Source organism: Plectropomus leopardus, chromosome 5, assembly GCF_008729295.1.
Source record: "Plectropomus leopardus isolate mb chromosome 5, YSFRI_Pleo_2.0, whole genome shotgun sequence".
Classification (NCBI taxonomy): domain Eukaryota; kingdom Metazoa; phylum Chordata; class Actinopteri; order Perciformes; family Serranidae; genus Plectropomus; species Plectropomus leopardus.
This window is the reverse complement of record NC_056467.1, coordinates 9,879,171-10,007,477: the sequence shown is the minus strand read 5'-3', so window position 1 is coordinate 10,007,477 and position 128,307 is coordinate 9,879,171. Positions and strand designations below refer to the sequence as shown.

The 128,307-nt window shown below is 39.8% G+C and overlaps 4 protein-coding genes across 9 annotated transcripts; 1 reads left to right on the top strand and 3 right to left on the bottom strand.

Moving 5' to 3' along the window:
* The first annotated feature begins 10,068 nt into the window (after positions 1 to 10,068).
* On the top strand, positions 10,069 to 12,401 carry LOC121943329 (C5a anaphylatoxin chemotactic receptor 1). The gene is made up of 2 exons (XM_042486849.1): positions 10,069 to 10,100; positions 10,600 to 12,401. Exon 2 carries the CDS (start codon positions 10,612 to 10,614, stop codon positions 11,650 to 11,652), a length of 1,041 nt encoding a protein of 346 aa, XP_042342783.1. The 5' UTR covers positions 10,069 to 10,100; positions 10,600 to 10,611; the 3' UTR covers positions 11,653 to 12,401.
* A 1,939-nt stretch (positions 12,402 to 14,340) lies between these two features.
* On the bottom strand, positions 14,341 to 25,562 carry LOC121943666 (dapper homolog 3-like). The gene is made up of 4 exons (XM_042487242.1): positions 25,332 to 25,562; positions 18,201 to 18,333; positions 17,732 to 17,842; positions 14,341 to 16,606 (listed from the first exon to the last, which is right to left on the bottom strand). Exons 1-4 carry the CDS (start codon positions 25,560 to 25,562, stop codon positions 15,120 to 15,122), a joined length of 1,962 nt encoding a protein of 653 aa, XP_042343176.1. The 3' UTR covers positions 14,341 to 15,119.
* A 6,024-nt stretch (positions 25,563 to 31,586) lies between these two features.
* Positions 31,587 to 128,015, bottom strand: LOC121943473 (protein Aster-B-like). Of its 6 annotated transcripts, none has more exons than XM_042486995.1 (20): positions 127,953 to 128,015; positions 107,089 to 107,178; positions 103,066 to 103,092; positions 59,077 to 59,287; positions 50,076 to 50,096; positions 43,193 to 43,277; positions 42,159 to 42,262; positions 41,938 to 42,033; positions 41,475 to 41,555; positions 40,622 to 40,737; positions 38,847 to 39,009; positions 38,525 to 38,717; positions 37,852 to 37,995; positions 37,632 to 37,750; positions 37,378 to 37,520; positions 37,083 to 37,186; positions 35,953 to 36,253; positions 34,887 to 34,994; positions 33,666 to 33,786; positions 31,587 to 32,633 (listed from the first exon to the last, which is right to left on the bottom strand). In XM_042486995.1, the coding sequence occupies exons 4-20, from the start codon at positions 59,188 to 59,190 to the stop codon at positions 32,544 to 32,546; spliced, it is 2,103 nt and encodes a 700-aa protein (XP_042342929.1). In that variant the 5' UTR covers positions 59,191 to 59,287; positions 103,066 to 103,092; positions 107,089 to 107,178; positions 127,953 to 128,015; the 3' UTR covers positions 31,587 to 32,543. The 6 variants fall into 6 exon arrangements, with proteins under 6 accessions (XP_042342929.1, XP_042342926.1, XP_042342924.1 ...); XM_042486992.1 differs by lacking the exons at positions 103,066 to 103,092; positions 107,089 to 107,178; positions 127,953 to 128,015 and adding exons at positions 35,159 to 35,170; positions 55,334 to 55,354; positions 79,989 to 80,045; XM_042486990.1 differs by lacking the exons at positions 103,066 to 103,092; positions 107,089 to 107,178; positions 127,953 to 128,015 and adding exons at positions 48,887 to 48,910; positions 53,751 to 53,774; positions 79,989 to 80,045.
* On the bottom strand, positions 98,619 to 116,258 carry LOC121943403. The gene is made up of 4 exons (XM_042486926.1): positions 115,849 to 116,258; positions 107,089 to 107,178; positions 103,066 to 103,092; positions 98,619 to 98,739 (listed from the first exon to the last, which is right to left on the bottom strand). Exons 1-4 carry the CDS (start codon positions 116,256 to 116,258, stop codon positions 98,619 to 98,621), a joined length of 648 nt encoding a protein of 215 aa, XP_042342860.1.
* Positions 128,016 to 128,307: the final 292 nt, after the last annotated feature.

The following is a 128,307-nucleotide window of genomic DNA, read 5'->3' as shown; positions in this document are numbered from 1 at the left end:
CATTAGCTGTAACTACTCATCTTCTTAAGGGTTATGGGAAGGCTGGAGCCTATCCCAGCTGACACTGGATGAGAGGCCAGTGCACCCTGGACTGGTCGCCAGACTATCACAGGGCTGCCACATATAGACAAACAATCATTCACGCTACGGCCAATTTAGAGTCACCTAACCTGCATGTCTTTGGACTGTGGGAGGAAACTGGAGAATGCAGAGAAAACCTACACTAACACTGGGAAAACAAGCAAACTCTGAAGGCCCCCCCATCCATGTTCAGACCGGGGACCTTCTTGCTGTGAAGCAGCATTGCTAACCACTAAACTGCTGTGCTGCCCAGAACTAATGAGAAATAAAATTTTACAAACAAAACCAAACTTTTCATTACAGGCTTTTGAAATTAAACTGATTTGCAAAAATTGCTGATCTTCTAAATTTTTAGTTAGAGAGTTCATTGTGTGATGAACTTTCCAGTGTTAATAACACATTGTAAATACACATGTCCAGTATTCGGATAATGCTTTCAGAAATGTCTTTTCTCATAGTTCTGCAGGAGCAGGACACCCTTCATGTTGCACTAGCTCTGTCACTGCCTGGCTCCGTATATAGCCTACTGACTTAGCCTACAGAGGAGATTACACACTGCTGTTAGCACTGTGCTGTCTGTTTAGCAATAGTTGGAGCCTGTTATATATATATCTATCCCCTCCCTGCCCCTGAGCCCTTGATCCCTGGGCTAATTCCATGAATCGTCCAAATCTAAATCCACTGATGGAGCAAAGGCAAACAGAGGGAGAGAGAGAGAGAGGTGGACAGAAAGGATGAAATGAGGAGTTCATATCAGAACGTTTCACATTTCTCCTTGTCCACTTTGTGTGCGGTTATGCTCTTCCTGAGTCAGTTTAGCTTCTATCAATAGTAGAGCCACGTCCTTTCAGTGTGCCCTTGATATGTTTCCTTACAGATGCACCAGCGACCCAGTGTGCCAACTCATCAGAGGGGACTGTCAAGCCTGGCTGACGTCACCCATCCAGCCTCTGTAATCGAAAGAGACGTTAATCCTACTCCTCTCCAAAGCCTGGCAGTGGGGTGGGGTGGGACAGGCAGGGACACTGAGAGAGACATGAGGAAGGAAGTTGGATTCAGGAGACAAGGGAACGCATGTAGGCTTTGGGCTAGCAGCACGGACCTGGACAAGTGAGACAGGTGCTGTCCTAACTGACAAACCAGGCACACGTCCACCTCCTCATCTTCTGTTAAACTTCTGGGACACCTAAGGGTTCAGGAACCCCCCATCCAGGCTTCGCCCTGGAGGCCAAAAGCCTCGCTGAGGGCTCTGCAGAAGGGGAATGCTGTGGGAGCTGCTCAGCTCCTCCTGCATCCCCTCTTGTGTCGCCTGCACTCACTCTGGAGGAGCCAGGCTTCACCACTGTGGAGCTGTGCCAAGATGGAGATGACACCTGCCTGACTACCAGTGAGGGGTAAGAGGCTGCTGGAATTTTGTGTTTCAGGCACACTTCATTAGCAAGAAAAATGACTTTTTCTGAGGCTAAATTCCCCTCAGCATGCCCCTAAAATTACTATTCTGTAAGTTCATGAAAGTGGATGCTAAAAGTGGAAAAAAAAGCAGAGGTAAGTGTGAATCTTTTCTCATGTATGGAACTTGGCATAATTAAGATTAAATCAAGCTAAAGAAAACAAAATAGTGAGATGAGTTTAATTCAGCCAACACGAGAATCCCAATCAAAGTATGTAGTTGACAAAACAGTTTGACCACAAGGTCCATTTAGTAGCTGTTCTGGAACTTTTTTGTGCATCAACAGTGCTTAAACTTTGCTCATTTGTGACTGAATTGTAAATGTTCAGATTTCTTCAGAGTACTTTGGGGACTTCTCGTTCACGCTGGCTTACATCCTGAGACTGAAAGTTCCTTCCTGACCTTGGAAACAGATGTCAACAAAAACAACCTGTTGTCATGCTCCATTTAGTAGTTTTTCTGGAGCATAACCCTAATAAATGGTGCAACTTGGTACAAAAGTTTGCTCTTACATCATGCCACAGTCCTGCTCTGGTGATGCTCAATAAGTGTGAACACGCAATGATGAAACAGGAAACCCAGCAACACCAGAATTTCATCATTTCACCCACTGCATAGAAACAGATGAAACCTTTGAGGAGGTGTTTCTTCAGGATTAGCCCGTTTATTTCAACATTTCTGTCAGATTAGATGTAAAAGAGAGAGCAGGAATAAATCAAGTATCATAGTTCTGAGAGCACTGAAATGAGAGAGTGATAAGCTTTTTTTTGGTGAGGAAACAGGAAAATAAATTTTCATCAGTTAGATTGATTACAAGTTTATTTCTCCATTCTGTGCCAGTTCCTCTTTCTGATCATTCGAATCTTAGGGTGAATTCAGTTTACCATGTGGATGTATCTAAATTTAGACACGTATTTCACAAATCATCTGGTTTTTGGTCATTGCAGAAATATGTTTTTTTTTGTTTTTTAAAATATCTCCTTGTGGCTCACATATTTGTTTACTGAACTTTTTAGATGTTTTCATTCATTTCGTTAAGTTTAATTTCTTCCCTTTAATCTTTAAACTTAATTTATTAATATCATAAAGTGCATTTTTGGATAGTGTGTATACTGTATGTTTGAACTTGTGGCCTGCAAAATACAGTACACTGCACAAACAAGGACTGATTGTTGACTGAGCTGAAATGTGCAGGTGTTTCGAGGGAGTGTATATGAGGGGGATTACAGGGAGGTTAAGCTTCTTCATCATAATAGCTGCTGAAAGTTTCCATCCCAGGTGGCACACAAACAGCTTAGCGTGACACAGTTGTCAGCAGCATAATATCAGAAATTGAATTGTAGGGCTGTGCACATTCACAAGTGGGTCAAAAATGATAGCATCCTCCCAGAGCTGATCCTATTTAGATGAGAACAGGGCGTCCTCGTTTTTGACGGCTGTGCAAACTGGCTTAGTGTTTCTTCATTTGTCATATTACACAATAAACAGCCAGAAATCTGACACATTAAGGCAGTCAGAAAGAAAAATCACTTGGATCAAGAGAAAGAGAAAGAGAAAGAAACATTGTAATACAATTTTTTAAATTCTCAATTGTTGATAATGACTCACTCACCTAACCCTGACCCCAACCCTAACCCTACTTGAACTATAGCTTACTGAATGCTTCTTAAACTGGAGAACTCAGAGCTGACATTCACAACGGCCTATAGATGGCTGTTATTGCAAAACACAAGTGTGTACTTGCTTTAAACACAACAAAGAATGAGTGGACAGTTTCATTGCTATTCTGCTGGTAAGGCGATAACTTTGGTTTATTTCCTGTCAGCTACTGCATTGACACACACAGGATATACAAGTTTAAAATAGCCTAAAAAGGGGATCAAAATGCTATGTGTCTTAGAAAGTCAACAGCCAATCTAGCAGCTTTGTGAGACTGCATTAAAAGCGGCAACCTCTGGGGCTGAAAGATGAAGCCACTGTGGAAGTGCCAAAAGTTTTCTCAAAAAGCCACTGAGGCTGGCTCTGGAAATAAGTCAATCCGTATAGACCCCTGTATTAAAATGTCCAGTTGTACAGCAGAAATTAAAATGTTTGCAGCTTGATACAAGAAAAGGATTAGGCCTCTATAGCTAATTTTGCCCTTTGTGACAACTATACGAGTGATTTTTTACATAACGCACCCAAATTATATATTTTTTCATGTTTTATAATACACACATTTAAGGGCAGGGCCACTTAAGTGAAGGGCCGTCTGCTAGGAGTCCCCTCAGTCTATAAGTCAGACCCACCCATTGCTTATCCACAGCTCCACCCTTTCATCCAAACATGATCTCTTCTGGCATAGCTACATCCATTATTTAATACAGTCTATGGTATAAAGATGGAGAGACCGTCTCCTCTTCCTGTAACTAAAATGAAGCTAAAATATTCCAGATACGGCTGCTGTGAGATTTAAATGTAGGTGCAAATTCATATCTTTATTAACATCTATCAATGCTTTTATTTTTAACTCAGTGTTTAAGTCTCTGGTGTGAATGTTTATTTGGCTGCATACTGACATATGAGGAATCTGCTGTTAATCTGGGTCATCTCCTGTGTGACATCCTTCTTCACTATATCAAGAAATCTCTGTGCATCTCCAGGAAACATTCACAAAACATTCAAAATAGTTTGATTGAGACTGCCTCCTCAGATATAGCATGCAACTTCTGCTGTTCTTAGGAAATACCAAAAAGTATCTGCCCAGGGGGCTAAAAACAGAAAAACTGGAGATTAGATCAGTCTTTCAACTGAAATTTCATTAAAGATTAAGCTAGATTTAACAGATCGTGTCATTACGCCAGGCCTCTAAATGAAAACAAGCCATGATTGGTAGTTATGGAGAGGGGACAGACACTGAGACACAGTGAGAAAAGGAGAGGGGGATAAAAAGAGGATTCGGACAGATCCTCAGTCCTTCTTAATCCCCAGTCGGCTTTTCTGGAGACCATAAACAGATTGACATTGGATGTGGTCACAGGCTCATGCATGTACCTGAAATAAGTGACTACTTTATGTAGACTAAGGACCAAACATGAAGTCTGGTAATAGTGACAGATACAGGCGTTGCTAAAAGAAATCACAAGTGAATTGTTTTTCACAACAAATGGTGAGCATAGTGACTGCATAGGTTTAAAAAGATTCAGTTTCTGGGGCTCACAGCCCTTTGTAAGAGCTGACAGAGCCAAAACAGTACATTTGGCTCCCTTAAAGAAAACAACATGAGTGTTAGAGGACATAATGCATTTTGGTATTAAACCCTTTTTGTATTAATCTGAAGTATGAGTGCATTGCAGTGTGTGTGTGTGTGTGTGTGTGTGTATTAGGAGACACACACAGTGGCAGGTTCAGGGATAATTCAGAGCAGCTTTGGCCAATGACATGCAGACGGAAAATCTATGACCAACCAAAAGCTGAAGTAAGATACTGTGATACAAGTGAAATTCAGCCATGACTTCGGGGCATGAGGGATTTATGTTATTTCACAGAAAACCGGATGGAGTGATGTCATCCAGTGCCACTGACTGTCGAAGTGTAGACCTCTGCTGTCTGATAGACATGTACAAGTGTACAGAAAGTAACAACACCATGTAAGCAGCTAGTTGGCTAAATTTCCTTTGGCAGTTTTCCATTGAGTTAGCGGTCACTCACTGCAGATTTCTGACATTACAAACATAATTCACCATCCATGGTGAAAACATAAACATTCGTATGTGCAGATATTATTTAATGTAGAAAATGTTGGTGAATCTGCTTAAAAGTTAACTTTTTGGCAAACGTGTATAAATCAGACTTATTTAAACGGATAGTGATTGAACCAATTAGATTATGTGTCCATACTATGATCTCAGCTGGCTTCAGATTTGAATGGGAATCTGTGCTGAGAATGACAATTTACAGTGTTTCTTCTTTCTGTTCGAGTCTCAATATGGCGTTTTTTCTCTGCAGATACATGGAGATGAGTGGAGATCCAAACTGTGAAGACGAGCAAAGGAAGGACCAAAGATTGCCATTCCAGGTATGTTTCACCGTAATACTGTGAACAGACTTGTTCATAAAAGTATTGCAACACAGTGTGGTTGAATTTCCCACACAATAAGACAACAGTTTAAGATAACATGTCAGTTTCATGTTGCTGTTAGTATTAAAAAGGCTGTGCCACAAAATGTCAGATGGTAGTGACACAAATGCTGGCAAAATACAAGGATTAAAAACCACGAGACACAATAAGTACACAAAATCCATGGTCCAGACGTTGCGTAGGTGTGTCTGTATGTGACTGTGTGTGTGAACGAGTGAGAAATCTGTAGGATTAGTCAATATGAGAGTGGTCAAAACTGTGATGTAAAATCCAACAAGTCATCAAACCTGGGAAAGATTGCCTTGAAAAAAGTAAGTAAATAAAACTATTGGTCTTCATCATGTTCAGGCTACTTTATATCCTGTTTTTTAGTTTAGTCATACACCTTTTCTCACATGAAGTTTTTGCTACTTAAATATGACAGTTTTAATTAAATCAAGGTTTTTTAACCAAGTTTTAGCAACTTCAGTAAACCAAGTTTACTGTGCTATATATGTGTATTTTCGTAAACATGTTAAAACAGAACTTGCAGATCTCCTAACTTCATCATCGGCAAATTCCTCTTTGTGATGATCAAGTTAAGTCAGACTAACTTGGTTTACTGAAGTTTTTAATACTAGAAAGAACAACGTAATAAAACTGTGGATAATATACCAATTTCAAAACTATTATGACAAAAATACAACTGTACATAGTCTACTAACTGGTGTATTTTGCTGTAAACAGGACTTACTTTCAGGATGACTTCTCGGCTCAGTTCTAAGTCAACTCTGCCCCCTTTCACTCCAGATCTTCCCTGACCCAGTTGAGGTTGTTCTGGGCCCAGAGACCACCTTGAACAGTCTGGACCACAATCACGAGAAGGAGCGTCTGCCCTCCATCGTGGTGGAACCCACGGAGGTGAGCGAGGTGGAGAGCGGAGAGCTGCGTTGGCCTCCGGAGAACATGGACATGGAGGAGGATGAGGAGGACCTGTTCTTGGAGCAGTGCATCCCTCCTGCCAACATCGCAGACTGGGGAGAAGAGGAAGACGAGGAGGAAGAGGAGACGTCTGTTATACTGAATCCGCAGCCAGGCTTGACACTCATTGGTGAGTTAGACATGTTACCCTAGTCTCTGCTTTACACTCCCTCTTATGGCTGATATCAATCTATCTATCTATCTATCTATATAAAGGGTTAGGATGATATATGATCAGAGATGTAATTTAATATGATAAATATGTTCTTTTTGGGTGTAGAATCACCTGAAAATAAGAATAGTAATTTTTGGTGCCTAATATGAGAAGTTTATATTTATATACACTGGAAGTGGGTCCTCGTCCACGGAGTCCACCATGTTGCATTGCTATGTTTCTTGAGTTGGTCAGAATGGACAAACCAAACAGCGGCTTTAAATAGGGCCATTTGCATTTTACATTTCCTGGTTGTCCATTGTAGTTAGCAGCCTCTCCATGATGAGTGGCATTGGTGAAATATAGATTTTTGCTGTGTGAAACTGCTTTATTCTGTGTTTTTATTGGTTTTAACCACCTGGGCAGTTTGTTTATGAGTAAAAGAGACCTCTGGGAATAATTTGGCTCCTTAACAATAAACACTGAAGGAATTCTAACCAGGAGCTCATGCACATGGGATAAGTTTCAACCTTGCAGTCTCCTAGTTTTGGGTGTCAGCCTCATTTAAAAATGTATTTATAGAAAAACCTGACTGACAGCAATTTCAGAGGATTATCACACAGTCAGCAATTTTATGCACCTCGCTTCTCTAATTTCTCAGACCAAATGCCGCTGAGTGACTCACATGACAAAGCCACCGCAAACCAAATAACTAGCACTAATACACAGTAGATTATTACAAGGTCAGAATTTCTCAGGCTCCTTGTTTCTCTCATTTTAGTTTGTGATTATGCCGTATTTTGGTATATTCACTGCCAAACACCCTACAACACCACCTGATAATATCCCAAAACACCACAGTAACCTAATCACATAGCAAACTGGATAGCATTATCAGTCAAAGTCATGCTGTCTTTTAGCAATCACATACACTCCAGCGACCACTTTAAAAATATAAGCAGCAGTGAAGACAATTCTTTCTATTGTGCACTTTATTCTTGGGTTGCTTGTCAAAGTTATGCTTAAAGTAACATAAGGTTTATGTCAGTCTTGGAGAGCAGGTAGCAGCTTGCACAAACAAGACGTAGCTGGCCAAATTGTAAGATTTATTATTACTACAAAAAAAGAAGCTTACAGTCTGAAAATCAAGCGGGTGAAGGCAGGGAGGCAGGCACAGGAAAACAGGTTACAGGACTCCAAACCAAACATGAAGATGAACAGACAAAGAACAGAGGCAGGCTACTGAGCAGGTGGGAGACACTAATAAGGGAAGTGAGAACAGGTGAACTGACTGCAGGACCATCCAGGAACAGGTGAAACTAATCAGGGTGAAGCAGACATTTAAGACTGACAAGGGCTGGAAGTAAAGTAATCTGAAACAAGGAAAGTTGTGAGTAACAAAATAAAACAGGAAATGAGCTTGACTGAATAATAGAGTTAAAGGAAAAACATGATTTCAAGACAGAGATCAGGGCAAATCAAGACAGTTTAAAGGAAGAAATGTAAAATCGGTTAACTCTCAGACTCCTCTAAGAAGCTTTTCTGTGTTGCTTTTATTTTGAAAAATATAACACCTTCTTGACTGAGTTCATGTTGAAAATGCATGTGCAATGCATAGTAAATGCCAGAAGTTTCATGTTCATTTTTTGAAAAAACATGACATAAAGACAATGCCCTGTTCTGTCTGCAGACCTTCAGTCAGATGCATTTAGAGATGACACCCCAACCATTCCACCGAGCAGCGCTCCGGCTCTCAACTGACTGAGCCTGAAAGTGAACCTGACCAGAACTCTGCCTGACTTCCTCTGACCCAGTGAGGAAACACCGTGATATAAAGTATGGCAACAACTGTGACAAAATAACCAAAGTTTGATGCAAAGAGTGAACCGAAAGCCAGTGAAAATTAAGAGGAACACACAAGCAAATGTGTTTAAGATGTCAAACACTGATAAACAGGTATACACCCCATCTGTGACATTTATATTCACATTAATGCAGAGCCACACTGAGACATGCCTGCTCACATGAGAACATGAATGATTTGTGCAACATGATGTATCTTGTAGGGAAAACGTTTTCTGGCGTGGTGACTTTGTGTTTCATTTCCCTTTTTATTTCCTAATTTTTAAGGGCTCAGTGATGTCATAGGGCCAAAATGGCACGTCCAGCTGTGGCGAAACACATTTTGTAAGTTTGTACTTTCTTTTGTTTCTTAAACTTCATCTCTGGTACAGATTACAGCCTGCAGATCATCACTTCACCTCACAGGCGGTTTTTGAGAACATTTACCTGATTATACCTTCAGTATGAACAGTATTCATTAAAGTGCTGTAAAATGTGTTGGCTGTTCTGGATTTCCACTTGCTGTTTTGCTCAGTCCTGAATATGTGGAGCGTTTTAATAAGAATAAAAGATTTTAAAACAAAACAAAAAATGGAATCCACAGACCCCATCCACTGTTTTTTTTTTTTTTTTTTTTATACAAATTTTGCAATGAGGCAGCAATTTCTCAAATCGGATGTCACATCATGTGTTATGCTAGTGATGCTGGCATAATGCGTGACTGACTAATGTTGACTAATGCTGACTAATGATCTTAAAATAAGCTTTTTCCATTACAGAAATCACTCGTCAGAAGCTATTTGTTCAGAGGTGGATATTCAGTTTGGGTTCATGCATGTTGAACCAAATAATAAGACAGGCAGCTCTAGTTGCTTTTTATTACAACAGTTGTAGACAGAGACTACTGAGAATTGTAGTTGTGTTAAAATATTCTTATTTGTGTGTAGGCTGATTTGTGAATAACTTGTATATATGGAAAAGTTGTTGTGTTACTGTAAAACTATCATTATTATGAATTTGAAAATAAAGTATCATGTCCCACTAATTATTTTTGGGTGCTGTATTTTTTTACTCTCTTTTTTTACATTTAGGAAATGCTACCAAATAAGTCCACTACTATGTGTTCTTGAATCTAAACTACAAAATTATACACGCAAAATGTACACATACGTAGACTGAATACAATTACAAACTGTGACAGGCTGATTGTTTGCTTTTGTATCATGCAAAAGTTTTTACCAGTTTTTTTTCTGAAGTGAAACAGCGGCAGAGGGACAAGAACAGATGCAATGTATAGATAAGTAACAATACACACATAAATGAAGCATGAAAAAGTGACTATATTACATTTGTAGTGTGTGTATGTGTGTGTGTGTGTGTGTGTGTGGGTGGGTGGGTGTGTGTGTGGAGAGGAGGGTATAAAACACACTTAAAAAGCAGAACAGCTTCATAACTTCCTGCGAGCTGTGTAGGTGCAGCAGACCACCGAAAGTGTAAGTTGAAATATCAGCAAAATCTAATTTAAGCTTTAATAAATACATTTTACATGTTGTTACGATAACTTAACTTAATCAGTTTAAATTGTATCATCTGTTATGGCTGTCTTGGGCTAATTTATTGACTTGGTATTACACATGATTATTAAGTTAGTTATAAAGTTTATATGTGAATTATAGAATTTGCTTTGATCTAAATATAAAACATAATAAACATATGGAGAGGCAATAAAAAAAGTCATAAATATAGATATCATAAATATAGAATCGAAACATCACAATAAAAGACTGCAAAAGATGACAAAAATTACTATTAAGTGACAAATACGTACAGCTGTTTAAGAATGAGAAAGCTGGACAGTTTTGTGCAGGATGCTGAAATACTGATCATGAGATGTTCAAAGGTTCACATTACGGTGAATTTATTTGTTGTCCATTTATTTAATGTGTTAATTTAAGAGGTTATAATGCTGATTTACAACTTTTCCATCGCCAGCTTACACCAGCCATGGAATTCTATGAGGACTATGACTACAACCTCAGTGTTATACCAGACTATAACGACACACTGCCTGTGTTTCCTGACACTTTCACCCCTGAGATTCAACTGATCCAGATCGTGGCTCTGGTCTTCTACGCCCTTGTGGTCCTGCTGGGTGTCCCTGGCAATGCTCTGGTGGTGTGGGTGACGGGTTTCTGCATGCAACGCTCTGTCACTTCCCTCTGGTTCCTCAATCTAGCATTGGCTGATCTTCTGTGCTGCCTCTCAATGCCTCTGCTCATGGTCCCTCTGGCCCATGATGACCACTGGCACTTTGGCTCGCTGGCCTGCAAATTAGTCAAAGGCCTCTTTTACCTGGTGATGTACTGCAGTATCCTGCAGCTGGTTTTGATCAGTGTGGATCGCTGGTTGCTGGTCAGCAGACCCGTATGGTGTCAGAACAAGAGGCGACCAAAACAGGCTGCCATGGGGTGTGTTGCTGTCTGGTGTTTGGCCCTGATTGGCAGCATCCCCCAGTTTGTCTTCGCCGAGGAGATCGAAGCAGGACAAGAGAAACGAGAGTGTGTGACAGTGTACACGCCCGTAATTGCCTGGATCATCACCTCCAACCGCTTCCTGGTGGGATTCTTCGTCCCTTTCCTGGTGATTGTAGTCTGTCACTTGGTGGTGTACAGAAAAGCAGATAGTGGACTGACACGGGGTGGAGCCCGCTCCAAGCGCACACTTAAGGTCATTATTGCTGTGGTGCTGAGCTTCTTCCTCTGCTGGCTCCCACTGCATATTATTGATTTCCTCTTATTGACGATTCCTCGCAGTTCCCCTCACAGACCACATGTTTACCTGGCACATGTTTTAGCACTTTGCCTGGCATATTTCAACAGCTGCCTCAACCCACTGCTCTATGTGTGTCTGGGCCGGGGCTTTAAAGACAGCATGCGCCGCTCCCTGCGCAACATTCTCAACTTCGTCAGCGAGGATCCTACGACTAAGATGAGCGTTGCTAATTCTGACACCAAGAGCTCAAGCGTGGGGGTTACTAAAATCTAATGATGTGTTGGCTATGATATGCTGTATAGCAGAGGTGTGACCATGTTGTTGTTGCAGACCACAAGTAGGTCTTGACCTATTTCACTCAAACATCAAGTCAATTAAGTTTCAAGTCCCAAACAAACAACAGAGTTGCATTTGCTCTCTATGTTAATATTAATCTTTACTTTATGTTTTTTGTGCAACTTCAAATGTTGAGTTGAAAGTTGTGTCTCCATGTGAAATTTTGAACTTCATGTTTTACAAACTGCAATGCTTTCTTTTTGTTTTTTGTTAGTTCTTTGTGGTTCTCTTGCATTTTAATTGGATGTGTAACACCCCTGAAAAAATATTAACGATAATCGGGAGAGAAAAAAATTCTGTTCTTCACAAGAACTTTACTTTATGAAGGTTTGCAAAACAAACAAACAAACAAACAGGCAAAAATCCAAACAAAAACAGCAGTTTAACGATTTACAAAGAATGTAAAGGGCTACAGAAAAATTCCTTTTATCAAGAGTAGTTTACCCACCAGGAGGCTATTTCCCTGGCACATAATTTCTGCTTTCTTATATATTACTAAATAAAATATCTCACTCTAAGTTCACTGTCACATAAGTCACTTAATCACATTAAAACATAATATAATAATATCTGATTTAGTGCAAAGTCCCCTGATGGTGTGCTTCAGCCTCTTGTGGTCAAAATGAGTATTACCAAAAAAAAAAAACAATTTGTTGAGCCTTATTTTCTCGCAAAATTTTATTTTATTTTGTCATGTGTGGAACCAAGTGAAAGAAAAAATTCTTGCAAAAAAACCCCAAAATATTTTCTCGCAAAAAAATCTCGCAAAACTTTTTTTTCCCACTCTATTTCACACATTATTATTATTATTATTATTATTATTATTATTATTATTATTATTATTATTATTTAAAACCAGAAAAATAAAAAAATTTTTTTTTAGGGCAGGTTAGCTGATTTAGGAAAATGAGGCGAAACGAATTGATTCATGGCATACTTTTTTAACTTTTGGTCTTTGGCGAAGGTACCAGGTGTTTTCAAGTCAAAGGCTTGAGTCGAAGTGAAGTTACGAGTCATTAATGTTAACTCATTTCCTGCAAAGAAAATAATGTATCATGCTACAAAAACTCTGAACACTTCTGTTTTTTTCTGTTATTGACAGAAAATATAGGAGTGCACAAATGGTGTGATTCTCTATATTACTTTTTTGTGTTGTAATACAAGTTTCTTGTCAGAAATATTATTTTATATCATATAAGATCATGATAAGATTTATAATTTTCTCTTGTAACACACATATATCAACAGTAACTTTGCCATAGTAAGAAAAGAAAGACACAACCAGGACCACAAGAGGGAGCCACACTGTAAATCTCTGAATGGCCAATGTGCAAAAAGATGCATGACCTGGGCAGAGACCAAAATGACAAAAGACAATTAAGTTATGTTTGTACATTTGTCAGAAACTCAGTTTTGACAAATTCTCCTTTTTGCATGTATATTGAAGTCTATAAAATGTAAATACATTATCATTTTTTACAGCTTTTCTTGTGCATATTTACCTTAATTTATGGTGTTATAGATGGATATTTTTGTATGAGACAATTTTAGAATAAACAAAACAATAAAAATGTTTTTAAGTACCAAAATTAAGAGCGAAGTTGCCTTTATTTACAAACTACATTCATTCCAAACAAGGCCACATGATGGTATATACAAAAGCATACATATTTACAAGAGTGTCCAAGTCTGTGCCTCTGTGTTTCAGTTAATCTGTGCACCTATACACACTGTATGTGCATGCATGCTTGTACACTGGTCCCTTACTATGTCCTCTACTAAACCCATTCCTGACTGACCTGTTAATGGTTACTGCTCCCTGCAGTAAAGTTGACAAAGAAGCAGCGTGGAGTATAACAAACAATATGGATAAAGGAATATTCCCTGCTCAGAGATTCACAATGAGACTATAAATTTGGAGACTGTAGGGAAATTGAATGTACGTAGATTTGTACTATTTATCAACTCCTGCACAAATAATAATATTTTTTATAGGTTGCTGGTTAACTGCAGGACAAAAATCATTGCTCTAAAGCGTCAGGTCTTATCACACACCTAAATAATGGCTCCAGTAATCCTTTCTTGTATGGGTCTGGAGTTTCAGGATAATATCCTAATAATATCTAAATAATTTCCAAGAAATTTCATGGAAAGAAGTGTGTAATTTGGATCTGATTTGTTGGAAAATAGAGACAGTGTTCAAATAGGACACATCAGATAATTCCAATTAACTGGTCATGAAAGCTTTTATTCAGTTGTTTCCAGGAAACTTAGGAAATTAGTGAATTTGGACCTGTCAAATGGAGCAAATTCATGGTTCTTGGAAAAGTCAGGGCCATAAAACACTTTTATCTAATTTTTAAAGCTCTTGTGTTTTGCAAGACTTGAGGCTTCTGACAATGTAGCAATTAGTCTTGTAGACTTGCATTTGTTCAACTCTACACTGTAGGAATTAATAAATCACAAATCTGTTCTTAATGAAAGGCCAACAGACACTAAGAAAACTAGTAATATATTCAGTCACTTAGCTTCAATGTGGTCAATGTCAACACAGTGTTAATTTTATTGCATCTGACCAATTAGAGCACGATAATGTCCATTAGTCTAGTGTCTGATGGTTGTCAGCTGCAAGATAAATTCAACTAGATGATCTCTGGCAGATCTTTAATCATGCCTAATTATATTATGTCTCTCACCAATGCCCCTCTTCCACCTAAATCAGTGCATGTGCAGGTTTTTGAAAATGGGTAAACCAGCTAAAAATAGGCTACTGACTCCTTTTCCATTGGCAGTAGAGTACAGCCATGTATACGGCTCTGCAGCAGACAAGCATGCCTTTCTGTGTGTGGTTGTGTGTATTTTTTTTTGGTTTGTGTGTCATGTTCAACGTCACAGAAAGGCCGGAGAACCGGTTAGTAAACAGTAGAAAGCAGCATGAATAGACGCCTGTGAAAACATCATGGTGGCTAATTCTTTTTTTTTTTATATCTCTTACTTATTCAGTCTCTTTCAAACTTGGTGCAGACTAATTTGGAACAGTATTTGAGTGCTACTTGGGTAGAGATGATTGGTATTTTGCGGTGGCGCATCATTACATCTTGACATCAGAGCCAGAGTCATAAATACTTATGACTACTGCAGAGTCAGTTGACCTGGGTGTGAATGCCAATTGCTACCTTTCTTATTATATGAAAAAGCCAGATGTTAGAGAGGATTAGCAAGGTTTTTTGTACAGTGGAAAAGGGGCCCCAGAACATCCTGTGATTAGAGGTAGGTAGTGTACAAAGCCTGGATTGCTTAGTTATATAACTGGTGACCAAAGAGGCAGCCACAGTGTTGCTCTGATGATGGCTTTACATTACAGTAGTAAAGGTTATGGGTTGAAAACAGGTTTGAGCATTTCCTCATACAGTAGTCATGACTTTGAGGGACCCTGAGCGGAATCTGAGGATCTTCTTTTTCAGAGCATGAGAGGCTTTTATCTTGACGAAGGCTTTTGGTTGAGAGGGGGCATTGGTGGTGGCTTTTGGTGAAGGTGAGGATGAAGAGGAGGTAGAAGCAAGACGTGGTGGCAGCTGCTGAGGCCACACAAGCCCCCCGCTTTCATCTGAGTCGCTGGACAGTGAGCTTGAGGCTGGGGAGTACACCTCGCTCATACTGGACTCAGACTCCGCGGGGGCGGCACCAGCATAGCCCTCCTCACCCTGGCAGAGAGGTGCTTTCTCCTGAAAGTCTGGGTGCCAACGTTGAGTGTGCTGCTGCTGCTGCTGATGGTGGTGATGGTGGTAGTTCTGGGGTTGGGAATGGGGTAAAGAATGACCATGGCGAGCTTTTCTAGGTGGTCGTCTATGTGCCTGGGTGTCCCCTTCATCCTGGCTGAGCTCCAGGTTGGAGCACCAGCGTCGGCTCCCATTGTGGCTGTTGTTGCCCACCTGCGATCCAATGACTTGGTTCTGAGCAAGATCTGCTCGACCCTGGTGTCTCTCGGTGGTGCTGTACCTGCGCTCAGGAAACACTCGTTGGCCTAGGAGGCTGTTTTCAGACTGGGATCGACTGGTTTTACTGTTTGATTTCTTAGCTCTCTGCCGCTCATTGTGGCTCTTTTTAGACGTTCTGGGCTTAGAGTTCGGGTGGTCAGGAGAGGTGACAGCTCGGTTGGGCTTAGGCTGCTCTGGGTTGTAGTGTCTCGGGGAGCGCACAGGGGCGTGGCTGGCTTGTCCAGGGATATACTGGGCGTTTACTAAATTGTGTTTGTGTTGAATAATGGGATGTGGTTGTAAGTAATGCTGGGGGGATGGGGGTTCACAAGAAAGGTCAAGAGCCCCAACACCACAGTTGGGGTCCAGGGAGGGCAGAGGTGATGGTAGCCTCTCAGCCAGGGAGTGTGGCCTGGACTGGGGGTAGGGCAGAGCCAGATAACAGTCCTCCTCCAAAGATGGGGCCTCTCCTCCACACACCTCCCCTTCCAGCGGGTCACAACCCCAGCCCTGGCTTTTAGAGTTTGCCGAAAGGTCAACATGGGGCTGATTGGTAAGAGACAGAGTTCTCCTGTGTAGGGAGCTGTGTCCAGAGACACTGCAGTATGGGGGGTCAGGGTTTAGGCTGGTGCGGGGCTGACATGGCCGTGGCGGGAGGGTGTGGCGCTGGATGAGACTTAGGATGTAACCCTCTACTCTCAAAGCCTGCTGGTAGTCCTCCTCTGTGACCCGATCTTCTGCAGGCGGCTGTTGCCAGGCATGGTCGCCTCCACTAGAGTCACACTGCCAGGACTCCACTGCTGTGCTCTCCTCAGCAATGCCCTCAAGTGGCGGGTAAGGGGCAGAGAAAGAGCGCGGTAAGGTGGTGCGTAGGACTGGCACATCCAGTTCTCCATTCAGCATAAGGGGGTCCCCTAATAACAGAAAACAACATGGTTGCAGGCAAAGTCGCAGGAGCAAAATTATAATATTGCAAACAAAAAAGAAATCTACAAATAAGACATAAGAAATGCCTGGCCTGCCTTAGAAAACATACAATAAGCTACAGATCATACTGAACTTTAGTCATTTCACGGATAAAGACTCAACACTACAGCGAGTCAGTGTTTAGTGTCTAAGGTCATCGCCTCTGGAACAGCCTGCCAGAGGAGCTGAGCACGCCCCACAACCATTAAACACCTTTAAAAGAGGACGTACCTTTTTAGCTTAGCATTTTCATAATTTCATAAACTCTCTTCCCCTGGTCTTTTTATCTCTTGTTTTATTGTGTTCTTATTCGTCTTATAGTCAATTATAATGTATTTGCACTGTGTTTATTCTTAAAGTTGTTCTTTATTTGTATATCTCTTTTTATTGTCGGGCACCTAGTATTGCAATTTTGCACAAAAGTTGCTTTATTAATAAAGTTGAATTGAATTGGTTAAGCAAGGACGTGCAATGTAAAACCACTCAAGAGTGCAAAGTCAGTATATTTGGTAAGAAGATGTCTGGGAATTAATGCTTAAATTCACATCTAATGTATGCCTTAGTGCCAGATGTAAACATATTCATTTACTCAAATATTAAATCTTCTAAAAGTGTGCATGTAGGTATTTCTTTTAACTGTCGTTGCATCTTGATCTCTACCACACTTCCTGATTTTTGTTGCTTTGAACAAACAATACGATAGTCGTGAGGATAGATGCAAACTCTATATAAATCCCTTTGGCATGCTGTCTAAAATCACACACAGGAGTTGCCTGATGCATCTGCTGTTTAGTTTTGTGTAAAAACTCCAAGCGGATTCCATTGTGGCCATATTGCACAATCTGCGTAAAAAGGGGCATAGGGTACCAGAGAAGGATAACAAATCTGACATTTTTTCCATATTAGCAAAAGGAAAATAAAAGGTGAATACATGCTCTGATTCTAACAGCGTATACCGTCAAAATTCTAAAATTATATGCTTAAATTTATTTTGCTTTACTTACACAAAGAACAAGAATGTATTGTGTGTATTAGTGTACCTCAGTCCTTCCAGATCTGCAACTTTTTCTTACCCACAGACTTTGGCCTGTCGTTGGTGTACACCCAGGAGGAGGCTGTCTCTGCCGGCTCAGTGGAACAAGACCTTCCTTTAGGCGATTGACCCTCACTCGACTCATAGAAACCTAGGAAATACAATTAGAGAAAAAAAGAGGGGATGACTGTCTCATTTATTATAGCTCAGTGATTGTTCCAGTTTTCTAAAAATATGCTGTTAGATGCAGACAGTGCCTCACCGTGTTTCACAATTAGGCCATAAAACAAAACTGAAAGCAACTGGAGCATGAATGAGCAATATAGAGCAGAAATAACATGACAATATTGTAAAATGCAGAAGAGAAAACATGACTTTTGTTGCATAGATCATATATTTAATGCAAAAAACCCTCAGTGGCTTAATTGAAAGCGAGTAAATGAATGCATATTTTTAAAAAAACATGTCAGAGCTGTGATCACATAAAAGGTTTAAAAACGTGGAAGTACCAGAGCTTGGCCGACTATCACCTGCGTCTCCTTGAGCTCTGTCATAGCAGCCGTTGTCAGTGTCGATCCTCAGTTCTCCCACTTGCTGTTCCAGTGCCTGCATCAGGCCCCATGGGGAACTCTGAAGGGCACTCTGAAACACAAACACACACACATACTCATGCTGCTTTCTTACTGTCTGTATTTGATTGTGCTGTTCAGATGTAATTTTTAAGTAAACAGTAAGAGGAAACAATCAGTGGTTTCACCAACAAAGTTCAAACAGTCCTTGAAATCAAATTAATGGCTTGCAGAAACGCTAATAACAGAAGCACAGCTGTGAATCCTTCCCTGCTTGTTTCTCCAGCTGTACGCTGGTACTCATTTTGTCGGGCATGCAGATAATCAGCAGTCACCTGTTGAGATAAGCTCTGATTTTTGTGCCCAAGTGTTTTAGATTATGGGTAGATTTGAATAGAGGGTGTAAAACAGAAACGAATCCAACTAGTATAAAGTATCAACTACTGACTTAATTATAACAATTTGGATGAGTAGCACTTATTTTATTTCCAAAGATGGATATTTCAATCTGATTAAAGAAAGATTGCCTTGTTATTGTGGTGTGTGTGTACAATAAAAAAATGACCCGAATGAGTAAAACACAAAATGTCAAAACTGATAAGGCTACAACTCAGACACAGATTCTCCTTCATTACAATAGAAACGTGGCCATCCAAGGTCGCCACAGTGCATCAGTGAAGTGCATCCATGTAAAGCATCCATATCTGTCAGTGGCCTCTCTAGCGTGAGCAAGCAGAGCAAGCAGTGAGTCAGAACATGAATATTTCAAGGATCTGCAAAGGGTCAGGGAGGATGTTCTTTCATGTGGGTATGGGGGATATGCACACACATACAGACACACACACACACACACACACACACAACCACACACACAGTGGTAAGACAGTGAAATTGGACATGCTAGTTCAGCCAGCCAAGCAATTTGCACCGGTCTCATGTCGACATCATCTGACACATGCACTGACATCTGCAGACACTTGCGTGCAAGCTTGTCCGCATAGTTTAACACACACACGCATTGTCACAGACACTGTCTCTCTCTCTCTCTCGAACACACACACACACACACACACACACACACATTGGGGTACATCATTTTGTTGGAGGTGATACAGTTGACACTGAGGGCTCATTAAGAGACTTCATTATCGGAAGATTGAGCATGTCCATATAACAAGGTGACACTTCTTACATTACAGACCTGCTATGATGAAGTATCTGTCAGGCAATTGCTACAGTCTTCGGCACTTTCTGAGCGCTGTCTTTGTACATTTGTGTGTCTGTGTCAATAAAACACTGCCTATTGAAATGTAGATAGGTCCTGTGGTGTGCACATGTGAAAAAAAGCAGATGATAAATGACCAGAAAGCAGAGACTGTTATACTGGTAGAGAGCATCTTTAACCATACTTGTGATGTGGCTCTTGGTGACCCCCTGACTTTTCCTCTAGTGCTAATATGAGGTTGGTACTTTTGTTTATTGTGATGTGTCTCAACAGCTATTGAATAGATAACCATTTAATTTGTATGTGTGTCACAAACTGTGGTATAAACCACATTTGGGATGCATATTCCAAATGTGCAGTATACATGCCCAAAGAATGCTCCTAAAAATAGAATAATAGTGGCATTTCTCAATTGAAAAATAATACATTCATAAAGAAGGCCTTGTTCAGAAAAATTAAAAAGAGTACCTGCCGCCAAACCAGGTATACTAGCCAAAAACAGAGACAAGACAAAATAAAAGTCAAATCTGTCATATATGCGCAGTACAGACCGTAACTCATGAAGAAAAACCCAACAATTCCAGGCTCCAAAGTACATGGAGGCGTGGAAACATGTAGAGGCAACCCTCGCAGAGACAAAACAGCAGTTTCCCCAGGGAGTGAAGGCCGAGGCTACAAAGCAGGCTGCCAACGTGATGCACCGGCTGGCATAAACATGCCAGAAATTAGAGTTGCAGACTCCCAGACAGTGGGAGGATGAGGACCCCAGGCCGCTGTGCTCCCACTTAGCAGTAAAGTTAATTTAAGCAAGCAGACACTGTAATTCAGGATCTGCCATCCATAGACAAGCCGACCACAATTACAATCTGAAACATCCATGCAAAACGACAGACCATGCCACTAGCATGGAAGCCAGGTAGGAAATGCACATTCGAGCAGCAGGCCCTGGCCTAGATATAATGCATTGCGACACCATCCCATAATTAAGGCACCAGAGAGTCATTGCATACAACCCAGTGATGATACAATGGGCAGAAAAAAAGTCAACTCTGCTACACTAGCATAACTGTTGACTCTGGTACATTAAAGGTCACATTCCCGGACCAAATAACTCATCCTTCACAGCTCAAGTTTGAAAACATAGCATGTGTTTGTGTTGTACATGTTTAATCTCTGCAAAGCTGTAACATGCCAAAAGAAAAAATCCTGGAAAACAGGAAAATTGGTCTGGACGAGCCCTCAGAGTGATGTTTTGCTCAGAGCGCCAATCGGTGCTCGAGCTCTGACTCCTTTGTCCTGCAGACAGAAAGCGGCCATGATGTGAATGCTGCTGAAGAGCAATTGACCCAAGCTAACCTATGCTTCCCACACCACCTCTTCACCCCAAACACTGTCATGTCTTTTGTCTCGACAAGGGCGCTTATTGTCTTACTATAAACAAAGCATTAGAATCACTACATCAAGATGGTTTTGTGTGGCAGAAGCGAAGAGCGGGGAGCTTTGTTTTAGCTACTGGTGTGGGGTAGAAGAATAGCTGGGAGGAAGGGAGAGTATTGGAAATCAATTAATCAATGATGCTTATTCACACAATTGATTGCTTGCCGCCTCTTTGTGGCTATGCCCACCAATGCACACACACATACACAAACTGTAGAAGCCATGGAGCTGGTTATTAAATTATATCACTGCAGAAAACAAACCTTTGTGGGCAAACAAACCAAGCGGACACAATACAGCATTTAGTAGTGCAGCTTTGGAACTGGTTTATTCTGCAGCAAGGACCAGTTAGCTGCTCTTTTGATTGCACTTCATTATTAATGGTCTCACACTGGTTCCTTGACACTCTGCACACTGTATCATTACTGTTTTACTGCATCCTCTGCTCCGGGCTGGTGGGGGGATGGGGGAGACTGAGGACACAGCTCAGCTGGCCTCACCTCGACATTAAGACGCTGCACACTGGGTGTACAACACATCAGGACCACCTGCTCTTTTAATAAAAGAAAGACGGACCGGCAGGTGAATCAGGGAAAAAATGATGCCTAATTACTGACTAATGTCACGTTGCACCGTCTTCAGTTACTGGGGATAAAAAGTGACATGGTCTAATGAAAAATTGTCAACCCAAGGAACAAAAAACCTTTCGCTTACTTAGAAGGCATAGAGACATTGCAATTCTGCCATCAAATAAAAAGGCCCGATGTAAACCTTGGCTGTTGAAAAGAGAATTTTAATCTGAGGAAAAGATGTCTATCCAGTCACCAGCTAAAGGGGTTTGAAACGATAACACCAGGAAATAAAAATGTATGGAACAGGACACATGAGGCATGCAGCAGCTCTGCTGGACACTCTGTAATTAAAGCAGTGTTGTGACTGGCTCCACACAGGGAGGGCTGTGGGAGGCTGGAGACACACACACACACACACACAACTCTATGCCCTCTGCTCCACCATTTGACTAAACCCCACTGATCCCCTCTTTTCTTCAAACAGTCAGATACATTTTAAATGCTTAATTTAACTAAAGTAAACTAATGATAAATTCAAATTCTATGGAATTTACACAGATGTGCACACTGTGTTTACAAAACCAGAGTGAATGGCGTCCATTAGCACGCTCTGACTCGGTCGTACGTGCACAGAGGCTTGTAGGCAGGGCAGCAGGGTGGGCTGGCTGTGAATGGAGTCTCTTAAGAGAGACATGCACCAGGCTGTGCTCATGTGTGGCACCAGCTCAGAGTCCATCTCATGGTGTGTTTTGTGCACATAATGTTTGCAAATGTGAACCTGGTTTTTGTGTGCGTGTGTATTTGCATGCATGTATATTTTTTGAGGCTCATTTGCTTGATGGCTTGCATGCACACACGAGCCAAATGACACACAGATGTCTGAGTTCCTGCTTTATCTTTGTGTGCAGGCACAAAGCGGAGGAAACCATCCAGTGATCCACACGAATGATCGCTCACTGCTGAGCAGAATAACTGCTCTATAGTCTCACTAATGATGTGCTGCTGTCTTAACACAAGGACACATACAGAGCCTGATCGATGACAAGAGACTTGTTCAGGAAAGGCACAAAACCAGTGCAGCCAGGGGAAATACACACACCTTCATCCACAGACCTTTTGCAAAAGTTAATTTAAATTTTTCAGAGTTGATTAAATATAACGTCAGAACTAGGAGTGTAAATATATGCAGGCAATTCAGTTGTACTGGGGCCCATAGAAAGTGGGCACTCCAACAATACGTTAGGCAGAAACTACTAACACAAAAATACTAATTCAGATTCCCACTTTGGTAATATGTCGGTGTTCAGAGAAGAATTCACAACAAATGAAAATGATTGCCATTTGCTATTTCTTCGAAAAGGCAAACCAATCTCCATTATGGTTTCCATCTGTTTAAAAAAAAAAAAAAAAAAAAAAGTCAGTGGAAATCTATAGAAAATGATGTTATAAAATGTTTATCCTACATAAAATATAAATAAGCTATATACAACTACTCAACAATTAAATAGATTTATATTTAGTATTTTGTTATATACTTATGTGCAATGACGATTTCTGGGTACTATGAATACCTGCACAAGGGTCCATCATAAATGCACTGGGGCCCTTTGTCACTACCTTATGCCATGGTTCAGAACACCACAATTCAAACACACACAGATATATGTATGTCACTCACTCATTTACAATTCATACACTCTGCTCCACTCCTCAAACACACTCAGTAGGTAGCTGAGAGGGAGGTCAGAGCTCCATGCTTTCCCAGCTGCTGTCTGGCGTCGCACAGCTGTCAACACCTTCAACACCACACAGTGTATCCAGGAGAGAAGGGCCTCTCACGCCGTCCGGGGGCCACATTCATGTTCAAGGCAGCTACACGCGCGCGCACACGTCCGGCAGTCCCACGGGTGTGTTGTTTCTGTGTCACTCCGTGAACTGCACATTTTGGAGACTTTAACCTACATGGCAGATGAGATTGGGGATTTGTCTCGGACGCAGATGGTGACCTGATATCATGAAGACTCAATTTGAGACTTCAATTAGAGTCCCGGAAAAGACAGTATTCTCACGAGGAACATCCCGTGTAATTACTCACACGCTTGGATAGGCATAACAGTTAATAAACATCGATCCAAAGACGCGTTTCGCAGAAAATGAAAACGGGAAAATATATGCAGCCCTGAGGGGAAACGCGTGTCAATCCCTCACTGGCTTTGAAAATGGCTGTTTCCTGTCAGTGTGAGGCTGAGAAGCCACCAGCGGCAGGGAATATGAATTTACTGGACCGGTGTGTGCGCGCACTTGACCCTCATGTATTTCTGTTATACATCTTTCAAATTGGCTTTCTAATTAGAATAATCAGTTTTTTTTTCCAGAATTATTAACCATTTGAAATCTGGAGCGACACGCTTTCCTTGTGCTGCTTTAAGCAGCCTTTCAGCAGTATTTAAACCTCTTAACCCTGAGCAAATTGGTGTCATGTCTTTGAAAAAAAGGCAATGACAATCTTGGCAAAAAATATTCCTCAAATTGCAAGAAACTAGTAGGTTTAGAAAACTGTTTTTACAAATCTAGAGGAAAATGTCAAAGGAAAAAAAAATATATAAAAAAGAATAAAGCCAAGTAAAGCGTTTTTTAGGACTGTCATAATTACAATTTTAAAAATAGGTTTCAAAAATATCATCATTTTTAAACTACCCCCCCTCCCCCAGGTCATTTCCGTGTTTTAAACTATTCTTTAGGTAATCGTCTCATACTTTTTTGTGTGCATTTTTTGGGGGTAATTTCTTCTTTTGTCACTCATTGGCCTCCTCCAATGGCTTTAAAAGAAATAAAGCACCGTGCCAGCATCATGCCATTCCCATCTGACGCCAGTGTACCAGGCCACCTATGCGCCTCATCCTCTCTCTGGGGCCTCGGTCGGAATCATTAGTATTCTGCTCCATATGCGTCTATTGTTAGGGCCCCAGTCAGAGGAGGAGGAGGGAGGGGAGAAGGAGGTGTGAACGGGAGGCGGCTGATTTAATTTCTTTTTCACCCTCTTTAATAATGGCTTCCTATTGTAGCAATGTTGAGACAGCTTACAGGCTGAGCAGCAGCCAAACAGAAACAAAACGCGCAAACTCCAAAATTACGCAGCAGAATTACAAAATAAAACGCAAACTATTAAAAAACCCCATAATTTACAGTGTCGAGCTCAGTGGTGCGTAAAACTTTCTGCGGGAGATGCTGCTGCAGAAATGCTGTCACTGGAAGTTGTCTAACCTAGTTCTCAATTCTCATGTAAATTTGTCGTAACTTGGCTCGAGCTCGACATTTAAAAACATCTCATTAATTATGTGGAAGATCATTATGACATAAAAATGTTAACTGCAGCAGAGACATACATGCTGCAGGGATAATTCATTCCTTTATGATGTGCAGAGAGCACAAATAAGAGCTTGTTAAGTAGTAAAACCTACAAAAGTCCATGATGAGGGAACAATGGGCCATTAAATAGTCGGTCTATGCTACAAACGGCGGGTGCTCCACCCCCTGATTTCGTTACCCCCATGCATAAATCTCAGCCCAAACGCACAAACGCATTACATCCTTTCAAACAGAGAGCCTATTAATCAAGTTGAGTAACTTTTTTTGCAGATAGGGGTCACCTCTACACAAAAGGCGCAGCCAAGACCAAGAGTCCATGCAACGGTCAAGCGGTTGACGAGAGGATACGCAGTAAAAGCTGTTAGATATTCAAAACTATGTATGGTACATGGGGTAAAGTGGGGTTTCAAGGGGTGGAATTGTGCGCTGGAATCCAAACAAGCAGTAATAGACAGTCAAACTTCTTACCAGCTGACGCCTCAGTGTCAAGTTCTCCTGCCCCCAGCTGCTGAAACACGCCAGCTCTCCTCTGGAGCAGTCCTGGGGCAGAGGGTCTCCCAGAGCCAGCGCCCCCAGCACCAGGCACTCCTGCCTCTGCTTGCGGAGCTCCAGTTCACACAACCCGGCCAGACTCGCCTCCAGGCGCTCCTTGGTCCGACTGCGCTCCACAGTCACCGGGAACGAGAACGCACGATGCATGGCACCTAAAATCCCAGACTTCTATACACTGAAAAAGCCAATTATCTCCCTTATTTAAAATTTCTTGTTTCCCCAATTAGCCCAGATTTACGAGGGCATCCACAGGCTATTAAAAGCCATGCTGAATCCCATTGCTTGTAATAGTACGGTTGCCTTGGAGCCTTGCCTTGAAGCAGCATCTATGCGTTATACATTTTCTATTTCGCAGCTGTCAAACGCAGCAACGGAGCCCCGCCCTCTGCGACCAGCCACGGAGAGAAAAGTGGGAGTCATCCTCTTTTCCAAATCCACCCTGAGCCTTCATTGGACGTGAGAGGCTGGTGGGGTGCTGTGCGTAACGTTGTCCCATCCCCCTTGATTCATTACCGTGACGCGTCGACCTCACCCATCTTCCCATCTTGGCCTGGGACTAATGGACTCCTTCAGGCGACGGTTATTTCTGGGAGTGTAGAAAAACACTGGTTATTTATTGTGCTAAATTTTATGCTGCAGTGTAGCAGCAGAGAAAAAAACATTAACAAGACTATAAGAAGCTGTAAAAAGGATACAACCTAATAATATTAAGGGTAGTGCATAGTGCAAAAATACAGATGTAAATTTCAAAACATAACAGTGTTTAGCTTAATGGGATTGTGGTTCATCACTGAAATAAATAACACATAACACATGATACAACAGGGAATGATATTTTGTTTTAAAACGTAAATGTAAAGGAATATCTAGCTGGTATAGATCTGTGTCACCCATTTGTGTTATAAATAAATGAAATACATTTTTATAATTATTTATTTAATTTATTATATATATTGATTTAGTTTATATAAATAAATATAAATGTGTGCTACCTCTTTATCCACTCAGGTATCAAGTTTTCTTGCTGCGTCTGCATGGTGCTGTCAGATGTTGAGGAATGTTGACAATGGGCATGTTGGGTAAAAAAAACAGGAAAACATCTTTGATTTGACTTTTTAATTCAGTCACAGATCATATGTCAGATTATACTGTGTCATTTTGTGCATTGTAAAGGTTCAGTGTCTTGGATTTAGAAGCATCTATTGTCAGACACGGTTTATAATATTCATAACTTTTTCTTTTATTAGTTTATAACCACCTTAAAATGAGAATGATCGTGTTTTCGTTACCGAACAATGAGCCGTTAATATCTAAATAACAAGCGGGTCCCAGGCCCCAAAGAAGGATCAAAACAGGAGAAGTCACTCTTCCAAATGACGTCACACCATTGGGGTACAAAACGTGCAGTAAAACCTGGTCTGCAGTTTCAAAAACGCTGAAGAGCTGGCATGCTATCACTGAATAAAAAAATGCTATAATAAAAGACACTAAACATACTTTCTCGATACAAACGGTCTATAGTATGTCAGCCACCATCAATGTGAGTGTACTTAAAAGTTTTGTCGGGCCGGGGGTGCCCAAGGAGGCTAAAAATGGCAAACCTAAAGAGCACCCGAGCAGATACCGTCTCTTTATTTCTAGTGGCATCTGCTGTTACCCTCCAACACTGCAGCTCCAGGTACACTGTGCATGTGACATACCTTACAGCTCCAGCCTCTTTTGAACAGCCTTGCAGGTCCCCATGAAGTGCGCTGGACTTTGAAGCCGATGCGAAATGGTGGCCCAAATGAGTAACTACAACTTCTGAGTCTGCCACATGATGATGCGGGGCCCACTGCAAAAGAATAGATAAATCTTTTTGAGTGTCAAAACTCCTGCAGAATGAGTCATTTCATCAGGAATTAAATCCATTCAGTCCAATAACATTTTGAGTCTAAAGGAGCTGCATGATAAACTTCATTTGTCATCATTAAAGTTAGTGGACGGCTAAAACGTAGGTTCGCAATTTGATTGACCAGCAAAGTATTTAGTGTGCTTGCTCTCGGACATGGATGCCACATTATTATGTAGTAGTTACCCAAAACAGACAAACAAAACTTTGGCTCTAGATGGGGCTGTTCACTTTTTTGTGTTGGACAACATATTTCGCCCACACACCATCTGCAACCTCACCACTAGATGCCACTAATTTCTACACATGAACCTTTAAGCCGTTTTCTCTTCAAATCTAAAAAAACCCCCAAAAGCTTAAGAAGCAGCATTGTTGCTCATATTGACATCTTCTGCCACTCACCTGTTTGCACTGTACATAAGGTACATGTACATGTAATGCAAATAGTATGTTTGATAACTCAGATTTAAAGAAAGGCATTGGCTAAGTTAGGTATTTTCGACACAGACATTATAATTGCACTAAAATGAAAAAAAAAAAATGCAAGCACTGCTTGGAAATGTTACGAAAAAGAATATACTTTACACAGATTTAGTAAATGTCTTTGTTTTGTTGCTCCATAGTTTGTGCTTCCCAGCTGTGTCAGGGCTCGTCTCATCCCCTGCAGCCTAAGAGACCTGGACTGGCATCAGGGCTCTCACCTGCATTCAGTGCTGACTTTATACAACATAGACAGTGGTAATTAATAGGCAGTCGGTGCAACAGTAATTAAAATGAGACGACAGGAATCATGTGGGCAGGCTGCTCTGCAACATAGTAGGTTATGGGAAACATGTGCTGTAGGTGCAGCTCCCAAAATAACAATGCTTTCAATAGCTTACATCAATATTTTAAAGTCTTCTGATTTTATTTTTCTTTTTTTAAAGCGCAGTAACAGATGAATATTTCATCTCGGAGCCTCATGCAATCTTCCTCTGTTACAACTCCACTGTAAAGTCTCCTGAGGTAAAACATGCTGGGTCTTTAAGGATAACAAGTTTATACATATCTGTGAGATTCGGTCACAAATTGTATGAAATTAATGTGATTTGTCAAAATAAGGTCTCCAAAAATAGCAACATTATTTGAATATTATATATATATTTTTTTATTCATACTTCCAATCTCTACTTCACATGAACCAGAAAGCCACTTTATCTTCAGTCTCTATGAGGCAAAATCATCGGCAAGTCAAAACCTACGCGCAGCGCAGGTTGAATTCTTTTGTCAGTGTGTGTGTGTGCACACTGCAGATATACACAACATATACTTACAGTATATTTATCTCATGTAGAAATGTCAATAAAAGTCTCTCTAGAGATTAAAACGTTTTCTAAAAAAAAAAAAAAAAAAAAAAAAAAACATACAGTAGAATTTGTTTTGAACAGAACTACACCAGTACATATTTTATCAAGACACACTCGAAGAAGAGCATTTGCTATGAGTTTTGATCAGTGGTCATGTTCAGCAGGTTCTGTGTGATTCCTATCGTGTGTTAACCAAGGCTGTTAGCTAGCACTGTGATGTACGGGTGGCACCTCTGCCTCACCGGCTCTGTGACAAGGAAGGCAAATGCCAATTAATACAGTCAATGAAGCGCACAATTCATTAGTTTTTCAGTGACAAAACGGGTTGCACCCAGAACTCTCAGGTCACCTTGGTTCCACAGCTGTGCAGTGATAGCAATCATACAATCATTCATGTAACGCAGATAACTGTGTGAAGAAGAAGAAAGACTGAGCACAAACAAAAAAAAAGCAAATAACTACACAAAGAGGTGTTGTCTGTAAGTGGTCGTAGATTTGTTTAAGTTAAATTTGTTGGATCCAATAAGAAACATGGCTGTTTGAAGGGAATGATGAGGGTGCAAATATGTTTCATTTGCATAATTGTGGAGATTATGAAAATAAAATTCAGACCTGCTGCGACAGTTCCTCTGAGCCTCGGAGTGAATATCTAATTTAGACTGAGGTTCAATATTAAAATGTGTCGGCCACAATAAACTATTTCAGTCAGCTTGACAGTGAAATCAAATTTCAGTGTCCCGAAAAAAAAAAACCTTAACAAAAATCAAATGTCAATAAAACAAGAAATGGGACTAAAACCAACTTAATCAAGCATTTTACAAATCCTGCTCAAAACAATATGAGAATGTTTGTCAATTTTAAACAAAAGGTAGAATTCATGTCTGGAAAAGAAAATCCATTTCATCATACACTTTGAAAAGCAAACTCTTTAAAGCATTTCAATCACACGTTCATATGACATTTCTGTACCATCATATACATGAAGCAGAACTTCACTAAAATCTTTCAGTGTCATCAGGATTGCGAAAGTGATTTCTATAAAACAGAAAACATTTCCAACCACTCCCATTCAGATCTTAAGGTTTCCATGTGTTATCGTTACTCAGTGCTTTCTACAAATGTTTTATGAACACACACTTGCAGCAGGGGGCCAATCCCGAAGCTCCGCTGTTTGTTAGTAACACGCCATGCAGGCACAGTAAAGATTTCCCTCACACAAATCACTTTTTCCTGCCTCGCTCTGAAATAGACAAGAAAGGCTTTGGGATGTGACATCGAAAGAGATTGCCACATTGAATAGAATAATGCACAAATATCCTATTGGAGCAGATGTAACATTATTTGTGAACCAACAGGATAAAATCCAGCTACTCTGAATGAGTTTGGAAGTTGTTAATCACCGGCATGATTGTCAAATTAACTAAAAAAACACCTCAGCTCTGCAATTACCTCCAAACTCTAACGCCACCATGTCCTTTCGTCATTCTTTACCTGAAAAGGCCTTAAAGTGCTTCACTTTCTCCTTTTTTCTTTAACACAAGAGAGTTTTCTTGTTTTTTGGAAGAGCTTTCATGACGGAAAACTGTCAGCTGTCAGGGATCTCTGTTGATAAGCTCTTAAAAGACGCTCTTAACCGCACCTTACCCCAGTAAATACTGTATACAATACATGGCATACATGATAAATACTTAATTTAAAACAACATGATCATTCGTGAAGGTCCATTTCTGTTCTTTCTTTTGGTTCTATTTAGTTGCGTAGAGTTCATTTTCATGCTTTCATTGCATCCAAGACAGAAATGTGAGATGGGGGAAGAGAGTATATAATGTGGGTTGAATATGTAATTTTAAAGGAATAGTTTGACAATTTGGGAATTGTTTGTTTGCTTTCTCGTCTGTGAGTTTTACGAAAAGACTGAAACTCATATATGCACGGTACACATGAAGCTGGAGCCAAGAGATGGTTGTCTCAGCATAAAGACTGGAAACAGGAGGAAACGTCCTGCTAAGCTAAGCTAGGCGGCTGTAGCTTCATATTTAGCTTCAATCTTTTCATCTAGCTTTTGGAAAGAAAGCCAATTTCAAAATTTGAAAACTATTCCTTTTTAGCAAAGAACTGTCAAGCCACTAATGTGGTGACACGGTCAAAAGGTTGCTCATAGAGGGAAAATGAAGGGTTCATCTCCAAAATGTTATTTATCCATTTATAAAGAGAAAAATGATCAAGTTCATCTAAACATTTAGATGATGAATTCTGTCTTCTTCCTTTTGTCAACCATGGATTTAAGCTACTTAGTAACACTGACATGAATTGATAGTTTAAGCAATCAGTCATTTTGTAAAGGTATTTTGTTTTTTTAAATGTTGGATATGTCATTTTGGAACAAAACTCTTCGATTGTAAACTGTACCCTGGTGAGGCTAATGCAAGGCGGCATCCAAATGCATTAGCATTAAAAAAAAAGGCATTCTGGCTGCAGGAGCCAGAAAAGAGAAATTAAGAAACATACAAGTGTGGAATGGTAAAAATGTCACACTTTACAGCACACACTTGTGCACACACGCACGCATGCACTCACTCACACACACACCCACACACACACACGTACACTCACACACACACATGCACGAATATAATCGCGCAAATGCAGAATCATACTTGCACACTGGACATGTCACAGACATATCTGGCATGCATTTTTTTTTTTAGAAGAAAACACTTTTTGTTAGAAATTCTTTAACTGGTTCTAGAGCTCTGATACTTCTGTATGTACATAAATTAACAATAAATATAGGTAATGTTTATATATTTCAAATATATTCATAGAATTCTTTCTAATTTGAAACATTTTAAAGAGATATAGTCACAGTTTAGTAATAAAACATGTAAGAACACAGGTCTCCCTACTGGTCTGGCTGCAGCACCCCTTTTTTTAAAAAAAAAATAATAGGTTGTGATCAAAGACTGGCCTTTTAGTCCAGGCTAATACATTCTGCTTTATTAAAAAGATGAGGAATAATGCCATGTCAGATAGCTAGAACTGTGGCAGGGGCAACTGATTTTGTGAATTGCATATAGGGTTAAAATCACTGGCCTGGGTCTCATCAGTCTTTCGCTTCTGCTTATAAATATTTCAACACAACAGTCGGACAGGGAACCAGCCCTGACGGAGACCAAGCAGCCAGCTTCAAACAAGGCAATCGGAACTGATCGGTGAAGATGAGCTCCCGGCTACAACACCTGTTTTCTTATTTTGGTTGTGGAACGATACTGCACTCTGATTACATGGAGGTTCATTAAAGGGACGCTGCAGCGAGAACCTCTAGAGGGACGATTGGTTTGGAACAGTCTAGAGAGTGTAGACAGCCGTTAAGACTCGTAAGGACCCCCTTCCTCCGATTTGATCTCTTCTGTTCTTCTTTTTTTTTGTTGACACACATAGACTGGAACTGGACCACATTAACACTGACTGAGGGGAGCTAGGTTGTCTAAATGCATGCAGTAGTTTTCCTTCTTGCTCTCTGCGACTCTGGTCGACATGGCTTACAGTAGGATGCACTTGGAAATAAGAGAGAAGAAGGAAACGGTTTATCCAACAGGTGTAGAGAAGGAGCATCTTCGCTCAATGCCTCAGTGATGGTCGGGACACCTCAGTTCCTGCGTGTGATGGGGGCACTTCCCGTCCGTGATTCCCTCCTCCTGGGGGTTTTAACCTCTGTGCGCTGGAGACGACTGTTCCACTCTTTGTGTCTATTGGACCAGCTCACTGTTGGTCCCGCCTCCCCCTCTGTCCTCTCTCTCTGTCTTGCTGCCGCCTGCATACTGTTTCACAAACAAAACAGGTCCTACAGTATATTGCACAGCACGCCCTCATGGCCTTGATGGTGTTGTGTCAGTGATAGCGACTTCTCTTCTCCTCAGCCTCGGAGCTGTAGTCCCTTAAACCAATGCCTCGCTGGAGGTTCAATAACGAGTCTTTCATCTAAAGAAGGGAAAGGAGGAAAAACGATGTGTTTCTTAAGTTATTAATCACAGTGAAATGACACTGATTTAGAATAATACATGGAACTATTCACTTAAGTACGGATTTTTACTAAAAAAAAAAAAACATGCAAAGACTCGTAATGTATGCATCATGCATGACCCTAGAAGTGTGTGGTGGTGCATTTCAGATTCAGATTCAGACAAGTTTATTTATCCCAGAAAAAAGAAACGTTACCAGGGCCGCAAAAACATCCAGATTTAGAGAGGGGACACCGACTGATACAAAAGACACATTCATGTGAAAAAAATATTAATTTCTCACACGGTGCTGCAGACTTTATTTACACTGGGTGACAACTGAAAGTGCTGGTTATTCATTGATGGTGGAAAGGTTGATTTAAACATTGCCTGAGAAGAATTTCTGTAATCTGGCAAAAGTAATCAATAGCCTCTATTTTATCTAGCAGTTCTGTTGTGATATACTGAGGGTTAATAATTAAATATATATTTTTTTAAATAGATTAATTTAAACTGTGAATGTTGTGACTATATGATCAGCTGTCCTTGAACAGCAAATGTCTGTTTTTGCCGTCTCAGAATCTTTAGGCATTAGCTTTTTTCTAGAGTCACTGTTTTACATTACAATTTTAAAATCATATTGTGTACAACACCCAGAAGCACCAGTTGGCTTTGTATGGTATTGAACTAAGGTATATTATATCCAGTAGTTCAGGTTTACTGGCTCAAAGGCTCCCTCCATTTGCAGTGGACGTAAAGCCTTTTGCAGGTCTGAATTAGTCATACATCGTGAAATAGTTCAGCGAGCTATCTGTGGTGCTAATATAACTTTTATGAGTCTGTCACCATATGACTAACTAGTAAATACAGTACGTCCTGTTCTTTGTTATATGTGCAGTGTCTACGCAAAACCCAATACAAAAGCAGGCACATTGTGTGGGTATTGTCAAAATTTGGGGGTATCACTAACCTCGCATTGTGATTTTGAAAATGTGTCTTTGTGTCTGAGTACCTGGTCTAGCAGCACTACTGACGACTTGATAATCTCCCTCCACTTCTGCAGCTCGGTGTCATGGTAACGCTGCTGCGCCTCCAGGAGCTGGGCCCACTCCATCTGCGTCTGAGGCAGTTTACTGGGAAACACATATACACACACACACACACACATTAGCAACATCAGTGTGCAGCCACTCAACCCAACAAACAGTTTGGATAAATTGTTTCCGTAAGCCCTCAGCTATACTCGGGTAATTTAAGAAGCTCCATGTTTTCTTGCCACACACGTCACCCACCATATGGATCTACTAGAGTGTGTGCAGGGCTAAACTTACTTTTAAAAGTAATTTCCTGACTTGTAACAAGGCTTTAGCTTTTGATTGCCGAAACTTACAATAGTCACTTCATATTTTGAGTAATTAAAATATTATATAGTTATACATCAGATAGAAAGAATTGTTTTGGTATTGTGAGTCAAAAAGTGACTGAATTTTTTTTTAACCTGAAACTTAATTCATTACTTTGAAACATAGTTTGAATCTTAATTTTTTTCAGTTAAGATGTCCAGCTGTTCTTCACAGACTTTGCCATTATTTCCAAAACAGATGCCTAAGTGCACATGAGTAAACACACCAATGCACTCGCAGCATTATCTGGTTTCAGTTCTGACAGTAGGAGCATTTAAAGGACGAGAGTATAAAATTTAGGGGGATTTAGTGGCACCTATTGGTGATGATTGAAGATTGCAACTATCTGAATTTTCTCCTGGTTAGAGTCCTCCTGTGTTTATTAACGGCTCATTCTAATGTAATGAAAACACAATTATTATTTGAGGTGAAAAGAACACATTGTATTATATTCCATTTCCTATTCCTACAAATCCTACCTTTAAATGTAATTAATGCAACAAATATTTAAAAAAGCTTTTATTTTGGAGTGTACATTAGCTGTTTGAAAAAAACAGTTTGCACTGCCAATTTCGACCTGGCAACCATTATTATAATTGAGCCCTGGTGTGTGTTTAAGTGCATGTCTGGAACTGTCTGTGTATATTCGTGTGTGTACACCTTTTGGGCAAACAGATAAACAGAACTCCATTCAGTCTCGTGTCTGCAGTGACAGATCCTGTTTAAATGCCCAAAATATCAATTAATCAGGTTACATCTGTAATAAATGAGTTCTGTATAAATGATGGGTGCTAAAATATAGGTGTGTATACATTTGTGTGTGTGTGTACCTTTCATGAAGCCGCAGACCTTGCCAGGTTGTTAAGGACTGTGCTGAGTACTCCAGCATCCACAGCTTGTAGAAGAGCATCATGTTGAGGAACACCAGCAGGACGAGGCTGATGGAGGGCAACAAAGAAAGGAGGAGAGTCAATACATTCATCAGTCATCATTCATTCACGGTGAACATAAAGTAGCTAATCTGTTCATGGCAATGACAAACAACGCTGGGAACACTTTTTAACATACACATCCAGCTATGGTGGCTAATCGGATTATGTACCTTAGACAGATCCTATGGATGGCAATGAGAGGAGAGGAGAGAGAGGTTACACTCAAGACAGCTACAATGAAATATTTATAAGAAAACAAAAAAATGTTTAATTGAAAGTTACACAAAAACTCCACAGTCTACTGGAGAAATGAGGACACAAGAGACTCAGACAAAACTCTCAGTTTAACCCCTTTAAACCTGAGCAAACTGGCTTAATCTTTCACATAGACGAAGGCAATGAGCAACGAAAGAAGAAAATTAGCAAGAAATTTCTTAAAAGTACAAAAAAAGAAAATTACCATTACCATTACCAAATTAGCACAATTTTTTTTTTTATAAATGGTAAAAACAAAAACAAAAACAAGGAAATGGCTTGGAAAAAAGGAAATGCAAATCTAATTAACTTTAAATATATCATTATAATTAAGTAATTATTTTCTAATAATTATTTTCAAATATTTTTCCTCCCCTCTGTTCTCGCTTTTCTGTCTTTTTTCTTTTTAATTTTCAGTTCATTTTCTTGAAAGCTTTTCCTAATTTCTTGCAATTTGTGGCACATCTTTTGCAGAGTTCCTTCTTGCATTTTAGCCATGTTTTCAAAAGAAATCAAACCAATTTGCTCAAATTTCAAAGGTTTAAACGTTTGAAAAAGCCGTCATAACACATGAAATTGATGTCGCCCATGTTTGAAAGGGTTAATATACTTGAAATGAGCATGTGTCAAATTTGTATTTGCATCTTCATGGTCAAATAAACAAGCATCCTGACGTGAGTGATTGCGTGTGTTGTGATGAGTTGCGTACACAAAGCTGATGATGAGCAGCAGTTTGGAGACGCTGTACAGAGCGAGGCCTCCGGGCAGGTGATGGTGTTCTGGACTCTGGTGCCTGGTTTGCGTGGAGCCTGCCACTTGTTTGATTCTCTGAATCACTTCCTCATCTGTTGGCGTGGTAACGGGGCTGAGCGCCTCGTCCAGGTGCTGGCTGCGCATGTGGGGGAGTGGCCTCTTCTTCCGCCTCACCGTGGAGTTTTTCACCACCTTTGTTTTTGGAGACAGCTGGTGGGACTCGGTCAGTATGTCCTCCAGCTTGGAAAGCTCCACCTCTGAGGTGGAAGAAGACAGCGATTACACAATCATATCACGTCTGGTCCTGGATTACTTGAAGATTGCTAGTCGTTGGAAACATTTACATGCTGCAGTCTTTTTGGATTGGTTTCCTGTTTAGTTAAAGGGTAACTTATGTATTTTGCAACCTTGACCCTATTTTGACATATTTATCATGTCTATGTGATGGGAACTACAATTTTTAAAAAATGTTTTGATACAGTATCGAGAAAGACTGCAGCAGCAGCAGCAAAGCTGCCTGCCGTGTAAACTCAGGGCATTTGTGCACCCTCAATATGCATCCACTAAAAGTGCTTGTTTTTTCCACTGACAGGCTCAGATTGTTATCCCACGTATCTGGCAACATAATGGAAATGATGGCTGCAGAGAACTTATTTCTAGACTGGTTCTGGCTGAACAAAAAATATCATACACTGATCAAAAAAAGGCGCATACTGCCCTGAGTGGTTAAACTGCAGTCTGTTCTCACTCACAAGGGGATGATTTCAAAAATTGTTGATCTTATTCGTCACTTAGACTTAGACAAAACAGCATGGGGAAGTAGGGTCAAGGTTGAAAAATACCAAAGTTATCCTTTGATTGTTGTCATTCCCATATTTTCTCTCTTTAATATTACCCAAATCCCTTAAAAAATATCAGCGAATCCCCACTGATATATGTGCTCATTTACATTTCAGAATCATAAAAAATGTTATACTTTTGTGAAAATATATATATTTATATATATATTTCAATATGTTTTCACTGGGGGAAACTACAACATAATGTAAGTGTGTAAACAGACAAACAAACAACACTCAAGTTTACCTAGATGGCGGAAGTTCTCTTCCAGCCCACTCCAGAAGTTTTTCTCTATGAAGCCTTTCACCAGGCCCCAAGGCTGTTTCCTGTAGCGCAGCTCTGTTGATACCCTGAGCGACAGAAAGAAATGCATTTATGCATATCTTTTACAATAAGATGTATTCTGTAAATATAAATAAGTAAGAGATGAAAATAAAAGCAAAAGTAAATGTAAAGTCATTGAAAAGTAAAACAAACACCCCATAGTACGACACCATGCTTCTGGTGTGAGCTGTGGGTGTCTTGACCACATCTTACTCACCGTAACCGACACTTGTTCTTGGCCACCCTGGTGAGCATGTAGCGGTTGAGAGTGTAGAAGTAATCGTGGTAGGGCACGTCGTGTGTGATGACCTCAGCGTCGATGATGTAACACTCACTTTCCTGGCTGGCTTTGTACAGAGTCTGATACAAGAAGGAACATTTGGTTTATTTGATTATTATTTGAAAAGCCATCTCGAACTCAGAGGATTGAAATAAGAAGAAATCTTTCTGATACACTAGAGTTGACAGTACCTGTGTTTCAGTGACTGTGGCTGTTTTGGGGGCTAGGGGGTTGGACAGCGAGATGGTGTACATTATCTCTCTGGTCTGGTTCCCCGCCTCCTCCTTCTTCCATGGGTGGTACACCACATCTAAACAGCAAATGAATAGAAGAAAGAAATGGTCACATTTTTGGTCTGCCTTTCCTCCAGAGAGGTTGAGGGTCAGCAGTAAAAGCGTCAGAAATACTGACCTGAGAATCGTCTCTGCTCCATGAAGTCGCTCATAAATTGTGACTCGGTGAAGAGGATACCGTAGAGCTTGTCCACACTGAACTTGTAGATCTCATTGATGTACTGCCTGCCATTCAGATCCTCATGAAAGGCCTGTACTTCACCTACATGTCCAAGACAAGAAGACAAATAAATGTAGGCAGATACAGATAACATATTTACGGGGAAAGAGAAATGTTCATTAGGGATGCATGATAAAATTGGCATGTCATTGGTATCGGCAGATATTGGTTTCAAAATGAAACATCAGAATCGGCCAACGTGCTGATTTCATCCGATATGACAACCCAATACCAATTTTTTGTCAAAGTGAAGATATACAAAATCTACCATAAACTGAAGTATTTTTCTTATTTTGCACATGAAATTATTGTGGCATACGTTGAAAAGCATTGTATTTCACGTGTCCATCTGTTGGTGGGCTATCATGATAAGAGTATGCATCATATGATAATCTACTACAGTTAATCTACTACAGAGCAGACCTGATGATCACTAAAGCTAGGTGGGAAAAAAATCGGATATATCGATACTGGTTATCGGCCAATGGGTTGTTATACCTCGGCATATCAGATACCGGCAAAAAATCCAATATCGGGCATTCCTACTGTTCATTCTGTGTTGTGCACTTACCCTCATCGTGTGTTTCAGAGGAATCACTGAGCTCGGTGGGGATGTCTTCGTTGTCATTGAAGTCCAGAGACGGTGAGGGGACAGGACCACCAGGCCCGCTAGTATCACTGTTCTTCTCTTCCACTAAAAGGGGGACAGTAAGCAACTCGCCGTCTGGTAGGCAGTCTGCATACTCTTCTGTTGGGAGGTCAAACTGGAAGAAAACAAGAACAAAAGGCATCGGTCACAATGATACATTTTCCCTATGAAATCTCAAATGTTTTCTGACTCTGAGAGATGTTGCAGTTATATAAATATGTGTGTGTATATATATGTAACTCACTGTGATGGGTGGGTCAGAGTTGCCTGGGCTGGGGATGGTGCTGTTTGGGACTACTTTCTTATGTAACAGAGGAGGGCTCCCCTCTGGCTTGGCCTCAGCGCTGCTCTTAGACAAGTTGTCATTGTTGATCTCATTCTCTTCATTGGGGATCTCTTCACTGAAGCTGAAAGCACCAGAAAGCAGCGTCAGGCAAAAACTTTACTCAGTTGTACTCATTTTATCTCACACAGTGAATAAGGTTCTTGCAACGACTGTGTCAAGCAGTGTTTGTAAACTTTTTATCTTCAGCCATCTTTTTTACACAAGGATGGATTATTGGACCAATGACTGTATGTAAAGATAGACGGCATGACAGCTAACCCAATCTGAAGCATTAAAACGTCTCGATCGTCCCCTGGTGGCTTGCTGCAGTATAAGTCATAAACCCCGCCCCCTCCATGTTAGTGAATGGGACAAAACTAAACTAAAAAATATACGTATATAAGTACATATCAAATAAAATTTTCCTAAAGATGGTTTCTGTCCTTTTCAGATAGTTTTTATCATGCTGATATATATGATAGTGTTTGTCAGATATGTTTAATTTTAATTAGTAATTTGGTGCTATGGGAAGAGGGTGTGACGTCATGATTGACAACTGTGTGCTCGCGATCAGTGGCGCTGTTCGTGACTGATTGGATGGGTGTGAGGGCGGGAACTCGTTACTGCACAGATTGCTTCTTCACAGGCTCCAAATGCTCACCAGAGCAAGATGGCAGCACCCAGATCTGGGATATTTTGGCTTCATTTAATGTACAGCGGGAGGAAGTGGAGATGCAGTGTCCATCTTTAAGTACAGTCTATGGTTTGAACTCTCACAGCAAAGTTGGTTTAGCATCCAGGTGTGCACATGAATCTGTGTGCAGATTAAAGAAATTCTAAAACAAGTCTGTATGTGTGGGAAACAGCTGAAAGCGATTACTTCACTTTACAAATACATATGTAGAGCAACAAGGACGGCAGTTTCATTTTGAGCTCAGTTGAGCTTTGAAGAGAAGCTGTCCTTTTACATAAGCAGTTTGAGTTCACAGAGAGAAGTGTGCAGATGGCTGGATATAGGCAGTGGTGGAATGTAAACTAAGTACATTTACTCAAGTCCTGTAATAAATACAACTTTGAGGTACTCTACTACATTTAAGTGACTGCTTTAGTTACTAGTTACTTTAAAAATAAAGATTTTGGTTTTGTTATACATTAAACTTCCCCTAAAGGATACAGATAAAAGATTCTGCAGTCACAACATTCAGATCACATACAGAGCCCACATCTCCTCAAAGGTGGGTTGACAGAACAGCATCGACCAAATAGATGACTCCGTATTGATTTGACCTTGTAAATCTACTTCAGACATGAAAGGAAAATATAGGAAGAGTCAGAGCAGAGAGGAATCCTTTAAGCTTTCACACAAAAGCAGTATTTGCTGTGTTGCATCTTCTGCAGCTTTTAAGTACTCCAAAGTTGCTGAGCAAGATAAAACCTCGCTGGTAAACCAGTGGGTTGAAAACAAATGCTATAAAACTGCAGTGTCAATTAGCTGAGAAGCTGAGAAGGATCTTGAGTGTGGTAACTGTGTATCTAAATGGATTAGCTGAGAGAGCTGAAGAGTGCTTGTATGTGACTGAGCATGTGAGTGTTCCAGCTCTAATTATTTTGTAATTTGGGGAATTAGGTAATTGACTGAAAGATGTGTATGGCTGTATCCATAGTGACTGATGCTGCAGCATAAATAGACTCACCCCATGGTGTTAAAGTCGTCATCAGGGGGAACGTAGTCCTCATCGTCACTGGTTAGGCCCAGCTCGTTGCCATAGCACTGATGAACAAAGTGCCACAGTTCTTTGGGGCACAGGGGCTGCAAGATGGAGAAATAAAGAGCCATAAGAGTCGTAAACAAAATCACTTATAGAGAACCAACAACAACTAAAAGCACCCAAATTCAAAGATGCTGTCGATTTCAAATCATGTACAGAGCATAAATCAGTTACTACCCAAAAGTATCCAAAATCTGTTTCAAATAGAAGACGGTATCCATAATTTGAGAGGAATTTGTAAGTTCAAAAAACAATTTGTGAGTACTAACACACTATATCATGATATTACAGTCCAAGGGGCTAAATTATGGAACAGCTGTAGTGTAGAAATGAAAACATGTCGAACATTTAACAAATTTGAACACATTTTTAAAAACAAAATATTGAAGGAGAACTGGCACAGTAAAGCATGGGACAAGACTGGTAGGTTGGTTTTGATAGTGTGACTTTGCTCTTTGTTTTGATGTGTTTTCTTTGTTTTTTTTATGTGTGTGTGTGTGTGTTCAGTCAAATCGATGGTGAATACTAGGACAGAAATTTGATAAGTATTCACTTCCTCCTCCTTTTCAGATGTGAAATAAGTATGTTGTGTACAGAAAATTTCTGATGGGTATTCTGGTGTTTAAATCACCTGTTTCATTTGGAATGATCCAAATAAAAGATCTCAAATCAAAAGTCGAAAGTTAATAAGGAGATTTGTAAAACACAGCAGAGGAAAAATAATACCTTTCAGACAAAATTAGAAAAAATAGCAAACTGGTAGACCAGATTTGCTTACCTTGTCCAGCAGTGCATTCTGCCAAAGTCTGAACATCATCATGTAAGTCCTGTCCCTGGCTCCAAATGAGGTGAAAAAGTGCTGTGAAAAATACACAGTAAATATATATATGAGTCTGGTGAGCAGGGGAATGAAATAACTGTGGTAATTAAACTGTAATTTTTGATGGGCATGGTTTAAACCCCTCTATTGTGGGAGTATATTAATTTGTAGCGACATATTTTGGCAGTAATGGTGGACATTAATATCTTGCCAACCATTCTCCAGTCACCAATTTGTGATGGAGCATGTTCCCCCTGTTGGCGGTAAAGATTAAATCACCAGTCTTCCTATTATGAGCCAGAGTTTGTACCTCAAGGCTTTACTGTTGTCTATTTAGGCAAAGATTTATAACATATTCACTGAATTTCCTCATTAGTTTGTAATAACAATAACAAAACATTTAGTCATTCTGCATCCTTACCTTCTCAGTGTCTGTGCAGACCTGGATGGCATTGGGAATGAGGCGGGCAGTCTTCTCTTTTGTCATTGAGCAGATGTCCTTTAGCCGTACTGTCAGCTACACACACACACACACACACACACACACACACACACACACACACACATTACAGTTCCAAGTGTGACCCAATACTGCCAATATAAAAAAAAGCATAGGAACGCAAAGAGCGTTAACAAGCATACCAGTGTTTCCCAGCGGAAGATGTTGCTATAGAAACAGATCCAGTTCTCAGAGAGGTAGAGTCGTCCCTGCAGGAGGATGTCCCGTTGAAGAGCACACGAGTAGTCTGGAGCATAAATACGTCACATAATAAAAACAAAACAAAACAAAACAAAAACAAAAACAAAAACACCTTGTGCCACTTGTGTCTTTGTAATTTTTCGACCTACATGTTTTGTGTACTGCAATTTGTTTTTCGTTTGACCAATGCATAGTTTTTGTACGTTTTTTTCCAACTGCTGAATTGTAACTTTATTAACTTCTTTATGGTGTTCTCCTGCAACCTGGTTGAATACTGTTGAAAATGGAATTAAGTGTTGACATGCATGCTGGGAATGAATATATTTGATTCAGGAAATGAAGTCCACACCTCTCCAAATTACATCACAGAGAAACTCCATCACTAAGACAGACGATTGCTAAATGATTCGGAGGGTCAAAAAATTTCTCTCCATAAATCAGACATGAAAACATGTAAATTCAATCAAATGTATTTATATTGACAGTTAATTTAATCACTTCACTGCAATACAGAAACCTCACTGCCTTGCGTGTATATCTTGTTTATTAGTTGTGAACTCATCATAACCAAACCATAAAGCTCAATTCATATACCACTAGGTCATTTGGAGTTCATGGAAAGGATTTTTTTAGACATTTCAGACAACCACAGCATTCACTAAGGAGTTGGGTAAAATAAGCCAGAACAAATCAGCTGAACTTGGGACATTATGTGTTCAGGGCACAGAGCAGCATGTATTTTAGACTGCTGGAAAAGTTCATTATCGGCTTTGAAGTTCCTCTAAAATAAGTAGACAATTGTCTTCTTTAATTTTTTTTTTAACTTCATCAGTGATGTAGCGATATTATAATCATGATATTTGACACCTGGAAGGACCAGTATTTGTTTGTGTCCCCTCTTTGTCCTGTTAGGATTAATCATTTTCTAATGACTAACAGCTTATCTGCACCCTGAGTGTCTGTGGCGTCCACTCACCCACAATGAGTCTTTCTGTGTCAGGAAGCTGCTTGAAGAGTTTCCTGAAGTCCTCATTGCGCTGCTTGTATGTTGGGCTCAGCACCTGCAGAGACAGGCAAATATCAGAAACACAGACGCGCACACACACACACACACACACACACACACACACGCTTCCCAACACTCTTCATGCTCTCTGACTCGCTCACTCACAAGTGTCGTCTACATCACGCAGGCTTCGAGTTATTCGTTTCCATGAGCATGTGAGATAACCTTGTTAAAACCACTCACAGGTTTGATCGGGATGTCTGGTTTACTTTGATCTTACCGTGGGTGGTTTTGACAGGCACTGGAAATGGATGTGTAGGGAATGGCAAGCAGAGGTGGCCTAAATTATCTTCAAGGCTGCGTCATTAATTGAAAGCGCAATGCCAAAACATCAGCCCGCGGCGGATCATTCAATACACATGCTGCCATGACTATGAGCATTTACAAAATGAGTCACATTCTCAGAGTTGCATTGCAGAGCAACATGTGTCTGACAATGAGGCTTTGTCTTGTGACAAGGGGTTGGACAACTGCAAACAAAACTGTGCATAGTTGTTTGATTAACCTGGTCAAACAAAAGCTTTTAAACACAGGGAAGGATATTCCTATCCAACACACTTTTCTTCACTTGGCTTCAGCGGACTTGATTATTTACAGAGAACGCTTGTTATGGATGAAAATCTCCAAATGTGTGCTAGACCGAGGGCTCTCACTGTCGGTGCCAGATGCTTTCCTTTAACAGGAAAACTTCAGGAAACAATAGCTGCCAATACAATAACAAGACGTATGCCGAGACAAAAGAAAAATATAGTCTTTTGGATCAGAGCTGGTGGGAAAAGAACAGCTTGTTCACATTTAAAATCATTACATCCCATGTGAAGCGAAGTGTTTGGAATAGTGAAACACTGTTGGGGAGTATCTGCTTCTGCTTCCACTCTGCTGTGGTGATGAGATTCACTGCTCTGAGAGAATGTGAGAGCCATTTACTTACTGCACGGAGTTAGCAAGTTCCTTGTTTGAAAACCTTTATCCCTGACCAAAAACAACTAAAACGCATTGTTTATACATCAAGACACTCACACAGTAACCTGATGAACACTCTAAAAAACAGGCCTCTATGAGCTCTGGGAGAAATAGCTATGACTCAGACCCAAACCAGTTGTTTTCTTTAGTAGTGGGGAATTACCACAGACTGCTTACAGCAGCATACAATAAAAAGTGCTGCGAAGCCTTTTCACTCACCCCTCTCTTGTGACTTTACATTATCCAAAATAAGCTCAATAAATCTGTCAACTTACAGCAGGGATCTCCTCAGTGTCCCACTCAGGGTCCTGAAGGTTCGAGGCAGCCCAGCCCCACTCCCAACCCCACTCCCCTCTCGCTGGACCCTGCAGGAGCCACCCTGCCAACGCCTCATCCAGCTCCAGCACGGCCTCCCAGTCTGACATCGTGCAATCCTCATCCAATTCCATGTTCACCGCACCAGATCCTATTTGGCGCCTGGATGGCAGCTAATTTTCCAAAACAGGGGGCCCCAGTAGTGGGCTCTGCTGATGTTGGACGACTTGTCAGTTACGGTAGGTTTCGGAAAATAAGAGCACCCAGAGCTTGCAAGTCCAGTGGTTTTGGAAGCTGCAGTATCCGCCCCCCTGTTTTGGGTGCAGCTCCCTTTCAGTGTTGAGCGGTGGACGGCACACTCCAGCCACATGATCCTTGTCTTGCTCTGTCGTTCTCTCTCTCTCTCTCTCCCTTTCACACACACTGGGAGAGGAGTTACGGCCGTTGCCCTCTAGTAACCCCAGCCAACAAGTCCTTTATTATCATGCCGGTAGCTTTTTCCTTTTTTCCTGCTTACTCCTCCTGGTAAGTGTGTAAGCTAAGTGTGTGTGGTGCTGTCCAGGTCTGAGTGCCTTGTAATTACCCAGTTTACGACTAGAAAAGAATGAAACGTTTACTTTGTGGATAGGAGGGCAAACACAAACAAAGATGTCGCTAAGAGGAAAGAAAACTTAAAAAGAGAGAGAGAAATTAATGTTTGGAGTCCACTGAAGTATGTGTTGAGTCCGTCTCGCTGTTCGTCCATGTGATTGAGTTACAGAGAACAGATGTGAGCATAACCTCCAGTTACCTCTGCATGGAAAACAACACCATCAATCTTGACAGAGTCTGCACTGGTTTGTAGTCCAGAGGCTACATCGCAGAGTGAAGTGACAAAATACTGTAAATATGTCTTTGTCTGTTTCAATTGATCGTTCATTTTACGTTGCCAGTATCCAAAGTAAAGGTACCAAAAGTGACGATCTAAAGGTATGAAGCGTCCCCCTCCTCTCTCCCTGTTTTGGTATTGGGGTCATTCATGTACTTGTGATACTTGATCACCTTCTGTTACTCTTAGCAGGCAAGAAACATGCAGAGCTCGCGGCTTCTATTTTAGCAGCGTTTAAAAACAATTGGTGTGCATGTGCTCCTACTAATTTTAACTAAAAACATTTCAAGAGTCGAGAAGGTGGGCAGAGTGATGGAATTCCCAGCGGCTATAAAGAGAAGAAGATGTTGCTTGCATTTCATTGACTCCGGCTGGATGAGGCAAATGTGCAGGCCACACTGGAAATGGAATTCAGCCATAACTTCTTCCACCTTTTCTCTGCAGATATTTCCCAGTCCTCATGTAAGCAAGACACTGACGAAGACGCAGTAAAAATAGAAGATATTCTTCGGCAGCAGGCCTCTTGGAAAACAGTGATCATTCAACTCTAAAAAGGCTGTTGAGAATGTCTTTGCATCGCTTAGATGAAATTTCAGCTAAATTGCCAACAAATTACTGGTGGTGTCCGTGCAGAGAGTGGTTCTTTATTCATTTTCTCAAATAAATCAAGCAAATAAAGAGGCCATTGTGAGTGATGCAGCGTTCAGGTGACAGTATGAGACTCGGGATGAGGCGGGACTGTGGATACACAGTGTTTATAGATTTGGTTAACTATTAACGCTGGACAAACATTAGGGGATGGAGGAGACTGGCACTGTAAAGCAGGGTGGGGTTTTTAGTGTTTTCAGGGGGGTGAGGGCTTGAGGTATATGTGTGCATCCTTTCACTGTGGCAGTTTGACATTTGAGAGGCAAAGTATGAGGGCGAGTATCGATCAGAGCGAAACCATGTGAAAGGCTTGACGGACACTCTCTACAGCAACAATTTATGTAGATTTAAACAAATTCAATATATCCACCGGCTTAAGCACTAATCTTGCTTATCTGTGCACTGTTTGACAGTGTTTTCCTTCTTGTTGCTATCGTCCTCAAGCCTGCTGGTTGCAACAGAGGCACTGTGGCAAACTTGTGTAGATGCAAAGCGAATGACCTTGTGCTGCGAGAGGGAAGAAAGATGGCCACTGTGCGAACCTCAGACAGGCTCAGAACTCACATTAGGACGGATGGGTTTTTAATCACTTTGATTTCAGTGCCATGGGAGGTCATCATTGCCATGTAGAGGCGCGCACACACACACACACACACACACACACACACACATACATGCTGTCCTACATGCAGGTGCATCATGGGGTAAGACACCTTGCATACAGTCATCTGAGGCAAAACTACCTATTGGGCTTATTTCACTTGACTGATGTTTCAGTTTTCATTGTGTGAGTAAAGATGAATGTACAAGATGTCAGGAAAACACAGTGCTGAGATAAATCTTTTTTAAAAGGTAAATTCACCGTCATGAGTATATTGTGCTGGCAAATTTCACTCATTCATACTGCCAACTTCACACAGCACAAAAATCACAATTGGATCGCTAACTGGGTCTGATATTCAGTTTTTAGAGTGAAATAATGTAAAGGTGAAATATTAGTTGGCAGACAATTTTTCACTTGTTTTACAGGATAAGGCTGGCATTAATCTTTTTTTTATTGTCAATAAATTCCATGAAAAGACCAAAACCAATGATGCCTTAATCTGTCATTCAATTCCTTCTGACTTTCCTATTCTATCTGTGGACCTCAGCTCCAATCCTGCTGGCTCCTACTGAAGAGGTACATCTCTATGAACAGGTCACACATGTATTGTTTCATTTTTATAAAGGCTAATACATTTTCTAAAGCAGCTGGGCACTGTAGTTTTTGAGCAAATGTTACTCAAACAGGAGTAAACGTATTTGTTGGGGATTATTTTCAGCTGCGGATTAATACACATGCTGTACAAGCGAGTATTAATAGAAGCGGCATGGTGTGTGTGGGACTGACTCAAAATAAACTGCCATGCCCATGTTCATGGTGATGAAGGAGCATGTCACCCAGTTCAACAGTTTGGCTCACGGATGTGTTCTTAATAGTTTTACGCTAGGTGGTTGTGGAAAGTTGGTGTATCAATTAAAGGAAAAGCAACCAAGTGCAAGGGAAACAGATTCCAACAATAAATACATATGCATTTATCGCATATGCAACTGAGAGCTTAACATACTTATGCATACACACAGGGCTGTTACGAGAGCTCTACCGAGACTACAAAGCTGTTATTTTATCTTTGTCTAACAGTTACAGATGAAAAGGCATGGAAATGTGCATTTATTTTTTGCTGTTTTTCTGAAACTTTGTTTAAAATGCATGCTACATTTAGATGGAAATCCACCAAATAAGGCACTATGGCACAAAGGAATAAGCTGTATCTGGCTTTGGCAACACACACACTACTTGTTTTTAATGGAATTTGTTGACAATTACAAAATATCACTGGATTTGTCCTTTAAAAATTAAGTTTTTAGGACCTAGTAGTGGGCAAAATTAGCTGGGGTAAACGAATGGGGTATATTTGTTGACCAGAGCAGATGTTCCTGGTATCTTGTACACTTGATATACACTGCGCTGGTAGCCAGCTGTATGTCGTCTGTAAACATGACATTTGCATCTGTTAGTCAGACAGGAGGAACATTAACTCTAGATTGTTACTTGTAATGCTCTGTTCTACAGTCAGAAGAGAAAATGTGAGTGGCTTGCTTTAGCCGAGTGTTTCAGAGAAGTATTAAAGAAGTAGTCTGGACTGTTTGGATCAAGCCTCTATCAAATCAACAGCATCTCTTTATTTCCCTTTCTGCAGGGAGGTCCCTGCTTTTTCTGTTGCTTGTAATACCCAGACCCTAAAGCCTTAACATCCTACTGTCCGTGTTTTTGGACAGTGGACACGGAAACAGGAGTCGGGCTGGAGGGAAACATGCCATGACCTAAAGCTCCATACTCCATTCCCCTGTTGTTCAAAGGCATTCACGGCTCGTCCAGAGGCCCTTGTGATGGTTTGTTGATTTGTTTAGTACAGTGAGGAACTCAGTGGGCTTGTTACCACCTGTTGCGTACCAGAATTAGAAGTGTGAGTGGTGACTGGCCATTGATCACCATCTTAGGGACTTGTAATACACTAATCCATAACATTCTTACAGTCAATATAAATTTTAATTAAATAAATAAGACCATGAGCAAAAATGCCAAAAGTCAAAATCACTTCTTCTAAAGTGTGGCTTTGCTATTAGGTGGTAACAACACTGACTGAAGTCGATGGGATGTGAAACAGGCAGGAGGGATGTTATCATTCCACCGGTCTGATAACCAAGATACAGAGTGCGAGAGACAGAAAAGTTATACAGGGTTGCACAAAAATACAAGTCATGCTTACTCTCAGGATGTGTTGTCTTTCATGCTGGGGAGAGAGGGGGAGAGTATACACACAGGGAATAAAAAAAAACGAAAAAAAAACCCAACATAAAATGGGGAAAAAGTCCAATAAACACACTTCTGGAGAAAGTAGGGTTTGACACTGAGTGTTGTCAAAGACCAACACTCATTCTTGCTCATTCTGTGGGCTTAACTTGCACAACAGGAAGCTTTTCTGTGTTAAAGTTAATAAAATAATTATTGTGGTGTGTCAGCAACTCAACACGTGTAAAAGAATTACAGGAATTACACGAATTACTTAGAATTGCTGGAGTCAGAAATAGAGCTAGTACGCCATCTTGTGATGCAATATAAAACTGCAACATACTGGCTTTGCTGCCTATACCAGTGGGTCTTAACTGGTCCAGCCACAGAGTCCAGATTTCTCCTTAGTCATTAGTTCATAGTCAACACATTATGCCTTATATTTTCTATTTGTGTTGATAGCTGTGTCAAATGCATCTATCTAAATGCATTACTATTTTTTGACAGTCATGTTTTATGTATATTTTTAAATGTAAACCCCAGGAAGATGGGGATCCTAACAAATAAACAAATAAACATTAGATAAATTACCACATTTTAAATTTTACTTCACAAAATGTAAATAACACGTTGGCTTAGGCACAAAATAATAAAACAAATTGCAAGAATAAACAGAAATGGCACTTCAAAATAAAAGTTCTGTGCCAGAAATCCCCTGTACTTTAAAATAAAGTGTGCTTTTTACACACTTGACACCTTCATAAGTCACTTATGGTCGATTCAGAATGGACCCACAACCCACTTTTGGACCGTGATCCACCAGTTGGGAACCACTGGCCTGTGTCATGCCATGAAGAAGAAAATGACACCATAGTCTCACCTGTCCCTTGATTCCCTGCATCAGAAAGCACCACCTGTTGCTCTTTTAAGCCCACGCTAGTAATCCCTGCCTGAAGCACCAGTAACCCATACTGGTGATTTAGTGCTCCAGTAAACAGGGTCAAGGACAACCACGTTTCATCTAGTAAACATCACCCGCCACTTAAACAACTCCAAGACACTTTCAGGAGTCACCCACATGACATGATCTCACACCAGCACACACATACACGCATAACAGACTTCACATATGTTAATGATGTAAATAAAAACAGGGTGTGACTTACGTTATACCAGCTTTGGCTCTTCTGTGGAGAGAGAAAAAGAGAGGCAGAGGATGTATTTAACTCTGTGAAACGTGTACATGCTGCAGCAGGCTCATACAGACACATAGAGGGTGTGAAACATGATCAACCTGATCGTAACAAGTTACAGCAGGCGTGAAGGTCATACTGTACCTCACACTCTCTCCTGCAAAGAATTACATAAAGTTATGACACTATTTCAAAGCCAGAGACTGAGTGTTCGTTCCAACTGGGCTTAATTTTGAACCTCAAATTGCTGAGGTATAAATGCTGAAATTCTTTCAGTTCGCTCAACTTGCTACTCAGATTCTTTCGCCAAGTTTTTTGAATTCAGAAATTATTGATTATTTAATTGCAGGACTCTTTCAAAATAAAAGGATTTCTGATGAAAATCTGCTGTCTGATTTGCTGGAACTGAAAGCAATTTCATTCCAAACTAGTGCTAGACTGCATTAGTACTTTAGACATACTGTTTATGTTTTTAATTAAGAATACGTATCATCAATACATCCATCTTTGTTTAAAAAAAAAACCAACATACAGAAACCTATCATTTATCTGTTTCATCAAAACTGTGCTGTGAAATTATGTCAATAAACTTCTAAAAATGAGTTTTGATTAATTTTCAACATTTTACAACCATCAGATTGAGTTCCTCATTAACAACCTATCAATTCTTTTGCCGTTTTGTAACAGCAGAGGGCAGCAGAGATGCATCTTAATCATGACTATGAGGTTAAAATATTTTCCAGTCACATAAATACTCATTCCACTCTAACAGTCTTGGAGCAAAAGTGTCAGAGGGGAAACATGCAGGTGGTCATTCAGAGGGTGAAACAAGAAAGAGGGGAGAAGAGAGGGAAGAGAGGGGGAAAAAGTGATATCCAGTGTCTGATTCCAGCTGTACAATCATAAAAGCACCACATTAGAAGTTAAAGCAACAACAAATAAATCTAAATATTAGCAAGCAAAAAATAAAAAAATAAAACAAAACTTTATTTTTTCCTATTTTAGAGTGTTTCTTAATGAGTTATAGTTGGAGCTTTCCTTGTATGACCACCAGACATTACTGCATTTTTGCTAAGTTGGTTATAGTGATTATTAGAGTTGTAAAATATTGGATTTTTGTCGATATGCAGATATTTTTTGACTTATTTTAGCTGATTGCTGCTGCCAGTAAAGACATATGCACATACGTTTTCCACCGAATTGCGGAGAACATCATGTCTCTCCCGTAGTGAAATTAACCTGTGCCTATTCTTATCGTGATGGCCCACTGGTGGCAGATGCAGAAATAAAAATACAATGCTTTTCAAAATGCACATATTCATTGGGCAAAACAATAAAACTACTTTAACCTAGCGTACATGTAAAACATGCCATATTCATTCTTAAGTAAGACATTTTAAACGAAACTGTAAAATTCCTCCCACTTTAAAAGGCTTGGATGTTGCTCTCCTTACGACAATAGCCAAAACCAGGGCAAATTTGACCTATTTAAACTAATTAAAGTCGCACAATTAAAGCGTCACACTGTCAGCCAGTCACATCCGCAGAAAAGTTCATTTTGGGCCAGTGGGGATACTTCATTTTAAAGCCATGATCTGCTGATACCAATGATGTTCCCTTATTAATGTTGTAATTTTAATAAGATAACTGAAGATTGAATGAGAATATGTTTCAAACATTTTCTTTTTTTTCGACCTGGCAGATAATCACTCCATAAAATGGCCATACAAATTTACCTCACAAGCCAGATGTAGTTCAGTGTATGTTTCTTTCTTTTGTTTTTTTTTTTTTTTTTTTTTTTAAAAAGCCCCAAAACATTTCCCTTTTGTGCTGACGGTTGTCTGAGTTTTCTAAATCTGTCAGGGTTTGGTGGTTATCGGCTGCGTGTGTTATTAGCAGGCAGTCAGCTGCAGTAGCAGGCCCGAGGCCTGGCTGTGACGATAGCTGGGCTAATGTGGGCTAATCTGATTTGAGGTGACAGAGACACAGGAGAGGAATTACTTTGAGGCCACTGTCTGGGTAGGCTGCGTGTGTATGAGCCGCTGTATTTGACTTTGTGTGTGACTGAACGCAAGTGGGTTTGTGTGGTTTATGAACACATTGTTTACATGGAGAGAGTTTTTATTGTAAGTGTATACATGTGGTGGAGAGAGAGAGAGAGAGAGAGAGAGAGAAAGAGAAAGAGTCTATTAAACAGTGAGAACAGAGTTCTGTCTGAGACTCCACTGTGATTTAAAGTGGTTTGGGTCTGTTTGTATAATTTAACTTTATAAATTGGTTTAAATGTCACTACAATTGGAGCTTTGGATTGCAAAAATGGGGACTTTTTTGCTGGATTTAAAGCTTCAAAAGACTTAAAGGGATAGTTCAAATTTATTATCCATGGAGAATATATCAAATAAAGTAGATTTTGGATGGCACGCCCCCAGTTTGGAGAAACAGGCTGAAGTCCGACACCGAAGACAGGCAATATAATGTTGTGGATGAGGGTCAGCGACAAAGCAACAAAAGTCCCACCTAAAATAATCTACATCAGTTTAATTGTTTGCTTTATTTAGAATATTTTCACATTTTACCTTGCTGTCAGACAGTGATTTCCGATGGGAAAATTAAGCCATTATGTTGCTTTCTTCAAAGCCAGATTCTATTCAGAAAAACTGTGATTTAACATCACTAAACACTGGAGCTGCTGGCCTACTGCTGCCTCTAACAGTTATTTTGTTTGTGTTATTGTGTGATTTTGGTGTTTTAAAGGGTTAGCATGGAATTATCAAAGTCACACAATAACAGAAACTAACTAACTGATCGAAGCAGTAAACCTGCAGCTCCCGCGTTCAGTGAGCTAAAAATACTACTTTTGTCAATGGAGTCTGTCGGCCTTGACGAGAGCGTAGATGGGGAGCTATGGCTGTTAACGGCGTACTCATTATAGCAGACTGTCTAAAGAAAAGGTAAAGTGGTAAAAATACTCTAAATATAGTGTACAATTAAACTGATATTGACGTTTTTAAGCAGCTAAAATGCGTTTCATTGTTGATCAGCACATTGCTTAGCTTCTGTGTTAGACTTCAGCCTGCTTCTGCAAACTGGGGACATGCTAACTGACATCTACTAAAAATAAGATCACTGACTATGGATAAGTCACCCAGTAAACCACAAATCCAAACTATTTCTTTAATAAGAAACAAATTTCAAGGAGCATCTTTGTTTTGTTAGAATGTCTGACAGGATGGTGAGCAGGCCTTTAAAACTGTGCAAATGTTGATGGTTTAAATCCCACTGACCTGCACTTTTACTACAAACACATATTGTACCAGTGTAGCATCAACTTTTACATTAAAAAAAAAAAAAAAAAATCTGCTGTGAAATTCAGATTAAATTAGGCTTTAAATATCATAGACTCCTCAGGATAAAGACATTTAGGAATAAACAGTTTTTTACACAGTTCACAAATCACTGTCCTTTCACATTAATTCAGGGGATGGTGAAGTGTGGGAAAGGACACAAGGGACTGAAACTACTGTATCAAAGGGGATCCTACAGTCGCACAGCTACAGAGGAAGTGGAGGGCTGGGGGGGGGGGGAGGGTTTAATGGGGGCCAGCAGGGATTGTCAATGGGTCAAATGAAAACAAGAAGAAATGCTTACTTTAATCAGGTTTAGTCTGTCATACTGAAAGAAAATTAAAGGAGAAAACAAAATGTTAACCAAAGCAGTGAGCAACATGAACACAAAGAAATAGGAAATGAGAAAAAAGAAGCTAATGAGCATCAGAGGTCTGTCGTTGCCACTGAATCTGACTCTCCACCTCGCTTGTATGTTACATGAGAAGCCTGATTGATTATTGCTGCGTCGCTGTCACTATTATCGTCAAATGGCCCTCACTGCAGAGAGGCATGGACCCCCTTTCACTGAATGCACTCTTTTATTTGGATTGCATTAGGGCTAGGGTGATCAAGCTCACGTTGCTGGGACGACCTCACGCCATGTCTGGGTCATGTGACTGCTGCTGACCACAGAGGCTCACGTGGGGGGGGGGGATTGCAATACAGTTGGGGGTGGGGGGTGGGGGGGTGGGGGTGGATTTAGACTGTGGCACAGAAATTAAAAGTGATGTAATCAATTGGGAAATGTGTGTGTGTGTGTGTGTGTGTGTGTGTGTGTGGAGAGAGAAACAGTGCAAACAGAGCCTCATGAGGCCGCTATTCACACTAACCTCCCATTTACTGTCTCTCTGTAGACTGCCTCGTTTCTGCCTGTGTCTTAACAATTATGACACAAATAAGACCCTATGTGCTGACTCCCTCTATACTTGGCAATAAATTTAATGCAAAAAAAAAGTGGGATGAAGTCTGACAAGAGGCAAATTGGATGGATGAAGCGACAACATGGGCTATGCACTAAAATATGACACCAGCCTGCGGTCTGTGCAGGGATGCTCTAATGTTCCTGCAGAGGAATAAACTCTTAAAAATCCTGCCAGCACCCCAGTTCAGAGCTCCAGGACTACATCATTATTTGAGCAGCCTCTCAGTCTGACTCATTTCAATCATACTGTTATGCAGCATGACAGATATAAAGCTTTTATTACCAAAACGTAACAGGATAAATTTGCAAAGAGAGAGCGTAGGCCAAAGTGCAAAAACTGGAAGAAGAGAAGAGAGAGGAATTAAGACAAATATGTTGTTTATTAGTTAGTTTATCTTTGTTTATTTATGGGTTTGCCCTATTTTGGATTATATTATATTATCTTGGAATGGACAAAATCTCTAAAATAAGGTGCCATTTCTCCATTATATGAATGATTTTGCATTGTTCAAATCCTTTTTCTTTTATTTCTCTACATCTGCATTGCAAAAAAAAAAACATTCTGATCCTGACTATGCTCATATAGAGCACCAAGCTTAACACAAACATTTGAAAATGTCATCAGGAATTTGCTACATTGCATATCACCAGGAAGGAAAAGAAAGGACAGGAGAGGAGAGGGGAGTGAATGAGGTTGTGTGGGGTTGTGTTGTTTTTAAGACGTGTCCATCTGCTATGACCGTGGGTGCAGATGGGACTCGTAACGGTTGCAGTGTTGCACAAGAACAAGCTGGGTTCAGGGAGTGAAGCGTTGCAAACGGGGTCGGGACATCTCCACAGAGCAGCTCACAAGACAAGAGGTGGGGGCAGAGGGAGGGTGGGCACAGAGATATTTGAAGAACAGAAAAAAGAGTAATGCTTACTTTGGAAAGTCGCTTGTGAGACTAGCATGCAATCAGGAGAAGAACAAAGAAAAATCAGATAAAAAAAAAAAAACGAAAAAAGAAATTAACTGCAAGAAGAAACAGCTGAGAGTACCAACAGAAGAGCTGAACAGTCATTGTCAGATGGCACACATTATCATATGGCATGTAGCAGCAGCAGCAGCAGAGAGAACAAGAGAGCGTGCACATTGTGTTGTGGAGACAAAAAATGATGAAAGAAAAAAAAAGACAAACAACAAGTGGTTTAAACAGCAGAGGCGAATTAGGACAGAATGTGAGGGTAAATGAAGATGGGAGTGACATGACAATATATTTTGCTGAGCGTACAAAACATTAGAGCCACATGCTCCATCTGTGAAACAACCTGACAGACTCAATCCACCACTGTTGTGAAGGGGAGATGCAGATGAGGGGGAGGACAGCAAACACAACACCTGAACTCCTCTGTTTGTCACCGCTTTCTATTAATTTCTATTGTTTCTTCAATAATAACTTTGGATGTCAACAGATACGGCTTCTAGTCGTGTTTTTTATTTTTCTATGAAGACTGACAGCAACCACTGTGAAAAGGAGCTAAACAGACAATAATTGCTGTCTCTATTCAATAAGAAGGAAACACAACACAGCAAACGTCTGTAAACAACAATAAGCTCTCCAACTTGCCGTTAAACGACAGGTTCACATCTTTTCAAGACTTACACGCACATTTTCACATTGAAAGAGGCTTTTTTTTGCTGCAATCATTTCTCCTGCTTATTCTGGCCAATTAAGAGATCCCTTCCTAACAGCGGCTTTGAATATTAGTAAAAGTCCAGAAACAGCAAACCGGCATTAAAGCACTAGTGGCAACAAACGCCAAATTTTGTGTTGCCTCGCGTCGCCTGTGTCTTGGACAAAAAGTTGCATAAGTTAAACATAAAGACTACAGCCAACGGCCAGCTAGCACATATCACGGTTCCTACACATTTTTATAGACAAAATCTCAAAACTTTTCCATGACTTTAAGAGGACCCATTATATTTTTTCTTGTATATATATATATATGTTAAAAAAACAAGAAAGGGCAAGAAAAAACCATTATTTTTTTCATTTTCGTCCTGTGTTTCATCCCTGTTTTGTTTTTTTTTTACTTAACTCAACTAGAAGACAGTAGCCTTATGTGTACAGTCAACTGTATCAGTGGAAAAGGTAAACAGATCAATTGCAAAATATAAATGGATGTATGTATGTTTGGCCAATTTAAAAAGTTTTATTGCATTTTGTGCCTGAATCCACCCTTCAGGATAATCCTGTCTTTTTTTGGTTCAAAGGTCCAAATCAAAACCAAAAATGGATTATATGATCTAATCCGATATCAGAACACTTTATTTTTGTCTTGAACAACCTATTGTCAAGATTGGATCCAATACAATAGCCAAGATCTGATCAGATTGCTTCTGAACAACTGAGTCTGGAATTAAGTTTTGACAACAAAATTCCATTTCTTTTCCAAATCTTCTAATGATTTTTTACAAATTCCATGACTTAACCAGGCCTGGAAAAGTGATTGTGAAATTTCATGACTTTTCCAGGTTTTCCATGACCGTGGGAACCCTGACATATGTTCTGTGCCTGCATGAGAGGGAATAACCCTCCATATCAGCAGGTGGAAGTCATTTAAAAAGGGAAACCAGAGGACCAACAGGCCAGATTCAGGATGCTAGTTAGTCAGTTAATAAGTTAGCAACACAACCCGATGTTTAAAGAACAGAATAATGAACCGTTTCTGCTAAAGAGCTCAATAGCTAAAAAAAAAACCAACCCTTACTTAGACGTTTTTTTTAAACTCGCGCCCTTACTCATTTGTTTACTTTCCTTACTTCCATTTCTCTTTCCGTTCAGAGTGATTTCATCCACTGACAGACTCTGCCGTATTGGATTCAAATAGTGTCAACTGTATGAGACACTGTAAAAACTAAGGCTACAAACACTGACCGACAGCCCGGCATTGACCAACGGCTGACCGCCAGCTTGGTGCATCAGGGCACTAATGGGGGACAAAATCCACCTCAGACTTCTGAATGGACTGTGGATTTTGTCCCTAATCACTAACATTGGAGTCAAACTGACCAGTATTAGTAGCAGGAAAAATGATACCAAGACAAACCTGTTTCAGTGTTCACACTGACGCCTTACTATTATTTACCGACAGACTTGAAAAATTGTGAACCTATCCTTTAAACCCAAACACACCAAACTTGTCACCTGAATGTTAGGCTAAGTTATTTCTTGAAAGTCTAAACACAATCTTAGAGTCAGGGGGGAAAAAATGCTCAGCCTGTTCTTTTTAGCTCTGAAAATGTCTGAGTGCAAACCCCATTTCATGGACGATCACAAAGGTGCAGTCTTTCACCACATCGCTGATGAAGAGGATTTACGGTGAGGGCAAGTAGCTAACAACCCTGCCTACGTTTCAGAGGATGTCGGTTGTGGAACCGCAAAACAGTTTTGTCTGTACATGTTACAAAATGGTTCTAAGGGTACTATACCGGAAGTGTTTTGGTGGAAACGCTGCTTTAATTGTTGATTGTAATTAGTTTTTTAAAAATATATTGATGACAACCCTGTCCAAAAAAAATCGACATGGCATGAGGTCAACTTCACATTCTCTATACTGAGTAAATGAGCAATTATCAACTAACTCAACTAAACACAACTCGTTTAAATTGTAGGTGTAGGAAAGCAAAGAGAGAGTAAAAGACTTAGGGAGTACATGAAATGTCAAAATGAAAGGCTGGAATGGAGAGGAGGGTGCAATCTCTCCTGACGGGGAAGAGTGAAAGTTGCAGCTCACAACTTACATACCAGTATGTACAAGTCAATAACCAATCATAGCTGGTGCGTCACTAGACTGGGAAAAAGAAATACAGCCGGGCCGACTCTGACGTGCTTCTGCAGTCAGTTTATGAATGAATGCAAATGTGACAGCAAGAGTTGCCACAGCATCTCGTCGATCGCTATAAAATCACTATAAGCACTCAGCTGCTGGCCTGATTTTACTATGTCTTACTGCAAGTTAACATGTAGGATGTGTAACTGTTTCACATGCACTCTCATATGCAAGTTTTCCCTCTGATTTAAAGTGAGTGGAATATGTCCATTCACTTAAAGAAAAAACAGTATGAGTTTGTGAGTTCAGTGTTAGCTTTTGCATAATGTTGATGTGTACTGCAGAACTACACTGGTCAGAGAAAGCTGTAAAGCATTCTGTGTTTTAATGAGCAAATATATCTGCCTAATCATAATGTACAACAAGTGTGATGAGTCATCATGTGTACTGTTTATGCTTTTGGTCTCATTGTTTTAGAGAAGTGACGTAAGCCTCATCCTGACCAGTCTAACCTAAATCCATGTGTGTGAAATTGGCACCTTGTGTTGCAGAGTGAAGTCTCTCACATCAGCTATTCTGTGAAACCGTCAGAGCAGCTTTGTGCAGCACAAAGTGCCGTATGGTCGTTCTCTACTGGGAATCTCTCTTCACAGCGCCGTCTCTTTCCAGTGAAAAGGACTCACTGTTGGGCATTCTTGAACTTAGTGTTGTTTTAGTGCTGAGAGCTTATTTCAAAATATGTTTTAAACAGTGCTAAAAGTGTTCCACACTTCAAATTGTGAAGCTACCCTTCTTTTTCAGATCAAATGTCAAACAAGTAAAATAAAAAAAAAATCATCTTCTGGTCACTCACCTTTGAGTTCTTGCCCCCACTTCTTGCTGACTGCAAGGAGTACGTTCTCTGGACGACCTGCTCGGGTGTGGAGGGGGATTTGTCAGAAGAGTGGTCCGAACCCTTCTCCACCATGTTCTCACCCTCCTGGCTCTGTGGTGTGGGAGAGCGCGAGCGTTTACGCAGGACTGGTGAGCAGGCTGGTGTGCTCTTGTTTGAGTTACTGGCAGTGCTAAAAGAGAATAGACAAAAAAAGAGGGATGAGGAAATCATATTCTTACAAAAAAAATCCATGTTACAGTTCAATCTTGTCTTCAAAATGACAAAGTGCATCACAACACAAAAAAACAACTCCTTGAATGTATTAATGTAAATACCGTGCAAGGTAGGGTCAACAGTGTACAGATCAGTGTGGACAGCAGCACGGCACAGACACTGGTTCCTCATGCTTACATCACTTGAGGCTTAACGACTTGAAGCACCACGTGCTAACCTGGCTAATGACAGTTAAGCTAACACTGGAAATAAACAACAACAACAACAACAATAGCAACTGCAGCAGCGAGGAAAACAAATGTAGTAAGACGCTGTGACTCACGACCTGAGGATTTCTGACTAATGCAGCACTTCAAAAGCAACAAAGAAATCAATATGTTCATTTTTAGAGCCCATCTGCAATTTGCTGAAGAAATGTAATCGAGCCTGGCATCTATTGAGCTGTTTGTTTCCCGTAAAAAATATGAGGCCTTACAATAATTAAGGCTCCATTTCCCTGAACTGTTTCCATGGCTTCAGAAAAGACACTTTGCAGGACATAACAAGGATTAAATGATCAGAGATACAATGCCAGGAGGAGAGCATCAGTCGGCCAATAAAATATGATTCCATTATCTCAAACTGAGGTACGTGCTAACTTTAACATGGGGATGTACATCTCGACCCACAGCTTTCCAGACAACTGTAACGACTGTCGTCCTCAGACAGGCAGTCCCTGTCCTTCCATCGTATGTTGCTATCAGGTAGCCTCTGTGATCCGGCACTAGACGCTCTCTTCTCTGATACACACACACACACACGCACACGCACACGCACACACACACACACACACACACACACACACATTTATGGCTCAGCAAGAAGCCTTCTCCTCACAATGACAGAAGTGAACAAAAGGCCCTGTAAGTGATCTGAGTGGCAGTGCGCCCGGCAGGCACGGTTACTTGACATGGCGTTATGCAAGCCATTACGTCACTGCCAGCCAATGGCCGCTGTTAGTGGCCATGAATTACTGATCTACTGTTACATTTGGGAACTTCGGTGCGGCTTAGTGCAGTGAATCATAAGAGGGCAGCGTTGACAGCCTCTGTCTGACTGTCAGGGTCTGCTCTAGCAGGAGCTGGTTGATTTTAAATGGCAAGGACAACACAGAGCCATCACATCTGTTTAATGCATGGGGATAGATAATACACGCCTGGTGTGTTATGCTGCCTCTGACATCAATTTATATGATTACCAAATGGTCTGCTGTTCAGTGGATGATCATTTTGACTGTACTGTACACTGTGCACTCAGCACTGACTACTGATTAGTGCCCACTAGTCTGATTAGGAGTACATTTGCTGGGGAATCTCTGTTTGAAAGACATTAATTTTTGACATTAATGAAGCAGACATCCACTTTTGCCACAGCTCAGTGTCAGGTGAATGCCAGATGGCTCCTTTGAGGAGAGCTGCAGCTTTCATAGTCTGCCTTTATAACTGTTTTAATCCATTCTATAAGAATCTCTGGTTCATTAGGTGGTGGATGCCATCCATCAGGGTGTGAAGATTACAAATGCTCTCTAGGATGATAGAAAGCAGAGTACATTGGTATTCAGCATGCATCATAATCTCTGTCTGAGCCAGGAGACTGTCTGGGAAGCAGTGCACATGCAAGTTGATGTGGATGGTGTGAAAATATCAATATCCCTTTTAGCACATGTTGGTGTTAACACTTGCACTTGCTAACACAAGCTTCATGTGCTTGGTTTGTGGCAGACTCATGAATCAGGTAAGGGCTTCCCTCATTAGGAAACCATCACACGAGTGAAATAAACACAGGAGAATATTTGCCTTGGCAAAAAAACTCAAACAACCATTGACTAGTAAAGTCGAAGTATCAGCCAATAGCACAGAAGTATTTGTGAAGGAGACATTAATTTTTGTACCATGTTTAACCCTTTAAAATCCTGATCGACTTCAATTTTTTTTTTCCACTTCCCTGTTTTTTTGGTTTGTTTTTCTATTTATTTTACTGCTAATTTTCAGGTTATTTTTTGTACTTTTTACTATTTTTTTAAAAATATTTTCCAGGTAATATCTTCTTAAGATGCTCATTGCCTTCTCCCCATGTTTTTGAAAGAAATCAAGCCAATTTGCCCAGGTTTCAAAGGGTGAACCCACCGATATAGTATGATACTGGCAATGAAAATTACAAACTGCCCCACATGATAGATGCTGCATCGCTGGCAGTGAGTAAGGAAAGAAGATAAGACAGAAAATTTAAAAAATGCACAAATAACAGGATATTTTGTGGTATTTATTATAAAACTAGCTGACATGAGGTAGCAAGTCACCTTTCTGTGTCCGTCATGTCAGGCACTGCCCAGATTCAGCACAAATATCACCTTGGCAGGTGATAGTCGCTCGCCTGCGTTTGCTTATGTGTGACTGTGCCCCTTAAACTGTTTAGAAGAAGTGATAAGCCACCTAGATCCTGTTGATTAATGAATGAACTGTTAACAGATTATGTCCTAAATAACTTTCACATTAATCATTAAATATAGTGTTTGTTGTGTGAACTAGTCCCTTTCCCTCGAAAAAGGTTATCGCTTAAGATTATTTTTTTTAAAGATGTAAGCAGAGGTGGTCTTATTTGAGGTGTTTTCATGGCAACAAATTAGATATAAGCCTAAAACAAAGTTTGAGAAATGTAAAAAAGTTGCAAAAAGAGACACTTTGCACAAATTTCTTCATCTTTGGAAATATCCATACAAAAGAGGTACATGAACTGAGACTATATCAGGATACTCACTTGATCAAGAGTACTACATTTAACTACTGATTTTAAACAGCTAAAGAGGGCAGTATAGTGGGTGTAGTGTAAGATAATTTGGGAGACTTTGAATTTGGCCGTACTGATGTGGGACAAAAGCTGTTCTGGGGGATGTGTCAATAACAATCAAGAAGAACAAGACAATTTTATTGTGAAGGACTACTGTTGTTTGGCTCTAGTTATCCATCTGTCCAGTCCATGCCACAATCAAAGGGTGACCTGCGCGGTTTAAGCTGCTTCTACAAAAATAATAAACACAGTGTAAGGCTTTAATGTGAAAAAAATTCAATAGTGGTCAGATTGTAGCATGATATAAGAGAGGAAATTGTGGCCAAATCCTCTCCATGTCTGGCAAGTGGAAGCCCTCAGGTTCTGTTTGTCTAATATCACTGAACCATTTCTTGCCACAATTCTCCTCGGTCGGAGCAAAACATTAATAAAATGTGTTGTCTCCTCCCAGGATAATTTCATCATATGCTGTGGGTGGCTTACTAATGTGCTGTATATTTGCTTCCGGCTGTTGTGTCTTGTTCAAGGTCGCTGTTCTTGTCCATCTAAAATGAATGAGGTGCTAAAAAGTACAGACTGTAGGGACATTTTGTGTACTTCAAAGTACATTTTTCACAGATTTAACAGGCTCATAATGGGTCCTTATAAGAGATGATATGTGTCTTTTAATCCAGCATAGATGGTCTTTGACTCAAAGAAGTTTCATAATATTTGGATGTAAAAGCACAGTTATTTTGGATAGTTGTGGTTGCATGCCATTTAAATCTCCCTGATGGGGTTTAAAAAAAACCCAGTTGTCACCATTTCAGAGACCCATCCGGTTTCGCCCCACTAAAAACTGCTGGCCTTTATCTCTTATGGGAAGCAAGAGAGGGACTGTGACTATGACTGTCACAGCCATTGGGGTTTCTATCGGATGATCTTTCAGTACTGCGTCCTTCTGTCTCTATACTATTCTCAGACAGACAACACAAGGAGTTGCTCTGCAATGCGAATTATAATAAAAAAGTAATTGTATCACTAAACTTCATTCTTTCTCTAATAAGCTTATACAACCAATTAAAGCTACAGTTGGGTCAAACACTTCTTGTATTACATCAAATTTTGACTTCCAAGAAAGAAAACAATCATTTACAATTGGGGTCAAGCAACAGGTTTTTTTTGATTAATTGATCATGCATGAAAGCATCACCTACAAACCCAATTATACTGCACAAGTCGGTTCAAAGAGCTATTTAAAAACAGCCGCCTCTACCTGTGAACCTGATTGGGAAAGGTGAATACACATGATGTGGTGATAAGGCTCAAAGCTGATTGTCAGTAACTTTTCACACAATGTTGACAATTGGCTTCGTCCACCAGGACAGATACAACGTGACAAGGGGGTCAACATTTCTCAGTACCAGAGTGTCTCAAATCATGGTGAGTGTGCAAATACATGTATCAATAATATCCATCCATCCATCTAATCATCCATAACTGCTTATCCTAGGGTCATGGTTGCATTCATAAAATATCTAAACTGTTTTGGATACCAGTTTTTGAAAATTGCACTTCATCCCAAGGACATTTGAACATGCAGCCCAACAATTATCTGGAGATGATGCAATCATAGATGTAAACATCTGGCAGATAACACAGACATCCTTCACACACTGTGTTCCTAACTCTCAAAAAACTGCATGTTGTCCTGCAAACAATGCATGTGCAGCACACAAACATAAACAAGTAAATACAGAGACAAAGATAGCATCTTTTTAAGATGTACCAGTGAAGCTCTCTTATTGTGAAATTTTAACCTTTTTGGGCATAGGCTTCAAACAAGTCTGTTTGATTTTTGCTGCTCCCAACACTGAATACTGCTACTTTCTTTGTCATTTTGTATATTTGAAATTCTGCAAACAAACAAACAAACAAACCCCATCAAACATCATACCCTGGCTGGGTTAATGATGTCCCAGTCAGCATACACACTTGACACTTCCTCCGTACTCATATACTAGTACTACTCTGCCATATTGGAAATTATGTCTCTACCTCAAGGTATCTCTGAGTTAAAATAAAAGTTGAACGAATGAACAAACAAATAGAAAATGAATGAACAAATGAATGAAAAGGTGCAGTAGTTCACATCTGGGAATTTTTCCAGGACCTCTCAGTTCATTTCTCACTTCCCAGTGGCTGTTAACAATGGGCACGGACCAAAATGCCCCTTGACACATTTGTATAGACTTATTCTGGTCATAAACTTTTTAAAGTTACAGCTGGACGGTACACTAAAATGTGTCTCTGAAATAGGCGATGTAGTCACAGAATCTTGCCTATTTGATAAAGCGCTGCCTAGTTTGACAGTTTGACCTGAGTTTTGTGAGCATGGTGCATCAGTGGTTTCTCTACAGGTCTGTAATGTTGATCTTTCTTTACTATTGTCCTTCAAATTGTTAATAACTGTGAAGCTCTTTTAGGTTTGCCTGAGTAGCAACATATTATGAATAAGAGGTATGTTTGGGTAACAAAGCCACAACTTAAGAAATAAAAGATTTAAAAAATTAAACAGAGAGGATCATCTCTCATACTTCTCGCAGAAAGAGATGCAGTTATAGGCTTTCCCCGGTACAGGAACCCCCACTTGCTGTTGTTAGCAGATGAGGAATTCACGGATCACCTCGACTCTCCAGATACACCGCAATAAACAATGGGAACACGGATCCATCATCAGCATATGAATGACTAAGCCCGATATCAGTCATTCACACAACAGTTTGCTCTTTGAACCAGCGTGGTGGTGTGGATAGAGCGAACATGCTGCTGACGCTCGCCTGCAGAGGAGCAGACAAAAGCATCTATCACAGATGCTTTGTTAGTAACAGCTTCATGAAACAGAACACTACGAGTTCGACATAAAATACCTGCTGGGGCATTATCTCTGGACTTTGATGCTCAGAAGAATCACATGAAAAAGTACAATGAGTTCCTCAGCTACAGAGTAACTGACCCAACGGTTCACAGATATATGTCTTCAAACCTATGGCATGTTTGATCCCATAAAGGAAAACCTGCCCTGGGTTGTAACGATAAATAATAACATTCTCTTCTATCTAAATTCACTAATTAAAATCAGATATATAAATGAAACAGAGCTTGCGTCAGTGGAAAGTGTGCTTTACTTATCAAAACTGTTGTTTTCTGAACCGCTCACGAGTTATTGAGTTGCATTGACCAGGTGATCCGAACACTGCGGCTTACACTTAGTTTCAGTGATACACTGTAGACAGGGAGAGCTGACAAACATTTTAACAATTAAAAAGCCATATCTCTCAGAGCACCGCCCACACACCTATGAGGCTCAAACAAAGCTCAGCTTAGAATATCACTATAGCAACAGGGAACAGAGAGAGTGGTTTAAATATTCAGAGAGTGACTATATATACCTCACCAGCTCTGCTGTTAGAGATGCTGTCTGAGCGGGAAACACAGCGGGGAGGCCCAGTGACAGACCATCAGGACATTTTTGCACATTTAATGATTGATTTCTGAACATCTTGATACAGCATAATCATCATTCAAATTGGTGGGTATTAATATGTTAATAATAACACATTTTTCTGTAGTTGTGAGCAATAGTAAATTCTTTTGTTACATTATAGGCTACAAGCAAAGTAATTTGCTTGACTGAATTAAAGATGAACTAAACCCCCAGAACACTTACTTCTGCTGAAAAGCAATATATATGGATATTTAGTAGTATTGTTGTTTGATTTAAGTCCAACTTTTGACATTTGATTGCAAAGAATAAAAAAATCTAAACATTGTGTTAGGAATATGCATATACATGCCCTCTAAAGGTTGAAACCTGACTATTGCAATTAAATTTTGCTACTGGCTGATCCTGGTAGCATGAGCCCGCTTTCATCACCAGCCGAGGCCAAATTAAATAATGTTTCTCCAAAAAAAAGAGGGTGTAAAAACTAATTCTTTGAAAAAAAAACCACCCCAAAAACATCGATTTATATTTAAGAAAACTTGATATTGGATCAATGCTATATGGTATATTTTTAAAATCTACACTTACAGAAATCATTAAATGTATTTTGCTACATAGTGTTGTAATTTAGTAGGGGTGGCAAGTGTGTCCCACAAAATTAGAATCTATGTGTGTCTCTGAATTCAGATGTTTCTGCGGGTTCATGAACGCATTGCAGGCAGTGTTTCCTCAGCAGCAGTTTGAGGAGTTTGAGTCGCAGGGTGGATAATTTATCTGTCAATACGGTCAATGCTGATCATATCAATGGATAAGAGGAGCATTTGTTGCAGAAGCAGATTTCTGTTTTACTCTCACTCCTCCTGGCATTCTGCTTCTCCGTCTGTGCCAGGAGTATGCTCTGCCCTGCGACAGTGTTGTGCAATCAATGACAAAAGGTAAATATAAGAAATACTCCCCTAGTGTTCAACAAAAAAAAAGAATTAAATAAATAAATAAATGAATATGTGGAGGCATTGTTTTAATTGTGGTGGCCCGCCGTAAATGTGAAACCTGTGTGGGAACCTGTGTAGGAATCACCAGAGGCCCCATAATACTATTTTATCACAATACTTACGTCATGATACAATATTATTGCACTTTTAAATGTTTTGAAATATGCCGAGTATTGCGATAACATGCATTATGATATATTGTAATTCAGGTATAAATTCTCGCCCTAATGGAGAAATTTGTCAACATTGTTTTATCTCATGAGATAAAGTTTTAAAGATCAGGTTTCGCTCTTCATCAGTTTTTATTGCAGCAAAATGTATGGATTGAAAAAAAAAAAAAGATTTCATCATTCTAATGGGCTACAAAATTTGTATTTGCAATGTTAATAATTTTTATGATTAAAAAAAAGATACTTGGCATCCATGTACTCATACAATATTGCCACAGAATTTTGTGATACTATGCTGTATCGATTTTTCCCCCCACCCTATAATTTAGTGCAATAAAAAAATATCATGGTCCATAATGCATTTACAGACACTAAATCAGCAAATGTACTGCATCTAGCATTGTAAACATTTCACTTGATTATTAAATGAGTAAAATCTAACACTTTATATTGTAGAGCATGTTCATTTGCAAACTGTGCAAGAGGCATTGGTCCCAGAGGCTTGAACACAGACCTCATGTGGATTACAGCGCGCTACACAGGCAGACAGATAACTGACAGACTTTAAGGTGTTGATCAGACAGGGCCCCCGACATGTCGCTCAAAGTAGGTCAAGTTCTTACGCATAGAGAGGAAGGAAAAAAATAAAAGAGAAATGAGCATGCTGCTTGTGTCACTTTGTTACAGTCTTTTCTTTAAATAAGCTCTAAAGCTCTAAATCCAACCGGCTCAAGCTGTCCGATCGTTCAGCTTCACAATAGAACAGAGTTCCGGGCCTTTCTGAGGGCCCCGCTTGTTTTCACAGTTTTGCTGACCCTGGAAAATACCCATCTGGCAGTGACCCTTCAGCTCCGCTTGATTTGAAAAGACCATGAGGAACACCATGCTCGCCAGCCACCACTGCACATGCACACACAGGAATGCAAACACCGTACACAGAGGCATGCATGTGGACATGGAGCACATACACTCACACAATGCAGAAATACACTTAGAAACATCACACACCTGATCTACCAAATACTACATCCACATTTAAACATACTCAAGAACTGCATGTATTATATAATCAAAGTCATCCTACCCCACCCATCCACTCCGACACTAAACACAAACACACTCTAGTCAATGCATCACAGAGCCCGCCATACCCCTGCTGAAAGACACAGTCCCTCAACACCTCGCCGTAGCAGCCCTCAAGGCAGCGGCAGCCCTCGTTGGCTACCGTCACACACTCAAACACCACCATGTCCTCGTAGGCAGCCCCAAGTAATGAGCTGTTCATCCAGCGGATCATCTCAAGGACCGCGCACTGCACTTTCCTTTCTCTCTCAGCGGAAGAGAAGAAAGGTAGCTGGACAGAGAAATGGGGAGAGAGAGCGAGAGAAAAGATGGGAGAGGCAGGCAGGGAGATTTTCTTTAGCAGGCTTAGGGCCACTGATCTTCCTCGGCCAGCTCTGATCTCCTAATAACCAGCTTACATCCCCCTTAACACCACCTGCCAAAGAAGAGGCATTGGTGGTCTGAGGTGCAGCTGCGTCCTCCCTGGACTCTCCCTCTAAATGTTGACATCTCACCAAACACAATCATTATGCATGTTGTTGTGCCTGAATGCAGTCAGGTAGGCAGGCTGTTGTTTCAGCACTAACCTGGTCGTAGCCATGTAGAGAGCCGCTCCGCAGCGATCAGCCCTTTTCAAATGGCTTCATTCACGCAGCAGGAGCCGTGGATGAGACATGAGAGGAAGGAGAGGAAGGGGGGGAAGGAGAGAAGAGAGGGGGATGAGGGATAAAGGGGAGGAGGGCGGATGAGTTGTGTAGCATGCCAGGAGGATGGGAGGAAAGAGGAGGAGGAGGAAGCGGACGCAGCCGAGGGAGATAAAAAGAGCGTGTTTTCCCGGCAGACGGAGGGAAACCACTGAAGCTGGAGAGGTGTCTTCTCTTTCTATTCTTCACTCTCTCCTCTTTTGTTCAATTGAGGCTGATAAGCTCTCGTTCTTTCTAGCAACCTGCACTTTCCATTCCTCCTTTTTTTGTTCCTCCGCTCTCATAGCCGTTGGATCATCCACCTGATTACTGCGTTAGCTTGTATCCAAGCAAGACTCCTCTCTCGCGATTTTTGCTCCTCGTTCTCAGAATTTCACGGTTGCAGACTGACAATAGATGAGAAGAGATTGAGGGAGAGTGTGCAAGTGGATAGAGACAGAGAGAGAGCGAGAGAGAGAGGGGTGTGTTAGAGACAGAGCAAATGAGGAAAGAGATGGCTTTCACTTTGCATTCCACCTCGACTTGGTGCTGGTGCACTGAGCCTGCTGCTTCCTCAATTATTCATGTGCTTCATGAATGGACGGCTGACATCACCAGCTTTCAGGTCACTTTACATGCGAAGCTCCCTCTAAATCTCACAATAAGCCAGACCAGGGTTTGTGGTAAACACAGTTAATGGTTTCACACAGACACACACACACGCACACACACACTCTCACATAAATAAACTTCCTCTGAAAGCTAGAAATTAACTAGCAGTCCAAAACCAGCAACAGTAAATGCAAAGAACAATCCTCTAAGGTTTGCAAAATAAAAAAAACAAGCTAAAGAAATATAATTTAGAACATAATGTATCTCAGGCACAAGTCAAAACAATATCAAAAAAGTAGAAGTATTGCTTAACTTTTGGCCATTTTCCAACAAATAATTACAACAAAAGCCCCATTACAAAACCAATATTAACTAAAATTATTCTTTGAGCTCACTGTCTCTTGAGGTCACTTCTTTCTAATTGTGTGGCATTGTCCATTAAGTAAATATAAATGAAAGAAAAGATGAAATATTATCTGTTGTGCATCATTAGCTTCTATTTAAAACTGTACAGGTTTCAGAGCCCCAGGGCAATGAAACTCGTTTTAATGCTTCGCCAAGTGCAACTTTGGCCATTAGTCATTCCTGCCGCAGTGTAAAGTGCTTACTGCAGTGGATTTCACTGATAATTATTTTGTATTTGAGGGAACAACTTTTGCAATAACCACATGTGCTCCTAAATACCAGAGACGCAGACTAGTCACATGAGTTGGACTCAAGTCAAGCTTAAGTCACAAATTTAATGGCTTTCCAAACACGTGCCACAAATCAATTTATTTATCCTTATTTCCCAAATCAACTGTCATTAACATTATTCAGTCCCAGCAAGTCAACACTAAATTTCCCAGATCGACTTCGATTCAACCAATCTGACAACATCTAATCAAGCTGCAGGAGAGAACCACGAAGAACTAATGTTATGCTACTTAGTGGCATTTGGAAAAAATGTCACCAAATATTATTTTGTCTCTGTACAAAAATAAAAATAAAACATATATATTGCAGTATGCAAAATGTGCGGATCAAAAATTGTAGATGGAGACACAACAACTTCCACAAACTCATTTAACTAGTAAGTTCAAATTTTACATAGCATTTAAAGCATTTATGAATTTTGTAAATCTACATATTATTACTCTGATGTGAAAATGTCATTAAATTTGGTGAAGAGAGCATCATCACTTGTTTAGGACTCTAAACTCAAAGTTTAGGCCTTGGGACTTAAGTTCAAAGACTAGAGAGTTCCTTGAGACTTTAAAAACATGACTAAGTCCTACCTCTGTTATATACATATGGGAAAGGTGATGTAAATTTCAGAGGAACCTACTAAAAAGTTTTACATTTTATGACACTTTCAAGACACTCACATAATTTACTGTTTTTTATGTGTATATGTTTAACCTGAGTGAATTATCAAAACCTGGTATTTTATTTTGTGGCAGTTCTAGTCGTAACAGATTTGGCCTTCTGACATGTCACGGCACTAAAAGCACAGACGCACATTATAAAATGTTTAAGGGATCAATTCCATTTAGCTGTTTCAGGAGCCTGGCATTGAGTTTACCAGCTCACTGTCACACAAGTCCAAATGTAGTAAAAAAGTTTAACAAATGTCCAGAAAAACTGTCATAGAAAATGCCACACCATGCCGTACAAATTTGCATTCATCTGATGAAGGTTACAGTCTCCTCATCGCTGCACGCAGATCTGATGTTTTCTACTTTTCATCTCTCCAGTGGAAGCTTGAGTGACACATTATAGTCACATCATGCGCATCATGATTTTTAAATATTTATGTCTTTTTTCATTGCACTTTGCTGCACATTGTTTTTATCAATACATCAACTTTTCTTCCTCAGCTAAGCATAAATTAGTAATTTTTGACTTTTTCTCCAACTCTTTATTATAAGAGTATAATCACGCCCATGTTTCCAACTATAACGAGGCAAAATGTCTGCTGTCACTTATATAAATTAAAACATTAAGGAAATTGTCTATCATTTGGAACATCATATTGAACAGTCTGTGGGTGTATTGTTAATCCTTCATTTAGTATTTAGTATCTTGGTTAACCCTTTGAAACCTGGATCAACATCACTTGTCTTGTGCTGCTTTTAGACACCTTTCACAAGTATTTAAAACCTTTGAACTTTGAGCAAATAGGTTTGATTTCTTTCAAAAATATATGAAAAAAGCAATGAGTGCTTTGGTAATAAATGTTTCACAAATAGCAAGAAAATATAGACAATTATTTTTAAAAAGCTTGGGGAAAAGTCTAAGTAAAAGAGGAAAGCTAGGGGAAAATGTATAGGGAAAAAATATATTTATAATTATGACAATTACATTTTTAAAATTTTGTACAAAAACCTTTTGCAGTTGATTTTTTACTAACTTTTTTATTACAAAATTTCAGGTAATATTTTTGCACTTATTACGAATTTCTTGCTAATTTTTTGGGTCATTTCTTCTTTCGTTGGTCGATGCCTTCTTCCCTTGTTTTTGAAAGAAATGATGCCCATTTGCTAAGGTTTCAAGGGGTTAACTGAGTGATAAAATGCTTTTTGGGAATGAGGCCTAGGTTAAAAAAAATGTCACCCATACCCTGAAAGTTTTAGAGTTATGGTTATGGTAGTTATGGATTATACATTTACCACAGTGTTGAACTAACTGGTGTTTCCATATGCAATCAAGAAACACAATTCTTATCAGTGCTATTATATATCAGTACTATTACTTGTTAAAATCAAATCATCAGACAAACAGTTTTACTGAAAAGTAAGCTGATTTTAAGTCGATCCATTCACACATACATAAAGATGCCCACAGTCAGCAATCACCTCTGTATTGCTATAAAGAAGCAAACGGAGCCCTGAGCTGAGCTGCTGGAAAGACTTGACCCCGGGGCTGCAGCAATGCTGGCTGCCTCTGTGGGAGCGCTGAGCGGAGCTGTGCTGTGGAACAAAGGGAGCTGGTCCACTGAGCCGAACCACTGTGTGCCCAGATAAGCCCGCCCAGCCTCACACCAACAACTGACCTACTTAGGGGACCTCTGTTCTCTTTGTTGTTGCACCCAGCGGACACGCAGATGGTCAAATTGACCGCACACTCAGAGATATGGTTTGTAATGAACACCCACGGGCATTTAGTTGCTGATTCATTCTTATTATTCACTGATGACTGACAGACTTGACAGGCTTGAGTAGTTTCAATTTCATATTTTATCAATTCATTATTAAATGTGAGCAGAACACACCCCGAATGTTTAAGACTCTGGCAAATTTCTTCATCTTTTTGAGAGGAAGGCGTGCTGTTTACTGAGTTGTCATGGTGACATCAAATGTGGCGACGCCTGGCTAGGTTGGAAATGTCTGTCAGCCTGACTGTGTCTCGGCCGTGCAGTTGCCATGGCAGCCCGTCAAGCCATTCATGTGCACCGCCACTTGAAGTGTTCCCAATTGGAGGCAAAAAGAGAGAGCTGTGGGAGGGTGTGTGTGTGTGTGTTTGTGTGTTTGGAAGGGATGTTGCTGCTGCTGCTGCATAAAGCACTGACACACACAATTAGTTATCTACAAAGCCCGGGAGTTTAAGTGCACTTTGCTGTGGACATGTTTGGAGTAAGAGGAGTGACCAGTGCGTCACTGACAGCTGATATCTCTATTTTGACTCAAAGTTAGAAGATTGACAGAATTAATCAGGACACGCCAATCTCTGTGTTGATTTCTGTGTGTCAGTAAAGTACAAAAATAAGCAAGTACAATGTGAAACCACTGTATGTCAGCACCTTTGCTAAAACTATTTAAATCAAATCACATGAGCTAACTATAACATTTAGTCCCAGGCTTCATTAAACTGCCTAATTACCCTCAATGTGTGGCAACCAAAGCCTGTAACAGTTTTTGGGTTTCTATGACCTGCTGTACCTCTGAGTCCAAGAACCTGTTTTAAAAGCAGCTATAATTAAACACACTGATTTAAATTCAAGAGCACTACCCGGCCTGATGAGGTAATTCAAGGACTCAGTGGAGATGTCAGAGAGGGGCAGGAGGGGACAGGAAACTGGCAACCGGATTAAGCCCCTGTGGGACACATTGTCCCAGTGGCATGGGACACAGCCACTGCCATCTGTAGGGGATATATAGGCGGAAGGAAACAGGCTAGGCGACAAAGAGCAGTAGGCAGAGAGAGGTCAGACCTTGAGAGAAAGAGAGTGCGAGTATGAGATCCTAGTGTTGGGATAGAAACATTTAATACTTGTCGCATTAAGAAAGCGTGGCACGCTGCTTCCACACAGGCAAAAATGTCTGAAGGAATGGCTATAAAAAAAGGGGGAATGACTGGTGTTATATTGCAAATGCTAGGCTGTGGTTAATTATATCCTCAGAATCAGAGCTGCATTGATTCATTCATTGATTACTCAAACTGTAAATTCATCTTCAAGTATTCTGATAATCAATTAACCTTTTGTAAACTGAGCAAAGTGGCTTGATTTCTCTCAAAAACTTTGAAAATAAGCAAAAAAAAAGTGCCTCAAGTAGGTGCTATAAAAATATGTTTCTCTTTTTTTCTGTATAATAACTTTACTGAAGGAATGGGAGGGAAGGAAAACCTGAAATTTGTTTGTTTAAGTTGCAAAAAAGACCTAATTTTTCTTTTAAAGTGTAATGTAGGCTCAATTTTTAAGGTAGTGTATGTTATGAAGAATGAACTTCATAATTCTCAAAATTCTAAAAACTTTCAATACTTACTTAATACTTATAACAAAATTACTTTTGAAACTTACTTAAGTAATATTCTTATAGGTGACTTTTATACAAGTATAACTTTCACTCACCACTGCCAAGCAGTTATTTGTCAATACTCAAACAAGTTTAAAAAAAAAGAAAACATGTAACTCGATAAACAAAAAGGGAAAATCTAAATCCTGTGTCATTGAATGTTTTGATATCACTTTTCACATTTAGCTGTTAGCACAGAACGCAGGTTTAATGAAACATAGTGGGCCTAAAGCTATGTAGATAAGGTAAAATATGGATTCCTTTTTTGTTAGATTATTTTAGGCATTTTCTGTTTTAGTTAGACAGTGACAGAGAGCCAGGAAAGGCAAGGGAGACAGAGAGGATGAAATGCAGAAAAGGGCCTGAGCCGGACTCGAACCACTGTGGTAAACACTCCACCTTAATGGTACACACTTTACCCAGTAAGCTACCACCAGATAGCAATTAAATACAGACAACTACCAGATGTCATGAAAACAATTACCAGTAAGTGACACAGAAATGTGTGAATGTTTACTGTACTTTAATGGGCTGGTAAACAGGAAGCTACTTTGATGGTTTATGATGTTAGGGGGTCAAGACATAGAGTGGAGAGGATCAGTTTCTTTTTGTGCTTAATGGAAATTGTCCTTTTTTTTGGGCAGGCCTCATTTGAGAAACAAGTGTATGGAACGCCAGCGTGAAGCCTTTTCATCAGACATCCATTAGGGAGAGGTACACACGACTGTCTGTCCCTGAATGCAGCTTCCAGTCCATTAATGATGAGGCTAACAGAGGCGGAGAGAAACAGGAATGTTTCCTCCCACAGCACAGCCAACACGTCCTCAATTCAACTCGTCAAATACTGCGGGGATGTCAGTGGTAAATGGTCCTGCACTTGTATAGCGCTTTTCTAATCGTTTTTTGACCACTCAAAGCACTTTAACACGACGAGTCGTTATCACCCATCACGCACACATTCATAAACTGGTGGCCGAGGTTACCTGCTACTCTATTTAACCCTTTGAAACCTGGATCGACATCAGTTTTCTTATGCTGTGTTCAGACACTTTTCACAAGCATTTAAACCTATGCAACCTGAGAAAATCTGATTTCTTCAAAAGCATGGAGAAAAGGGCAATTAGCAACTTGGTATGAAATGTCTGGTAAATGACCTGAAAATTAGCTGTAAAGAGAAAGAGAAAACTTTAGGGAAAAAAAAACATCAAGTAAACTAAATTTAGAATTATTTGAATCATATATTTAAACTTAGGTTATAGAAAAAAAATTATACAAATTTAACAATTTTTACAGGTCATTTCCTGTTTAGTTCTTTTATTTATTTTTTTAAAAACTATAATTTCAGTTAAGTTTCTTGTACCTTTTCACTAATTTCTTGTCAACATTTGGGTCATTTTTTGCTCTTTGCCTTTTTGAAATAAATTTAGTCACAGATGCCTCACTTTCAGGTCTAAATATGATATTTAAGGTACCCTCCTGCACCTGTTGCTGACATTTCCAGACAACACGACGAAGGTTTATAAAGTTACTGGTTCCTACCAGTCTAAATTTTTACAGTTGTTATTAATGCAAATACAGCCATTGAAAATCTATTCAGTATATTTTCCAAAAACTCAGGCAGTAAGAACCTTCCTCAAGAAAATCCCCAAGAGAAACTTATTATGAAAAGGTAAACAAAAAAGTTGAATAAAAATAAATGGGAGATCCTGAAATGATCAAAAACCTGGGATACAGAATGATCTTATGCTATCCATAAAGTAATATTTTCTTATTTTGTCTCTTGTTGTATTAGAGGTTTTTTTGACTTGTGGTGAGGTAGAAAGTATTTGTTACAGTGTTTTAGTGATATAGATATGTGAACTGTCTGTATGTTTGTGTGTATGTATAAATGTTTGTGTAAATAAATAATAGAAAACAATACTAGCAGTCTTCCTTGTTAACATGAACACATAATACCAATTTAGAAACACTTCCTTTACAGATAAATTTCATGCAAGCATCTGAATTTTCCTAAAAGGGACAAAAAATCAATGCTTCATCAATCATATCTCCTTAAAGAAAAAGAAAAGAAAAAAGAAAGAAAGAAAAAATAGTTGGTCATACTGGGAGAAGGCTGAAGAGTGTGGCAGGGAACAATACAGACTATAATCAGTGATGACAAATGGCTTGTGGGAAGGATGCAGTATAAAAAAAAGGGGGGGACAGGGAACGGGAGAAAGAAGGAGAGAGAGAGTTAATAAGCTGTGGCCAGGAGGGAAACAATTCTGCGGCTTCTCTTCACTGCAGAGCCCCTACTGTGAACTTGGAAGTCCATTGTGGCCCAGTCTGATGCTGCAGTGTTTTATCTATGAGGCTGCAGTTGCTTCCAAGCCTCTCTGTCCGTCCCTAACAAATTCTTGGCTGTGGACATTTCTAGATTTTGTTTTCAAAGCGAGTAGATATAGTTTTGCTAACGGGAGGGGGCTTAATCATCACCTCTGATGACCAGGTAGCTCATCGACCAGCAGTTCCCCTACAGTTAATGCAGAAGCTCTTCTCCATCTCCCTCTCTGATACTTTTACATATTGAGATTAATTTTCTTGGTGCAGAGGCCTGGGTGCTGCAATTTTCAAGTCAGTCTAAAATAGCCCAGAGAGACATTGGCAGCTCGGTATTGGATAGCACGCGCCTGGGGGTTTGGTTTGCATGTGGGGATCTGAAGTAGCCATGCATATGTTGGTGGATGCTGCAAGTTTTCAAAAGTCTTTGAAGTGCTGTTGGTCTGCATGACAACATGTATGATCAAAAATCTGCAGTCTCAAAGGGATTTAAAGTAGGGCTGTCTCGAATACCATTTTCTGGGCTAATATTTGAAGCTTCTGTAGGCGTGGGGGGTAGTGGTAAGCGGTGGCAGACTTTTTTTTTAGAGAGAGAGAGTGACGCCGTGCATCCGCACCTGAACCCCAACAGTTTCAGCGTCAGGTGAGAGCGAGAGAAACCTTGCACCACACAGCTTCACCATTAGGTGAGGAAGAACCTGAGACCCCAACCTCTGACAGTTTCAGCGTCAGGTGAGAGAGAGACACCAGGTCAAATTATTATAGATTTACAAACAACTCATAATAACTTAACAAAGCCCTGTGAAACAGAAGCAGAGCATACTAACTAAAACAAATCTAATATTTAAGATGTATTCATTAATTTATTCTCACAAACATTGAAATGACATTCGGCCTCTCCAAAAAACAAACAAACAAAACAAAACAAAAAAAAAGTATCTAAATCCCTAAATTGAAAAACAAACAGCTACCCAATTAACAAATATTCAAATAGCCAAATATTCAGGTCAAGCCCTAACGTAAAGGCAGATATTAAGGATTTCTCCTCAGTGTTTTACCTCTATTTTCCACTGCTCTGCGACTGTGACAGGAAGCAGGGAAAACACTGCAGTCACATGGTCTGATTGGCAGCGATCAATAAGATAAAGGAGCTGAACAACTGAACAAACCAGTTTGGGTTAAAGACATGGCATTTATGTTTGCAAGTCCACATTCAGAGTCTGTCCAACTGTCCTGCAGCAACAACAGGCTTGTCCACGGTGCCACGTGCAGAGAGTAAGCCTCAACTCGAGCCTGCTGTCAGTGCCTTGCTGTTGCTACAGCTGCTGCTGTTGGCTGTGTGTGCACATCTGTGTCCTAGTGCATGTGTGTGTGTTTGTTTGTGTGCAGATTTAAGTCACATTAAATGTCGTATCAAGAGCACACATCCCCACACTGGGGCCACTGCCAAATCCTGAGCAATCTCACACTCGCACGCATCTACGCACACACATGGTCTCTCTCTCTCTCTCTTCGTCTTATCTCTGTCTTGTCTTCTGACAACTAAGTAATACTGCAAAATTATCCCCCCACCATGCCTCTCAATCACAGCATGCACTGTGACAAACATACACCCAACAGGGAAGCCTGGTTTCCAGTCGGAAAACTCTTTGACACTTGCTTCTCCTGACATCACCTGACAGTACATCCCATGAGATTTTCTTATTACTTTGACCAATATTTTTGTTTGCATCACATCACAGTCATAATCTCAACTATTCTCTCTTTGATTTTTCTACATGTAAAGATACTTTTGCAATCTTAAATTCAATCTTATTATGTGAATTGTTTATTTCTGGACTTTTCTCTCCCCTATTTCTCAGCAGCCAAAAAAATAGAAAGAACAAACACATCTGCACTATAAAAATGTTGCGAGAGACTTGAAGAATCATTATCCAGTTCAATCTAGTGCCTGGAGAGCGATAAACCAGTTAGCGCAGATTAATCGCTGCATCCAGTGCAGATAAATACACTGCTATATCTACTTGGTTTATAACACGCAGGACAACAAATGCGCTGATTGAGGTATTGACTGATGGAATGACCTCGAGGTCACACCATTTGCCTACGTAGCAGATTGTGCCTGGGAGAACAGAAGGCAGCTATAACAGACACTTATAACAAGAGTGGGATTTCAGCTGGGTTCTCTCACTAATGAATCTACAAGGGGAACTGATACTGCATCATTATCACTTGTTCCATGATTGATTTTTTTCCCCTTCAAGGTGAAAAGCTGAAAAGAAGCTTTTGGATTGGAGTTATGTTCAAAAATCCCTTTTGCAAATTCTTGATTAAAAGGTAAAAACATGGATGGAGATGCACCCTATTGGATATGACACAACTGCAAACATATGTGCCGTTACATAACAAGTAACGTGCAGAGTATACCCACTCAGCTAGCCAGACAGGTCATCTCCATGTAAGTATATATGGGATGCTAACAGATGGCTGTTCAGTGGTAAAGTAACCTGTGTTTGGTCCTGCAAACAGAGTAGTTGAGTCTGTGCCTTTGAATGATAAAGAGGCACTGGACTTCTAAGACAGACACACACATACAAACACAAACACAAAACAGGAAGACACACTGGCTAATACACACACACACACACACACACACACACACACACACACACACACACACACAATATGCGCTCAATCTGATTAATCTTATGAAGCCCTGAGAGGGAATGTTCAAAGCTACAGTCCACAGCCTAAAGAAAAAAATGACTGGAGGATCAAGTGATACATTTGACAGGTATAAAAAATAAGTGGAGAGCAGGGATGTTCACGAGAGGACGACAGACAAATATAGAGAGAATGAAAGAGAGACAGAGACGTCAGGGAAAAGAAGAGGTCCTCATGAAAGTGAGAAGGAAGGAAGCAGGACGCACGTTGCCGAAACTGCTCCCCCTCTGTTTTTTTTCTCCTCCTGCAGTGCTCTGTAATTCGTCTCTAAAAATATCAGGCAAGAAGAGGAGGAGGAGCATAAACAAACACAAGGGGAGGAGAGGAGGGATGGTGGAAAAGTGCACACACACTGTGGCAAAAAAACAGGTGAAAAAAGAAACTGAGAGTGGGGACCACCCGGATGTGGATTTGTTTGTTCATGTGAGATAATGAGGGGACGGGAAAACAAGTAAGAAGGACAGTGAGAGTGAGAAGCAGGGAGAGACGGAGGGAGCATGTGCCTGCTCTTTTCCAGGCAGCCACGTGAGTGCCTCTCCTCAGCTGCTTTGCTCACACTGAGCCCGCCAGAGGGGAGCAGAGCAGGGTCGCCACAGTCACAGTGAAAAAAAAAAACCCAACACACTAGTCCACATTAGCTGTACTGGATATACACACTCCGGTCAGGTCACAGCTTAGTGGTGTCCTGATCTTGCCCTTATTACATACTGGTGCATTTCCTGGAGATTTACATAACCTTATAGAAAGCATGGGAGAAGGAGGACAGATAAACATATTTAATGTGCTCTCTTTCAAAAGCACAGATTTGACGGTGCATCCAGCCTTGTCGAGAGAGTATGCAGAATGACATATGTCAACGCAGTCACGTGATATCAGAAAATGCTCACAGACATCTAGTACCTGACTGGGTTGTGCTTTGCATGCACGACAGCCTTAAAGCTACACAGAAAATCAGGTTTCATTCCGAATACACACTCATAAACAAAGAGAAAATCTCTGTTCAGCCTTACCAGGCGAGCTTGAAGCCTTTCATTAGTACAGCGAGGAGTGTCTGACGTCCATAGCGTGTTGTGGGCACTGGGCTGCCCGTTCACACCGCTGCATGCTGACTGACAGCCTGCCAAAGCCTCACCTCCCATACACAGAGCAGGAGAGATGCACCGAGGGAAGAAGGGAGGAGTGGATGTGGAGATGGATGGACGGTTGAGGGATCCAAAGTCTGGAAGGACGATCCTAAGCTTTGCCCACGTTTCAGCTACATTCCTTCACTTGTATCGGGGTGCCGCAGTGCTGAGCACTTGTGCCAGAAATTCACACCTCCCTGAGGTTCGTCAGTTTTCCCAAAAGAGAAGGAGGTGACCTGCGCCGCAATACTCACAACGCAAACTGCAGCACGCAGCAGAAGCACGAGGGCTAGAAATTGCAAATGTATGCCAACATGGCCGGTCCTTTTCCAACTCTTTTCTGTCAAGCTCTCACACTTTCCCCCCGCAGCGTCTGTTTGCTCGTTCAAACTCTCTCCGTCTCTCCCTCAGTCTCCGCTGCGGATGAAAGCTGCACTTGCTGCGCTCACAGTGAGCAGGCGCAGGATCTCTACCCTCCCCCTCCCTCCCTCCCTCCCTCCTGTTCTCTCTGTCCTCTTCCCTAGATGGCTCTCTTTCTCTATTTCTCTCCAAGATAAGCCTCGCTGGTCCAATGTGGAGAACTAAAGCAGGATAGCAGCCTCTGGCCATAACATCCCCTGTGAAATGACCCCCACCTCCACCCACCATGCTCTATGTAAGAGAAGGGTATTAACTAGGGGGGCAGGGAAGGGGGAACCTGCTGCAATTCTTTCCTCTTGTATTGGACTCCAGCCCTGATCAGTGTCAGCAGCTAACCTTGTTAATCTCTTAATGCATTGAGTGTACCGGGGTACTCCCCATGTTTATAGCCTTGTGCTGTGTACGTGTTCTGCATGCATGATGAATCATATGGACAGCGTGGTGACTCAGCTTGCTTAGTTGGCCACTGAATGTTTTGTAACAGCAATAATATGACTTTAAATTTAACTAGGACCATTTGTGAATCATTCATCTAAATGACCGACAGCAAGCCTGTCAAACTTTGGATTAACAGCCATATTCTGCATCACAAGAGTTAGCAGGATGGTGACTTTTTTCCCTACCTTTCCAAAACCCAAAACACAAGCACTTAAATGTACATAAGAAATTAATCTGTGTGCTTATCTGTCCTAATGTAAGATGCAAATGTTTGCACATGCTACTGAAAGTAGAATCACATGGTTTCAGGTTCTGTTACAAAAATACTTGATCCACACTGTGGGAACCAATAGACATCTTTATTAGAAATTAGAGAAACAATGGCAAGTCTTCCTTCTCCTTCTTTGGTTTGGGAAAGTTTACCCACTGAGCAATAGGCGTTATTTAAACATCATCTCCAAGCTTTAGCCCTGTTACAGACCAAGATTTATTGGCATACAGCCTGATTTTAGACCATATTTTTAAATAATCATTAATTACATTAAAAATAAATTAAAAAAACTATAAAATAACTAACAAAGGTACTGCACGCCCCTGCTTTAACATTATAAATTTTTATTTTTTTGTCATATACACAGATTCTGTTTAGGTCAGATCTAGGCCAAGACGAGACACCTACTAAACTTTCATATTTTTACCCTGAATAACAAAAATCTTAACATCTAAAAGACAACTAGACGTATAATAGACATTACTTTAACGTCTTTTCAACGTTAAATTGCTCAGTGGGTTACACTCCACGCAAAACCTGTGTTACAATGCAGCCTGTTTGTCAAACTCACTGCCCTACAGTCTCAGTCTTTAGCATCATATCAGTTTTCAACCAACTCATGAATTTTCAGTTTTAGAATAAGCATATGCTAGCCAGCCACAGCTGCAAAAATTTACCGGTGACGGGTATCATGTTAGTATACAAAACACCACGTAAACTCATCACAACTATATTTGTAATGGATTAACCCTCATGCTACTTGCAGTCAACTGACTGACTGTAAGAACGGTTACTTAATCTCTTCCCTTGATCACTGCAGGCCACAGGGGTCAGAGAGCAACCGACCAATCACTTTAACAGAAGCTGTCATTAAAAACAATGGCCGACTTGACCACAGGCACTGGGTCACAGCGCAGCACATTCTCCTTTAACCTTCTTACAGCCCTGCACATTGCAAATTACACCTCATTAGGGAGGGCTAATACTACAGCTAATGCAAACCACTCTTCACCATCACAAGAAGTGATACTCTGGTAGATCTGTTCACCACACACACACACACACACACACACACACACACACACACACACACACACAGATGATCTAGAAATTTCAATTGTTATTTAGTGGATTGATTTAAAATACTTAACAGTTTCTGTCACTGATTTATTTAAAGTCATTATCTAAATAATTGTCTGTTGAGTCATTTGCCAAGTTGCCAAATGTGGTAACAGAATTGTGATTCAGCCTATGGCACACTATTTAAAGTATTAAAGTGTGAATTTGCGAAATCTAGGATTGCGAAAGAATGGCCTGCATTACTCTGCCTCTGGGTGGCTTACCCTGACATTGTTACCCTAACCAGTCCCACTCCTCTTGTCAAAACCTAACCAATCCAACGAACAAAGGCAACAAGTACTAGCCACTCATAGGGAGAGTAGGGTGGGTCACTTCTTCGCTATTCTAGGATTTCTTTTTCAATTTACATCAACAGTATTATGAACTGGGTGTCAAAAGTTGCGTTCATGTAAAAATTATATATTAGGTTACTGCTAATGCAAACTGAACATTACCCACTGCTGCAGCTTCACATTCTAAGCATTTTACTGGTAAAACATGAGTTTTTTACAAAGTCACAATAAAATGCGATGCATTTCTCAGTGTGCTTAACATTTACTGCTATTCTTCATCAAAAATGTGTCTAGAAACCAACAACGTAGTTATTCTGGATTATTTTTTGACAGCTGATCACTGGAATATTGCAGGGAGTAACGTAAGAAGAGAAAGCAGCGACAGTGAACTGGTAGTTGATAAGCTGTATGCGACAGGCTACACACCTCCAACTTAGTAGGGAAACCAACTCCTTTCACTGTGCTCTGCAGAATCATTTTAACTCAAACAGAATGATGGAAAAAAGGCAGATTCATGTCTGTTTTGGCGCCCCCAGAACTCTGTCACCTCTTGTATCAAATGTCATTTTCAAACCACCAGTTGTGGTTTGATTTTATTTGTTTTGTGATGGGATAGCACTAAGCGATCAGTGTTAATATAGCACCAAATAAGTTTCCATATAATTATTGTTACTGAACTCAGCCTGCTGAGTCACTGAGGTTCTTTCACTCACTCTGCAACTTTTTTTATATGCAAATGGTGCCAGGAGAGAGTGAGTGCATGGCTGACTGATGGTGAGGCAAGCGACCAAAAAAAAAAAAAAAAAAAAAAAAGATAATGGCTTGCAGATGATGCAGTTGCACTCAAGCTCTTGGTCTGGGAGGACACATGTTCCCATTACAGACAGCAGGCCTCACGTCAGGTTCAGGACATGTTTTGCAGCTGAGATCAAAGAACAGTTGAGTCGACACCTCACTTTGGTCACTTTTGTACAGTAACATGCTCTCATGGCGTTATCTGTGTTACATCCATTTTCCTTCTAGACCATGGCCTAAAGTATAACACCTGTTGTACTGTTAGAAAATCTATTTCCAAATTAGAACAAATTAAAAACTGGTTGTAGAGCAGCACGGCAAAGGAGACACTGAAGAGGCTGATAATCACATAAACTAAGAGCATTACAGACCTTCTTAACTTTTAGAATAAGGACATTTTGGGACAGACACTGAGGCCTGTGCTGAATTAAAGTTAATTGATATGCACTCTTTTTCAACAGGATTAAGAGTTTTTATCACCCCTTATGTGTTGCTGTTGTGTCAAACTCACACAGCACAGTTTTGCTGTTTTGTGATCTGATGTGTTATTGTCCATGTTACTTAGTTGATAATGCACACATCAAGTAGTACAGATGAATGGAAACATGCCAGATGGTTAAAAACAGATTTTTAACCTTGACATTATGAATATGACTCTTGGTTGGCATCAGTCCATTATTCAAGAGGCTATCCTTTACAATACAGTGTGTATCTCTGTCTCTGCACGTGTTATATATTTTCTTGCATATTTGCACATGTACTGTATATCTTGGGCTGTAGAGGGCTCCATAAAACAGTCTATTACGAGCAATCAATATCTGGCAGCTGCTGACTTTTAGAAGCACCCAACAGCACATTGTGATTGCTTTTATTATGAAAAAACTCACAGAGGGAAGAGGGTCAGTGCGTGGATCTTTCATTTCTGCACCATGGGGCAGGTGAGAGCAGAGGGGAGGACACACTCTCTCTGTATTGTAAGCCAGCATTGTCTCTCCCCATGGGCTACTGCGAATGCGGTCGGACTGCGGGGAGAGAGAAGTGAGGAAAGGAAAAGAGGCAAAGATATGAGAGCCCTCTAATCCCTTCCCAGGTGAAGTGGTGAGTGCTGTAGCCTGAGCTTCAGTCAAGCAAGAGGACAGTAAGTCAGCTCACACAGAGTCCATCTGGTGTCCACCTAATCATAGCTTGCTAACAATTTCATGAAAAAACAAACAAAACAAAACCAAAAAAACCCAGAGTCAATACCTGCAGACACAGTGCACCTTAATAATGCTAGTGTAAATCACACCATGATTCCTAGAAACATCCAGGAAGGCTGCAGAGCCACCTGCCCACCGACTGCTGATTATATTAACTCATGCAGAAGTTAATCTTGATCCAACTTCCTCTACTAATGTGGCTGATGCATCAAGGAGTATGTTTTTTTAATTTCCATCTATATAACTTTATTGAAAAAGAAGGTTTTAAAGCAGCCAGAGGAATAACACACATTTTCTGCACATTTTCATGGGCAATATTTGAGAATTTTACCATGACTTTTCACGGACCTCCAGACTATTCAAACATGATTTAAGCTAGCTGGCATACAAGAAGGGAGAGACAGAGCGCACGCAGTAAATGAAGAAACCTACGTGATGAATCAAAATGTCACACATCAACACATATTACTGCTATGTTATGTCATCAGATACAGAAAATACATTTTCTGCAATGCTACATTACTTGGTGTCTTATTCACAGAAGACTACTGTGTCATTACACACAACTAATTTCCATGACGTCTATAAAACTTAAAAATAATTTTGACTAATACCATGACTTTTCTGGGATTTCCATGACAATGGAACCCTGATAATTGTGACATTTAAAAAAAAAACATCCCGGTGCAGTATTTGTGCTATAGATGTGCCTAATTGAAAAATGAATGTGTTACACCTAAACTATAAATGTGAAGGACCAAGTGCCATCTCTTAAAAAATGTTCTACTAAAACCTCAGTCTGTTACGTGACACAATGCAGGCAGGAGGTCGCGCACATTGGTTTTAACACACTTGGCTTCCAAATGCATTTTGACTAGTCAAACTAACCCACCCCATTAGGAAGAGGATGTATACCAGTTAATACCATATAATACCAGATGGATTTTAAACAGCAGGACAAAACATTTGGTTTAGTGTTTTGTAGCCTCTGAAGTCTGCTCTACTTCATGTGGTGTCATCTTTCTTGCTGTGTGTGACTGGAGTTTAACTCTTGTTGGTGCTCTACTCAGCCTGCTCACAGTGGTGCTGAATGGACAGCTCCTCTCGAGAAGAGTCAAACCCTCAGAGTCAGAGATGTTTTCTATCACTGACGCCCCCTGCTGACCACAACACAGCCCAGTTCTGCTGTAGCAAAATACTTGTTATGATCAAATAAATAAAAATGACATTCTCACTAGCAGAAACGGAAACTGATTTACTCTTATGTTAAGGTAAACTGATTTTAACTCAGTTTCCTGAATCCATGCTATGTTCACTAGACTCTGTGTTGCTTAACGTGTGCTTAGAAAAAAGATGAAAAGGAAAGAGGATGAAGGAAAGACATTCCAACTCATATTTTATAAATACTAGTCATTAATTACTAGCCAGCAAAACAGCAACAGAATTAGCTTCCTTTGTAGCATTCCTTGAACCCTAATCTGGCCCAGAGATTTTTCATTTATTTCTAAGAATAGCATTGAGAGATAATCTGGATTAATCCCTCCACACTGCTTTGTGGGATTGGACGCCACGGCCAGTTTGACTCTCCCCCTTCTGCCTGATAGGCACTGCTTTCTCTGTAACACACTATGGATTACGCTCGTACTGTTTTTCTACTCATGTTAAGCAAACCCCCATAGATTGATCTCCACTATCTGATCAGAGAGGGAAATGGGTGATCACGTGTCTGTATGGGTGTTTGTTTCTTGCTGAACTGACCTTCAAGGCCACAGCGGGGAGACAGAGAGCGGCAATGCATCTGCAGCATACAAAGACAGGCATATACAATATGCAATGTGTGTATGTGTGCCACTACACATACTTTTCATCCATAAGAAATAAAAACATATATATATATGGCATCCATTTATGCAAACAGGTAAAGTAAGAACTGCAATTATCCTACAAGGTGCACATAATTTTTGATGTTTTTGAATGAGAGGACGTGTGGATTAAAGACATGCGGAGTAGTAGTGCAGGCTTGCATGACTGATTAACACAGTCACAAGCAACAGATAATGACAAGGATTAACAGATGCAAACATGGAACAGTAATGCACAACAGAAACCAGCCAGGGTAAATTAAATATTATGCAGAAAACACATCAGCATCAGACGTCCCACTGAGGACAGAGCAGACACTTTGCAGACAGCCAACATTGACTAAAACATAAAGCATCCCAGGGAGGGAAAGAGAATGATGACAGTGATGATGAATAACATATGTTTGATTGCAAAAAAGCAGCAACACCGTGAGGGATAGATATCAATATCAGGTCCACCCAAAAAGTGATGAAGTGAAATACAGATGGCCTTCTGCGCAGCTGTCACGTGCGCCATGAATAAAAGAACAAAGTGCAGCACGTGCTGACATTAAAGCACTCATTTAAGAAAGCCTTCCATTTCCTGTTTCTGCTGCAGCAAGCAGGATGAAAATAGGCCAAGGTTTCTTTTTTAACAAACCTCAAACACACACACTCATAATTTCTAAACAAAGTGGAGACAGAAGGCGGAGAAGACAGGAAGAGAAAGGTGCTGGAAAAATGGAGTTTGGGATTATCTCTAGTAACCTAAACAATAGGTTTAAGCTTGCGAGAGAATAGACCTCTACAGAAGTCAAAGCCAAATACAGAAACGTGATAGTTTCTGGCTGGTGATGAAAATTACCTGCAAAAAAGGTAAAAGGCGAGGAGTAAAAAACAAAAACAAACAAGAAAAAGACCCCAAAAAATCCTGACAATTGAACAAAAAATGTAAAATTTTTTCTGTGACATAATTTTTAAATATATAATTTTACTAATTACAAATGTAGTTTTCTGAACATTTTCCCATTTTTTGCTAATATTCTAATAATTTTCAGGTAATTTTGCCAATATCTTGCAATTTGTGGGACATGGTTTTCGAAAAGAAATCACACCAATTTGCTCAGGTTTTAAAGGGTTAAACACACTGAGCACCAGCCTTTTCAGCTAGCTACCTCGTTGAAGCTAACATTAATCATAAACAACCACATAATGTTAATCATCCATAAATAGACACAAGTTTGTAACAGTAGCATGTTAGGCAGTAAAATTATGCTATGTTAAAAGACATGTCTCTGCTGTCCAGAAATTCCTCCGCCCCATACGACCACATGGGCAGTGTGTTCCTACACTCTAATATGAGCTAAAGGACTGTTCTATAAATTAACGTCCCTACCGAAGGACAACAGAACAGCTTGCATTATTGTTAACAGCAGCAATTTTAAACACCTGGTTAACTCGGATAGGTTTAGAAAAAATATTGTGGATTGGATTAAAAGACTTACGTTCATGAAGAATTTAGTCAGTGTGTTTGTGGTATCAGAGAATGACAAATTCAGACTCATTCCGATGAGTCTGAGTTGATAATATTTACAAAATGATAATCAGCACAGTATCTCTCTTGGTTAACGTCTTTTGGAGACGGAGCATTCAGTGTCACAGCCCCCATCCTCTGGAACACACTCCCTGCGGATATCCGAAACACCGCATCTCTGGACATTTAAAAAAAAAAAAAAAACTCCTCAAAACACCATCTGTTCACCACAGCCTACAACCTCACTTAACTCTGCGCCCTGCCAGTCACTCATCTTTGTACCTCTGTTCAGGCTGTTTGTTTGCTCGTTTGTGTGACATTTTTTTCTTTTTTCTTGAAAGGCACTATATAAATATTAATATTAAGTTACTATTATTAAACGACACAAAAAGTCTTTGTATACCTCCAGCCTAAACTGGAGCTGTAGCTATTATGCAGTACATCAATGACTCATCACATCCATGACCCTGAGCTCCTCAAATACACAGGCGCTTTGTTCAGAAAAATGATGTCACGACGCAGAGAGATCAGGTTCTGCTGATCTCTCCGGATCTAGTCCACATCCAGGAGTGCAGGGTACATTTTAGCTGCTACTGTACCACTGCACTGCTGAGACTCCTGTCTAGGAAAAGAAATGTCAACGAGTCACGCAAGGAGAATCTCTTACATGAGTGTAAATATTTAAAATTTGCTTTGAAACCTGGAGAACCATCACTTTTATAGTGCTCCTTTTCGACACTTTTCACATGTATGTAATCTTGTGAACCCTGAGCAAATTGATGCAATTTCTTTCAAAAACATGTTAAGAGAGTTGGTAAGAAATGTTCTACAAATTTCAAGAAATTAGCAGAATTAGAATTTTTCTTTTTTTTTAAAAAAAAAAAAAAGCTAGGGAAACAATGTCTAGAGGGGAAAAAAAAGCTGGGGAAAAATATTTGTTTATTTTTTGTTTGTTTTAAGGCTAATTTTTAGGTGTACTTTTTTCTGCTTTCTTGCCAATTTTGGGGGCTTTTCTTCATTCGATGCTCACTGCCTTCTTCCTATGCTTTAGAAAGAAATCAAGGCAATTTTCTCAGGTTTCAGGGTTAATCGTATATTTTAGAATTAAAGCTAGGAGCCAAAAAACACAAGTATGAACAGATGTTGTGTTGCAAAATCAACACAAACCTTCCTTACACCGAGTTGGAGGAAAATTAATTCCAGTGCAGATTTATTTATTTCATCAATACCTATTCCTCTTTGTTCCTAATTACATAACTTCACAATGCCAGCTCAGTCGTCACACAATTATGAAATAGCTCCGCATGACCTCATCATCAGTGAGCGTGAGATACTGTGGTGTGGAAGCCAACGTGGTCAGATGTGCTGTCGCTGAGGGGTTGTTCACTGTTGGTAACACTCAAACACAAACCTCCGCGGGTGAAAGAATAACCCCATCTGCGTCCTCATGCTCTATTCTCAGAGGAAGCTTAAATTAACCTTTATTTAAACAGGCAAGTTGATGAAAACACAGATGCTACATGGATGATGCTGTCTACATCATGTCCAATCTGTATGACTTCAACTTCTGTCTTCAGTGGCACTGACTTGCACACACTTTTGTGAGGGCTTGAAGGTAGAGTGAGGAAGGCTATTTTTATATCATGAAAGGACTCTGCCAGTGGAGTCGTGATGGGATAAGGGATTGGGGTGGAGAGATATTGACTGACCACTCCCAGACAGTACTTCCATCTCGTCAGTCAGGGCTGTTGTCAGAGACGCCTCTGCCATCACTGAAGCCGGGAGTGGTGCGGCCCACCACCTCCAGGCCATAAACAGACCTTGCCTGATGTTTTTCAGTCACACATACAGATGTAAACAGGGGAAACACAATGCTGTACCCCACAGAAGCACACACAAACACACACACTGCTTTTAAATTTGCTTACCACTGGTTGCTATGTCATTACCACCCACAAGGCCTTCAAGGACGGCACTTGAGCTATTTAGAGCTTCGCAAATGATCCACGTCACTCACAGTGACAAAGCAACAATCACCCAGCAAGGCCTCAGACTTTCAAAGGACCTCAACTTTGCACAGATTAAATCTGCAAAGCTAATGTCATGAATCACAAGCGAGACCCACAGCTTTTTCCACATCGAGCCTTTGCTGTGGATGAAAACCTGAAACGCTGGATTACTTGAACAAGGTCAAACATTGTGAAGAGAAAGATTGTTTCTTTAATGTCTTAAGATAACAAAAAAAACATAGCTCTGCCTACATAGCTCGCATCACCACTATTTTAAGCTGGATGCTTAAAGATTTACATTAAGGGTATACTTGTAGGAAATGATGACATCTTTCTATTCGCAAACCACCGGTCCAGGTGATATGGAAACATGTCAACTTGTCTAAATACTTGTGCTTTGCATGCATTTTTGATTAAACGTATCATTCTTTTCTCATACACTTCTCTTAGTCATGTTTTAGTGCCAAAAAATTACACTTGAAAAACTCAAAAGCAATGCCTCTTGACAGAAATCAAGACCTGGTTACTCAAGATAATCCACAGACCTTGTGAGTAGCTTCATGCAGGAAGTATTATCGCTCCACGGTACTACACCTGCCAACCATATCACTGTGCAGATGGCAGCATATATGTACTGCTAGCCCACCAATGTTTACACCTCAGGCTGAGCCTCTCCTTCAATGGATGTACATTTCCATATGCGCAGTGATACATTTGGTGGGTATATTATGGAAGAAAGAAACACACCAAAATCACTTTAAACAGTGCCTTCTTACTGTCCAAAATAAAGTTGATGCAAAAAATCCAAGTTAAATAAAGATTCACTTTTCTTGCTAATTTCTGCTGCTACTGTGTAGCCGCAGCAAAAATCAGACTCACTGTCTTCATCAGCCAACACGCTGTATTCATATACAAATTAAAAACGATTTATTTCCATGCAACTAAATTTGTGTTCTACTAGCACATTACCATTGCACAAATTAATACACGTAACACAATGGTGTCTAGAAATGCAACTGTAAAAGTACTGCAAATGAAATGACATACACTTATGTTGCTAATCTCTACCTAACACTGTCAATAAGGTGTTTGTGTACATGAGCAATTAACATACTGAATGACATCTCATGAAGAACCTTTTGATTATGCAAATTTGTGACAGCAACAATAATCATTATAAACTGGTCAAGAGAAGAATATACTTCCATTTCATTGTTGAAGAGGATACTCCAGCAATTTAATATCGTTGTTTCATTAAGCTGAAGGACTCACCAGAGATGGACTGAGACAAGATTAGTCAAAAACAATGCAGCAGAGGCCAAGATAATATGACTTTTCGTCCCAAGTATGTTTAGCTTCAAAAACAATGGATCCTTCATCTACTATAATGCAACACAATAGCATCATCAATTACAACCTCCCTGACTGGTTAATGTCCAGACCTGCCAAACCTCACAAATCATCATCATCTCCTCCAGAGCCACAGATGATGTTTTATGACTATTTTCACAGGCTCAGCAGAACTTCTTTCAACTAGTGCAAATTGTTTGTTCACCTCACATCACAGCAGGGTTTTACCAGTTCCCCTACAGTCTTGTCCTTGCAGAAAGGCTTTGAGTGGATATATTTTAGACTACAGATAGGCCATACTGGAACCACAGTGTCCCCACCTCTAACCCCGTGGTGCTCCTGCAGAGGACAATGCTGACAGCGCTTCAGTAAGTGATGCTACAGCAGTATTGTTCCTGGATCTCAAACAGTGTGAAATCTGAGGACAAGGGGAAGTGGAGAGGAAGTAGATACACTTGTGGGATTAATTTAAAGTATGCCAGAATGAAACTGCGCCCTCTTTTGGGGTGTGTTAGTATGACAGATGTGATGAATCACTTGACTTGAAGAACTAGAACATATTTTTCTTAATAAATGGGGCGGATGTACAGAGGATGAAAGATGGTATTAATGTGCCACGACCCATCATTTATCTTTCGGTTAATGACATAAAGCTGCCGTATAATGTCAGTGCTCATGTGTGGAGTGTCTTTCGCTTGTTGAGTTATATCCTACCTTTGGGGTTTCCATATCAGTTTCTTCCACTTCTTTTGCTTGGCCTATCAGTGGAGGTAGAGAAGAATGAATGAGAGGTTTTGGTAGATTGTCTTTGCTTTTTCATGACGTGATTGCCCTGATGGCAGCCGATGCTAACTAAAATGCACTGGTAATAATGCCTCACATCTTCTATAGCTTCAAGAATTCCCTTGGCTAACAAACAAACATAAAGAAAAGACATAATGGACTGTACTCTTTCTTATATCTATTAGCCATGGTCTTCACAAAAAGGTAAAAACCTTTGTATTTTGCATTTCTTGTAGTTGGTACAGATAACCTTTTCAATGGTGAGAAAACAAAGCACGCTTGCTTTCAAGGGGACAAAAACCACGCTTTTGGTAAGAGCTTGCATTCAAATGGCAAGCCCTAAAGTGGTCGTAACCATGCTCTGACATTTGCTTTTAGTCTCATTCCAATGCAGACAATTCAAAACAAACAATAATTATCTGAGACTAACATTTCACACATAATTACATGTACATTTATGTGTCTCTGTGCGAGCATTTAGCAAAATAAGCAATGTGTTATTGGGCTCGCAGAGTGATGTCCTTTCACTCTAGTCGCTGCTGCCGCCAGTGACTCAATACAGAGCGCCCACATGTACCATGAATCACTGTGATCATAGGCCCTCAACCACTCCTCCATCTATTCAATCAATTCTTTTTTTTTTTTTTTGCTATGGCACCTGATAATACATTTGCCTCTCCAGTCAGAGCAATTTCTTCCCACTCTTTTACCCCTGACTGAGCTTCCCAGCACCAATTGAGAAGTTTCTTTCAGCTGCGCGACACCTTCAGCAGATCTTATGCCTGCCAGCGATGTAATTTATCTTTAATACTTCGAGATCAAACATGCAGGCCTTGACATTTTAGCCAAATCCTGTGCTGCGACTAGGTAGATGCAAAATATGCAAAGTGTCAGAACGCTTAAAAATTCAGAAGTTAAAAGTGCACTGTCAAATCTGGCAAGTTGATTTTACTTTAAAAACAATTCTAGGAATCCCATTTCCTTGAAAAACGTAAGTAAATACAACTATCAATCTTAATTTATGTTTACTTTATATCTTATTATGAAGTTTTACTTAAAATTTAGTTATATTTGCTTGATTTTTTGAAACTGTTGCAACTTAAATATGACAAGTTTAATCAAATAAATCTAAATCTAAGCTGTAGCAACTTCAGTTAACCACATTTGCCTTATATCTGTAGTCTGCCGGTTCCAGACTAGTCAGCCTTTGTATTTTCTTAAACAAGTTGACAAAACAGAACTCGTAGATCTCCGAACTTTGGCACATTGGCAAAATCCTCTTCATCATGATCAAGTTAAGTCATACTAAATTGGTTGACTGAAGTTGCTGACACTTAGAAAGAAAAGGATTATTTCAATTGTGATTTTTAAGTTGCAAAAACTTCACAAAATTAAGTAAATATAACTAAACTTTGAGAAAACTTCATGATTAGATATAAAGTTAACATAAATTAGGATAAATAGTTATATTTACTTTCCTTTTTTCAAGGCAATCAGTTTCCAAGAATATTGTAATTAAGCTCAACCTGTCTGATTTTACAGTGTGGATGTTTAAATGACCCTGAGTGCTTCGTTAACATAGGATGCAGAGGAACAGAGGAAGCCCTAAGTAAGAATAATCCATGGCCCCTTTGGAAAAGCCAGAGGGGAAATCAATCACGTCTACCACGGTAGACAGCAATTCAGAGGAGACAGATTACAGTTACACCACTTGATTTATGAAACCTGAAAGACAGACCTTCCATTAAAGACGGATATCTTTCAGAGAGGAAATCTGGCACAAAGAATTGAATTTGACTGTCTTTGCAGTTTAGAGTTAATCCTCAACAGCTCCACATATCTAAACCCCTGCATTGACCTGCTGGGTTCAGCACTGCTATTAATTTTTACAAGACAGATTGATCTCCACCTCCAACATATTTTAGTTTCATCTCTGTGGATATGCATCTGGATAAGAGTGCTTATTTGCAGAACAAAATGTATTAAATGTTGGCCTGCTGGGGCGGATATGTAGACATTTAGCGTGATCAGCAGGATTGATTGGGAGATGAACATATGTGAATTACAGCGTGAGTCACCAGAGGCCCTGTGATTAGTCAGCAGTAAAATCCTGCAGACACATGGCCCACTCAGATGGATACAGTGGGTACATTATGGCTGGTTCCAGCCTTCTTCTTATTCTCCTTATTCTTGCCCACATACAGTAAGTGCACCAATTTACTACTTTGAATGATACGATGGATTGAATGAACTCCAGCTTCATTATCTCACAGACTCCAAATTCCCCCTGCAACCAATACTCCATTAATAAGAGAGTCCATTAATATGAAAGTACATTAAGAGGACTTGATGACAAATGGATTGGTATCAGTTTCAGCTCCAACTGCAGATGTATACGGAAGGACTCATCTCTAAAAATGATCACTAAAGACAAAGACAGGTCTATATTTAGTTTACCCCAAATCATTAAATGGCATATGTGCTTGGCATATTTTCTTGTGTAAGTCTACAGTGAGGCAGATGTCCACCTAGCATGAAAACAAGACCTTTGACAAGAGCGGTACGGTAAGTGGGTGTGCTGGTGACAGACATACTGTCTACTGACAGGGCCACTTAATGAATCACCTACAGTGAGGGGCGTAACCAGCTGGCCCAAAATACAGGCCATGATGTGATGATGATGACTCAGGTTCAATCTGGTGAAAATCTTTGTGGAATTTTTGTAGAGTAATCCAAACCCCCAAAACCTGAGTCTGTGGATAAAGAATGTTCTGTTTTAAGGTTTACATCTAAAATTCAGTATCTAGAACAGTTATTCCGAAAGTGGATGCTGCAAGAATTATGCTTTCATTTGTTTGATCCCTCCAAAATAATATTTAATTACCTGAACACTAGGCTACATTTACATTAACTGCTACAGAAACTGGAAGACATTTAAATGTTTGCCCCAAAATAAAAAATAAAAACTTTCCTTTTACTTGTAGTGCTATTTAACAATCTAGATTGTTTTGGTATGAGTTGCAGATTATTGGAGATATTGGTCACAGAGGTGCTTGTCTTCTCTCTAATATAATGGAACTAGATGGCACTCGGCTTGTGGTCCTCAAAGCACCAAGAAAATCTGGAAAACCTAACAGCGATATCTCTTTCCTAAAATCATGACCCAGTCACTTCATATTCCACAGACATTGCTGTGAGCAGTTTCATGTAGGAACTATTTTGTTTTTACATTACTACACCTGCCCTTTCACTGCGCAAAAGGAAGTGTGCATCTAGCTCATGGCAAAGAGGTTTGCATTAAACTTAAGTGGCGTCCTCATGGTGAGCTAGCCAACACCTCTCATCCATGAAAAGATGGATGCTTCCTTCTGCACTGTGATATGGTTGGTAGCTTGATAGAAAGAAAATTGTTCTTGTATTAAACTGCTAACAGCAAGGTCTGTGGATTATCTTGAATAACAGGGAAATGATTTCTTGAAAGACACACTGCTGTTGATTTTCTTTTTTTTTTTTGCATAAATCAATCTACATTGATACATAGCAGAACAGGTGAGAGGATAAATATGTGTTTGATTTTGGGGTAAACTATCCCTTTAAGTAAAGAGCTATCAAATGAAAACCCACAGATTTTTACACATTTGTGCGTTCTAACTTGAATTCAGTAGTGTGTGTGTCGTAGTGTGTTCAGTAGTAACAGACAGTGCTGTTAGAGGAGATGATAATCTCACTGACCATCGTAACAGGAAACACTTACAATCATTTTCTGATATGTTTCAGCTTTTGTTTGGCCGACCTCACTGGTGTTTCGCAAAGCACACCAGGTAAGCAACTAGTGATGGAAAGATTCTTCACAGTATTCCTATATAGGAAATAGTTGTACAATTTTTAGCTTGGAGATTGTGGTGGTGGGCTGCCGTTAACTATGAACGGTGCTGTGGTGTTGAAGACTGCAATTTTAAGAGGAAATCATGAGGGAAAAAAATCCAATGTATATTTTCATATTTACTTAATTTTCATTTTTAGCTTTAAGAATTTTAAGTCATTTGAGTTTGCATTTTTTTCCCCGCATTATTTGCCACTTACTGAGTCGAATATTTGTGTCAAGCAGGGAAAAAGGTTAAAAATATTTTTTTTATTCTAAATTTCCATTAAAAAAATCAGTGCAGTCAGTGTAATGTATTCTATACACATCAGCAGCAGCTTACTCAATGCATAGTAAAACAGCTTTTTAAATAGCATGTAATATCAACATCATTGCATATGTTGCCATATTGACCGCCTCTTTTTTTTTTTGCAGTTTTGTCAATGGCCAAAGGGTTTTAGCTCTTCAGTTGTCAACACTCAAAATAATTTGAACTGTATTAGAAAATTTGAAATCTGTACAGCGACAAATATATGGGTTTTAAATTATGTAAAATTTGACGTATATAGTTTGCAGATAGATAAATGTCCTAATGAAAATCAATAATACTTGACAGATTTAATGAACTGCAATAATAAAGAAAAAGACATTTATTATCACTTAGTGTAAGTATAACATATCTGTTTCCCCATATTACCAAAGATGTGGAGCAGTGAGTTCATTATACAGAAGAAATCTGATGCCGACTCTGCAGCCAGCTTTGTTCCATTAAAGTAAATTTTCTATTTTTTCACTGTCTCATAATAGGAACAATGAATCAAAGTGTGCTTGAGCTACTTGCACTTCTTTTGCTCCTTGATGACTATCATTCGGGATTCATTTAGGGGCTGCGGAGATAGTTACGTGAGGGTAACACAATAACACCTGCCAGGAGTATTTATCACAGAGTGGTAACCTAAAGCAGCACGAGGACTGCCCTGTATCCCCATCGACAGGCACAGTAAATCTAACCAAATTGCCCCTAATGGACCTGGGGAGCAGAGATCACAGTGGAGATTTAGGAGGCCTTGAAGCCAGCTGGAAAATCCCTTCTGCTCAAGTGTGTGTGTATGTGTGTGCAGTATGTTGTGGAAGCACTGACATACTGTGATTTATTCCACCACGCCCTGCATTTATCAAGTTAGAGTAAATGCATGTGCATATTAATAATCCATGACACATCTTCTATTTTGAATGAAGTGCTGAAGAGCAGAAACACTGACAAAAGAGAACAATTTAACACTGAATTTGCAAAAGCAGTCTGTGACAAATATTCACCCTGTCACAAGAAAAGTATATGGAATACTTAATGCAGTCAAAGAGTTGCAGCTTTTTGTATTATTGACAGTTATGGAGCACTACATTTATGAAATATGCACCTTTATATTATTACTGTGGTGTTAAAGGCTAGTTTGATTTCTGAGTCAGAATAATGTAATTGACTTTTAAGAGTCAAGAGTCAGAGTGCAGAGAGAAAGCGGGGCCGTTTTTGTAGCAAAGGTCAAACAGAAAGGGGTACAGCTGCAGAAGACTAGCGGAAACTACAGTAGCACCTCATTCAGTATTCCGTGGACAATTGTCAGACATCCAGAGTACCAATTCCGGATTAAAGTATACAAGTATACAGTATACAACAGATTATAGAATTGTTATGTATATATATATATATATATATATATATAAGTATACGAGTGGGGGCTTTCTTGTAACTACTTATCAGTTTAATGTTTAATTCTCTTTGGAATTAATTTTGTCTCCTATTTTCTATATACAAATAATTTTGTACCAATGCGACACATTGTTTTTATTTCACATATAAATATCAATATCAGTGGCACATGTTAGGTTTCATTCATTTCATGCAACTTATCCGTTATGCATGTCAGCTCAGGAAGGCAACAGAAATCAGACCTGACCTTATGTTTGTGCATGGTGAACAGGCAGACACCATCCTTGCCTCTCTCCTGGCTCTCATGGCCTCTCTTCAATCTCTGTCCCGCTGTTCAGCTGTCAGATTGTCACTTGTCCAGCATGCTTTGTCATCACCGCCAAGCCTCATAAAATCCCCCTTGTCCTCCTCTCTTACGCCGCACATCCAAAATCAGCTACAGGAAAAATAAATGTCACCGGCTCGGAGACTGAAAGTTGCCCACAGAGGTGATACAGACAACACTTGTTTGGCTAAAATGCTTGTTCAGGAGACACAGGATGTCCAGACTGACTACATGCTGCTATCCTGACACAAAGGCATCTAAACCAGTGTTCTCTTTCTCTCCCATAATTCCTCACAGCTATCATCAAACCACTGCCTTTCTTTTCTATCAAAAATACAGTGACTTTCAGTTTTCAGTCCAGTTCCTACCGCATCCCCTCACATCTGCTTTGCTGAGCAGTTGTACGAGGGAGGATGGGTAAGGGATGCGAGCGCTCTGATTGGCTGGCTGGCCATGGTGTGTGTGTGGGAAGGTTTCTTTGGTAGGCTCCCTGCGAACGGCTCTGCTCAATAAGGGTGGTCCTTCACCTCCTTTCCTCCTCTCAGTGCTTTATCAGCCCTTGCTCCCCTTCACTCTCTCTGCCTTTCCTCCTCATCCTCTGTCTGCGCTATGAGCTGCAGGTATGCATTCGCGGTCCTCAACCAAAGTGTCGCACCGCCTCTGTGAGGAGCAGAATCAGCGATGCGGTGGCTGCACGCACACAAACACACACGTGAATATGGGGATAGCAACAACATCATGAATCTTGCGGACCTAACTACCCTGGCAAATCCCATGACCCAAATTCACAAAAAAACAAACCACTTCTATCACTGTTAGCAACATGATAACCATTTGGATGCACTGATATGATCTTGGGTGCATCCGGAGCTGGAGAGGTGTGCAGCTTCATAAGGAAGAATTAGTTCAGATTGCCCAGAGAAATCAGATATCACTACAAATCTAGAATATCATAAAATAGAATACAATTGCTGTAGATGTGCTCATGTAAGCCTAATAAAGGTAAAACAATTAAGATGATTACATTAAGAGATAAGCACAGAAACAGCGAGAATTACTGCAGGCTGAAAAATACTGATAAAGAAAAATAAATTCATAATTACATAAAGTATCCCAGATTAGAGCAATTCTGAGGACCAGTGTTACTGTACTCACGTTCCATTTGTCTTTAAAAAAATAATAAAACAATTTGCTGTTTTAGATTTAGTTATCACCTTACAGTTACTAATTAAAGAATGATGTTTTTATTGCCTAGCATAAGTTCTTCAGTTATCTGCATAAATTCCTCCGTCGAGGAACCAACACATCCTTGCTCCCAACTCGTCAAATACCAAAGTTTGGTCTGTGCTCCTATACATCAACATATGACACACTAGTTACCCTTCCTGCATCCGTTTTACACACCCAGGAACCGCAGTCAATTTACGCTTGTTGCATGCATTGTTTCCTCTCAGAATACACTTGTTTTCATAGGAAATGTACGGTTTCTGCGCATTAAATACATAAAGTCATTTTTTAAAATAATCTTACAATCTAGGGAAAATTAGAAAAAAAAAATCTCCCTAAGGTTTCCGCAACAAAAGCACACGGTTAGGTTTAGAAAAAACATCATGGTTTGGCTTAAAATTTGTATCGTTACTATGGGCTGTCAAACGATTCATTTTTTAAATCGTGATTTATCACAGAATTTCAATAGTTAATAGCAATTGATCACATTTTTTAATCGTGTTTTCAATTTCATTATTTTGCATTTCAAACAGTTTTCAAGTCCATATTGAAAAGGTAAAACAATTCTTACCAGATTGTCTTGATTAGGGATCAAATGACAGCAAAAAACTGCATGGAAAGTGGGCCTGTCTGTAAAGGAGAGACACATGGGTACCCAGATAACCCTTTTCATTCAGATAACTTGAGGTGAGGGGTCAAAGGACCTCTGTGAAATCTTTGTATCTGCAAAATTTAGCCTCACTTTAGAGTGTTATTTAGCCCCCTTTCCGAGAAGCTAGCGTGACATGGTTGTACCACTGGATTCCCCTTATGCTTCATATGTACTTTTTATATTTTATATTTTATATTTGTATCTTCTATTTTATCTGTTTTCTTTTTCTATATTTATGTTGCACCAACCCACCAGAACAAATTCCTTGTATTGTGTTAACTATACCTGGCAATAAATCTTTTTCTGATTCTGATTCTGATTCTGATATGATACCAGCGTGATCATCAGTGTATTTTTAAAACTCAGTCAGGTACAACCTCTTGAAGACAGGAATGTTGGCTAACAATTAACATGATAAAACAACTCCGATACTGAAAATTACAATTTTAGTATGTTTTTTATTTGAATTTAGCCTGGATTGAATAATAATTAAATATAATATGTTATCTGGGTCTATCTTGGGTAAATTATGCTGGACTATACTGATTTATCTTTTCCTTTTTTCAAAGTCATCTGGAACAAGAAACTCTCCTAACTCGTCTATTTCTGAGTGTCATTTTTTCAGTACGTTGAATCCCTGCTTCTCTGAGGCTCCTGCACAAAATAAAGAGTAAGATCAGATTATGCTGACCTCCAGCACTGGAAGCTAATGTCTCAAACCACAGACGATGATCGATAATCAGGCAATTGAGACGACTGAAGAGCACTGCGGACATCAGAACAAAGGCAGAAAAGACAGACAGTACAATGCTGGATTGTTTCGGAGAATATCAGCAGCAGGGCTATATGATAGTGTCTACAAGGACGAGACCCACTACTGTCACATTATTCAACTCAGCAGCCACTTATTTTATCAGCCATAGAATACATCAGAGCTCCTGTCTGCCTTGCAGAAACACCAACAACAACTGACTCCAACTCTTTTAAACATGCAAACTGCAGAGTTTCCCAATGCACTTCCCCGCTGCCCACTTTATCCAGCTGGAGGGCTTTTTGCATGCATTATTTACAGTTAGCTTTATAACAAACTAAGAATCGATCTCGTGCAGTTTGTGTGCCTCGTGACCACTTAGGAAATACCTGCAGCAGGGTTACAGGGGATACAGGAACAGATTTAACATCATCCGAGGAAACACAGTATAATTATGTATTATCGATATTGTAACATGAGACTCGATATCGTATGGGATGCACAGATCTTAAATGCCATTTTTTCCTTGCCTGAGAGCCTGCAATTCAGTTACAGTTCATTTGCTGGACCATCATATCAACAACAGTTTTCTAAAAAATGGAAGAAGCGTTGTATGCTCACTATTGTGCAACTGCATTGTATGAGCATCAGTTTCCAACTCACGTATTCATACTGCAAATGTCATCAAAAAAAGTTCTGCTACTGTTAGAATATGAGCTAGGCTTACTAAAAAAAAAAAAGAGGTCCATTTCCATTAGGATTCATTGAATGAATCAATGTGCAAACAGCTTTTTCGTGACAAACTTTGCAACATACATCGTTCTGTACTGTGAAGCTCAAACATCAATGTGAAGTCACAAAAAGCAAAACACATCTTTAAGTGGACAGAGACTTTTAGCTTTTGTAAGTATGTCAGTGATGGCAACACTCTCAATACTACAAAACAAAAGAAAACATCACTTAGGCTGATAGCTGACCTCCTCACACATATCAAATTTTGCAACATTAGAAAATGTACTAACTGAGGTATGAACACTTGTTTTCTCAAACTGTTCAGTCTATCAGCAGAGTAATACACATCTTCTGTCTCCTTCAACAAATGAAACAACTGGAATTTAAACTCTGTTTTTCCCTCCAAATCTTTTAAAATGCAGCACAACTAATGGTTTGAAAGATGGTGTACACAGACAACACAAACTGCTCTAATGAAACCATCCCTTGGTTGTGTGTTGGAATACAGAGACTCCTAGTGGTTTAAACCAAACCTGGCCTGTGAGTAAACCAACTCGCATGACTGACCACTCAAAGCATACCAAACCAGACACACACATACCAGAGCGTGCACACACACAAACACACCAAAATAACAGTGTCCAGTCAGCTCAGAAAATGTGCAACACAAACATCACTTCTCCTGACTGTTTTGTGCCCGCATAGTGCGCGCACGCACGCACGCACGCACGCACGCACGCACGCACACACGCACACACGCACACACACACACACAAACCCGCCAAAAAGCTGAGAGCTTTCATGGCCTAATAGCAAGCTGTGAATATCACTTCTCACAGCTATAATTTACGTTATTTAATGCAAAATATGCAGTCACTGCTGGGTGAGTTACCACCAGATATAATATAATATACAATGTATTTTTATATACACACTGTACAAATTACAAAAGGAGATGAAAATGAACAAGATGAAAAAAAACAGACATTTACAACTCAATTTTTTTTAGAAACCCAGCATCAGGAAGGCATCCTAAAAGTTTTGTAAATTGAAATGTCAAATTAAATGAATGCATATTCAATTTGTCCCTCACCAAGATGAGCATGGAGGACCAGCTATTCACAAGATCCAAGATTTCTCCTGTGATGCACCATAAACAAAAAACATCACAAACTATCATTCACCTTTTCAGCTTGTGACTTGAATCCCTTTTGCTTCAGGACTGGCACGGCGTCTCTCAAGACAGCAAAGCCTTCACACCCTGAAGAATAAAGTGTCTGTGCCCACAGTGTGCGTCCACAGTGCTGACCTGCCACCGGCTGGCTGGCTAAAAGACTAAAAGCTCCACAATAGTGTCCAACTCACAAAGCCCTGTTTGTGTCTGGCGTTGTTTGTCCAATAAAAGCAAACAATGGCATTCCATGGCTTGCAACTGTATTCACTGCAGGCCTCTCCAAATGTAAAGCGCATTCAGACACCTTGGTTGGCGGACAAAGCCGTGAATCTGTGTCACATGCGGAGTGGGCGGGCTGGGGTAAATGGGGTGACAGTGAGGCCAGTCCCACTGTATATCTGCTCCATGAGCCCACCTGCATACAATGCATACTTATGCTATTACAGGCAAACCTAAAGAGTAGTCAGAAAGCAGACTTACCTGATTTTGTCCGCTGCACTGTCAGACCTGTACGAGAAATCAGAGGAAAGAGAATTCAGTAAACGGGTATTCACTACCACTGACCTCAGTTCAGCTTTAAGTCTGTGTAGTCTGAGTATAAAATGCATTACTATGTTGAATATCATTAATACTAGTACTTAAAAAATAGAAAAAAAAAACCTGGGTATTACTTAACTTGCCATTTTACTAATTTAAGGTGTATGAATAAATGATTCGTAACACATTGTAGTATACTAAAAACTAATTTTCAGCAGATATTAGGACATTTTTTATTTTTGTCAGTGTTACTCCTCCTATGAAACATCCTTTACTGGTATATAAATAGTTAACATATGTTTGATAACACAATATATCTAGTTGTGACTGTAAATACTGATATACACACCTGAAGAGTGATACATTAAGTTCAATAAACAGTAGATAAAATTATTTTTTTATGCATTGTAAGGATTTATTTGTCTGTATAATTTTATATCATTATATATGAAGACAATTTTGCATTTAGCATTTAGTTTCTCTTCACCGCATACCTGGAACAAACTCCCAGAAAATACAACCAACTTTTTAATCATATCTTGCACTGCATTGTAACTTCACTCTAATTGTTATTCTTTCATTTCATCTTACTTTATCTTAACTTTTATTTTGCTCTTATAAAGTCCAATTTATGTGTGCTACAGTTTCTTGCATTGCCTTCCGTTTCTTTTTTTATCTTGTCTAGTAAAGCAGTTTGTATTACCTTGTGAAAAAGGTACTATGCAAATAAACTTGCCTTGGTAATACTAGCTAAATAAGGCTGTCACAGTGAAGTGTCGCTGTAGTTACATAATCATACTCCACTGTATACTCTACACTATAAATTGACCCGATGTTGGCATGTCTCGTAATGTGTAATCCTGCTTCACATCGCAATCTTGTGCTGCGTCATCTTCACCGATGAGTCATATTACACTGTCTTAGCAGAGTCACACTGTGATATTACATAACTCTATCTGCAGATAGAGTGGAGGAGTTGAACTTGGCAGAAGCCTCAGATGCAAATAAACGAAAATGACAGCAAACAAGCAAACTTGTCCTCATGTCATCACCCGAATTTCATCAGTCTCTCTGCGTTAACCAGCTCGGATGCCTTGATAATCTGGCAGAAGCAGCTAAAATCACAGCTAGTGGTGCATATTAGCCGGCTGCCTGCTGCCACTTCACCATAAAAACGCAGCTGCACAAAGCACACCGAGCAAACTGCAGCACACGAGAACACAAAGACGCAGCAAGAGCAAAACGAGACTCGTGGACATGAGTACGGAGAGACGAGTGAGAGTTGTGGAGAGGCAGCCGTGCAGCCTCCAGGCAGAGGTGCAGCTGTTTTTACCTGCAGAGGAGACATGACATTCCGTGCCCTCTAAAGCCGGCTACAGAACGCTGCTCTCCCTGCAGCTGCTGCAGACGCCCCTCACTAGCTATCACCAGCAAAGCAAAGAGAAGAGCGGCAAGAAATCCCATAGGTTTGACAGGTACTGATCCTAATTTGAGCAAGTGGAGACACTGAGTGAGAAGAGTGCGCGGGAGGCAGAGCCAGAGAGAGAAACAAGGAGAGGAGTACAGGACAGAGAAAGAGCGGAGGTGTAGCGAATGGCAGACAGAGCCGAAGGCAGCTAAGTGGGTGGTTATTACGAGGCTAGACTAAGAGGATTCCTACACGTTTTGAGTTTTTATCAGAACATTCCTGCACCATTTGTTTTTGATAAAGGAGGTATTCCTACAATAATAACACTAGCATGATGGAAAAATCAGCTGCAGCGTCTTCTCCGTGCAGTTAATTATTTAGCCAGAAAAATCATGCGATTGCCTTCTATTTTTGGGTGTCATGTTTTACAAATGACAAAAAATCTAATGCTGCATCATCAAAAGCATGCAATTAGCCAGTGTAGAAGAATAAACTATGGTGTATTCCTTTTTTTTTTTTTTGTTCTTTATGAGAAAGCTTTGGTTTTGTAATATGACTTGAAATGTCCCTGCTAGTTCTACATATTGATAAATTGTCAAGCTCAATAACTTTGCCAAGAGCTACAAGTGTTAAGCTTACACTTCAGCCATTTGATAGTTTTTATTTAGTAAAAATTATTTCTGGAGGTAAAATCTAACATCTGGGAGATGTATGTTCGCTGCTCAACACAATTACCGCAAGAAACATCTTGCCACAAAACATACCCAAAAGACAGAAAATAATCATAGATCAAAATCAGGACTGTATCCTTATTGTTAAAGCTTCAGTTGATCACTTTTATGAAAATTGCTTTGTGTCACATGTGCTGAAATTACCACCATATTCTGAAACCACACGGTGAAAACAACCAATCAGAGCCTGGGATTCCTTAACCCAGCTGTCAATCACGTCAGTGACTGCTCATGTGAACTGAAGTCAAATTTTCAAAGTCTGCAGCACTGATCAAATATGAATTAAAATTTTGTTACTGCATTACCTGTTTCTCACCTTAATATTTTCAGAAACATATTTTAGTGACTGTTTGGCTGTGAAATGACAAAGTGTGTGACCCGGCTGGCATGTTGGAAACAGTCAAGCAAAGTACCAAGCACAGTCCACCGGCCAGACCAACTTCTTCATTTCACAGCCAAACAGCACATTAACATATGTTGTGTAAACATTTGAGGACATAAATTATGATCGTTCATGAAGCATGACGGACATGATTGACAGCTGTGTTAGAGACTCTTATGTTTACATGTGGTAAGATCATTAGACGCACCACATGGCGAAAGAGTAGGAAGGGATATTACTTTATTTCCAAATGATCTTTCCCATAATGCTGAGTGGATTTAGAGACCGTTTCAGCAAATATGAATAAAGTTCTCCTATTAAAAGATACCAACTCCAGCTTTAATTATTAAGAGACTGATTTATTTCTTTTTATGCTCATAGAACTCTGACAATTAGGCTGCAGGCCGAGCAAGAATAGAGACCCCTGCATTAGTACAATGTACTACTTCTCATAGCGTGTTTCATAACAGTATTTTAGGCCAAAAAGCCAATATGAAAAGTTCAGGAATGCAGATAGTTCTACTTTCGTGACACATCCTCTTCCTAATCTCCTGGTAGGCAAGAAATTGCTCACTGAATTTCCTCCTGGCTTGAGGGATAAAGTCTGAAACTGCATATCACATTCCAGGACACACAGACACATGTGCTTAAAACAGACAGGTACACACACCTACACACCAGGTTCAGTCACTGATTTAACGTCCAGGCTGAACACTGATGCTCCTGTGACAACCACAGCATATTTGACAGTGATAAAGAGCTAATGTTACAGCCTGTCTCTCAGCTCGAACTGAACTATGGGGAAGGAAAGACACCAATTACTGAAAGTGTAGTTATACATAACCAGGAAAAGGACTGCTCATATTGACAAAAAAAAACCTTTTTTGTACATATGCCTTTAAATTTCTGTGCACAAACACCCTCTGTGTTTTTCTGGAGTGCTCATTAAAGTCACTTACATGATTCATTTTGCACATATAGGAATAATCTGCTTGCTTTTTGTGAGCCACAATGAAACAGACAGAAGCAGGTTATGTAGCAAAGCCTTCATGTGCCAGTATGAGAAGGAAGTGCCCTCTGGTGGACAATGCATGCAAGAAATACTTATGTGACCAGAATTTAGGGAATACATTGACATTTTGAGTTGATTATTCACCCAAGCAGCATGAATCATCATGTGATCTGGCAGACATGATAGACACAAAACGTGTACTGCTTTTGCCCTTCAATTCACTGAAATATTGCTATGAAAATAAGGATTTAACATTTTCAACACATACCGTTTATCTCCAGCATTCGGCTTATTGTATATTGCATAGTAAAATGATATCTGGATTTAATCCTCTGATTTTGATTAACATTTTCATTAAATTGGAGAAATCTCTTCGAGGAATGAGGACCATACGGAGGCAACACACGCATCCACATAAACACACATGGCTCACCTCTCCTCTCGGATTAACGGAGTCAAGAAGCGAGTGCTGTCATCTTCATGGCTGCTCTGCTGGCTGCTTTGCTGACTGCTCTGCTGGCTGCTGCATGGCACAAGGAAGAGAAGTGAGGCTGTCAATCATAAAAGCATGCTTCTATTAAACTAAGATGTATATTTGATTGTGTATTTCACCTTGATTTCTCTAAGAACATTTTATTATGAATCAGTTTTCCTAATTAGTTACTGTGTTACTTTGCCCCTGCAAAAAAGACACACAAGGCCAAAAACACAAGAAAAAAAGGATGGCACAAATAAACTATTGTATAAACCTGACAGTTCTTTTTTTTTTTTTTTTTTAAATTAAATCAATTTGTAAGCTGTTTGCACTATATTGTTAAAACACCTGTAAGGTGAACCATATCAGTTTTGTCAAAAATATCCCGCAAATTAAGTGTCAAATATATATAGCAGCTGTTAAATGTACAGTATTTTACAACTTTGTTTATTTTGTGAAGAAGCCTGCTGTGTACATGCACATATCCCGTGTTAACACTAGAGGGGGCTATATGATACAGGCTATAAAAAAAGATGAGGCTTTAGATAATAAGTAAGAGGGTTACAGATGTGTAAATGAAGATTTTTTTTTTTTTTTTTTTAAGTGTCTTAGTGTTACTACTCCCACACCCCCTTAAATTTATGGTATATGTTATCTTGTTAACTTAACTGTTTACAGGTCAAAGTTTAAAATGCACATGTACATGATATCACAAAAGCTGGTCTGCCACATTATCTTTTAAGTGGCAAATTTCCCTATTTTAAGAATCTGCTGACACTCCATCCACAGTTTGACATTTAAGAATAGAGCCGGTTTGTTGGAAAAGGTCATTAATTCACAATCCTAATTCAATTCACACAAAAGCAATGCTCTACACAAGTCTGGAAGGGAACCTGGAATGTATGAAAGGGCAGATTTAGAGAGTTGAGATATTTTTGGTAGGTGCATCCTGAAAATAGTTTTTCAATCTCTATAGTAACCATCAACCATAATTTAACCGTGTATCTGAAAAAAAAGCTACTTTATCAAAATAAGCGAAATAATCCTACTCAGTATTATCTTTACTCAGTTAAACTAGAACACCAAAAATTAATGACCTAATCGTAGAGGTTTTCATTTTTTCAAAGGAATTTTATTTCATTAAGTGAGTGTAGTACTCATTGACCTGTCAAAATAAAGGTTTGTCTGTGTGTTTTTGAGCGAAGTGGAGTTGGCAAGTTGTGCGGAGTGAGTACGATCAGAAACATTTTAATACAGCGTGCAGCACCATTGGTGCATATTAGCAGCTGTGATAAATACCATGAAACCGATACTGTATGGGTTTATTCAGAAATTGCCATCTTTTTACCACCACATATCAGCTGACACCGTGGAGTATCACTGAGCTCCACAGTGTCTGCAAGCTGTTCCCTCAGCGGGATGACATATGTGCTCTAAAAGCACATGTGTTTGTTCGGTTTTATGCAAGTGTTTCTACATGTATCCTCTTCCTTTGGTGCATGTTCTTTGAAAACAAGAGGGCAGAAAGTTGACATGGCATGGGCCCCCACTGAAATATTCATTACTCATACACCATTTATGGAATATGCGCTTTCAACATAACAAGGCAGGACAAAATACAGTCAATTTTAAGGCAGAGTTGCAAAGATAACCATCTACAGTAGGCTAAATAGTAGAACTGTGTAAAATGCATGTAATTGTAATAACACATTATTTGGGATTTTTATTTCTTAACACAGAATGCACAATTTAGCTAGTGTGTTCCCATAATCCAACCCAATTATTTGAGATCAAGTGCAATCAAAATTTACTAAATCATATTTGCATATTTCCAAGCATCTCATTATTTCAGCTACACGATCTTAAAACATTTTGCTGTCATTGGTGTAAATATATTGGACAGTGTTAAAATGTAATGTATTTACTGTAGCTGGAAATGCAAGCAGTGATAAAGTGACAGCTGTGTGTATTCACTTTTCTAACCAACATAAAAGTTGAATTACTAAAAAATTGAGAACTAACAAGTAATTCAAGTAGATTTTCATCACCTTACTGCTGATATGTTGAAAAAAAAACAAACATATCAACATTTTTTCTAACAGGTGACAGTAACTCATCTGATTTCTTGTTTTTTCACTGTATGTCGCTTTGTGAGAGGTTGTGTGCCTGAAATATTTAAATGCTTGGGCGAAGTGGAAGCAGTGAAGCCGGGTGAAACATACTGCTCAAAATAGCCCTGCTGTTATCAGTCTGCAGAACAGCAGGCAGTCTGCAAACTTCCACTGCTCCTAATGTAAGCTCACAATCTCACACAGACACACCTGCTAACACGCGCACACACCTACGGTCCAAACATCCTATGCATCACTGAAAATAAGACAGAAACAAGGCTAGGATGACAAGATTAAGATGCTAGAGAGACAAACCAACACTAATGACAGTGAACACTTGGTAAAGAAGGATTTACTGACCACAAAAGACGATCCACTTCAAAGGCAAACACAAACAACAACATACCTTCATGATTTTATATCCCTTCACAGCAGCTTTATGGATTCAAACCAATCCAAGTGGAAAATAACATCATGTTCCATCTCAATTAAGGAAAGCTGATGCTGAAGTTTTAATCATTACATAATCACTTTTTATCGTTACTTAATCACTTTTAATCATTACTGTATCCAAAAGAAAACACAGCAACCCCAGTGCACTCCACTGAGTAAATATATATATGTATATAAATTTACAATGTTGGTGTTAATATATAACATGGCCAAAGTTTCAAATAATGAGGTAAACATATGTAAAAGTAATGTGAGTAAAACGCTCAGCCTTCAGACCGTTCTGAATACTCTGCATCCATATGTTTTTTCTACTTTCTAGACAAGATGACGACAGCTTATGACCGATTTCTATATATGGTCATCTGCTCCAGACATGCTGCTGCAGCTGTTCACAGTATGGACACTGCTACATGTAGCTACATGCTAACGTCAGTGAAACATGAAACTTGGTTGCTGATTGTTTTAATTTAACCCCGACTTGGGTTTCTAAGAGCAGAATCGGCTTTTTCGGTAAAGGGGCTTAAAGAAACTGGCGCTTAAACAGAGAGTGAACACAGTTGTATTCAGGCAGACAGTATAAGAAAAATAAAGTGTTTTTTAAAGATAAAGCATGTTAACATTTTCCAGTAGAAACCCAAAATATGAGTATGACCCTGAAAATAAGCATGATAGATCCCCTTTAATAAAATGTACACTGCCCATCATTCGTTTGGAATCTCCTGCCACAAAAGCTGAGAGGACTCTATATCTTTGAATGGTCTTTTTATGGATTTATGCTGTAGAAAGGCATTTTTACAAATAGATATTATTGTGTTTAAAGAGTTTGCTTCGCACGTGGAGAACAAAATGCTGTACAATGGTTCAACCAGACTGACAACTGAAAGGACAGAAAGAGACAAAATACCTCTTTGCAAGAGTATAACTAATCACCAGTCATTGGCAAAAGAAACTTAAAGCTTAACATCAAAATCAGAGCATATTTATATGAGTCAAGTGCACAATTATGCCTAGAACAAGCTGGACTTAACAGACAATGCGTTGCTTTGGCTAATGCTAAACTTTGAAATTTTATAACAGAAATAAAAGTTTAGCATTATTGGAATTTAATCAGGAAATATCAGCTGAACAACTGATGGACTGACAAATCACAGTTTAAACCTATTCAGTCTAACCACTTAGTAGGCTGCGGGAGGCCAGATAAAAAAAAACAATAGCAACAAATCAGATGATTTCAAACTTTTGAACAGAAGTGTCTTTAAATACTTACAACACTGAAGCGCTTCCAAGACTAAAAAGCAACACTGACATTTTTCACACTTCACAAGACCTCATAAACAGACCTCGAGTATCTGATTGACCAAAAATGCTCTGCCAGGTTTGTATATTAACTTGACAACTACAGCAGGTTTCAAGCCAAAACCCCTGAGTGAGTTCACTGCCACTGCATTGAGTCAAAGTGCTGTGCAGCCATGAGTGTCATACTTGCTGGAGGAAAAGATCCAGTATCAAGTAAACACAGCACGTGCAGATTATGTAAATACATCATCCAGTATTTATTCAATATTTGTCAGCAAGTTCATGTAGCTAGTGAAAGTGTTGGACCACTTGACTGGTAAATAAAGATAAATCTGAAATGGTGCGGCAACCTTCCCCAGCCTGAAATCTCACTCTTGAAGTTATTTTTTGTATTCACCCAAGTTTTAACATCCACATTAAAACAATTAAAGAATTGGCCTTAATATCACCTTAAACATATTTACTGTTATACGTGGAACTCTATTCTCGAGTGGTATCTTACTATTTCTGTAACTTTCTGAGAGTGACACTTTGACATTGCCATATTTAAACATTTATCGCTTCTTGCGACTCTATGACAGCAGGCCTTTTTACCCGGCCTATGAGTGTGGCCATCCTGAGCAGCCATCAGTATTTTTGATTTCCAATGTAGCTGGAGGACACGCTGTGCAAACTTACTAGCTCTTTTTGAGCATAAGTGGAATGCATCATTCAAGTTCACAGATCTTCCCACTGGCTGCCCTTGAGTTTCAGAACTGATTTTGAAACAATCCTTATTTTTTTAAAGCAACAAATGTCTCTGGGACAAAATTCATTTTTAATCTACTGCTATGTAATGAACTGTTCAGACAGGTTTGACTACTGTCTCCAGGGTTAAAACTCATTTCTGCAATATCTGTAACTCTTGTTACGTTAAGTAACAAGAGTTAAGTTAGATTACATTAAATTTAGGCTTCAAACTTTTCTGATGCTACTGCCGATTACAAAATTAAATTTGGGTCCATCAATGTGTACTGTTGCGGCACTATATTTCTCATTAACCTTTTCATTCCGTTTCTAGGGCTGTCCAAGATATCACTTTTTTGGCATCAAAAAAAAAAGAAAGAAACAATTTCATCAGTCAGACGTTTTTAAAACATTTTTAGTCTATGCACGTAAAACAATGTGACAAATGGCCCTTTTGTAAGCATGCGGTTTGCAGTAACCTTGGCCATAATAGTTGAAAAAAAAACTGTCCAAGCTGTTACTTTAAGTTTTCAAGAAATTTGTCAAGCTTATTGTAGATTTGTGACATATGCCAAGTTCCATTAAAGAATATCTGGCACAGTCTGAATCTATTCCAGACGCCTGACTTTTTTAACATCTGGCTAGGACATCACATATGCTCAAACTATCCCTCAACAGTGCTGGAGTACTGTTCACAGACATTAGATGAGAGCAACAATGTTTTAAGCTTACATGTTCTTATCTGAGAGGAACTTATAATAATCAGTCTAGAGGCATAAGGAATATTAGGTGATATTGCTATTTGAAATGTTTTGGGGTGATGCGTACATAAATATTTAAATAAAAAATAAACAAAACAAACACAACCTATTCAAATACTGATTTGGCCATCAATTACCATGACAACTACTGAAGGTTTGAAGCATTCGGTTCACCCCTCTCTGTTTCATACCATTTTTCCTTTTGCTTTTTTAGCATTTAATATTTTGAGCAAGCACTTTAAAATGTTGTTGTGGTGCTTTACAAACAAACTTGCCTGCTGTGCACTGCTGCAGGTGCAGCTTATGTTGGAACAAGAGGAGTTGAATCTAATGTACATTATCATCAGTGAGCATCCTCCTGCTTACTGATGTTCACAGATAACCATACTGCATACACCACAGGGCTGTAACACCCGAGCCAATGTGCATTCATTAAACGCTTCAACTAAATAAGTCAACCAACAGCTGTTATTTTTATATTTTACAATGGTGCTATTTTGGAACAGTCTTCCATTAACTATTAGGTTGTCAAAAAACTGGCCTCTTAGCAGCAAGAATAAATAAATGTGGGCAACAGTGCTGATTCATGAGAAAATATCTGTCTCTAAGAATATGGTGTACAGCAACACACAGTGTCCTCGCAACTTAATGTGAAAAAACCTATATCAATAATTAAGTGAAGATAAACATTAAGATCTGGATTATTCATGTCACTCCCACACTGCTTTAAGCCTGTAGATTTTTGTATGCGCTGCATGCAGCCAGTAACAAGCAGCCGATTGAGGAGGAGCCATGTCATCTTAACGCCGCAGCATGGGACTAAGCTGAGGAACGCTTGTTAAAACCGTCCACATTACACCCCGAGGGGGAGCCCGGCTGTACTCATGATGTGCTGGATAATGACAGTATTTCACACTCAGTGATGCTGTTGGGGGTTATGCACTCATGCCTCTGGAGAGATGATGCCTTCCACTTAGGTGAAGACAACATATTGATGGAGTGAGTAATGAAGTTGCTCCTGTCTGCTGTCTGTTACTAGTGATAATTCTTAGCATACAGCAAAGGCAGCAAGCACAAGATTATGTTTTTAAACTCAAACCCATGTGCAGACATACACGTGCTCATGAATAAATTTACTCTTTAAAAAGTTATATCCACTAACAATATATCCTTCAGTGTACTCATTGGATTATCTTTGGGAAGTCCTCAACATGAGTCAACCTTTTGAAACCTCAATAAATTTCCTTGATTTCTTTCAAAAACATTGCAAGAAGGCAATGAGCCACTTAATAATGACATGGCCCAAAAATGAGGACGGAATTAATAAGAAATTACAAGACAATTGACTGAAAATAAGAGAAAAATTAGGTTAAAAAAGAGAGAGTGACCTTAAGAAGTTGCCTGAAAAAAATAAAATAAAAATTCTGTAACATAATTTTAAATATATAATTTTAAGAATTGTGAACACAGATTGAGACATTTTTCCTTTTTTGCAACTTGCCTGACATTTCTTGGCAAGTTGCTCATTGCCTTTCTCCATGTTTTCAAAAGAAATTAAAACAATTTTTCTCTGGTCCTAGAGTTTTAAATGCTTGGGGTAAAAATTTCTGAATACAGAACAACAGAGCTGATGTTGAGTCAGGTTCTAAAGGGTTAATTTACTGAACCACTAATAAACTTGATCAAGTTGGTTTGTAGATTTTCTCATGATTTGTTGGAATTTATTGAAATATTTAACTTATGATATTATAAATCCATACACAAGGACTTTGTGTCTTTCCCTCTTCCTTTTCTAATTAACTGCAACTCTTTTATCTGCATGCCTCAGAGAGGAAGGTCACTTTTTTAAACTGCTGAAATACTTGTGCACCCTACGTCCTTTCCTCTGGTGCGACTATCACGTGCTGTATCTCAGGTGTCACTTTATCCCACGACCATGCACCCGAAAGGAAGAAACCTATTGATTTTGTAAACCCCTCGACCTTTTCTCTTGATCTTCTGTCAGGCCAGTCTTTAAAAGTTCAGATGACCTATGGCAACACCTGAGTCCTTTGGTTTATACACAACATATTGAGTGTGCAAATTAACTCGCCTAAGAGGAAGGAACCTGTTAACTTTGGTGACCCCTGCTGGGCAGAGGTCTGCACACTGATGAGTGTAACAATCTTTGCCATTAATCACCAAATGTGTGAACTATAAGTTTCTTTTAAGTGTAATCTTAACCTTAATTGCACCCTCTAACCTTTAAAATGCTTATTTGAATTAATCCAAAAGTCCCAGATCCATATGTAAACAAAGGATAGAGTCCAACATTAAAAACACAAGGATGATGCTAGCTTTAATTTAAATAGACATACCGCCACAGGGTTGTATGCTTCTGCGCACAAGTCAGACTACACTTACAGTTTACATCCATATGTGTGAAAGCACTGACGTCTTACACACATCTTCCACCTGGCACCACAGAAGATCTATATAACCAGCACTGTTTCCAGGTGGGCATCCAAGGCTCCTGAGTTATAGCCAGACACATGTTTTAGGAGGTCACCCTGACCTTGACCTTTGACCTTCAACCACCAGATTCTAATCAATTCATTCTTGAGTCCAAATGGATGCTTGTGCCAAATGTGAGGAAACTCACTTAAGGCCATCTTCAGATATTGCGTTCACAAAAATGAGACGGATGCAAGGTCACAGTGACCTTGACCTTTGACCACCCAAATCTAATCAGCACATCCTTGAGTCCACTTAAACATATATGCCACATTTGAAGGAAATTCCCTCAAGGTGTTCTTGAGTTATCGCGTTTACAAGAATGCCACAAGTAGTCACAGTAACCTTGACCTTTGACCTATGACCACCCAAAATCTAATTAGCTCCTCATTGAGTCCAAGTGAGTGTTTGTGTCACTGATTTGAGCAAATTTCCTCGAGTTGAGTTCACCCTTGAGATATCGCATTTACAAGAATGAGCCGAATTTATGTACATATGGATAGATGAACATAATACGTCCAGCCTCGGCTATCACTGGCATGGAGACATAAAAACTAGAGATGCACCAATTGTGATTTACTAGGCCGATACTACTTTTTTTTTTATGTATTTATTTTTTTAAAGTCTAACCTGCCAATTATGATTCTGGTTGATTCTGGTTTTCTTTCTTTTAAAGAACTTTAATTGACAAACATATATAAAAGTTTAAAGCCACTGGAACCTTGGCTTGATATAGTAAAAATGCATATATGTTATCAAAGATCAGTTAGTGGTACAGCCATTAGTGCAGGTAGCCTTCAAGCAGCATGGAGGTATTAGGGAAGATGTAGGAAGAAGGGGGAATAATGAGAGGTGAGTATGGAGGGGCCCATACCAACCTGCTCTCACTGGCTTGCTCCTTCTTCTGTCGGACCTTCAGCCACTTCCTCAACAGGAAACGCTTTCGTCGCGGAGAGGCGCTGGGCGTGGAGCAGCTCGACCAAGAAGAGGGAGCGTCTTCATCGCTGGATGGCGTGATCTCAATGGAAGGCAGCTGGAGGTATTCCTTGGAGCTGGAGCGTGATCGGGCCGTGAGTTGACCAATGGTTAGTCGCCCCCTTTCCATGTCCCTTTCGCTGGGTACGTTCCTCATGCGGCGCATTTTGAAGCGCTTGCGTCTGAGGGTCGGTGTTGAGGAGCTGGAACGCACTGAGCCATCTGATACTGCATTGCGTCCTCCGTCTGAGTATGCCGGAGCATCGCTTGGGATGCTCACCTGGAACGAAGGGGGTCTAAGAGTGTCACTCATGGTCCTGACCAGCTTTCTGAAGTGTGAATACAATCTCCACAGCCCTTTTTTTTAAGGTCCTCTGTGACAAGAATTGCAGATGCTGCAGTTCAGCAGCTTGAAGGGCTACTAGCTACAGAAAAGTTGAGGTTTAGTGCTGAACTGATGAGGCACAATTAAGATCACTGAAAATCTTTGGTTGACCTCACACAGCCCCCTTAGTTCTGTGTGTATTCTGAAGTCCTCCTCGTGTGCCAGCCAATAGACTGAAAGACTGGCTTAGAAGTCCTGATAGCAGGTATCTTGGGTCTGACCAAGTCCTTCTGCTGCTCCTCAGCTGTTGGTTGATATGTATCAGCTCAGTGGCTGGCTGACAGACTGTGAAGAGCAGTCTGGATGCAGTAAACTCAGTCTCTCAGGCTGGCGAGGAGAGGGCTGGATTAGATAACAAAGGGGGCTTCTGTTCTAAGAGTAGCAGATGAAACATGTATAAGGTCTGTCAGGGAGTGTAACACAACTCCTTTGCTGGTCCTCCCCAGGGACTGACAGGCCAAATTACACACACACTCGCTTACACGTTGGCTATGCTACTGTCCAAGCTGCCAAAGCTGTTACCTCGGCTGCTAATGCTGAAGAGTAAGGCACCAACTGTTAGCCCTTGAATATTGATGCTGATGTTGCGTAAAGGCCAGTAGGTTGTTTGTTGTCACTTTGTGCTCATTTTGAAGTTGCTGCAGCACAGGAAGACACTGTTGGCCCCTGGTTGTGCCCCATGCTGGAGGTTGAGGTCTGTCTTGTCTTGTCTCCCACTTGTTAATGCCTACAGGTTAGAGGGAGGTGATAGGACTGCAAGGTACAAGGCAAGGCTGAGGGTGATGATTACCAAGTTAAGCAGTCACACACACAATCACACAGGCAGTACAGTAACATACACAGGCAGATTCAATGAGAATCAGGCAACACTTCTGATAGGATGCACAAACACACTTACACGCGGCCAAATTCTGATCTACTCAATGTACAGTGCCTTTCCACCACCATGCATCAGCACAAATTTATCAATCACTAACACCTTTCCTCTGTGACAATGACATCTAGTGCATCACAGACCTTTTAATCTTCTGTCAATTTCCACAAACAACAACATAGATAAGAGACAACCTCTATAGATTACTACCATCTAGCATACAATAGATATCTAAATGGTGACCTACTGCTTTATGGGTGAAAGAGCATCCACAAAAATGTTAAGGACTAGTCACATTTGCCTACAAATCAGAAAACAAAAGGAATCCTCTCATGAAAATTTTGACCTTGACTAAGGAGCCAATGTGCTGACTGCACCTGTTTAATGAGAAACCCTTGAGTTTTGTTGAATGTGGGCCAAGCTGAAATCTGTCAATTTTGCCGGTGCAACCGTCAAGCCAACTGAAGGAAAATAAAATAAACTGGGGCAAACCATCACAAAGGAAACACTCAGAGTTGAGTGGGAGCCTTTTGGGAGATTGGGATCAAAATGCAGCAGACACAAAGTCAATAGAAAACCTAGCCTACGCCATTAAAATCACTGGAATAATTGCTCTGCACATATGGTTTCTCAGCTGGACATCTATGAGGTGAGAAACAAATAGCAGGGGGACTGTTATGTGCCTACTGAGACTTTAAAGGGAGCATGCACTGTTTGCACAGAAATACTATGCAATCAAATGGTACTACTAATAATTTCAATCAGTTTCCCAATTAACTTAATCAATTGTAAATAATATGTCTATAAAGTTTATTTCAGATAAATCTTAAAATCTGGCCTTAAGGATTAGTCAGTATGTTTAAATTTCAAAGTTTCTTTACAGAAGAGGAAACATCTTTTCTGCAGAAGCTTTTGCAAATTTAGAAGATCAGAAATCTGGATGTGTGTAACTGATTTGGAATCTGAACAAACAATGTCTCTACTATAAATCTAAGCTTTGTTGCTGCTCTGACTCAAAGAGGAATACAACCATGCGATAATCTAGCCTAGAGGGTGTGAAAGCATAAAATGCCTTTTCTTAACTAGGACACGTACGAAAATGCTTCATCTAAGAGCTGATCCAAGAGACTTAATAGAATTGGGATTCGACTACAGCAATACAAAGGCTACTGTAAGACCAATACAAAAATGACTCCAAGGTTTCTGGCAGAGGGTTTTTAATGGAACAAAGTCTGCACTGAGGTCAACAAGCACAAACACTCAACACTGACCTGCATCTGAAGCCATCAAAATGTGCCGTGGTGATATAGTGCAATAGAGAATTCATGCTTTGGTATTGTAATAGGTATGACTGAGTATGGGGCTATTACTATATTACTATACTTTTTGCAAATGTGTGTAAACACTTGTTTAACTATATCTCAATGTGTGTGCATAATCAGATTTTAATGTGTTAGTTTCCAAATCTGTAATCTGCAAATTTGTGTAGACAAATCTGTTTGTTTTTTTTTACATAGATATTAATGGCTAAAAAGTATGCAAGTATTTTGCACCAAGAGCTAGAAATACAAACAAGTCATCAGTTACAGGCATCCCTCTCAACTGTCCGTATACGTGACTTTTGCTACATTCTGCTGTGATGGAGATGGTGTGTACTGCTCTGCTCACATTGTGCCTCTGTAGCTCCACAGCCGGAAAGGGCTTGGCTACTTATAGATCTTGCAAGGATTTCAATTTTTCAGCAACTTTGAAATTAAAGGTCATTTGGAGATGAGCCTATATTAATCCCAGTAATAACCACATCCAGGTCAGATCTATTGCTTTAAATGGAATTAGCTATGAGGGGCAGGTTATTTCTTTTCTACCACTCGTTTTACAGCAGTAGAGATAAAACTGTATATTCAAACATTGCTATCAGTGTAATAGAGATAGCCAGTCAAATATTAAGGGTTCCCCTTGGATTTTGCCATCACAGATTCATTTGCAAATATTTAACTTCAAGCACACTGTTTAAAGGTCAGCACTAAAAGGCAAGGAACACTGTGAACTTCAGTGTGAAAAGCCCCCATCATTTGTGAGATAAAACCTTCAAAACTACAATTTTTTGTTTCTATTGTATTAGAAAGTTGAATATTTAATGTTTAAAACTTTAGAAAGTTAAACTTAAAATTCTACCAGAAAGGTTACTACATATAACATCTGACATAGTGCAACCAATTTAATGGACACTGCTTTTTATTAATTAGAAAAAAGGACGGGTCATAAAAATTCAATAATACAATTGTAGACTCTAAGCTTAAAAAAAATCAGATATCTTAGTGCAAACCACTAGTCCAAATTTACTATAATGCTTTTAAAATAATGTATTTTTCTAAAAAAACATTTAATTGTCTTTCCAAATGATGTTTTTATAAGCTGCAAATGATTAAGATGGAATAGATAAATCATAGGTAATGATGAACTCATTTACTCAGCTTGCATTATCAAATCATCATGAAGTCAGTGTATAGCAGTTATATTCATTGTCCATATAAATTATGCATCACAACAGTTTATTTTCCAAGAAACGTGCTGCACAGACATTAGCAAATGCAACACACACACACACACACACACACGCGCACACACACACACACACACACACACACACACACACACACAACCACACACAACCACACACTCTGACCTAGAGGCTGAGTGTGGAGGTGGGGAAACATCATGCATTAATTATAGAAAGACAACGTTTCCTGTTACAGTTTCACACGTTCTTGGAACCTCAGGTCATACTCTGGCATCGCTGGGCTCAACTCAGGTGAGCAGGTGATGTCATGGCTGGGCACATGGGCACTGATTAGTAAAAGAGTGTTGTTTTAGGCTGTTGCCATGATTTTTATATGTTGATAATTTTAGATTAGTTATGTGTTAGAAATGAGAAACCCTGTGAAACACTGCTCTCTGGCTGAGCAGTGTGTTGATACACCTGTGCAGTGTCAGTACACTATGATAATATAAAAAAAAAAAAAAAAAATAGAGTGCACCACAGGACGGACCTTAATGGCCTAGCCAGCTCATGTCTCAGTGCCTGGTGCACTTTGCCATGCATATGTTAGAGGAGTCAACAGATGGACCTACCACAGAGACGCTTTGCTGTTACAGCTGAGACAGAGATCACAGTTTTCCATCGCCGTGATGGTTACACAGTGCACAACAACCATGTGATCTACTTGCCTTTCACGCGTCATTTCTGACCATCAAAGTTCAGCTCTATTGTTCCCCGGGTCTCTATTCTTAGCGCTGTGTCCCTGTCAGCACAATGTCAAAGAGTGTGAGCAGATTACAGAGGCATGCTGATGCTGATTAAACTAACACTCATGAAAATACATGCAGCATAAAGTGCTCTGATTAGTCAAATGAATTCTGTACAAGGGCACAAAACACAGAGCATCTGAGGACTGGGGAGTCTATCTGTCATGGTGGATAAAGAATGAACTATAACAATAACAAGAGTGTGCTGCACTCTGTATAAGAAATGTCTGGATGCCGTTTCCTTGTATTTTTGACTGTATGGAACATCATATTTTACATTCAAAATTTCTATTGTCTTTGAATTAAGCTTTGAATGTCTGTCTCTTTCGCTTATGATGTCTTAACCCGGAAAAAAGATTCTCACATTTTTAATAAAGTGATTATTCAAGTTAAATAAATTGGTCTTTTGTTTTATTAAACTCACTTTCTTTTATTGACAAATGCAATTTATGGTGCTGTTGGATTGCTGCTGTCATAAAGGTGCCACCTGTGTGTGGCAAGTGGGAAAGAAGGGGGTCCATGTAAGTCCATGATTTTAATATAACAGCCTACAGTATGTGATAGGGATGCACAATATAATGGATTTTTTGCCGATATGTAATATGCCGATACAAAACAACTTATTTTAGCAATAACCAATACCGATATCTATACTTCCACTTTTTTTCCTACCTAATTTTAGTGATCATCAAGTCTCTTCTTTAGTGGAATTATCATCATATTATGAATACTTTTATTGTGATAGCCCATCAGCAAATGGAGACACAAAATAAAATGCTTTTCAATGCATGTAATATTCATTCATTGTGCAAAAATAAGAAAAATACTTCAACTTAGGGTTGATGTTTTGTAAATGTTCACTTTGTAATAAAAATAAACAAACAAACAAAGAAAAAAAAAAGTTGTGATACTGGCAGAAATCAGCAGTTTGTAACATTGTGTAAATACTCTGCACTCCCATTGCAAATACTTTAAAAAAAACATGCCGGTCTCAGGAAACAACACTTTTCTTTTCGACAAGTCGAGGCAGAGCGGTCGCTGCAGCTGTGCTTGATGCTATCTTCCACCTGTAGTTATTGTTCTTGCATGCTGGCAAATATTAATTTTCTTCCTTTGGCATTTAACAGCAGATTAAAACAACTGTAGGCATTAATTCTGCCCTGTCCAAACCAAAGATTTGCATTTCTGGTACTGACGTTACCCACAGTACTTGAGAAAAACAAGTACTGTCGCCTTTTCAGAATTTTGCATCAACTTGTGCAACTTTGTGCTTCTTGTGATAACCCTATTATAAATGTTTGGATCACATGAATTGAAAACAATATTAAGCAGCCACCACTGGAATCTACTTCTTCAAAAAGCCTAAAACTAATTGTATTAGCATAGCCTAATCTTTATCTGCAATTGCATGGAAATACGCACATGAAGAAAGCAACGGACAGAGAGCTGCTGGTAGGCCGAGTTAGAGGTTAGCCTTGCCATCTCTGCAACAATCATGACATCTATGACCCGTGAGCAAAGGTGAAAGTGTTAATCTGTTGTGAGTAATGTGAGACCCCTTCATCTCATTCTCTATTTTGAAAGGGGATTTAAAAAAAGAAAAGACAGACAAATAAGTTCAAATAATATCACATAAAATATTTATACCCTGCCTTTGTGTACTGTCTGCCTCACAGGCATGATGCTCTTGATGTGCCAAGATGGGGAGTCCAAACTAAACAACCTGCTCACCATATTAAACCTTTTCATCGAGCAGTTACTCATTCATGTGGGAGTGCATCATGAAACACAACAGGGTCACAGCAGATTATTACGCTAGAACTACCAGAGTGACGGGAAAATATTAAATACACCGTGAAGCTATGAGATTATAAACCCTGTTCATGTAACAGGCTTTACCCTTTTTCTTTCCTGTGCTACTCTGCTCAATCTTCCTAGTGCTCCAGTTACACTGGCCTCTGATTGCACACTAGCCTGCTGTACCAATGAAGGGACACATTGTACTGCAAATACGCTGCAATCAACACAGACTGCTCTCTTTCTTAGTGGAACCCACCTCAAGGAGGTAGCAAAGTTACTTACGGTAAGTTATAGTTAACAGCAACAAAAACACACTAAATGGTCTTTCCACAGGGCTTCCCCACATATTTTGAGGGTTTTCTTTTGGCATCATTCACAAATTTGAACATGTAGCTACTTTAACAATGTATTCTGATGTACAAAAGGTGCACCCTTCTTAATGAGAGCTGGCATGCAATCCTATGTCCCGCAGTCCTCATCACAAAAAGGGCTGCCTCCTCCTCTTTGGTCCACGTCTTTGGAGACTTGCTGTACTGATCAAAACCCAAGCTTTCATCTCTTATTTAGACACCCTGCCTTCTAAAAATAGCCTTGTTACACTATGGAAACAGGCAGCACTCTTTGGTGAAGACAACACAGTATGGAGTATTATGTCAGGCTGCGAGTACTGAGTGGATCAGAGTCTCAACTGTGAAGGGAGTTGACACAAGATGAGTTAACTAAATCCAAAATAGCTGACTGAATATGTTTCAAAATATTGCATTTTGATTTGGAATTTGTATGAGGGGTGTTACTTTTGAATGGTGTAGATCAGAATTATCCAAATCTGTTCTGAAATCAGAATTATTGCCAAGTAGGTTTGTCTATACAAGGAATGTGTTTGGGTGTTTTAAGGCTTAACTATACAATAAAAATGTCAAGAGACATAAATGTAAACATTTACAATGAAAAAATAAAAAATAAAAAGGAAATACAGAAAATGTATCTATGTTTAAAAGGGGAAAAACTGTACATTTTGTACAGTAATGTGCAAAATATTGACCAGGGGATGAACAAAGACTCAGTATAAAAATCTGGATCAATGTGAGATGGAAAATAGGCCATACAGTTGCACAATGATGCTTCACTTTATACAGTTTGTAAGGGGCTGCATCTCACATTTTTTTTAAACACAAATGTTGTTCACTATTTGGTAAATTTGTACAAATACCAGGCTCCATCTATTCCCACTAGTTGTTTTTCAAAGCAAAGTCAAAGTAATTTGACGAGTTCAAACTAAAACTGAAGAAAGATCCAACTTCAAAGGAACCAGTAAACATCCTACTATCATGAAATAAGTACCTTGAGTAGTATAATGTACATCATTATAGTATATTACAGTTTGTTATTTCCAACCAAGTAATTTGATTGGACAAGAGGCATGTCATGAGTGCTGATATCTAGTATAACATCAGTTGGACTTTTGACTACCACTCCACTTTACATGTTTGCTAAATCTCAACAGAGCATAAATTAAAATGACCACCTCGCATCTGAATGCCTCTGTGAAGCAGTACAGTTTATGATTTATGTTATCAACAACATAACAGTTTACGGCAGTTTATGATGTCAGTGTGACGATGACCTTTGGTCTTTTGGATATAATATGTCATCATTTCATTTTACACCATTATACATTTAATTAGCATATGCATTTTTGAGTAATGACCAAAATATGTGACTACCATCGACTACCAAATTCAGTTCATCGTGGAGCAAAAGTGGATATTCGTGCTTAATTTGAAAAAATTCCCCCGAGGTGTTCTTGAGATCTTGCTTTCACCAGAATAGGATGGATGGACAACCCAAAAACATAATGCCACCGGCCATGGCTGTTGTCAACATAGAGGCATAAAGAATTAAAGATGAATCAAATTAGCTTCCATAAGTCCATAACTGCTACAATTTAGCATTCATGGCAAGAAAGATAAAGCCTGTTCATGATACAGATCTGCATTTTAACCTCTGTGACGGCAAAATTTGTATGAATTAGATCTGATTGGTTCTATAAGACTTCAGTTTAATAATCAGAAATAGGAGCAGTTTAGAGATGGTAGATAATGAAGTGACAAGTCAGTCTATTTGGACCTGTCATGCTATAATGCCTCTCACAATTTTTGTGTTTCTTATATGAGTGATGTGTTTATGCAGCTGCAGGTTTCCATCTGGCTGCTCCCACACTGCACTAAACTTGTATGTATGATCCAAAACTCTGCAGCTTCTGCTCTTAATTCCATCTTTTTCAAACTTTAGGGTGATATAGCAGCCCATGTTGTCAGAGCTTTAAGTTTGAAAATTCTAAAAATATACAAAATACTGTTCTGGTTCTGTTTTTGAAGCACCAGCAAATATATTAATCTATAACGTAGTGTTGTGACAATTTACTGAATATTGCAACAAGCTTTCACAATGCCCTAATTTTCAGGAGCAACACTTGAGAAAAATGAGCCTTTAAGGTAATGTTTAAAACTATTTGTGAATCATCAAAACCCATGACATGCAAGCCTCGACCACACAGGATGCTTAACAGCAAAAAAGCTCAGCCCACAAAACCTGCATTTTCTCCTTAAGTACTAAAAAAAAAACCCCAAAACCCCCATGACTGACATCACAGTGACACCAATAGACTTTAATATACATAGTAAGTGGCACTATTTTAATAATAATTAAATTATAGGCTGCATGCCTTGATAATATGTCTATAATTTACTGTCAAGGTCACCATAATAAAGCCTGAAAATTGAAGACAATAATCAATATAAGAAATGACATAATCAAGTCAACTACATCCACAAAAAATGAAATAAAAACAACAAAGTAAACATGGAACCCCAAATAATCTCATTCTTTAGTTACTGTAAAATCTATCTATAAAACTATTTTATTTACAATTCCACCGTGGTGAAAAGAAATGCAAGCCACAGCGCTGTCTGCTCACCAACTGCCATTTCCTGTGTGGTTAAGAGGCATTTTCCCAGGCCTGACAGTCGCAAACAGCTGAGAGAGAAAGGACTGACGGAAACTGGGAGACATGAGAGTGTGAGAGGCATTCAAAGTGGTCTTATTCAGAGAAAGAGAGAGAGAATTGGCCACAGCCGCAGCTCTTCTTGGGGCTATGTTGTTCAGCTGAGTTGGCATAGTATGTTTCTGCGAGCCACGGATATGTTACATTTGTGTGTTTCGTACGTATGATGTAGTTCAGATTACATGTATATGAGCTGAGCTGCTCTCGTTTTGCTTTTGAAGCACCAGCAAATATATTAATCGATAATATAGTGTTGTGACAATTTAGTGAATTTTGCAATGAGCTTTCACAGTGTCCTCATTTTCAGTAGCAACACTTAGAGGAAAAATGAGCCTTTAAAGTAATGTAATAAAAACTATTTGTCAAATATCAAAACCCATGACATGCAAGCCACGACCACACAGGATGCTTAACAGGAAAAAAGCTCAACCCACAAAACCTGCATTTTCTCCTGAAGTATTAAAGAAAATATACTGTGTTGCACACATGGGGATGTGCTGCAGATTCAAACACCCCTCAAGAGTTTTTCCTCAGTACAAGCTGTGCTGCATTTGCATAACACAGAAGACATGTCCTCTCAAACAGCTGGACTGCGGTAATAGTATAGAAGAAACGCACCAAGAATCTAAGTCTGTTATTGTACAGTCAGCACTACTAAGTTCATGTAAACATCTGGGACTCGATCAGGAAAGGCAGAAATGTATTCAGACAAAAAGGATAACACAATAGTTGTGATAGCTTCTTAACCAGAACTCGCTTTGTGTTTTTTTTGTCACTTTGTTATAGCCTATAATATAATTAACTTGCTATCTACCTTTTGCAGTGATTACTCTATGCTGTCTATGAAGGTACTTAAGTACTGTTGTAATCTTCTCCATTGCCTTAAAAAGAAATCAGCAGCTCCAAAATCTGCATCAAAAGCCACTAGCAGCTCCGGAGGGTATATCCGCAGGTCAATTAAAGATCATCTTCATTTTCTCAAAGTAAAGTATGCAAGATAATTGTTGAAAGAACTTTTCTGATGAGGAGATTGTTACAGCATTAACAGAAACAAGCACAAAAACTACAACTATTGGTCAACAACATTTAAACTTAAGTTAATGAAATAAAAAAAATCATAGTAAAACACCAAAATGTGACAGAGCATCCTTTTTGTGAGGTTAATGTGTTTTCACTCTCTGTTGCATTTACTGTGCGGATCATTCATGGTGGCCTGACTCCTTTTGGTCTGCGACTTCTTTACAAAACTGATTCTTGGCTCAGGAGGTTAAGTGCGTCGACTTCAACCTAACCTTCACAAAAGCAAACATTCACTGACTACAAACAAGGTGGCGATGTACGGAGGAGATATGGCCAAAGTCAGACACAAATGAAACAGTATGTGCTTATTTGGTGCCAAACTGTAAAAGATTCTACCAAAATGCGTAATGGCAATAAGTAAAGCATTTTAAATTCAGCAAACACATTTTTCACCTATTATTGCAACTTTTTACTGTACAGCACTGGCAAGCGACTGTTGCAACCTATGTCAAAGTTAAAACTTGGAACAAGTAAGATCATTGTTTGACAGGTACGTAAATTGTATCAGGTTATGGCCTATATGAACAGCTTGCATTCCTGTTTTTGCTCTTTTCAGCGTGATTAACACTGTAAATGTAACATTTTCCGTCAGTATCTCTGGATTGAGGTAGCTCGGAGAGCGTGGACGAAGACAATAGTCAAAAACTCAAAGCAGCACTCATCTAAAACTGGAAATTCCAGAATGATTGTCACTGATTACCAACATACACATCAGTCCTACCAAGCCCGGTTGTATGGCTACTATTTTATGGTAGATGAACAAGTGTGCCATCCTACTAACTCAAAAACATGAGACACTGTCCGATGACTGTGCATCTCTCATATCTAGACAACACAGTTACGATTTAGTAAGTGTAAAATGACAAAATGCTTGCACTGCATAAAACTACACAGGAAACAACATAAAATAAACCAAAATTAAAAATGTCCACAAAAATTGCGCATTAACTTAAATGACTGAACCCCCAACCCTGTCACTGATGCTAACAATGCTGGAAAATCTTTTACTGGTAAGATGGAAGTTAAAAGGCGCTGGAAACACCTAACCAGATGCAAAGACAGCATGTGCATGTTTGAACAATCATCGTTTGTTTTACCGCTTGTTAATTTAGGTGATGCACACTCAACAGCCTCCGTCTCAGACAGGCTGCAGAAACTGGACTCACACAGCAAGTGCATCAGAGCTTTGCTTACATCGATGCAAGAGACTCACAGTTTTGGAAGATCTCGGCTGCAGTATATCTAAATCAATACATTGTGTGACTACTCAACACCCCTCTGTTTAATCAATGTTAATCAATGTCCACGTACATGTCGCGCGCTGACTTTTCACGTGTTTAATTATTAAACTTCTTGTTTTACCGATGTCGTTTCGGGTTGACGGCGCAAATCATTAAGTCTATCGGCAAAGTAACTACTGTCAGTAAAGCAGTGGAGCTTGGGAAAAAACGCTGTAAAAAGTCTGACACGTTTCATCAGCGTCTGAGGCGCGTTTTACCTTCGTTTCGACCTCGCCAACTTCCACAAACTTGTCCGTCCTCCAAGTTCACCGCCAAAACCCCGAGGATAACTTCATGCACGGCACTGATCCATGCTGACAGGTTAAATACATCCGGTAAACGTCGGCCGCTTTTGTTTGACAAGCTCAAATCAGTGCATCTCGGAGGCGGAGACCCGCAGCCCCCTTACCTCACGGATGAGAGCCACAGAGAGCAGACCACTGAGCAGTGACCTATCAGTGTCTGGCCCAACACCACAATGACCTCCCTCCTTTTAACCTGTTAGTGGCCTGAGTGCTGCTCAAATCTACCTGATGTACTGTATAACCTCATGATTATCTTGTTAACATATTA

Coding starts and splice junctions, on each gene's coding strand:
- LOC121943329 (XM_042486849.1), top strand. CDS start 10,612: ATGGAATTCTATGAGGACTATGACTACAACCTCAGTGTTATACCAGAC.
- LOC121943666 (XM_042487242.1), bottom strand. CDS start 25,562: ATGCATCGTGCGTTCTCGTTCCCGGTGACTGTGGAGCGCAGTCGGACC. Junction 18,334..25,331: donor TGACACTGAGGCGTCAGCTG/GTAAGAAGTTTG, acceptor TTTGTGTTTCAG/AGTGCCCTTCAGAGTTCCCC. Junction 16,607..17,731: donor CGACAGGCCAAAGTCTGTGG/GTAAGAAAAAGT, acceptor TTCTGTTATTAG/GGGACCCCCTTATGCTGAAT.
- LOC121943473 (XM_042486990.1), bottom strand. CDS start 80,011: ATGAAAGGCTTCAAGCTCGCCTG. Junction 42,263..43,192: donor CACAGAAAGACTCATTGTGG/GTGAGTGGACGC, acceptor TTTATGCTCCAG/ACTACTCGTGTGCTCTTCAA. Junction 38,718..38,846: donor ACTCTGACCCACCCATCACA/GTGAGTTACATA, acceptor GTTTTCTTCCAG/TTTGACCTCCCAACAGAAGA.
- LOC121943403 (XM_042486926.1), bottom strand. CDS start 116,258: ATGAGTGACACTCTTAGACCCCCTTCGTTCCAGGTGAGCATCCCAAGC. Junction 107,179..115,848: donor GAGCAAGCCAGTGAGAGCAG/GTTGGTATGGGC, acceptor TGTGCCATGCAG/CAGCCAGCAGAGCAGTCAGC. Junction 98,740..103,065: donor AGTGCAGCGGACAAAATCAG/GTAAGTCTGCTT, acceptor GTGTGCGTGCAG/CCACCGCATCGCTGATTCTG.